At 47.9% G+C, this 140,237-nt stretch overlaps 5 protein-coding genes and 3 long non-coding RNA genes across 37 annotated transcripts; 3 read left to right on the forward strand and 5 right to left on the reverse strand.

The window, feature by feature from the left end:
• Positions 1-2,917: 2,917 nt before the first annotated feature.
• Positions 2,918-14,092, forward strand: JPH4 (junctophilin 4). Of its 2 annotated transcripts, XM_033188531.1 has the most exons (7): positions 2,918-4,284; positions 4,451-4,576; positions 4,820-5,369; positions 5,977-6,748; positions 10,524-10,642; positions 10,984-11,516; positions 12,410-14,092. In XM_033188531.1, exons 3-7 carry the CDS (start codon positions 4,991-4,993, stop codon positions 12,491-12,493), a joined length of 1,887 nt encoding a protein of 628 aa, XP_033044422.1. In that variant the 5' UTR covers positions 2,918-4,284; positions 4,451-4,576; positions 4,820-4,990; the 3' UTR covers positions 12,494-14,092. The 2 variants fall into 2 exon arrangements, with proteins under 2 accessions (XP_033044422.1, XP_033044423.1); XM_033188532.1 differs by lacking the exon at positions 4,451-4,576.
• On the reverse strand, positions 14,057-15,433 carry LOC117069954. Its single transcript, XR_004431733.1, has 2 exons — positions 14,696-15,433; positions 14,057-14,352 (listed from the first exon to the last, which is right to left on the reverse strand). It is a non-coding gene; the product is annotated as an uncharacterized LOC117069954 (long non-coding RNA).
• Positions 14,284-22,643, forward strand: AP1G2 (adaptor related protein complex 1 subunit gamma 2). 26 transcript variants are annotated; one of them, XM_033188515.1, is made up of 23 exons: positions 14,290-14,389; positions 14,799-15,007; positions 15,429-15,553; positions 15,696-15,837; positions 15,957-16,053; positions 16,225-16,301; positions 16,415-16,510; positions 16,773-16,799; positions 16,929-17,009; positions 17,473-17,571; positions 17,746-17,801; positions 17,969-18,082; positions 18,272-18,412; positions 18,490-18,544; positions 18,626-18,748; positions 19,532-19,621; positions 19,709-19,836; positions 20,058-20,162; positions 20,483-20,606; positions 20,687-20,822; positions 21,795-21,958; positions 22,177-22,275; positions 22,363-22,643. In XM_033188515.1, exons 2-23 carry the CDS (start codon positions 14,804-14,806, stop codon positions 22,462-22,464), a joined length of 2,385 nt encoding a protein of 794 aa, XP_033044406.1. In that variant the 5' UTR covers positions 14,290-14,389; positions 14,799-14,803; the 3' UTR covers positions 22,465-22,643. The 26 variants fall into 26 exon arrangements, with proteins under 26 accessions (XP_033044413.1, XP_033044417.1, XP_033044415.1 ...); XM_033188517.1 differs by having other exon boundaries at positions 14,296-14,389; positions 14,803-15,007; XM_033188514.1 differs by having other exon boundaries at positions 14,385-14,525.
• On the reverse strand, positions 22,632-26,283 carry THTPA (thiamine triphosphatase). Of its 2 annotated transcripts, none has more exons than XM_033188533.1 (3): positions 26,147-26,283; positions 25,187-25,738; positions 22,632-23,512 (listed from the first exon to the last, which is right to left on the reverse strand). In XM_033188533.1, the coding sequence occupies exons 2-3, from the start codon at positions 25,731-25,733 to the stop codon at positions 23,367-23,369; spliced, it is 693 nt and encodes a 230-aa protein (XP_033044424.1). In that variant the 5' UTR covers positions 25,734-25,738; positions 26,147-26,283; the 3' UTR covers positions 22,632-23,366. The 2 variants fall into 2 exon arrangements, with proteins under 2 accessions (XP_033044424.1, XP_033044425.1); XM_033188534.1 differs by having other exon boundaries at positions 22,633-23,512; positions 25,457-25,738.
• A 4,435-nt stretch (positions 26,284-30,718) lies between these two features.
• Positions 30,719-63,302, forward strand: ZFHX2 (zinc finger homeobox 2). Its single transcript, XM_033188535.1, has 10 exons — positions 30,719-31,155; positions 48,825-50,914; positions 51,115-51,632; positions 52,472-52,712; positions 53,976-54,056; positions 54,425-54,483; positions 56,412-56,612; positions 57,224-57,350; positions 57,512-60,985; positions 61,247-63,302. The coding sequence occupies exons 2-10, from the start codon at positions 48,874-48,876 to the stop codon at positions 62,224-62,226; spliced, it is 7,722 nt and encodes a 2,573-aa protein (XP_033044426.1). The 5' UTR covers positions 30,719-31,155; positions 48,825-48,873; the 3' UTR covers positions 62,227-63,302.
• LOC117069956 lies at positions 47,249-96,075 on the reverse strand. 2 transcript variants are annotated; one of them, XR_004431734.1, is made up of 7 exons: positions 94,758-96,075; positions 71,257-71,327; positions 70,798-70,915; positions 68,268-69,894; positions 65,790-65,954; positions 65,139-65,372; positions 47,249-47,762 (listed from the first exon to the last, which is right to left on the reverse strand). It is a non-coding gene; the product is annotated as an uncharacterized LOC117069956 (long non-coding RNA). The 2 variants fall into 2 exon arrangements; XR_004431735.1 differs by lacking the exon at positions 94,758-96,075 and having other exon boundaries at positions 47,249-47,535; positions 71,257-71,922.
• An 8,024-nt stretch (positions 96,076-104,099) lies between these two features.
• On the reverse strand, positions 104,100-113,324 carry NGDN (neuroguidin). 2 transcript variants are annotated; one of them, XM_033188536.1, is made up of 11 exons: positions 113,227-113,324; positions 112,854-112,913; positions 111,960-112,031; positions 107,516-107,653; positions 107,243-107,327; positions 107,107-107,159; positions 106,738-106,861; positions 106,479-106,647; positions 104,907-105,063; positions 104,703-104,760; positions 104,100-104,281 (listed from the first exon to the last, which is right to left on the reverse strand). In XM_033188536.1, the coding sequence occupies exons 1-11, from the start codon at positions 113,236-113,238 to the stop codon at positions 104,262-104,264; spliced, it is 948 nt and encodes a 315-aa protein (XP_033044427.1). In that variant the 5' UTR covers positions 113,239-113,324; the 3' UTR covers positions 104,100-104,261. The 2 variants fall into 2 exon arrangements, with proteins under 2 accessions (XP_033044427.1, XP_033044428.1); XM_033188537.1 differs by lacking the exon at positions 111,960-112,031 and having other exon boundaries at positions 113,227-113,322.
• On the reverse strand, positions 105,660-106,472 carry LOC117069959. Its single transcript, XR_004431736.1, has 2 exons — positions 106,133-106,472; positions 105,660-105,825 (listed from the first exon to the last, which is right to left on the reverse strand). It is a non-coding gene; the product is annotated as an uncharacterized LOC117069959 (long non-coding RNA).
• Positions 113,325-140,237: the final 26,913 nt, after the last annotated feature.

Below are 140,237 nucleotides of genomic sequence, written 5' to 3' on the forward strand. Positions count from 1 at the left end.
AAAAAGATGAGTTCATGTCCTTTACAGGGACATAGATGAAGCTGGAAACCATCATTCTCAGGAAACTATCACAAGAATAGAAAACCAAACACTGCATGTTCTCACTCATAAGTGGGAGTTGAACAAGGAGAACACATGGACACAGGGAGGGGAACATCACACACTGTGGCCTGTCAGGGTGTGGGGGTACTAGGGGAGGGATAGCATTAGGAGAAATATTTAATGTAGGTGACAGGTTGATGGGTGCAGCAAACCACCATGGCACATGTATACCTATGTAACAAACCTGCACATTCTGCACATGTATACCAGAACTTAAAGTGTAATGATAAAAAAATGCTTACAATGAAAACTAAGTGAATAAGTAGGATACAAAATTGTATATGCACCATTTAATAAATTATGCTAAAAGTACATAGAAGACTATATAAAAATATACTAAACTGTTATACAGTGAGACTATGGGTGGTTTTAATTTTTATTCTTGATATTGTGCTGTATTTTCCTGTTCTACAATGAGCATGTTTTGCTTTTATAAACAAGACCCCCAAAATTGCATTTGTTAAAGCATACTAACTTGGGAGTCTGATATACATCAAGCTCCAAGGAACTGCTGGGTCTCCGATTTCTCACCTATAAAATTGCCATAATGCCAATCTAATTTTCAAGCCATTATTTACTGAGCATTTACTATGTGCTGGATACTATGCCAAGTGGTTTTCCCTCCTTTTATTTCTCTTTTGTTTGTTTGTTTGAGACAGAGTCTCGCTCTGTCACCCAGGCTGGAGTGCACTGGTGCGATCTCAGTTCACTGCAAGCTCTGCCTCCTGGGTTCACGCCATTCTCCTGCCTCAGCCTCCAGAGTATCTGGGACTACAGGCACCGGCTACCGCGCCCAGCTAATTTTTTGTATTTTTAGTAGAGACGGGGTTTCACTGTGGTCTCAATCTCCTGACCTCGTGATCTGCCCGCCTCAGCTTCCTAAAGTGCTGGGATTACAGGCGTGAGCCACCCAGCCCGGCCTTTCCCTCCTTATATTATTATACATATTATGCATACTTACACTTCATACATGATCATTTCGATCCTCCAAATAAGGCATGGAGTAGATTGTGATATTCCTATTTTAGAGATAAACTAACTGCAGCTCAGAAAAGTTAGGTAATATGCTCAGGTTCACCCAACTAGTAGGTGGCAGATAGAGTTAGGATTCAGACATAGGTCTGACCATCTTTGGAAACCTAGCTCCAGGCCTCCAGCCTGGACCGCTCACAGGGACAGTTTTGCTGTGAGGATGGAATGAGGTCATACAGATGGTGTGCCAAGCACAGTACCTGGCTCCAAGCACAGAGCCGCTCCATCGAATGTTACTTCCCTTTTCTCTGACACCTAAATGTTAGTAAATTGTGGCAAAACAAACCAGTGCACTCTCTGGAAAAAAAAAAAAAAAAAAGTGCCCCTGCCCTGAAAGAGGGAGTTGTAGAGCCTGTAGGGAAAGAACAGAAAGGGGCTGGAAGGCTAACTCACTTAGGTAGACATGGGGGCGGCGCTGGGACTGTGCATCCCACATGTTCTGGGGCACTTCTGTCAGAGATTTCTTCGGGACTTCATTGGACCCTACACTTAATCTGCAGCTCAGAATACATTATAGCGTCCAACAAGGCATCACACTCCAACTTCCACTTACCCCTGTCAACTCTTCTCCCTAAGAAACAAGGCACGGGTGTTCCAGGACCATACATTGGTTTTTCTTTTCTTGTTTTCCCTTTCTGTTGGAGAAAAGGGGAATTTTAGGGGTGGAGTGGGACAAGGCACTGTGTGGAGAAGGAAAGGCTGACACCGTAGGCTGAATATCTAGGGGTGAGCAACATAGCTTGGCCTGCCCCAGAACTCCCTTCTGGATTCATCTTAAATGCCTCTTTCTCTAGGGCACCAGCCTCAGGTGAATTCCATCCCTATTCCCTATTCCCACCCCACAAACTTGTGGCACTAACCACACTAGAATTTCTTATTGGTTGCCTATCTTCACTACTAGATAGTAAACTTCATGAGGCCAGGCCCCACAGTGTTCACCACTGTGTCTCTAGCATTTGGCTATGTGGGTGGTACTCAGTAAACTATGTAGATACTTGATAAATAGAGAAATGAGTGAATGAATAAATGAATAAACTCTCCATCAACAGTCATGCCCCAAGTGGACCCATAGCTGACCTGTTCTATGCTAAGCACTTAGAAGATGTGGTCCCTTTCCTGGAGGCTTAAATTTTACATTTCTCCAACCTCATATAAATTGTGGGAAGACATGATGCAAGGGAAATCCCTATTTACTCCAAACCTCATGCTCTTTATTTTACCAAAGTACTCAAAATGGAGGCCCTGAGCCTAAGGGAGGGTCCCCAAGTTCATGGAATCCTGGCAGGAATTACAAGGCTTAAATGGTCTGAAGTCTAGTGTTCTACTCCTAGCTCTGCCAGTTCTGTTGTATGACCTCTGGTGAATGACTTCCCCTCTGGGCCTTAGTTCTCTTCTCTGTAAAATGGGGATGCAGTGAAGGAGGAGTGGTGGACCAAGCTGTGTATGAAAATAGGGGCAATTGAGTGCCTTTGACTATGTACTGTTGCATGTAATTGGACACAGTGTCCTCCTTCCTAAAGGCTTAGAAGCAGGGAAAGAACTAGATGCAGAGTCTAAAAACTAAGGGGAGAGGGAAGACAGTGTGTGCCTACTGTCTGTAAACGGCAAGGTCAGGATGTGCTGGCCCTCTGGTGAGAGGACAGGACAGAGGGGTGGTGGGCTGGAGGGGGCCTTGCCACAACAAGGGATCTCCCAAACATGTCTATGTGTCTTTGCCTCTAGGTTTGCAAAAGAAAAGATTCTAAAGCCCTGGGATCTTCATGCCATCACCAAGCATGATGCCCTCCTCCCCATTCAAAAGCAATAAACCCTCTTCCCCTTCAGAGAGACAACCCGGGGAGAAATTGGTGGTGGGGATGGAGGATGGGGAGGCCTGGAGAAGCATCCATGGGGCCAGCGTTCCTAGCAGGGTCCCATTTCAGGCTTCTTCAGAAAGTGCAAGAGCGTGAGCCTCCTGGTCCCCCTCCAGTGGCTTCTTCCGGAGGATAGTGGACTCAGTGGACAGCTGCATCCATGCCCCAAAGCTTTCTGGCTTCAGTCCAAGCAGCTGGCAGGTTCATCTTTCTCCCTAGAGCCCCACAAACACCACTTCCGGCCCTCCTGCCTCTATTTGGGCTCTTCCTGCCTGGATCTCTATACCCACGCCTGCCCTTCCCTCTGCAGAGCTTTCTCCCTCCCTTCACGAGCCTTATTTCTCTCTCTCAGTCTCCATATCTATTTCTTTCCCTCTTCTTCCCTCCTCCCCTGCTTCTCTCCTCCTTGTCATCCCTCCCCAGCCCCTGAATGGGTCTCCCCGCCTTCCTCCCTCTCAGGCTGCATCTCCCCCCTCCTTAGTGCTCACCCCTGCACCTCTTTCTTTGTATTCTTCTCACCCTCTCTCAGCCTCGCCAGCATCTCTCCTCCCCCGCCCGGCTTCGGCCTCCCCCTGCCTCCCCATCTTCAACTTAGTCTCCTCCCCCTCGCTCCTCTTCCCTCCCCTCCGCCTCGCCCCACTCCCAGCCCGCATGCCAGGATTTCTCTCCTCCCTGGGGGTCTCAGTGCATCTCCTTCTCCTCTCTGCCTGCCTCCTCCCTCACCGAAGGGTTAGCGGACACCCATCCTTTTCTGCTTGGAGACCCCACCACCACCCGCATCACTGCTTCTGTCTCTTCTTCACCGTATCCTCCTCTACCCACCCTCTTCTCTCTTCTTTTCTCCCTGCCCCTTTAAATCTGCCTGGCCCAGCCTCCCCCGTGATGCTGGGATGGAGCAAACATTGATTTGTGCTGGGATGGAATCGGAATTTTGATTTATTTTTCCTCTCCCAACCATAAGAAGAAAAAAATAATAAAAACACCCCCTCTTGATAGCCCCCTCCCCCTTTGCATCCAGCTCCCAGCTCTTCTTCCCTATCTCCATCCAAGGCAGATTTTTTCCCCTACACTATTCTCATCTTCCCCTACCCCTGCCACTACCTCGCCCCCCCCCCCACCCAGCCTGCTCCTCCAGCGGGGAGAGAGGGGACTCACCGGACTCCCCCACCTTTCCTCTCTGGGTTGGAGCAGTCTCTCCGGAAGGGGAGGGGGCTTGGCTTGTCCGGGCGAGGTGGGAGTGGAGGTATCCTGCCATGGATGCTGTGCCGGGGAGGCAGCCTGAGCCCCAGCCCACATGGTGAGTAGCCTGCCCCCTCCCTTCTGCCTCTCTGCCCGTCCCCACCCTGGCCTTTCCCCTGCAGAGCCTCCCCTGGGCCCCATCCATTGCCCCCGAAAAACCGTCTGCCCACCTTGGTCCGATCTCCCCGCTACATATTCTACCCCCACCCCCATCCCTTTGCCAGAGACGCCGAAGAACCGGGACAGAGGGGTCCTGACAGCAGCCAGGGAAACGGGTGCCCTACGATTCTGCCCAGCCCCCTCTCAGGACCCCCAAACTGCCATCCACACTCGACACTTCGGGGTTCTAGGTTGGAGAATTGGGACTCCCGCTTGGGGTTGGGGCCCCAAGTCCTGGGAGGGGCCCGTTCCACAAAAACAGAAATGGGGGAAGCCCCCATGCCCCCCAAGCTTGGGAGCTGCTGGAAAATGCTGCCGAAGGAGGGGGGTGGATTGGGGGGCGGTGCTGATGCCCCGAGCCACCGGGCCAGGGAGCGGCGGGCAAAGAGGAGGGGCCTCTCTCGCCACTTGCCCCCCTCCCTCTTTCTCCGCAGCCACTCAGGATGAGGGTCCGGCCCTGCCTGCCCTCGCTGGGGCCCCCCCGCCCGGCCCCGGTCTAACTGCCCCCGCCCCCAGACCTCGCCCGGCTCCAAGGCCCCCAGCCGGCTCTCCAGCCCCAGGATGCGCTGAGCCGCCGGGGGGCTGAGGCCGCGCCAACTACATGCATGTCCCCCGGGGGCAAGTTCGACTTTGACGACGGGGGCTGCTACGTGGGGGGCTGGGAGGCGGGGCGGGCACATGGCTACGGCGTGTGCACGGGCCCCGGCGCCCAGGGCGAGTACAGCGGCTGCTGGGCACACGGCTTCGAGTCACTGGGCGTCTTCACGGGGCCCGGTGGACACAGCTACCAGGGCCACTGGCAGCAGGGCAAGCGCGAAGGGCTGGGCGTGGAGCGCAAGAGCCGCTGGACGTACCGCGGCGAGTGGCTGGGCGGGCTGAAGGGGCGCAGCGGCGTGTGGGAAAGCGTGTCCGGCCTGCGCTACGCCGGGCTCTGGAAGGACGGTTTCCAGGACGGCTACGGCACCGAGACCTACTCCGACGGAGGTGCAGGACCCGGCCCACCAGTGTCTGTCTGCTCGTCCGCGTGCGCCTTCCCTAGCCTTGCGCCTTCGCCCCCCATTTGCGCCCCTGCGCCCATCCATCTGTCCCCCGCCCCACATCGATGTGACCTCCCGCCACCAATTTCTGCTTTCTCCCATGATGATTATGCTTTCCTCAATTGTCTGTCTCCTGCTTGCTTCTCCCTCACCCCTCCCCTGTCTGCCTGTCCTCACACCTCCCTCTCTACCTGCCTGTCCCCAACACCTCTGCTCTTCGTCGGCGTGCCACTCAGAGTCCTGTTTGCCTATCTAAACGCCCCCACCAGCCTGTCCTTCGCACGCCTGCCGGGCCCTCCCCGTTTACCCTGTCTACCTGCACTGCCAAAATCTGCGTAGGGCTCCTGCTACCTGCCCGTCTTCTTTCTGCTCTTCCACACTTTCCCGCCCAGCCTGGCCTGTCCCCGGCTCCCAGTGCCCTTCCCCGACCTCCACACTAACCGCCTCCACCTCTCCCGCCTGACGCTTGGGCTTCCAGGGGGGCTTGGTACTTGGGGCGCAAGGAGCCCAGGGGCACGTCCTGACTCTTTCTCCCACCCCTCCGCCGTCCGCAGGCACCTACCAGGGCCAGTGGCAGGCCGGGAAGCGCCACGGCTACGGGGTGCGCCAAAGTGTGCCCTACCATCAGGCGGCGCTGCTGCGCTCACCCCGCCGCACCTCCCTGGATTCCGGCCACAGCGACCCCCCGACGCCACCCCCACCCCTGCCCCTGCCGGGCGACGAGGGAGGCAGCCCCGCCTCGGGCTCCCGGGGCGGCTTCGTGCTGGCCGGGCCCGGGGACGCCGACGGCGCGTCCTCCCGAAAGCGCACTCCGGCGGCCGGCGGATTCTTTCGTCGCTCGCTGCTGCTCAGCGGCCTCCGAGCGGGCGGACGTCGCAGCTCCCTGGGCAGCAAGCGAGGCTCCCTGCGCAGCGAGGTGAGCAGCGAGGTGGGCAGCACCGGACCGCCCGGCTCGGAGGCCAGCGGGCCCCCGGCCGCAGCACCGCCCGCCCTCATCGAGGGCTCGGCCACAGAAGTGTACGCGGGCGAGTGGCGCGCAGACCGGCGCAGCGGCTTCGGCGTGAGCCAGCGCTCCAACGGGCTGCGCTACGAGGGCGAGTGGCTGGGCAACCGGCGGCACGGCTACGGGCGCACCACCCGCCCCGACGGCTCCCGCGAGGAGGGCAAGTACAAGCGCAACCGGCTGGTGCACGGAGGGCGCGTCCGCAGCCTCCTGCCTCTGGCCCTTCGGCGGGGCAAAGTTAAGGAGAAGGTGGACAGGGCTGTCGAGGGCGCCCGTCGAGCCGTGAGCGCTGCCCGTCAGCGCCAGGAGATCGCCGCTGCCAGGTGGGCGTCCAGTTCAGAGGCCAAAGCTGGGCTAAGAGGAGGGGGTGCGCTGGGGACCGGGAAGGGGGGTGTGCCTAAGGGAGGACCAAGGCCTAAGGCCTAGGGCTTGGTGGGGAATAGCAAGCCTAAGGCCAGGCAGTTGTAGCCCTGGGCATTCTAGGTGTTTATATCCGAGGCTACAGGTGGATGTGGGTGTAACTGTGGGTAGCTGGGTATTTGAGGGAGGTGGTGTAAGACTGTAAATGTGTCTCGGTGTCTTTTGTGTGGAGATGTGTCTATGGAATCCATTGTTGTGTGTGGGAGTAGCAAGGAACCTGTTTTGTGCAGGCCCAGAAATCTCTTGGAACTCAAAACATGTCCCTAGTCTTCCTCCTCTTGCAGCTGATCCGGTCTTCAGGCCTCAGGCTGGGAGCATCAGCCCTGGGTGGAAGAGGGACTGTCCCTTCCTAACCACATCCCAGCCTGACACCATTTCAGCCTTGGGCCTTTGGGAAGTCTAATTAGTACTGCTGACCTATCCACCTGAAAACATAGTCTCTCCCAGTTTTGCCCCCTCTGCCTTCTTTTACCCAACTGATAGGAATTTTGAAGGGAGGAGGCTTCCCTGTAAATGAAACTTTTCTGTAAATCAAATTACATTTCCTTGCATCAGGAACCTTGCTATCTAAAGCGGTGCCGTCTAGCAGGAATATAATATAAGCCAAATAGGTAGTTTTAAATCTCCTAGTAACCACATTAAAAAATAAAAAGAAGTCAGACATTGTGGCACACACCTGTAGACCCAGCTACTTGAGAGGCAAGAGGATCACTTGAGCCCATCAAGACCAGCCTGGGCAACATAGCAAGATCCTGTCTCTAAAAAATAAAAAACCATACAAACAAAGGAATAGAAAATAAAAAGAAGCAGGTGAGATGAATTTTAATAATATTTTTATTTAAACCAATATATCCAAATATTATCATTTCAACTGGTAACCAGTGTAAAATTATTAAGATATTTTACAAATTCTTTTTGAACTAAGTCTTTGAAATCTGCAACTCCCTGGGCAGCAAGCAAGGCTCCCTGCACAGCGAGGTGAGCAGCAAGGTGGGCAGCACGGGACTGCCCCTTAAATTTTACACTTAAATCACATCATTTCCATTCAGACTAGACACATTTCAAATGCTTAATAGCCACAAATGGTTTGTAATTACTGAATTAGATAGCAGAGATCCGAAAGAAGGCCGGGCACGGTGGCTCACACCTGTAATCCCAGCGCTTTGGGAGGCTGAGGCGGGTGGATCACCTGAGGTCAGGAGTTCGAGACCAGCCTGGCCAACATGGTGAAACCCTGTCTCTACTAAAAATACAAAAATTAGCTCGGTGTGATAGCAGGTGCCTGTAATCCCAGCTACTCAGGAGGCTGAGGCAGGAGAATCACTTGAACCTGGGAGGCGGAGGTTGCAGTGAGCCAAGATCATGCCACTGCACTGCAGCCTGGGTGACAAGAGCGAAAGCCAATCTAAAAAAAAAAAAAAAAAAAATCTAAAAGAAGCCAAAAATCCACTTGTAATGAGATTCATAGACCCCTTATTTATACAACTCACATATTTGAATTTTCACATATTGGATTTTCTTTTAAAGGGGTGGGGGATTTCATTTAAATTTGAGACTTCTTCAGAGATCAGAGATCAGGATATGTCCAGATATGCTTAAATGAGTTTGTATAATGGGTGACACAGTGAGTGAGTGTGTGTGTATGTGTGTGTGTGAGAGAGAGAGAGAGAAAGAAAGAAAGAAAGAATATAAACATGCCAAATGCAGAGTAGACGTTTGAGTCAGAGAATGTGCATCTATAGATGTGTCTGGGAGTCTGGATGTTAGAGCCCAGGGCCTTAAGCCAGGGAAGGGGGAGGGCAGAGCACCAGGGAACATTTTAGGCTAGATAGAGTGGAGACATGTGCAGGAAAAACTGATCTCAGTAACTAGAGGATCAGGCAGTGGGAGGAGGTTGGTTGGTCTCCCCAGCAACAGGCCTGGCAATCCTGATTGGCTGCCAGCTGCCATGGAAACAGCAGAGCCTCAGCAGCAGGTGCCTCTGCCAGGTAGCCTGAGCCTGGCCTGAGTCTGAGGCCAGAGCACAGACTAAGTCTACTGAATAGGACTTGATCATCCATACTCTTTGTATAGAAAAACAGGCCTCATCAGTGCACCAGTTTCAGGCCACCAAAATAACTCAATACAACCCAAGACCATGATCCTCATGCTCATGGCTCAACAGGTGCCCTTGACAGCCCTGTTCACCTTCTCCTTGACTTTGCCCCACTGAAAGGACAGAGGCAGGAGACTGCACATGTGCCTGCTGTGCACCCTGAGACCAGCTCAGTTTCAGCATAGGGCTAGTCATATAGAGTCTGAAAGTCTCTAAGACAGAAGAACCACGTTATCTGAGATCCCTCCCAACAGGCTCTAAAGATCTTTGACCCACCAGGTTTGAGGAGAAGGGACTAATCATAGCTCCCAAAGAACATAAATAAGAGACTGTGGACTAAGAATATGCACAGTAGATATCACCGTCCTCTTCCCCACCCCCATACCAGACTGCCTTCCTAAGCCAGAGAGAACAGGCCTGTGACCAGAGGAAGTCATGGGGTGTGATCCATTCAAGCCCACGGCAAGCTCATCTGACTGACTCTTTCTCAGCTCCTTTGTGTCCTACCCTCAGAATTACAGAACTCATTTAAGGACAAGGCATCTATGATTAACAGCAGAGGGTGAAAGGGAAGAGAAAACTGAGGAAGCATCTGACATCAGAGGGAGAACTGAGAAACAACAGTGGGGAAGGACTGAGCAGACTCCCAGACTGCCTGCACCTAAGGAGCAGGGAAAGTGGGAGGGGGTGTGGAAGGGAGACTAAGGGTTTAGCCAGAAGTGTAGTCGCAATGGTGAGAAAGCATGCATATTAGTAGGGAGAGGGGATGGGATCATTACCGAAAGGGGAGACCCACTCTTACTCCAGTTCCAGAGCTCAGAAAAGCATGAGGGGGGGCAGTGGGGTGGTAGCAGTGACGGGATGAAGAACAATGTGATAACAGAAGAGGCCGAAGGAACGCAAGATAGGAAATTCTCATGCCAGGAAATCTGCACTGGTAGAGATAGGATTAATAATAAGGAAAAGAGATGGTAGAAAGGGAAAGGGAGGTAGAGACTGTTAACATGAGGGAGACAGTGGCTCTGAACAAGGGAGCGGGGCAGGGACGAAGCTGCTTGGAAGGGAGGACCAAAGTACAGGACCCTGCGCTGGACCCTACAGAGAGGCCTGTGACTTCAGGGGGTGAGAGGGGTTAGTAACAAGAGGAGGTGCTAACTGCAAAGAAGGTGGTAGGTATAGCTCGTAAGCACCAAGCAGGACTGCAGGGGATGTGCTAAAAGAGCGAAGTCTCAACTGTCACTGGGAGCGGGGCAGGACAGGCATGGAATGACAGAGTTCCAGGAGGTCCTGGCCCTTGCAACTGGAAGAAGTGTTACTACAGGACGTAGCAGTAGAAGGCTGTGAGAGGAGCAGGAGGGTGTGATGATGGCAAATGCAGCCCAGGTCAGGGGGAGGAAACCGAATGGGAGCTGCCCTGGCCTGCCAGGAAGGGAAGCAGCTGGCAGAGTGTGGGGAAGGGTGAAGACTCCAGAGGACAGGAGGATGTGATATAGAGGGGACGGGTCTAGGGGGCTGGAGCATCTGAGCAGGGGCTAATTTGAAGTGGGGAAGGTCTGCTAAGTCCCTGTCTCTGGATCCGACAGGGCAGCAGACGCCCTCCTAAAGGCAGTGGCAGCCAGCAGTGTCGCTGAGAAGGCTGTGGAGGCAGCTCGAATGGCCAAACTGATAGCCCAGGACCTGCAGCCCATGCTAGAGGCCCCAGGTGAGGCATGGGCAGCTAGGGGGAGGGGAGTGAGGTCCCTAGGAAGCTAGAGAGACTCAGGTGTGGGGAAACAGATGAGAAGCCCTGCAAGGGAACCGGGGATGGGAAAAAACAAGGAGTGAGGGTGCAAGGAACACAGGGTAGGGGCCAGACCTGGTAGTCTGGGGAGTGGGACTTGGGAATGTATGCAGTACGTTAATGGGGGGTTTGGAGTCTGGCGGTGAGAGGCTATGAGCCTGGGAATTCCAAAGTCCTGGGAATTGCCCAGTCAGGAATAAAGCTGCAGCCACTCCAGCCCAAGGCCAGTTAGGCCCCTCTGATTCTCAGCTATCCCTACCCAGGCCGCAGACCCAGGCAGGACTCAGAAGGTTCCGACACGGAGCCCCTGGATGAGGACAGCCCTGGGGTGTATGAGAACGGACTGACTCCCTCAGAGGGATCCCCTGAACTGCCCAGCAGTCCTGCCTCCTCCCGCCAACCCTGGCGACCCCCTGCCTGCCGGAGCCCACTGCCTCCTGGAGGGGACCAGGGTCCCTTCTCCAGCCCCAAAGCTTGGCCTGAGGAGTGGGGGGGGCCAGGCGCACAGGCAGAGGAACTAGCTGGCTATGAGGCTGAGGATGAGGCTGGGATGCAAGGGCCAGGGCCCAGAGACGGTTCCCCACTCCTTGGAGGCTGCAGCGACAGTTCAGGAAGTCTTCGAGAGGAGGAGGGGGAGGACGAAGAGCCCCTGCCCCTGCTGAGGGCCCCAGCAGGCACGGAGCCTGAGCCCATCGCTATGCTGGTCCTGAGGGGCTCGTCCTCGAGGGGTCGTGATGCTGGGTGCCTGACAGAAGAACTCGGGGAGCCTGCTGCAACCGAGAGGCCTGCCCAGCCGGTGAGATTCTCTGTCCCTGCTGTGTGCCCTCTTCTCCCAAAGCCTTGCCTCCCACCCTTTCCAGACCTGTCTGATCGCCAGGGGGCTTTTTATCTCCACTCGGCTTCCTCTGCCTGGCCAGTCTTGGACCACATCCCACCTCAAAAAAATAGAGGGTGCTCGAGCTGGAAGGAACCTTACACGCCTACAAGCCTAACTCCCTCATTTGACAGATGGGGGAACTGAGGCCCAGAGCACTTAGAGTAACTTGCCCAGGGTTATAAACTAATAATCAATGGGAGAGCCAGAACATTTTTTCCCCCGTTCTCCTTCCATATCATTTCCAGCTCTCAGTTTCCTACTCCACCCCCACCCCCACCTCCGCACTTTCTCTCTTTGGTGCCCAGAAATAAAAAAGGAAAAGATTGTTCCCTCCCTACCCTGACTCTCCCTCCCTCTCCTGGGAAGAAGTTGAAATAGGGAAGAAGGCAGAAAACCGGGAGAGGCGGAGTTTCCCCAGAACCCTCTACTCTGATTGGGCTCTAGGCCTTCTGTTTCCTAGCAACCACATCCTCACCCCTTCATCCCTCTGCCTTGCTGCAGTACTGGCTGCTGCTGCCAATGTCTGCTACTAAGGCCAGGCACCTCCTGCCTAGGACACATGATATGCTGATGGGAGGGGACTAGAGGGAGGAGGTGGAAGGGCTGTCCCTGTCTTGAAGGTGCCAGAGGAAAGGTGGGGCCCTGCCTGGGAGAAGACGGGGTTTTGCAATCCAAAACAAATGTTGGCGATCCCCCTGCTCCAGGCTCTGCAGGGAGGTACCTGAGAGCCTTCAGCTCTGCCACCTCAGCCAGGGCAGGAAGGTGGTCCCTGTCCTCGGGGACTGAGTCTGCTTCCCCCTCTGTCTCTCTAGGGAGCTGCCAACCCCCTGGTGGTGGGAGCCGTGGCCCTCCTGGACCTCAGCCTGGCGTTCCTGTTCTCCCAGCTCCTCACCTGAGGCTACTTCCTGGCCTGGTTCTGGCTTTGGTTGCGTGCCTCTTCACCCCTTTGACCGCCTTTTTTCTCTTCTCCTCTTCCTGGCTGTGTTTTTCCTATCTTTCTTTCTCTTCTTCCTTTCTTTTCTGTGCTCCTTTGTTTTTTTTTCTCTCGCTTTCTCTTTCCCTCTCTTCTTTCAGATTATCTCATTTCTTCTGGATCTGTCTCTGTATTCCTCACTCCCTTCCCCATCCCAACCCCTTCTTTCTCTAGATTGTTTACATATGAAGGGCTTTTCTCTCTCAGAGTTGCTGTCTTCTCTGAGACACACAAATCTAAGTCAGACCATTGCCCCACGCCCTCCCACCTTTTCTTTAGACCTCAACTTCGCTGCGGGTGGGGGTTTGGTGTCCTAAGGAGACTCCTGGAAGCTGAATGGAGAGGAGGAGGAAGAAAATGAAGAAGGAGTGATTGAATGCCGGGCAAGGGACTGGCTGCGCTGCTGTGGCTCCCTAGCCTGAGGGGCCTGCTGTCCCTCTGAGGCCTAGTGAAAAAGCTGCAGGAGGTGCATCCTCCACCTCTAATCTTGGAGGCTATTATCTCACCTCCAAGCACTGAGCTGGGTTCCTGCCCAATTCCATCCTTCCCTGAGGGAGAGAAGGGAAGTGAAAAGTAGAATAACTCCCTACCATTTCCCTCTTTTTCTCCTCATCAGCCGGCCCCTCCTCCAGCCCCCTCTGGTGGCATGCCATGCCAAGAGCAACGTGTAAAGGAACAGAGAATATCCAATGCAGTCAAGTCCACCCCGCCCAGACTTTGCCACTGCCTTCTCCCACCCTTCTGTCTCCCCCACAATAGTTTATTTGGTTGGTCTGGACTCACTTGTGGCCTTTGATTAAATTCCTAAGGGGCCTGAAGAAGACATTTCTATTGCAGAGGATTAGAGGCACTTGAGCAAGGCCCCCACACCCCAACTCTGGGAGTTGTGGTCGGGGGAGGCACTTCTCGGGGATAGGACCAGACAAGATAACAGGAGCTCACAAGGAAGCAGAAGCTGTGACAAGTTTAGTAGTCTCAAAATGGGTTATGTCCCTTCCCCCTTCACATCAGAATCTTGTGAAATGGGAAAACAACAGAAGGAGGGGATCAAAGAAAGCTGATCTCACATGCTTCCCAGGCAGGGCAGAGGTGGGAGTCAAACCTGGGTGACAGGTGGGTGGAGAGCCCTGTTTGAGGTTGTGGCTGATCCCTCTCTGGTATTAGCTTTTCCCCTGGGAGCAGGAAGCCCTAGGAAGAGGGGACTGTAGGGTCCCCAGGGGATCTTTCCTCCCTCCCCTGCATGAGGCAGAGGCAAGCTGCCTGCCAACCCCCTCCCTCAAGGAATGGCCTTGCCCGGGAATGCCCACCACACATACCCTCTTTTTTTCTAGTCAAACTCTGTTTATTCCTTGGCTTGCCTCCCTCTTTCCTCCCCTCTCAACCTTTACTTCTGATTTCTATTTCATGGAATTTGGGATTGAAGTTAAACTACAACAGTGCCGCCAACACCAAGTCTTGCAGGAAAAAAAATACAAAGAAATTTAACAAAAAAAAAAATATATTAATAAAAAAGTTCAAAAAAGGGGGGGGATTGTCATCTCCTTTGGGGTGCGATGGCTTCAAATCCAAACTGAGGCTCTCCGGGTGGTGAGGATGTGCGAGGAGGCCTCTTGAAGAACTCCAGGCCTATCATGCTGTCTGTCCGCTAAAGCCTGAGGCTCGAGGTCAGAGGATTCAGAAAGGCTCTGCATCGGCCCAGGAGGGCGGGGTCCCGTGGTGGAGGCGGGGAGAGGGAAGGACCGCACGGATCACCAACCCCTGCTCGGCCCGTACCAGGAAGCGCTGGGGGGCAGAGGAGCGGAGTTGAGGCAGAAGCCAGGTGAGGCTGGAGTCCTGGAGGTAGGCAGGCTGTCGCTGCCGCTGCCTGAGATGGAAATCGGGGGAGGAAGCTCGCGGAAGAAACAGAGGAGGGTCGTGGAAAGAAAGCAATGGCTGAGCTAGGGATGAGGTACCAGGTAGGAGGAGGAAACGGGAGAAATAGGTGGGGCTCCAGCGCATGCTCAATAGGAAGGGGCGCCGGTAGGGTGTGGACGCATGCGTAGTGGGCTTCCCGGGCGGTGGGGTGGTCGCGGAATTTGGAGACCCACTTCGAGAAAGGTAAAATGCGGGAGCAATTTTAGGGTACCTGTGGGACCCGGGCTCTTAGGGTCTTGACACAGGACGCACCTGGGCCGAAAACCCAGGCATGCCCGGCCAGAGAGTGTTTCTTCACTCCCGGACTCTGCCAGTCAGAATGGTGGCGCTTTCGCTGAAGCTTCAGGACCTCATCGAAGAGATTCGCGGGGCCAAGACTCAGGCCCAGGAGCGGGAGGTGATCCAAAAGGAGTGCGCCCACATCCGGGCCTCCTTCCGCGATGGGGACCCAGTGCACAGGCACCGGCAGCTGGCCAAACTGCTCTACGTCCACATGTTGGGCTACCCCGCCCACTTTGGACAGGTACTGGCCAGGAATACCTCCCTCCTGAGCTTGAAGGCTAGTGGGGCAGAGTCACAGACTCTCTCACCTGTTTATGCCCTGGTTTTTTAAATTCTACAATTTCAGAGTCCTCACAGGCTGCACTGCAAACCTCTTTCCCCATTGCTACCCCTACTGGTCATCAGCTGGCCTGAACCCTTCATTCTCTGGCCAGCCTCGTTTAGGGCAGGCACCTCCTCCTTTCCTTTCCCATCCTCCTCAAGTCCTAGTTCCTCCTACCCACTAACGCCTGAATTTCCTAAGCTTCTCCTCTTGTTGAAGGGAGAGTGATGAGATAGGATGCCCCACAGGTTAATCTGGTTTTAAAGAGGAAGATGGAACACGGATGTGAGTGTCTATGGTTTCACCCCTGCCTCTTCCTGGTTTGCCCCCTTGACTATAGATGGAGTGCCTGAAACTGATCGCCTCCTCCAGATTCACAGACAAGAGGGTGGGCTACCTGGGGGCCATGCTTCTATTGGATGAGAGGCACGATGCCCACCTGCTCATTACCAACAGCATCAAGAAGTGAGAGAGTTCTGGCAATCACTTGGAATCAGGGAGATGGGAGAGTAGGGACCTTGGAAATCCCAGGGGACTGCCTGTTGTGGGTATTGAAAAGGACTGATTTTCTCAGAGGTTTGACTGACCGTCCTCCCAAACCCTGCAGTGACCTGAGCCAGGGGATTCAGCCAGTACAAGGCCTGGCCTTGTGCACTTTGAGCACCATGGGCTCTGCTGAGATGTGCCGAGACCTGGCCCCAGAGGTGGAGAAACTGCTCCTGCAGCCCAGTCCCTACGTGCGCAAGAAGGTGAGATGGTGGGACTCCTGGCACTTGCTCCTGCAGATACTGCCTGCTGTGTGCCATATAGTAGTAGATGCAGGGGTCCATCCCCTCTGATCCCTGTCTGAGGCCCCGGACCTCTGCAGGCTATTCTGACTGCAGTGCACATGATCCGGAAGGTCCCTGAACTCTCCAGTGTCTTCCTCCCACCCTGTGTCCACCTGCTTCACGAGCGTCACCATGGTAAGGCTGTGGGGCTCCCCATCCTTTGCTTCAGCTCTGTGGACAGAAGAATTGAAAATCGGATGGGAACACCAGCTCATAGGAGAAGGGTAGTGCACACACACAGGCATACACGCAATAGACTCTCTTGCCCCTGGCCCCCACCATTCACTTCCCCGACCCTGACCCCAGGCATCCTGCTGGGCACCATCACGCTGATCACGGAGCTCTGCGAACGAAGCCCTGCAGCCCTCAAGCACTTCCGAAAGGTGGGCTGGTGCAGGGGCAGGCCCTGGGCCTGAAGAGAGGGTCAGTGGGGAAGGAATGGGGCTTTAGCTGGAGAGGATTAGGACAAATGCCCAAAGTTGTGCCCTCCCTCCAGGTGGTACCCCAGCTGGTACAGATCCTCCGGACTCTGGTGACAACGGGATACTCCACAGAACACAGCATATCTGGAGTTAGCGACCCCTTCCTGCAGGTGGGGTGACCTTTCACTGCTGTATCCCTGGAACAGAGAGGGCATAGCAGTAAGACCATGACCAGTGGTCTCCTCCAAGAGAACACTGGCCCTCTCAGTGTCCTGGGCAGCAGAATAGCAGGCACAGGATTGCTCAGGTCATCCCAGGACCTGTGAGGGGAGAGGGAATGCCTAAAAGTGAGGAAAATACAGTTTGGTAACAATTTTTTTTTAAGCCTGTCCTGAACTCCCCTGGCCTCACACACCTCTGTTCCCCTCCCAGGACCAAGAGACCTGTGGAGGTGAGGAGGTATGGGGAGGATCTAGAGAGTGAGCCAGACCCTCACAGTGCTCTCCTCCATGTTGGAGTTTTCTCCTCAGCTCCGTGACTCCTTATCCTATGAACCCCTCCACCTTTCAATTTTCAACCCAACCTCAGGTCCAGATACTTCGTCTGCTTCGGATCCTGGGCCGGAACCACGAGGAGAGCAGTGAGACCATGAATGACTTGCTGGCCCAGGTGGGGTCTGGGAGGAGGGCACTGGTTAGCTGTGTTGCTTGGAGACCCCACCAGCCCTGGGTGCCCCTCACTTGACTCCTCACTGTGCAGTGGCCGTATCATTGCCTCTCCGTCTCCTCTAGACAGTGAACTCCATGAAGAAGGGACACAGTCTGTCTTAGTGCTATTGCCCCAGTGCCCAGGCCGGCCCTGGCACATAGTAGAGGCTAAGGGAACTTTGTTGGATGGTTGAAGGCTGGACAGCTAACATGTTGGAGTCCTTCAAGAGACCTGAGGATTCCCCGGGCTTGTTGGCATGTGCCTGTAGTCCCAGCCACTCAGGAGGCTGAGGCAGGAGGATCACCTAAGCCTGGGAGGTCAAGGCTGCAGTGAGCTGTGGGCGACAGAGTGAGACCCTGTATCAAAAGAAACAGAGACCTGAGGAGGGCCCTGAGCAGATATATCTCCTCTCTCCTCCACTCAGGTAGCCACTAACACAGACACCAGCCGAAATGCCGGGAATGCGGTCCTGTTTGAGACAGTACTCACCATCATGGATATCCACTCTGCAGCTGGCCTACGGGTATCATCCCTTATGCCTCTCCCACTATGGCCCCGCCCACCACCTCACCCACACAGGTCTTGCTTGCTGGTTTCTTCCTCCTAGCCCCATCATCTTGCGCCAATGTGTTCCCACTCCTCAATGGCTGAGCAGGTTGCTTCTTTCCTGGCTGACCCCAGCTTCTGCCTCTCATAGGTTCTAGCTGTCAACATTCTTGGCCGCTTCCTACTCAACAGTGACAGGAACATTAGGTAATAGTCCCAACTGTCTGCCTAGGCTGTGCCACTGATCCCCTGGCCCTCTGCCCTCCTTCCTCCAGAGCCTCCTGATCCATTTCTCTCTTACCCCTATACCCAAGACAGGACGGGGATGGGGGCTGATGGCCATGGTGTGATAGAACCTCCCCCATCCTGACCAGGTATGTAGCCCTGACATCATTGCTTCGACTGGTGCAGTCTGATCACAGTGCTGTGCAGCGGCATCGGCCCACTGTGGTGGATTGTCTACAGGAAACTGATGCCTCCCTCAGCCGGTGAGCAGTGATAGAGGGGACAGGAGGGCAGGGCAGAGGTTCCCAGTGCCTTGTGGCCAAGACTCGAGCCAGCTTAGAGCAGCTGGAGTAAGGGGACTAAGGGGGACAGGTCCCTGGGGAAGCAGAGGGGCTGAGGCATGGACCAGGATAACCTGGGCTACCTGCATGGAAACCTCTTTCTCCTGCCAGGAGGGCCCTGGAACTAAGCCTGGCTCTGGTAAATAGCTCCAATGTGCGAGCCATGATGCAAGAGCTGCAGGCCTTTCTGGAGTCCTGCCCTCCTGACCTACGGGCTGACTGTGCCTCAGGCATCCTGCTAGCTGCAGAGAGGTGAGGTGCCCAGGAGTCGAAGAGGGTAGAATCTGGGCAGGGTCAGTACCAGGACTGATGAGCCATATATCCCCTAGGTTTGCTCCCACCAAACGCTGGCACATAGACACCATCCTGCATGTGCTGACAACGGTGAGGCAGGGGCTAGTCAGAGAGCTGGGCAGAAGTGGTCAAGATTCACCACACTGACTTGGCCGTGCCCACACCTTCCAGGCGGGCACCCATGTGCGGGATGATGCAGTGGCCAACCTGACCCAGCTGATTGGGGGGGCCCAGGAGCTACATGCCTACTCTGTGCACCGCCTCTACAATGCCCTGGCAGAAGACATTTCCCAGGTACCATTCCCACCTACCCAGGCCCAGGGCTGCCCAACCACTCCCTTGCCCATCCTCGACCGCCTCCTCCCTATACTAGATTCCAATTTTTCTCTCAAGATCACAGCTACCTACATAGTGCAGAAGACATCCAAGCACAGAGCCCTGTTTTTAAGAACATCTGGGCTTTTGTCCTGACTCTGGTACCTCCTGGCTATGTAACTACAGATGACTAACTTCCCTTATGCTCCACGTACCCTGACTGCCTCTTAGAGCTGCCTTGAGATTAAAGCTCTTGTGTTTATGAGGTTTCATTATTACCTTGAATGCTGAATGAATTAACAGATGCCAGGCAGTATCTACAGCCCCCTCTTCCATCTTAATTAAATAGGGTGGGCAGAAAGCATCCACACCTTCCACAAGGGAGGGACCCTCTCACATTTCCATCCTGTGTGGTTAGGCCATGTAGTTCTGATGCTTGGCCACCAGAGGGCAGTGGGAGCCAGGTAACAAACTTCCCTTTCTCCACCCCTCCAACCCCGCCCCCACCATCTCTGTACTGCCTAAAGGGATATTACCAGGTCTGGAAGTGAGGAGAGGACCTCAGACACTGGCCCAGCAGTGTTTCTCTCTCTCTCTCTCTTTTTTTTTTTTTAAATAGAGACGGGGGTCTTGCTATGTTGCCCAGGCTGGTCTTGAACTCCTGGTCTCAAGCGATCCTCCTGCCTCAGCCTCCCAATGTGCCGGGATTACAGGCGTGAGCCACCATACCTGGCCAGCCCAGCAGTTTCTTATCCCATGTAGCAACCACTGGTGCAGGTGGCAGCCTGGTGCATTGGGGAATATGGGGACCTCCTGCTGGAGGGGAACTGTGAGGAGATTGAGCCCCTTCAGGTGAGACCTCATTGGGGGTACACTGAGGAGGGACTCGTCGGGGGGCAGGACTTGCACCAGGGTCACTAACTGTATCCATGTCTGAAGGTGGACGAAGAGGAAGTACTGGCGTTGCTGGAAAAGGTGCTGCAGTCCCATATGTCCCTGCCAGCCACTCGAGGATATGCCCTCACAGCCCTAATGAAACTCAGCACTCGCCTCCAAGGGAACAATAAGTAAGAAGGGGTCCCAGCCCCTTGAGAGATGGCCTTTCACTGGGCCCACCTATTTCTGAGTTTCTTTCCAGGCATATATACCCAGCCCGCCCTAACCCCAAGCCCTTAGGTTCTTGTTTTTGAGCCAAATCTGGGTATTTCCCTGCTCCATGGGCCTTTCCTTCCTGCGACATCCTGCAGTGGCACACTGCCATTGCCACTTACATACTACACTGGCCCAGCCGCATCCGCCAGGTGGTGTCCATCTACAGGAGCTGCTTGGACGTGGAGCTGCAACAGCGGGCTGTGGAGTATGACACACTCTTCCGGAAGTACGATCACATGAGGTGTGTCCAGCACTGGGCTGCAGCATGGGACCCAAACCCCTGCCCTCTCCCAGATGCCCTTTTGTAGGTACAAGGGCCTCATCCTCACCTGTGTTCCACATCCACGGTGAGAGCTTCCCACCCACTGTTAATTGAAGCTAAGCTGGCTTCCAACCCTCCTTGCTCATCTGAAAATCAGCAACATGTCATTTTAGGAAATCAGAAGGGAACTTCTGAGCCACCATGTGCCCAGGGCTCCATGTTCCTAGTCATCATCCTAGATGCCTCTTGTGAAAGGCCCAAAGACCACACAGAGGCACACTTGCATTCCATCCTCTCAGGGCTGCCATCCTGGAAAAAATGCCTCTTGTGGAGCGAGATGGCCCTCAGGCTGATGAGGAAGCAAAGCAAAGCAAAGCAGCAGCCCAACTTTCAGAAGCAGCCCCAGCACCCACAGAGCCCCAGGTGAGGAGGCTGGAAACCCTGGGGTAGGAAGACGGGCTGAGCTTCATACCCAGCCCTGCCCCTTCTGTCCCTTCCACCAGGCCTCACAGCTCCTGGATCTGCTAGATCTCCTCGATGGGGCTTCTGGGGATGCCCAGCATCCTCCCCCTCTGGACCCCTCCCCAGGAGGTGCCCTGGTATACCTGCTTGACCTTCCCTGTGCACCTCCACCCCCAGGTAAGCCTAAGCAAAAGGGAGATGTCTTAGAGAAGGTAGGTAGAAATGTGCTGCTTCTCCTAAGCCAAGGGCTGAGGCTCATGGACCCTGCTTCTTGTGGGTCCATGTGTGTCCCCCATCCCATCCCCATCTCAGGAGGTAAAAGGATGAAGTCAGTCATGGTCACCTGTCTTCCCTTTGTTCCAGACTTCTTTCTCTGGCCTACAGGGCCCTGCTTCCTTCCCAGCCCTTCTTATACCACTTTCCCACTACCCACTCACTGCCCCCTTCTCAGCTCCTCACACCCTCCCACCCTTGGCATTTCATGTTCTTTTTTACAGGGAATGTTCTTTCCCCAGCACATCGAATGACCAGCTCATTCTCACTCCAGGCTTCAGCTAAAATGTCAGATGCCTTCCCCTACCACTCCTATTGAAGTCAGTTCTCCCCAGTTATTCTAGAATAACTTACTTCCTTCATAGCATCTATTACGGTCTGTAATTATCTTGCTTATTTTATTTTTTATTTTTATTTTTTGAGACAGAGTCTCGCTCTGTCACCCAGGCTGGAGTGCAATGGCATGATCTCGGCTCACTGCAACCTCTGCCTCCCAGGTTGAAGCTATTCTCGTGTCTCAGCCTCCCAAGCAGCTGGAACTACAGGCACGAGCCACCACACTCGGCTAATTTTTTGCATTTTTAGTAGAGACAGGGTTTCACCATGTTGGCCAGGCTGGTCTCGAACTCCTGACCTTAGGGATCCACCCACCTCAGCCTCCCAAAGTGCTGGGATTACAGGCGTGAGCCACCATGCCCGGCCCTTTTTTATTGTTTCTCTCCCCCATTAGACAGTCAGCTCCAGCCTCATCTTCATATCTACTTTGTTACTAGCCTCTCGAGTAGTGCAGGGCCAGCAGGTGTTCACTCAATTTTTGTTGAACAAACATGTTCTCTCAAACCTGCACGCTGAGCTGCCTTTGTCTCCCTACTCCAGCTCCCATCCCAGATCTCAAAGTGTTTGAGCGTGAGGGAGTACAGCTGAATCTGTCTTTCATTCGACCCCCTGAAAACCCTGCTTTGCTGTTAATCACCATCACTGCCACCAACTCCTCAGAGGGTGATGTCACCAATTTCATCTGCCAGGCTGCTGTGCCCAAGGTTTGTAAAGATCAGGGTTCAGAGGTGGCCTGAGGACTCCAGGAGAAAAGGCCACTAAGTAGAGGAGGTGGGTGGGAGACAGTGTGAGATGCGATTGAGTCATCTGGAGATCAGCAGTTGGGGCGTTATAGGAAAAGGGTGTGGAGCCACTGGGTGTAGAGGAGCTGCCTGAGCCCCACCTACTGCCATACTGTGCTCTGTTAAACTCCTGTGCTCAGAGTCTCCAGCTGCAGCTGCAGGCCCCCAGTGGGAACACAGTTCCAGCTCGGGGTGGCCTTCCTATCACCCAGCTCTTCAGAATCCTCAATCCTAACAAGGTGAGCTTCAGGAGTTCCCCCAAGACAAGACCCAGGGATAGCAGAAGTCGTGGGTGCTAACCCTGGTCCCCGCTCTCCTATTCCTAGGCCCCCCTGCGGCTAAAGCTGCGCCTTACCTACAACCACTTTCACCAGTCAGTGCAGGAGATCTTTGAGGTGAACAACTTGCCTGTGGAATCGTGGCAGTAACTGTCTCCATCACAGCCTGAAATTCTCCTGTGTCCCAAACCCCAGGGGGCCCCAGCCGCTTGAAACCTACACCTGAGGGCTACCAGCAGGTGGCACTCTGGCTTTGCACTGCAAAAACGGGACCAGCCCCCTTCTCCCCAAAATAAAGCCCAATAAAGCCTGAGAGGGGAGGAAAGCCATATTTGGGTATATTTAAAGTGGAAAATGTGTATGAATAACAGCAAGGGAAAAGCATTCTTACATAAGAGGTATGCATCTTCCCCTGAACCTTGAGAACCTGTCTCAACACAGGGGCGGGGATGGGGCGGCTGCTGGTTCTTTCTAACCCTCTTCAGGTCAGGGAACAAATTTGCCCCAAACTTCTACAGCCGGCACTCTACCCTCTGGGCCAGAGCTGGGCACAGTGGCAAAATCAGAATAGAATTTCTAGAGTTCTAACTGGGATTCCCAAGCATTTCCTCAACTTGCTTCTATTTCCCATACCCCAAGGCAGGGAAATCCCTGCTGCCTCCCCTCATCTTCTAACTCAGCTGTAAGGCGGTTTAGGAGCTGCTGGCAGAATCAATGGCATCGACCAAGGGAGGGGGGTGGCAAGGGATTTTCCTGTGCTTAACTACTGATCACGGCTAAGTGGAAATCCTATAAACACGAGCGGAAATCAATGGAGGCTGCTTAGCGGCCAGGGGAGAGGGGCGGCCCACAGATTGCATCTGACGGATGAGGGAAGAAGCAGCAGCCAGGGAGGGCTCAAGGAAGAGTAGCTCAGAGTAAGGGGAAGAAACAGGCAGAGCTAGAGAGAGAGGAGTCACTGTCAGAAGGGACGCTGAGGGGAGAGGCACAGTGGGCCAGGAGTGGACTCCATTAGACCCAGAGTTCCCTTCCCATTCTGGGAAGTGACACCCCTAGCCCAGGCAGTTATCAGGATCTTCAGTCCCCTGTGGCCTCTGCTTGGAGCTGTTCACTTCTAGCAGGCGCTGATAGTCTTGAGGCCGGAAACGCTGTAGGTACACGATCAGCTTGGCCGGTGCTGTCTCCTGTGCAGGCACACCTACAGGTAAAAGGACAACGAGGAGAGAAATGGACAGAGCCACAAGCACTTTCACTCTGCTTCCTGCCCACCTAGCCAGGACCCCATGGATGTTTCCAAAGCCACACTGGGGTTCTGAATGTCATCCACCCAGCTTCTATAACACACTAGTCCACTCCTTGCCTGCTTGTGGAAATGGGACCTAAAAGAGCAACTTCAGGCAAGAGTGGGACTAGAAGCCACACTTGAGCCTCTCCTCCAGCAAGGAGAAATGGCGAAGAGGCACCCAGGCACCAAGAAGATGAAGGATACCTCAACATCAGCTCATTTCAGTTATTACCCTGTCCCACAATCAAGATTAAAGCCCATCGCAGGGCGCGGGGGCTGACATCTGTAATCCCAGCACTTTGGGAGGCCGAGACAGGCAGATCATGAGGTCAGGAGATCGAGACCATCCTGGCTAACGTGGTGAAACCCCGTCTCTACTAAAAATACAAAAACAGCCAGGCGTGTTGGTGAGTGCCTGTAGTCCCAGCTACTCGGGAGGCTGATGCAGGAGAATGGCGTGAACCCAGGAGGCGGAGCTTGCAGTGAACTGAGATTGCACCACTGCACTCCAGCCTGGGGGACAGACTCTGTCTCAAAGAAAAAAAAAAAAAAAAAAAGATTAAAGCCCATCTAGACCAGGCCAAAGCTCATCAGCTTAGTAATGAAGCACATGCAGAGATGTACAAATAGAAACCAAGAGCTATAGAAAGAAGAGGAGGGAAGCTATAGCCATGGGGTGGGATTCACATAGAGTTCTCACCTCTACATCGTAAGGTGAGAATGGAATTGCCTGTTGCCGGTGTCTGTTGTCAGTGCCTCACAGTGTGCTGGGCAGGTAGCAAGGAACTCAGTGTATGTTTGCTGAAACATACACTGTTTGGGCTCAAACAGCACTGCAGGGCTGTAAGGCCTCATGGGGTGCAAAATTCCACACTAGTGCGAATGAACTGTCTACAAGGGAATTATGCTTGAGAACAAATCTGCCAAATCATGCCCCACTGTCTCACATAACTATAATGTTATTGCCCTTTACGAAAAGCTGAAAGGACAAATTAAAAGGATCTAGGTAACTGTAAAACAAAAGGACAGAATATTGGTTGGACTCTTGGTGTAGTGGACAGTGCATTAGTCTCATGATCTGAAGATCCTCAGTCTGAGCCTCCCAGAGGTCAGCTTTTGTAAAAAGGCTTTTTACTCCTCCTTGTGGAGGAGTGGTGACTGAAGAAGAAAAAAAAAAAAGATTGGGGGAAGGAAGAGTCAAAGCAGGGAACTGAGAAATGAAACTGGTTGGCTGGAATTAAGACACATGGAAGGACTAAATCCAAATTAGACAGCTACTGTTAAAGAGAAAACAAGATTTCACAGAACTGTAAGCAAACTTAGGAAACTGCTAAAACAATTCCCATTACAAAAATAATCCAGGCCAGGCGCAGAGGCTCACACCTGTAATCCCAGCACTTTGGAAGGCTGCAGCAGGCAAATTGCTTAAGGAGTTCCAGGCCAGCCTGGGCAATACGACAAAACCTGGTCTCTATTTTAAAAAATTTTTTTAATCCAGAGGCCCTCCCCCACTACATGGTCCAGTGGGTGCCTCCAAAAGAGAAAAGTGGGGAGCAGGAAAAGCACAAAAGGGCCTGTCTCTCTCACCAAGCATGCTGCTGAGCCTGTGGATCTTCTCTAGGGCAGTTGGTACTTCAGCCTCCTCATGCACCAGGGCCTCTACCTCACCCACAGCATAGCCAAAGTCGGCTGTATCCAAGTCCACCCTGAGCTGTGGCTCCTCTTCATCAGTTCCCAAGAGCACCAGTTTCCAGGCACTCCGCTTAGTCACAAAACTAGCTACTTCCTGCAGCCCCAATGGGCCCAGCACAGCAGCTACATCTCCAGCCCCCAGGCCGTCAGCCCCCAGCACCTTACAGAGCTGGGCCACAATTGTAGGTTCCGCTGTGAGTTCCTTATACTCCGTGTGGTGTCCTAAGACACCTGCTGCTCCAGGACATTTGAGCTCCCATCCACTATCCTCTCGTCGTCGCAGCCAGTGGTCAGCCTGCATGAGGCTCAGCTCAGGGGTGTCATAGTAGGTGTCTCGGAAGGTGACCCGGTGCTCCAGGGTGCCCCCCAACTCCTGCAGCCGCTCCTCTGTGCCAGGCCCTGGAAGGAACTTTCGCTCCACCTCTATCAAGCCCTGAGCCATGCTACCTGCAATTGGTTGAACAAACATTTGCTGAGTTCCCAAGGATGCAAAGCCTCATGCTCAGCTCCTGGGGCGTCAACTCAGTACAGACCCCTCCCTGGAAGAAGTTATGAGGGGCACACTGTGTCGCAATAGTCTCTAGGGCTACTGCCCTTTTCTCTCTACCTCGGTGACATTAAGGCCCCGTCGGTCGTATTTTAAGGTTCTGACAGTGACAGGTCTCCAGTAAAATCCCTTCCACTGCTGCTGATGTCCTCAATCCAAAGAGCCCCCTAGAAAGCAGGCTGGGTAGCGGGTATCCTTTCAACGCCCCCCTCTCTACACCCTGCCACCCCAGGAGGCTAGTGCCTCACGACCCGGGATGACCTGCCCTTTCCTGCTACACTACTGGCCAGCGGAACCTCAGGACTCACCTCAAAGCCCGAGAGTCTCCTCGCGGGACCCAGAGAGGGGGAAGGGAGCCCACGCCATACACCCGCGAGGAATGCCGGGAGCAGTTCCTGATCCCGGACCTCGTCCCGACCCTCCGCGGGCCCGGCAGGTCCCGGCACCAGCGGCCATATTAGGTCCGTCGTGGCGGTGCCGAGAGCAGGCCAGGGCTCGAAAGACACGCTATGTAATGGGAAGCCGCGCCCCCCGTGGTGGCCAGGGGAGCGAGGCCGCCCCCTTGCGCTCTGCTCCTCATTGTCTGCCCCGCACGGCTCCCGGGGGTTGGTACAGGTCTCAGACCAGAGGCTGAGCCAGGCACCGTGGGGCGCGGATGCATGATGGGAGATGTAGTTCCAAAGGGAGACTTTGCCCTCTCGCCCGGTCCGTCGCTATGGTGACAGGAAAGCTGCAATTGGTGCCTGCAGTACTCTACCTAAAGCTGAACTGGGGTTACAGGGCGGCGGGGAGAGTCGAGTGCAAGGAGCTCAGGCCCCAGTTCCATCTCACCCACCCGCCCCACCCCCAACGCAGGCAGATGGGCCTGGAATACAAGCCATTCACACTGTCCAGCAGATATCTGCTATAGCAGCCAGTTAAGTGCAGGCCAGTGGCAATGGTGGCAAGGAGGGAGTGATGGGGGGAAGGAAGGGAGCGGGGGCAGCGCGTAATAAAGTCCAGTTTAGCTACTCTGGAGTTTTAGAGGGGATCTAATACCTCCTGGCATGAACGTTCAGGGTAGGAGTGGGTGAGAAACTTTCTGTCAGAGAATAAAGTGATATTTGGCCAGGAACTAAAGATATGATGGAATTTCAACAGTTGGAGACCTGGATGGAGGCAGGAGTAGCCTAAGCAAAGGCCCAGAAACTGGAGAGCATCTGGGTGGTATGTAAGTAGAAGACTAGGCTAGAAATGCAGTTGAAGAAAAAGCCTTGAGTGCTAGACTGAGGAGTTTGTGTCAGAGTTTCCAGAGGTCCCTAAGCAGTTTTTGTCAGGTGTGGAACTACTTATGTTCATTTAGAATACAGAAAGGCCGGTGCAGTTGCTTACACCTGCAATCCCAGCACTTTGGGAAGCCGAGGCGGGTGAATCACCTGAGGTAAGGAGTTCGAGACCAGCCTGGCCAACATGGAGCAACCCCCGTCTCTACTAGAAATGCAAAAATGAGCCAGGCATGGTGGCGCGTGTCTGTGTTCCCAGCTACTCCAGAGGCTGAGGCATGAGAATTGCTTCAACCAGGGAGGCAGAGGTTGCAGTGAGCTGAGATGGCGCCACTGCACTCCAGCCTGGGCCACAGAATGAGACTCCCTCTCTCCCCCCAAAAAATAAAATTCAGGAAAACGTGGGGTTGACCCTTGGAATGCTTTGGGAGACAAAATATTAATAGAGACCAGTCCTTCTTACTCCCTCTGAGGATTATGGTTATCTGGAGACTCTAACTATATGTCTGACCTTCCATGTGAGGAAGCTCCCTGAGGAACTGTGGCTCTTAACTCCTGGACTCCTTCCTATGATGGGTGAGAAGTGCCATGTTCTCAACACCTGCCCTCTCACCAGTATGTTTTTGGAAACACATGACCAGTGAGAGGTATTATAAGGAGAAGGACACTGGTTTAAAGACATGGCATTTTGGCCAAGTGCATTGGCTCACACCTGTAATCCTAGCACTTTGGGAGGCCAAGGCAGGAGGATCACTTGAGGCCAGGAGTTTGAGACCAGCCTGGGCAACATGGCAAGACCTTGTTTCTAAAAAAAAAAAATAGGCCGGGCGCGGTGGCTCAAGCCTGTAATCCCAGCACTTTGGGAGGCCGAGACGAGCGGATCACAAGGTCAGGAGATCGAGACCATCCTGGCTAATACGGTGAAACCCCGTCTCTACTAAAGAATACAAAAAACTAGCCGGGCGACGAGGCGGGCGCCTGTAGTCCCAGCTACTTGGGAGGTGGAGGCAGGAGAATGGTGTAAACCTGGGAGGCGGAGCTTGCAGTGAGCTGAGATCTGGCCACCGCACTCCAGCCTGGGCGACAGAGCCAGACTCCGTCTCAAAAAAAAAAAAAAAAAAAAAAAAAATTTTTTTTTTAGTTAGCCGTGTGTGGTAGCACATGCCTGTGGTCCCAGCTGCTCAGGAGGTTGAAGCAGGGGGATAGCTTGAGCCCAGGAGGTCAAGGGCAGTGAGCTATGATCCTCCTACTGCCTGTACTCAGCAACAGAGCAAGACCCTGTGTAAAAATAAATAAACAAATGGCATCTTGAACTTGGGATAGCTGGGGTGAACCCGTGGCCCCACTCCATGTTAAGCACCATTGGTTAGGGAGGGAAGCAACCCCAGCTCCTAGGGCCTGCTTTTCATCCATCTTTTGCTTTCCAGTTTTGTTAACCTGGGATGAAGACCTAATTTTTCCTTGTGTTATAAGATCCAATCCAGTGGGGTAAAAGCTGCAGCTTATTTGAACGGAAAGATCAGTTTCTGGAGCCGGACCTGGGGTTGACTCCCAGCTTCACTTTCTAGATGTTTGGCCATCAGCAAGCTACTCCACTTCCCTAAGCATCTGCTTTTTTTTTTTTTTTTTGAGACTGAGTCTCACTCTGGCATCTCAGGTCACTGCAACCTCTGCCTCTCAGGTTCAAGTGATTCTCCTGCCTCAGCCTCCTGAGTAGTTGGGACTACAGGCATGTGCCACCACACCCACCTAATTTTTGTTTTTTATTTGTTTGTTTTTGTTTTTGAGATGGAGTTTCACTCTTGTTGCCCAGGCTGGAGTGCAATGGTGTGATCTTGATTCACCACAACCTCTGCCTCCCGGGTTCAAGGAATTATTCTACGTCAGCCTCCCAAATAGCTGGGATAACAGGTGCATGCCACCACGCCCAGATAATTTTGTATTTTTAGTAGAGACAGGGTTTCTCCATGTTGGTCAGGCTGGTCTCGAACTCCTGACCTCAGGTGACCCACCCGCCTTGGCCTCCCAAAGTGCTGGGATTACAGGTGTGAGCCACCACACCCAGCCAGCCTCTGCTTTTTCGGTGAGAAAATGTGGTCTGCCTCACAGTTACCTAAGAGGATTCAGTCATAAACTGTTACAAAGTATAAACTCAAAATGTTCATTTCTTTCTCATTTTTGTCCTGTGAACTTCAGGGTTTTGTTGTGTTGTTTAAGAGAAGTAGGCTATAGCAGTTAGTGTGGGCTCTGGACCCAGACCATGGAGGTTTTTGAATCCTGGCGCTGTCACTTACTTATTGGCCATTGGACCTTGGGCCTGTTAATTCACTTACTTGTGCCTTAGTTTCCTCAACTGTAAAATGGGACTATAATAGTATCTACCTCATGGGATTGAGAGAATTAGACAATATATGTAAAAATGCTTGAAACTGTCCCTCTGCATTCAAGAAATCTTAGAAATTATTGTTATTAGAATACAGGAGCGGCCGGGCGAGGTGGCTCACGCCTATAATCCCAGCACTTTGGGAGGCTGAGACTGGTGGATCACCTGAGGTCAGGAGTTCGAGACCAGCCTGGCGAAGATGGTGAAACCTCCATCTCTACTAAAAATACAAAATTAGCAGGGCATAGTGACGGGCACCTATATAATCCCAGCTACTTGAGAGGCTGAGGCAGGAGAATCACTTGAACCTGGGAGGCGAAGGTTGCAGTGAGCTGGGATCATGCCACTGCACTGCAGCCTGGGCCACAGAGTGACTCTGTCTCAAAAAACACAACAGAAAACGGGCCGGGCACAGCGGTGGCTCACACCTGTAATCCCAGCACTTTGGGAGGCCGAGGCAGGAGGATCACAAGGTCAGGAGTTGGAGACTAGCCTGACCAAGATGGTGAAACCCTGTCTCTACTAAAAATACAAAAATTAGCTGGGTGTGGTGATGCGTGCCTGTAATCCCAGCTACTTAGGAGGCTGAGGCAGGAGAATCGCTTGAACCCGGTGGTGAAGGTTGCAGTGAGCTGAGATCGCGCCACTGCACTCCAACCTGGGCGACTGAGCGAGACTCCATCTCCCAAAAAAAAAAAAAAAAAAAAAATGCAGGAACACTTAATGAGCTGATAAACTGAAGATGAGGAGGAGGAGCCCGAACCTCCCACTACCCAGCTCAGGGGACTATGTAACCGCGTGGAGGAGGCAGAAGCTCTCAGAGACTAAAGAGTAATTGCTGCGGTAGAAAAGGTTCTAGTACCCAATAAGGGAGGAGGGGAATAATAAGGCAGGAAGAAGGGAATGAAAAAAAGGAGGCGTTGGGCGGCTCAGGGTTTGTTCTGTAGCTAATTTAAAACAAAACAACAAAACACATGTATGGTTTCTGCAGACCACAGGATGAAGAGGAGAAGAGACAGAAAAGAGTTTAAAGGGGCCTGCCCTCTTTGCAGGCACTGGCTTGAACCTGGAGCCAGAGTCGAGGAGGCGACCTGGTGGGCTGGCCGGCCTGCCCCCGGGCCCTGGGTCCCGCGAGGCGGGCGGGCGCGAACAGACTACAACTCCCGGCATGCGCCGCGGCGGGCGGGTCGCTGCACCTGCTCAGTGGGGCCGCCCCGGGCGCCTGGGTATTGATTATTCCATTGTGTGGGACGCCTCGACTCCAGCCAGTGAATGAGGCGGAGGAGTGAGGGCGAGGAGGAGGAGGAGGAGGGCGAGGAGGAGGAGGAGGAGAAGGAGGAGGAGGAGGAGGAGGAGGAGGAGGCAGGGAGCGAGCGAGTGCCCAGGGTGAATCAATGGAAACCCCCTCACGAAGCCGGGGAAACACTTCAGCCGCAGCCAAATAGCATTGATTATTTTCCTTCACTTCCCTCACCGCCGTGAATTTATTTATTTATTTTTTCCATCTCCGTCCCCGACGCCCCGGAGCGAGCGCTGGAGGGAGGGAGGAGGAGGGGAAAAAAGAGGAATCAACACATCGGAGAAGTCCCTTCCAAGAGCCGCCCCCTCCCCTCCCCGCCTCGCGCTGCTCGGCGGCCGCGGTTCGACTCCCGTCCCTGCTTCCAGCTGAGGTGTAAGTGCATCGATTTCCGATGCTGCTGGGTTGGTTTTTTTCTCCTCTCCCTCTCTCTCTTCTTCCCTTCCTTGCTCTTTGGAAGCTCGAGACGGGAGAGGAGGCGCTCGGAGACTGCCGCTGGAGGGGACGGAGAGGGACGGGAAGGGGCTGGGGGAGGGGACAAGGACGGACGGACAGACAGACCGAGAGCCCAGGGAGAAAACAGCCAGGGGTGTGGGAGGAAGAGGGCGTGCGCGGGGACGGGGGTAGAGAGAGATGCGGGGGTGGAGGGAGAAACGGGAACGGGAAAGGCAGAGGCCCGCCGGACAGACGGAGGGTATGGAAAGCCTAGACGGACCACGCTGAGCTGTGCAGGGAGCGGGGGTCCCGGAGGGAAGGGGAGGCCCGGTGAGTGTGAGGGCTCAGAGCTGTCAGCCTGGAGGGGCCTGGGTCTCGGCGGCCCCCCGCCGGCTGTGGGACGGGAGAACAGCGGCCGGCGGGCTGATGGATGGGCTAGCGCGCTGGGGCGTGGAGTGGGAGGGGACGTGGATACCCTCAATCTTCGTTCGTTTTTGGCTGAAGTTGGGCTTTCCATTCCTTTTTTTTGAAAGGGTTGAGTAGGTGAGGGGAGGCCACATGCCCATTCAAGGTGAAGCGTGTCTGTCCTGCACACCCATCCCACCACCCCCATCCGCTCGTCTGCCCCTCTGAACAGCCCTATCATTTTCAAGCACAAGACCACGCTTCTCACTGCGCCTGTAGCCCCGCTGATCTCTGTCCATGTGTCCCTGACTTTTGGTTTTGCCGTTCATCTCGTCTCTTCCATCCCATCCATCTCTGGGTCTGTATGTCACTGCCTCCACTTGTGACCCTTCCCATCCGAGTGATCCTCTCCTTGTGTGTCTCTGTCACTATGTGTCACGCCTTGGCTGCCTGTTCTGTCGGTCTAGAACTCCATGCCCTCTCCTTCAGAGTCTGTCTGGATATCTCTGGCCTTTTCAGGCTACTTTGGAATTTGCATATCAGTCATGATTGTGGTGGTCACAGTCAGGGCCTGGAGGAGTGGGATGATGGAGCAAATGTGTCTCCACCAAAGCCTCTAGTGCCTTCGGCATGGCCAGGACAGCCTCCTCTTCCACCTTCACCAGGGAAGCTTTGGAACTTCCTAGCATTGTTGACTGTCCCCTTTGCCATGTGCCTGTCTCCCTCATCAGAACCTCACCTTCTAGTCTCATGCGTGTCATCTGCCTTCCCAGGAGCTTCCCACCACAAAACCTCTTCCCTGCTGACTTAATTTTCCTCCCTTCCCCCACTTTATCATTGTATATTTTTTATTTCCCCATTTTGCTTCACCGCTTTTTTCCATCTGTTTCCCACCAGCTCTCTTATGAGTTTCCACCTTTGTTCCCATAATCTGCCCTCTTCCTACCTTTGCTTCTTGATCATCCTAAGTTTCTTTTATCCCTTTTCCTCTTATCCAGCATTTTAACCCCAGCAGCAGAATGTGCCAGCAAGCAAGGGGCTGGGAGAGGTGTGGGGTATGGTTTGTGAAGGCACATAAACAGGCCAAGAAATAATTTAATGGGCTTCCAGGGGCATATAACCCCTTCATCAATCAGTGCTGTTATGTCAGTTAACTGTCAACTTTGATTTTGTAAGAGGACATTCCCTAGGACTCTAAGCTCCACCCTGCCTGGCTGGCCCCCAACCTTCCGTTCATTCTAGATATCAGTTGCTTTTTCTTCACTTTTTAGTTCATCTTCCTAGGCCCCTGCTACTATCATATTTAGATCCAGCACCATTTTTTTTATGAGGCAGTGTTTATTAGTGTGATAAAAGCTATCGTATGTAAGGAGCCAGTTTCATTCAGCCTGAAGAACAGTAAGGGTGGATAAAGGATCTGGAGAGTTTACCTTGGTTTTTAGCCCATCATTGTTTTTCCAAACCTCAGGAGCTCGGAAAGGTAAAAGGAGCAGGTAGACATGGGCAGAAGATGGACGATTTCAGAGGTGAACAGAATTAAAGAAAGGAAGAGGTGGTCAGTGCAATAAACACACGGGGTAGAGAAATGTATGACGTGAGGGATATGCAAAGGAAGAGAGGAAAATCCATGCGGACTGGGGGGCAGAGGAGGAATGAAGGGGTGATTAATTAAGAAATTGGAAGAATGAAACAAAACGTGTTGATAGCAATACAGAAGGTAAAAGGAAGAGAAATGATAGAATATTCCTAAAGTGGAGGTCAACAGAAAAAGCACTATTAAATTAATACAATAGTGAAGAGGGGGAAGGAAGGAATTGCCGAACAAGATGAGACAGGAAAAGAGTATGGTACAAAGAAGGTAAATGGATGACAAACGAAGGAGTGCTGAGGCAGATCAGAGCTGCACAGAGCTTGGTAGGGGGAAAAGAGAGGATGAGGTATCAAAGGAAACAAATGCCTCTGGTGTGAGGAGGACACAGCGTGACTGATGCAAAGAAAGGGAGAGCACTGCGGGGTGGGTAGGGGAGGTTGGGGAAAAAGCATAGCAGAAATAGCAGGAATACCATTGGGTGAAGCCCCAGAAGAGAGAAATGCCCGAGAGAGGGAGAGAAAGCAGAAATATATGGGGAAGAGAGAGAGAGAGAACCTTACGAGCATTCATTTCATTGGCCTAATCACTCACTACCCCCACCAAAGGCCTTTGTACTTCATTCCCAAGCTAGAACACAAGCAAAGAAATGAAAAAGTAGAATTCCCATAAACTTCAGCTGAGAGGAACTTGAATCTTCCCAGCCCCTGAGAACCAAAGACCTCAAGCCTCTGATGTCATAAATTGCTGGTATTGCCTTGGCAACCTGACACGGTTCCTCCCTCCATTATGTCAGAGGCAGCTGGTGTTACCTTGAGACCCATACAGGAATAACTTGCTGCTTTGCCAGGGTGCTGTATCACCTATGGGGCCAGGGCCTGGGTCGAATTGGTAGGATTTCTGACTCTGGTAGCTTGACCTTGTCTCCCTGGAGCTCTTCTCAGCTCAGAACAACAGTTGTCACAAATAACTCTTGTTTGTGAGTGCCCGAGGTTTGCTAGAGCCTGACAGTAGCAAGAGGAAGGAACCTAAGACAGGGCATTGAGGTCGGGATGGTTGGATTAAAAGTCAGGCAGAGACAGAAGAGGAGGACTAGAAATGGCAGTTACAGAATGTGAAAGGAGAAGGGCTTTGTGAGCTGGGAGAGTTGTTGAAAGTGTAATGGCTTTGGGTTTAGGAATGGAGACTAAAGCTGGAATGCAGAGGAAGGGATCAGGGCTGTGTGAGAGTGTAAACTTATTCAGGGATTCAGAAAAGGGAAGAGTTGTGAAATGCCAGAGGGCACAGTGGAATTTGGCTATACAGAAAGGGTAAAATGGGACAGAGTCCCCTAGTCTGAGAGACTTAGGTCTGGTGAGAGACTCAGGGTTAGTCACATGGCCATCTGAAGAGTGGCTACATCTGTCTAGTTTCCAATTGTTTTCCAGCACCTAGCACAGTGTCTGTCACACAGAAAAGGCTTAATAAATATCTGTTGATCAAACGTTGAATTAGTAGGGAGAGGCTGGGGGAAAGAGCTGCCCACCTAATTTTCACCCACTCCCCCCATCTAAGTCTACATTAACGGGCAAACTGGGAAATAAAAAACCGGAGGGAATGGCTGGAGGGTAGTTAACCAGTGACAGTGAGATCTGAGGCAGACAGGAAAGACTGGGTTAGGGTCACACTTGGAGGCAGCCAGGGGAACTCTCAGGGCTGATAGGCCGAGTCTTTGTAGTGATAATTGGAGGAAAACCTGAATGAACAGCCCTAGGAGCCCAAGAGGAAGATGTAGAGGAGGGAAGAGAAAGGAGGCAGTTTCCAGAAAAGGTTGAGAGTTGTTTCCAAAGAGAGAGTTGGCAAATGTGAATTAAAAGTAGCATCCCCACCCGATTCCCAATCATGAAACTACAACTGAATTGGTCATAACCGTATATATACAATGACCACAAATAAGGAGTTCATAAATCAATACCAGACCCATTCTAAACACCTATCCCAACCCAGATAATTATTATTACAAGGAAGGCAGCACTGGCCATGTGGGCCAAAAGGCCAAAGGAGGGAGAAGTTACTGCTGCCCAGATCTTGATGTAAAGAACCCTGTGACGGATGGCCTTGATGTCTGACTCTCCATTGTTGAAAGACTCCAGAGGTATCTAGAAGAGGGGGAGGCAAGAGATGTAGAGCTCACCACAACTCTCAGAGCGAAATCTGCAGAAAGCAGAGGTCTAAATACACAGAAGCTATAGAAAACAAAGATGCACCCAATCAGGAATCACGAGGTGAAGGGCCAAAAAGCCCCTGAATGGGTTGAGAAATCTACAAAAGAAGACAGGGGAGAGAGCTGGGAGTGCTGGAGGACAGTCTGGCTATAATAAGAAAAGGCCAGGGCAGCCGGAGAAGGGGCTGCTGGGTGGGGGCCCTGAAGGAAGGACAGTGGTGGCTGTTGCACTGTCAGCCGCCGCTACGGAGTTGGGCAGCTCATATTTTGCAGCAGGCGACAGGCTGTCGACACAGCGGTCCTTTACCTCACCGTTAGAAACTCATTTCATTGATTTTTCCATCTTTCTTCTTGAGCTTCTCACACTAAGCTCAGTCATCCCACCACCCACTTTCCCAGAGCCCCTTGCCTCTCTGGGGAAAGTCCCAGGGAACTGCCTGCCCATCCCTCCTCCCCAGGCTGGCAAGGCAGGGGTGAAAGATTTAGAAGTAACTTCCAGCTCATGGAAGTAATCCCATGAGCTCTCAGTGGCTTCCTCATGTAGGAACGAGTCCAGAGACCAGGGCCCCCACGTGCAGTTGTTAAGGGGTGACAGGGCTGAGGTCCACCCACAGTCCTGTCACCAAGCTGTACCACTGGCATGAGGGCTGCATACACATGGAGGAAGATATCTTTGAATAATTTCTACTGAGACAGCTCAGCACCCCTCAGCATTTTTTACCCCCAAAGTCTAACGAGAGAACAGGAGCCCTCTTTCTGTGTTTGGCAGGAACACAGGATTACATCAAAGCTAAAGTTCAGGCCTTGGAATTCCCAGCAGGGCCATCAACTGGGATGTCGCATGCACAGAGGCCTGTGCAATCAGAAAGACATGAACGTTCCAGGGTGTGCAAGACCTCTCTGCAGAGAGGTTTATGCATGGAGAGTCTGATCCTATGGAGCATGTTGATGTGCAAAGTCAGTGGGGCAGAATGGGTGTGGGCAGGAATTTAACTTCATGTATGCACATTTCCCTAGTGCCTCCTCCAGTCATAGCTAACTACCCTGGACCTCTCCCTTTGGGGCTGGGCTTGGGCTAGAGGTCAAGAGTCAATTACCAGTCATTTGGCTTCTCAGTGAAGGAGGACAGAGGGTGGGCCAGAAGTGTTAGATTGTGTTTCCCCGAGGACCTGATGGGGTAAACGCCGTTTCCATCCTCAGATTTTTCATTCCTTGTTTTGTGATGCCCTTTCCTTCCCCTAGTCTCAAGCCTCTGTCTTCTTTATTCATGGGCCATGGGCAGGGGTCTAGATTTTTCTGCTCCTCTTTACTTGTGGGCCTCTTGCTTCCATCACAGTTGTCTGCATTTCCCCCCAGCCATCTCTGTGTTCTGTATCACTGGTCTGCTTGGGCCACAGATGCCCTTCTTCTTCTCATCTCCAGCTTCTTCAGGCTAAGTGGTTTCCACAAACCTACAGATAAATCCTGCTGCTTTAAGGAAAGAAGTGTGCTTGAAATTAGGAAGAGAGAAGGCCAGGAAAGGATAGGAAAAAGGTTCAGGAAAGATTAGGCAGGGAGAAGTTGGGAGAGAGTATGACAGAGATAGGAGTCAAAGGTGAAAAACCCATGACTTGGAGATGGGAGACAGCACAGAGAGATGGCCACAGTTTAAATGAGAAAGGGAGGAGTGCGGTAGGCTGTGAGGACTAAGAAATTGGAGAGAAAACGGAAGCCTGACCCCTCCACAGGGAAATGAAGACAGCTGAGCAGGGCGGACGAGTGGTTGTGTAAGAAGTAGGGCTGAAAAGCCAGGCCGTGGTCTCAGCCTGCCTGTGTCAGTCCTGAGTTCAAGCCGTGCTGGCTTTGACCCTTATGGGAGGAACTGAAGTGGCAAATTAACGATGATAATGAAGTCACTGCTCCTTGTTTGTCTTTGCTGGTTTCCCCTTGAGATTCGTCCTTTGGCCAGACAGGGCAATGTGGGGGAGGGGAGGGACTGGAGCCATGAAGGGCGGGGGAGAGGGAAGGAAAAGAGAATGGAGAAATGGCAATGTGGAGGACAAATCGACTAGGGGAGAGAAAAGGTGGGGGTGATGAGTGAAGAGAAGAGGAGCCCAGGAATCAAAGAGAGGAGTGGGGAAGGGAGACGTGAAAAGAGAACGAAAGAGGAGAGGGGTGCAGAAAAATGGCCAGGGAAAAGAACAATGGGGGACAGGAAAGGGAAACGTGGTAGGAGGAGCAGAAAAAAAAGGTGGGAGAAGGAAAAGTGGAATGGAGAAATGGCGAGCCGGAGGGAAAGAACGTGGCCAGGACTGCAAAAGCTGCAGCTGGCAGGGCCAGTGGGCGGGGCCTCATCTCCATCTCTAATGGCTGTGAAATGAGGTTAGCTCCATTAGAGGCAGTGAGAGTGTAACGAGATCACACTCATTAGGGCTGGGCCATCCCAGTAATTACCACCACCCTAAACACGCCCGCGCCAGCCGGGCCAAGCACAGACGGGCTCACAGCAACACACTGAACAGGACACCCTGCTACTGAATGGGAAGCACAGGGCCCACACACATGTACATGGAGGGCCTGGAAAAATCCAGCCAGGGAGAACAAGTACTTTCACCAACCCCAAAGAAGTACTGGGACAGGGCTACAGTCAGGTTACTAGCTGCCCCACACACAATCAAAAAACAACAAACATACACATACCCTAACACAGGAAATAAGGCATATGGATGAATAATTATCATTTCCATTTATTGATTACACCCAAAGTACCAGTCTCAATGATGATCCTCTCAATGGACGTTTAACTCCATGAGGTAATGTTCCCCATTCCCTTTTTTTTTTTCTTTCTGTTTTTGCTTTGTTTTGTTTGGTTTATTTTTAGACAGGGTCTCACTCTGTCATCCAGGCTGGAGTGCAGTGGTGCGATCTCAGCTCACTGCAACCTCTGCCTCCTGGGTTCAAGCGAGTAGCTGGGACTACAGGTTTGCCTCAGCCTCCTGCCTCAGCCTCCTGAGTAGCTGGGATTACAGGTGGGTGCCACCATGCCCGGCTCATTTTTTTGTATTTTTAGTAGAGACAGGGTTTTACCACGTTGGCCAGGCTGGTCTCAAACTCCTGATCTCAAGTGATCCACCCACCTCAGCCTCCCAAAGTGCTGGAATTATATAGGTGTGTGCCCGCCCTGCCCCATTCTCTATATGAAGAGACTGAATAGAGACTTTAAGCAACTTACCTGAGGTCATTTACATATTAAGGAACAGAACTAGAATTTGATTCCAGGTCTCTCTGACTTTAAAGGCTGTTGTTGTTTTTTTGTTTTTTGAGACAGGGTCTCCCTCTATTGGAGGGAGACTGCTTGTCTGATGAAGTTCATATGCTAATATGGATACACATGTGTAGACCTTCAACTTTAAGAGATGTTGTCACAAATGGTACACATATCATTCAAATAACACTACCTGCCATTATCTATCCCTCCCTCCTGTTCCCACTCCTTCCTCCCACTCCTTCCCTTCCTTCACACAGGGCATGGCCAGTGCCCCTGCATGGACTGCAGTGTGAATGACACACCCTGGAGTTACACAAAGCAGTAGTCCTGTTCTGGCCCACCTTTTTTTTTTTTTTTTTTTTTTTGAGACAGAGTCTAGCTCTGCCACCCAGGCTGGAGTGCAGTGGTGCAATCTTGGCTCACTGCAACCTCCGCCTCCCAGGTTCACGCAGTTCTCCTGCCTCAGCCTCCTGAGTAGCTGGGATTACAGGTGCATGCCACCACGCCTGGCTAATTTTTGTATTTTTAGTAGAGACGGCATTTCACCATGTTGATCAGGCTGGTCTCGAACCCCTGACCTCGTGATCCACCCACCTCAGCCTTGCAAAGTGCTGGGATTACAGGCGTGAGCCACCACACCCTGCCTGGCCCATCTTATACTAAGAAACAAACTAAATGGAAGACAGCCATCTAGCACCTTCAAGCTTAAAGAGGAACATGATAGCACAAGGTGACACATAGGAGTAATACAATCAGACTCAAAAGCCCTCATTCAAAATGCATACCAGGCAGAAGCTTACAAATTAACCCAAGAGCAGAGGCGCTGACGTCAGGCTACCTGAGTTCCAATCTCAATTCTACTTCTTTTTAAGCAGGAGATCTTAAAAATTACTTAACCAGGGCCGGGCGCAGTGGCTCAAGCCTGTAATTCCAGCACTTTGGGAGGCCGAGACAGGCGGATCACGAGGTCAGGAGATCGAGACCATCCTGGCTAACACGGTGAAACCCCGTCTCTACTAAAAAAATACAAAAAAAGGCCGGGCGCGGTGGCTCAAGCCTGTAATCCCAGCACTTTGGGAGGCCGAGACGGGTGGATCATGAGGTCAGGAGATCGAGACCCTCCTGGCGAACACGGTGAAACCCCGTCTCTACTAAAAATACAAAAAAAAACTAGCCGGGCGAGGTGGCGGGCGCCTGTGGTCCCAGCTACTCGGGAGGCTGAGGCAGGAGAATGGCGTGAACCCGGGAGGCGGAGCTTGCAGTGAGCTGAGATCCGGCCACTGCACTCCAGACCGGGCGACAGAGCAAGACTCCGTCTCAAAAAAAAAAATACAAAAAAACTAGCCGGGCGAGGTGGCGGGCGCCTGTAGTCCCAGCTACTTGGGAGGCTGAGGCAGGAGAATGGCATAAACCTGGGAGGCGGAGCTTGCAGTGAGCTGAGATCCGGCCACTGCAGTCCAGCCTGGGCGACAGAACAAGACTCTGTCTCAAAAAAAAAAAAAAATTACTTAACCCATATAAGTCAGTCTCCATGTTTGTAAACTAGGAATGAATAGCTGCATCTAACCCATATAAGTCAGTCTCCTAGGAATGAATAGCTGCATCTATTGCATCAGATTGTAGTGGAGAATTAGGTGATGTGATACTTGCCGAGGGCCTAGCACGGTGTCTGGCCCATGGCAAACATTTAAAGATGTTAGCTATTTACTATTACTATAATTAGTTTTTGTTGTTGTAATAGTATTTAAATGCAGTCATTACATCACACAGGTTCACAGAATAAAATAACCAGAAAGACTTATGTAAATAAGACTTATGTAAATACACGGTCACTTAGAATGTTTTCTTTTCTTTTTTTTTTTTTTTTGAGACGGAGTCTCGCTCTGCCGCCCAGGCTGGAGTGCAGTGGCCGGATCTCAGCTCACTGCAAGCTCCGACTCCCGGGTTCATGCCATTCTCCTGCCTCAGCCTTCGGAGTAGCTGGGACTACAGGCACCCGCCATGTCGCCCGGCTAGTTTTTTGTATTTTTAGTAGAGACGGGGTTTCACCATGTTAGCCAGGATGGTCTCGATCTCCTGACCTCGTGATCCGCCCGTCCCGGCCTCCCAAAGTGCTGGGATTACAGGCTTGAGCCACCGCGCCTGGCCATAGAATGTTTTCCTTCCAGTCGGGTGCGGTGGCTCACGCCTGTAATCCCAGGCCAAGGTGGGCGGGTCAGGTGGTCAGGAGATAGAGACCATCCTAGACAACATGGTGAAACCCTGTTTCTAGTCGGGTGTGGTGGCTCACGCCTGTAATCCCAGCACTTTGGGAGGCCAAGGTGGGCGGATCACAAGGTCAGTAGATGAAGACCATCCTGGCTAACATGGTGAAATCCCGTCTCTACTAAAAAAAAAAATCAGCTAGGTGTGGTGGCACGTGCCTGTAGTCCCAGCTACTCAGGAGGGCTCCGTGAACCCAGGAGGCGGAGGTTGCAGTGAGCCGAGATCGTGCCACTGCATTCCGGCTTGGGTGGCAGAGCAAGACTCGGTCTCAGAAAAAAGAAACCCTGTCTCTACTAAAATACAAAAAATTAGCTGGGCGTGGTGGTACACGCCTGTAATCCCAGCTACTTGGGAGGCTGAGGCAGGGGAATTGCTTGAACCCGGGAGGCGGAGATTGCCGTGAGCGAGATCACACCACTGCACTCCAGCCTGGGGACAGAGACACCGTCTCTAAAAAAAAAAAAAAAGAATGTTTTCCTTCAAAGTTCTAGGAGACCAAATTCTTCAGCGGTCCCCATGCAAGGATCAGATAGGATCCTGATTGTGAATTTAAGGGCACAACTCCCCGTCCCTTCACTACTCAGTGCTCACACAGAAGAAGGGTTCCAAGCTGGTTTGTGGTTGTCTAAGCCTGGGATATGTAGAAGATGACAACCACATCCAGCAGGATGTGAGTCTCTCCAGTGTACTATAAAATCACATAGATCTGTGCAGCAGAGCAGCTCCACACCGCTGTCCTAACACATCCAACACTTTCCAAGTCATCAAGGGAGATGCCTCCTCTCCTGGACACCCACCCCCACCAGTAGCAGACACTCTGCAGCACACCTCAGCAAATCCATGCAAATGTGAACGTGTGTGGTTTCAGTCTACCGCTTCCCTTCTCCTCCTGTCTGCTCCCTACCACCCACATCTTCTTCCTGAGCCTACCCTTTTCTCCTCACACCTCACCCAATTTACTCATGCCCACCTTAAGCATCTTGCAAAGTATAAGACACAGCCTCCTTGCCACCTCCTTCTCACTGGGGATAGGCCATCATCCCAATCTGGTGCCAGAGCTGGGAGGCCTGAAAAAGATTCAATATATGCAAATCAAGACCTAGCTTCATCTTCCTCTTCACTTCTTTACCTCTCCCTCTTCACTTCTTTACCTCTCCCTCTCTCCTTCCCTTCTTCCTCCCTCCTCTTCTCTGCCTTGGCAATCTTTCTTTGCCCTCTACAACACTCCTTTTCCTGCTTATCTCATTCCCTGCCATACTCATTCTTTCTCTCTCTTTTGGACAAAACTTATTTGCACAAAGTAAGCACTCCTTAAATATCTATAGAAAGGGAAGGGTCTAGGAGAGATAGGTAGAATTAAAAGGGAAGAATCAAAGTACTGTTTGTTTTCTTTTTAAATAGAGAAGGTAAGATTTAGCGATAGAGAGAATGATAGTTTTAAATGCAGGGATGACTTGGAAAGGATCTTTGGAATAAAGAAAAAAAGAAGACATGCAGGGAAAGGCCAGAATAGTTTTGATCTAGTTATTAGCTGCTTCTGTCCAAGTGTGAGCCTGGGCAAAATTTCTACTCTTTGCTCTGGAATAATGGGTATCTCTAGACCCAGCAATCAAGAGGGCTAAGTAAGAAGTGAACTCTATGGCTGAGTAGACTAGATTTAAATCCTGGCTGGGTGCGGTGGCTCATGCCTGTAATCCCAGCAGTTTGGGAGGCTGAGGCAGTCAGATCACCTGAGGTTGGGAGTTTGAGACCAGCCTGAACAACATGGAGAAACTCTGTCTCTAGTAAAAATACAAAATTAGCTGGGCGTGGTGGCACATGCCTATAGTCTTAGCTACTTGGGAGGCTGAGGCAGGAGAATCGCTTGAACCCGGTGGGTGGAGTTTGCAGTGAGCCAAGATCGCACCATTGCACTCCAGCCTGGGCAACAAGAGCGAAACTCCATCTTAAAAAAACGAACAACAACAACAAAAATCCTGTCCACCTAAGATTCTGCCCTCAATTGAAAAGGACAGAGATTAGAGGATGAGTCTTGGTCAAGAAAGGGGTGAACAGAGGCCGGGTACAGTGGCTCACACTTGTAATACCAGCACTTTGGGAGACCAAGGCAGGTGGATCACCTGAGGTCAGGAGTTCGAGACCAGCCTGGCCAACATGGTGAAACCCCGTCTCTACTAAAATACAAAAATTAGCCAGGCCTGGTGGCGTGCACCTGTAATCCCAGCTACTTGGGAGGCAGACACAGGGAGAATCACTTGAACCTGGGAGGCAGAGGTTGCAGTGAGCTGAGATCACACCACTGCACTCTAGCCTGGGTGACAGAGCGAGACTCTGTCTCAAAAAAAAGAGAAAAAAGAAAAAGAAAGGAGTGAACAAAAGGAAAGCTGTTAGCCTCTGTGCAAACACCGTACTTCACTCTATGATGGGAGACAGCCAAGAGAGAAGGAAAAGAACTACCCTCATTAAACACCCAACAAATGCACTTTACACATTACCTATCTGATCTTCATAACTGAGTAAGGAAAATATCATTATTCCCATTTTCCCAGATAAGGAGACTAAGGCTCCATAAGTAACTTCCCAAAGTTGCACAGCTAGTGAGTGGTAGAGCAAGGATTGAACCTGTCTCTCTGTGCATGGATCCAAAGCCCATGTTCTTCCATTGCCCTAAAAAATAGAGCTCATCTAGTTATAGTTTATTTGCTGTTTATACCAAATAATCCCCCTTACTAGGGGTACACACATCTCATCCTTCCTGTTTCTCTTCCCCTTCTCTCCATGGTCTCCTCCTCTTGTAATCAACAGGTTGAGACAAAAAGGGGAGGAAGGCGAGGACAGTGAGTATGGAAGAATGCAATGCCTTAGGCAATAATTTAAGAGAGAGGAATTAAAAAAAAAAAAAGGTCCTAAAATTGACTCTGGGTAAGGGAAAGTGGGTAGATTAAACAATTAGAAAAGTGAAAAGCAAAACTGTTAGGAAGGCCGGGCTCGGTGGCTCATGCCTGTAATCCCAGCAGTTTGGGAGGCCAACGCAGGCAGATTGCTTTAGCCCAGGAATCTGAGACCAGCCTGGGCAACATGGCGAAACCTTGTCTCCACAAAAAATACAAAAATTAGCTAGGTGTGGTGGCACATGCCTGTAGTCTCAGCTACTGGGAGGGAGGCTGAAGTGGGAGGATCACCTAAGCCCAGGAGGCAGAGTCTGCAGTGACACAAGATGGTGACACTGCACTCCAGCCTGGGAGACCAAGCGAAACCCTGTCTCAAAAAATGAAAAACAACTGTTTGGAAGGCCCTGATGTGAAAATCATTGTATGCAAACTTGGTGGTGCCCTGATAGACTTCACTTCGAAAGCCTCTGCCATGGAGTTGGGTTTAGAGAAAAGGGAGGAGAGTTTTGTGTTTTGGAGGGTAATTAAGAAGGAAAAAGCCAGTCAGGTCCCATTAGTCCTGCCAACTCCTTGGCGATATTCCCTCTGTAACCAGTAGGGAGCAGTAGTGTTTCTTTTCCTCTCTTGGTCAGCAAGAGGTGGGAGGGGGCTGCCTTGGAGTCCTGGTCTTGCTGGAGAATGGGAGCAAGCACCCCTGGTCAGCTTTGCCTTCAGTTCTGCTGGCCAGCCTGAATCCACGACCTGGCTCCTCTTCAGTGAGGGGCAGATTCTCTCCTTTCTCAGACTTCAGTTTTTTGGTCCTTCCTTTGCCCATGCCCTTTGCCTCTTGTAATTCTCCAATCCTTAAGTCTCACTGTTTCCCTGATTTTGCTCGGTCAGGGCCTGCCTTTTCAGCCTTCCACCTGTTTCTGCAACTTTGCATCTGAGCCTCTTATCTCTGTCTCATCACATTTCTCTCTCAGTAGCTTTCTGGGTCCTAATGTGTATCTTCCCACCTCCCATGGAAGAATATTTGCAGCTCAGCAATTATGACTGTGTATATTTTTTTGTTTGTAGGGCATTAACTCCCAGACTGAGCCTTGAAAGTAGCACTTCCAACCTTCCTTTCTCATCCTGAGAAGTAAATAGAGACCTGGGTCTCAACGGAGGAAGAGGGCAATACCAAAAGGAAAAAATGTCTTCTATTTCTCCACACCTTTCTCTTCATCTTCACCTTCGTCTCCTCTTCAGCCTTGTGAGGAAATAGTGCATTAGGGGAGGAGGGTAGAATGAGGGGGCAGCAGGGAACTCTGGAGACTAAGGGACATTTTGGAGCTGCAAGATTCATCTCAGGGGATGACTACACCCTCAGAACTCTCCACCCTCCCATGGCTCCAGGCCTCCCTCCTCCCATCCCCCTCAGTGGCAGCAGCCTTGTAATTTAAAGCTCTCTCTGTCGCCTCTAATGTGATCCTCTCGTTTTATTGACTCTCTCTGCCATCTGTGGCGCCCCTTCACATCAATCTCCTCTCTAATCACACCACCGCCACTGCCTGCTCTGTCTCCCCTAACCCCTCTCCTTCACAGAGGCCCCCAGCCCTTGCCTCTACCCAGGTCTTTCCTGGACTATCCCCGACCTCCACCCTACACCAGATCCACCCTCTTCCTTCTTCCTCCTCTTGACTCCTTCAGAGGCAGCAACGTCAGGGCCTTTCAGCAGTCGCCTTGTCGCTTTATCCACACCTGAGATGTGTCCGCAGGGATAGAGGATGCCCTTAAGGAAAGCCAGGAACTAAAGGGAAGAATGGCGATGGGTCTGAGAATGAGCAAGAATCTTGGTCTTGGGGGTGGCAGGAGAGGGATGACTCTTAGGCCTGTCCATTTCTGCGCTGTCTCCAGTTCAAGGTAGGAAGGGCAAAGAAAAGGACGTAGCAATTCAAAGAGGGAAGGAAGGAAAGATGGAGGAGTAAAAATGCAATGAGGGGAAAAAAAGTGAAAAAATAATTGCTGCAGCTAAAGGTTTGTAATAAATAGTGGGTGATGGGAGAAGCTCCAAGAAGGCGGAGGGGAAGTTGGGGTTGGGGGAGGATGTACTAAGGCAGAGATATATTTGCAATTGAAATTCTTTCCTAAAGAGGAGGAGGGTTAGGTTGGGAGGTGGGGAAGACATTTGCAATTTTAAATAGCTGCCAACCTACCCTCAGCCGATCGGGAGTCTCACCTACAAGCTAGCCAAAAGCTAAGCTCCTTTGGTTTCTAGCTAGGAATCAGCTATGTCTTTTTCCATTTCTAGGAAATAGATGCTTTTGAGAGAGGATCTGGGAGTTACTGCAGGATTTGGGGTTTAGGTCTGCCTAGCCCTACTCTGAGCTGTGATCGAGCATGGTGAGTCAGGAGCCAGGAAGCAGCTGGTAGGCGTAGCGAGGGTGAACTCTGGCGCTTGGGCCAGCTGGGAGAGAGCACCCATCTGTGTGCAGCTCTTGGCGGCAGGGCCCAGGACAGGGCCTCTTGCCCAGAGTCAGTTATTCCCACCAGGTGGGGTAGTGGAAGGGCGGTGTGGCCCACCCTGTGGGTGACAATGGAATAACAGACCCTCACAAACCAGCACCCTTACCTCTCTCCCTCACGATGGATTCTGTAGGAGGAATACCTTTCTCCCTCAACCTGAGGGCTTCTGCTTTCTGGTTATCTAGAAATCAGCTCCCCTCAGTCCAATTCCTTCACTTCCCTTTTGGTTCTCCAACTCCCCCGACCTCCCCATCCCTTCCACCCCTTTCCCAGGTGCTGATTTGCATTTTCATTAGCATGCTAATCCCACCCCACTCAGCGTTCCTTAATGGCTCTGACTTCATGCCTGGCTAGACCCCCAGGAGGAGGAGGGAAGCAAGAATGGGGCCTTCAGGTTGGTTGGGGCCAGACTGAGGACCCATTCCAAATCAAAAACTCTGGAGGTGAGGGTTAGAGGTAGCCCAGGAAAAGAGAGGCCATGCCCCTCGCCCCTTACGCGAAGCACTCTGGCCTGAAGCACTACCAGTTTAATCACTAGAGATCTGCTAATACAAGAGCTAGAGAGGATGTAGATGAGCCAATTGGGACCTTGGGGGAAGTATAGGATGGAGAGGCATGGGAATTGGTGAGTTTGAAGGGGAGGTTCCTGATTTAGAAGGGAAGAAAAAAAAAAAGGATGGGAGCCTTGGCACTTCTGTCAGCTGGAGGGAGCCCAGGAATCCTCATTTCTTTCTTTCTTTTTTTTTTTTTTTTTGGTGAGATGGAGTTTCGTTCTTGTTGCCCAGGCTGAAGTACAATGGCGTGGTCCCAGCTCACCACAACCTCTGCCTCCCAGTTTCAAACTGCTCTCCTGCCTCAGCCTCCTAAGTAGCTGGGATTACAGGCATGCACCACCACACCCAACTTTTTTTTTTTGTATTTTTAGTAGAGACGGTTTCACCATGTTGGCCAGGCTGGTCTACAACTCCTGACCTCAGGTGATCTGCCTGCCTCGGCCTCCCAAAGTGCTGGGATTACAGATGTGAGCCACCACGCCCAGCCTGGAATCCTCATTTCTAGTCTTTTGGAGTCTCATTTTGCCTGTATTGTGTCCAACAGTCTAGCTGGGTAGAGAAGTCTAGACCACAACTTTGGGTTTACTCAGTGCCCCATCAGTCCATTTCTAGTTTCACCATCTTGGAGCTGTGTGACCCTCAGTAGCTCACTTAATCTCTCTGTTTCTTGGATGCCCCATCTGTAAAATAAGGTTGCTGTGAGATTAAATGAGATGATTAATATAAAGCATTTAACATAGTGCCAGGACCATGGTATAAGTACCTTCATAACTATTAGTAATATTATTACTATTACTTATTATTTGTTACCTCTTTCGGGAGGAAGAGGAGGCAACAGACTAGTTGTTATCTTTCAACTGACCAGAGAAGCTCCCATCTGTTCCACATGCTGTGACCAGAGATGGATCTGGAAGGCATTGGAGAGAAGCATGGTGCCTGCATGCCAGGGGAAATCAATTATGCCCTATCTCTGGCAAGACTTAGGGAATTTACCTCGTCAGGGTATGGAAAATCTGAGGGTCTTTCCTAGAATTCTGCCATTCAAAAGACACTGACTGTGGCAGGCATAGTTTTCTGTGCTAAAGATAGAGCAAGAACTAAAGCCTCCATTCTGACTGCTGGGTGGAGAGAAAATACACTGTAGCAGGCAGTAGTGGAAGTGGGAGGCCAGTGTGGTGTCTGTTGTGTTAGTCCAGGAAAGAGATGATAATGGCCTGCCATCTGTGCTGCCCGGATTTCAGCGGGCCCCAGGATGGTGTTAGTGAAGGAGATAAATGGAGGGACTGACATGTTTTAGAGGTTGCTGTTGAATTGGATATGTCCAGTGGGTGAGGGCAAGATAAAACTTTGGGTTTTTAGCCTAAGCAACTGGATAAATGTTGGTACCAACTTCTGAGATAGGAAAGACAGGGAGGAGCAGGTTCAGGGGATAAATAAAGAGTTCTAGGCTGGGTGCGGTGGCTCACACCTATAATCCCAGCACTTTGAGAGGCCGAAGCAGGCGGATCACTTGAGGTCAGGAGTTAGAGACCAGCCTGACCAACATGGAGAAACCCTGTCTCTACTAAAAATACAAAATTAGTTGGGTGTGGTGGCACATGCCTATAATCCCAACTACTCAGGAGGCTGAGGCAGTAGAATAGCTTGAACCCAGGAGGCGGAGGTTGCGGTGAGCCGAGATCGCGCCATTGCACTCCAGCCTGGGCAACAGGAACAAAACTCCATCTCAAAAAAAAAATTAATTAATTAATAAAATAAAATAAAATAAAGTAAATAAAATGAAGAGTTCTGATATTTGACATATTACATTTTGAAGCCTGTTAGACACTAAGTGAAATTTCAGGTTAGCAAAGTGGTGTCTGAGTCTGGTGTTCAGGGAAGAGGATGGGGCAGGAGTATCCAGAGATCTAGCTGCCCAGCTGGGGTCTCTGCAGCCTTACAGCACTGCTCTCTCCTTGTCTCCCTACAGGGTACTGCTTGTCACGCTGACATGAGCCCCCAGCACTCCTCCGTCTACCATGGCCACCCTTAACTCAGCCTCTACCACTGGTACCACCCCCTCCCCTGGGCACAATGGCCCATCCCCGCCTTCGGACACATCCTCCTCCAGCATCCCCTCTGATCCTGTCACCAAAGATCCCCCTGCTGCCCCCTCCACCTCTGAGAACATGAGGTCCTCAGAGCCAGGGGGACAGCTCCTGGAGTCAGGCTGTGGCCTCGTCCCACCAAAGGAGATTGGGGAGCCCCAGGAAGGGCCTGACTGTGGTCACTTCCCACCAAATGACCCAGGGGTGGAAAAAGACAAGGAGCAGGAGGAGGAAGAAGAAGGGCTCCCTCCCATGGACCTGAGCAACCACTTATTCTTCACAGCTGGAGGTGAGGCCTACCTAGTGGCCAAGCTGTCCCTACCAGGTGGCAGTGAACTCCTGTTACCAAAGGGCTTCCCCTGGGGTGAGGTGGGCATCAAGGAAGAGCCCAGTCTTCCCTTCCTTGCCTACCCACCCCCCTCACACCTCACTGCCCTTCACATCCAACATGGCTTTGATCCAATCCAAGGCTTTAGCTCTTCTGACCAAATTCTGTCCCATGATACCTCAGCACCATCTCCGGCTGCCTGTGAGGAAAGGCATGGAGCTTTCTGGAGCTATCAGCTGGCTCCAAATCCACCCGGAGATCCCAAAGATGGCCCCATGGGGAACAGCGGGGTCAACCACGTGGCAGTCTTCTGGCTCTGCCTTCTGTGCCGCCTGGGTTTCAGCAAGCCCCAGGCCTTTATGGGTCACACACAGTCTCATGGGGTGAAGTTAACCCCTGCCCAATATCAGGGCCTGTCAGGTAGCCCAGCTGTGCTCCAGGAGGGGGATGAAGGCTGCAAGGCCCTCATAAGCTTTCTGGAACCAAAACTCCCTGCTCGCCCCTCTTCCGACATACCCCTTGACAATAGCAGCACAGTGAACACGGAGGCGAATGTGGCCCAGATGGAGGATGGCCCCCCTGAGGCAGAAGTCCAGGCCCTTGTCCTCCTGGATGAAGAAGTCATGGCCCTGAGCCCACCCTCTCCATCCACCGCCACCTGGGACCCCAGCCCAACCCAAGCCAAAGAATCGCCAGTAGCAGCAGGCGAGGCAGGGCCAGATTGGTTCCCTGAGGGGCAAGAAGAGGATGGAGGGCTCTGCCCCCCACTCAACCAAAGCTCACCCACCTCCAAGGAGGGGGGCACTCTCCCTGCCCCAGTGGGCTCCCCCGAAGACCCCAGTGACCCACCCCAGCCCTATCGCCTAGCTGATGACTACACCCCAGCCCCTGCAGCCTTCCAGGGCCTCAGCCTGTCTAGCCACATGTCCCTGCTCCACTCACGCAACTCCTGCAAGACACTCAAGTGTCCCAAGTGCAACTGGCACTACAAGTACCAGCAGACCCTGGACGTGCACATGCGAGAGAAGCACCCTGAGAGCAACAGTCACTGCAGCTACTGCAGTGCTGGGGGCGCCCACCCCCGCCTCGCTCGTGGAGAGAGCTACAACTGTGGCTACAAACCCTACCGCTGCGACGTCTGCAACTACTCTACCACCACCAAAGGCAACCTCAGCATCCATATGCAGTCTGACAAGCACCTGGCCAACCTGCAGGGCTTCCAGGCGGGCCCTGGTGGGCAGGGAAGTCCACCAGAGGCATCACTCACACCCTCCGCGGGAGACAAAGAGCCTAAGACCAAATCATCCTGGCAGTGCAAGGTGTGTAGCTACGAGACGAACATCTCCCGCAACCTGCGCATCCATATGACCTCTGAGAAGCACATGCAGAATGTCCTAATGCTGCACCAGGGGCTGCCGCTGGGCCTGCCACCTGGATTGATGGGGCCAGGCCCTCCTCCCCCACCAGGCGCTACCCCCACTACCCACCCTGAACTCTTCCAGTACTTTGGGCCCCAGGCCCTAGGGCAGCCTCAGACTCCCTTGCCTGGCCCGGGGCTGAGGCCAGACAAGCCCCTGGAAGCCCAGCTGCTTCTCAATGGTTTCCACCACCTTGGAGCACCTGCCCGCAAGTTCCCCACACCCGGTAAGCTTCTGTGCTTCTTCCCTCTTCTCTCCTCCCCAGGGCCAAACTCTATTCCTTGCTTTCTCCCAAGGACCAACTCCCAACTTAGGTAACCATAAGTCCCTCTGAGCACTATCCTACTCATTAACCCACCTCCCCACATAGTGAACCGACCCTGCCCCATGTCTTTCTTGGGCCACTAATCTGTCTCTGTCCTCTAGCCCCTGGAAGCCTATCCCCTGACGCCCACCTGCCTCCAAGTCAGCTTCTGGGTTCCTCATCCGACAGCCTGCCCACCTCACCACCCCCAGATGATAGCCCGTCCCTGAAGGTGTTTCGCTGCCTAGTGTGCCAGGTCTTCAGCACAGACAACCTGGAGCTGCTGCTCTACCACTGCAGCATAGGCCGGAGCCTCCCGGAAGCTGAATGGAAGGAGGTGGCTGGTGACACCCACCGCTGCAAGCTTTGCTGCTATGGCACCCAGCTCAAGGCCAACTTCCAACTCCACCTCAAGACTGACAAACATGCTCAGAAGTACCAGCTGGCAGCCCACCTGCGGGAGGGGGGTGGGGCCATGGGCACCCCTTCCCCAGTGTCCCTGGGAGATGGGGCTCCTTATGGGTCTGTCTCCCTGCTGCACCTGCGCTGCAACATCTGTGACTTTGAGTCCAACAGCAAGGAGAAGATGCAGCTGCATGCCAGGGGTGCAGCCCACGAAGAAAACAGCCAAATATATAAGGTGAGACTGGGTCAGAACGGGCCATCAGAAGAGGAGAAGGGAATGGGGACAGAGGGAGGAGATGCAGAATAAGAAAGTGATGGGAAAACCCTGGGTGACAAATGGAGAAAAAGGAAAGTATGCACCAGGTAACAAAGTATGTACCAGGGTAACAAAGTGACAGATAAGGAGAAAAAGACCAAAGGAGAGTAGACTCTGACAAGTGAAACAGACTTTATTCAGCTCTTCTAGTGTTTGGCCCTGGAGGGAGGGGTGGTGTCAGCTCAGTTTGTCATGTCACCAGAGGTTCAAGAGGGTGGAACCAGACTCCATTCGCATGCTGGGAGGGAGTCCAGGAGTGGTAGGAGAAAGAGAAAGGGTTGGGGAGAGCAAGCAATAATAAGTAGGTGGTCATAGGAGGGAAAGGGGGGGTTTCAGGAGGAGGAAGTGAGGGGTGGGGAGGGGGCTGCTGCTAGTCAGTCTCCCTTAGGGGAGGCAAGAAGTCCCCTGAGGCTACGTGTGGTGGCTCACGCCTGTAGTCCCGGCACTTTGGGAGGCTGAGGCAGGAGAATCACTTGAAGTAAGGAGTTCGAGATCAGCCTGGCCAACATGGTGAAACCCCATCTCTACCAAAAATACAAAAATTAGCCAGGTGTGGTGCGCATGCCTATAATCCCAGCTACTTGGGAGGCTGAGGCATGAGAATAACCCGGGAGGCAGAGGTTGCAGTGAGCAGAGATTGTGCCATTGCATTCCAGCCTGGGCAACAGGGCAAGACTCTCGGGGGAAAAAAAAAGAAAGTCCCCTGAGATCTGGCATGTCCCTTCTGGGTCTGAGCCAGCCTCTTCCCATGATTCTAGTTTCTGCTGGAAATGGAGGGAGCAGAGGCAGGGGCAGAGCTGGGGCTATACCACTGCCTGTTGTGTGCGTGGGAGACACCCTCCCGCTTGGCTGTGCTGCAACACCTGCGCGCACCTGCCCACCGTGATGCCCAGGCCCAGAGGCGTCTGCAGCTGCTACAGAATGGCCCAGCTGCTGAGGAAGGACTCACAGCTCTTCAGAGCATCCTAAGCTTCAGCCATGGGCAACTCCGGACTCCCGGTGAGGAAGAGGGGACTGGAGAATAAGAGCTGGGCAGGGAGGGCAGCAGGATGTGGGGAGCACGGGGGCTGCGGAATTAGGGATACAAGGAAGTTTGAGAAGTGGGCCTGTGGGCCACCTATAGCAAATGGGAAGAAGCTGTGAAGAGATAAGACAGAATGAGCATGTCAGGCACCGTGGAAGCTCCCTTGAGTGGAAGGGCAAAGAAGGGCAGTGGCTTTGCTGGGAGGGGGTGAAGAGGAACCACCTAGTGATTCTGAGTAGTGACTAGTGTCCTAGTAATGCTGGAGGGTGGCAGGCGGGAGCTGGGCAGGAAGGAGAGAAAACCTGTTTTGTGCTGGGCCAGCACTTCTTGGAAGGAGATAGGAGCTGTGGGCATGATCCAAAGGCAGCAGGGATGAGAACAGGCCCCTGACAAGCTTCCCAGCCTCTTCCTGTCTCGTAGGAGGTCTTCAGCCCTAGGGCTGGGCTTAGAGTCACCCTTAGGCAGTTGAGGTTGTACCAGCAGAGGCCGGGAACAGCCAGCCAGGCACCACTGATCCACAGGGTGCAGGAGAAGAGCCTGGAAGGGGCTGCCAGAGGTGGGCATGGGCATCGGGCTTTGTAGAGCCAGTGGTGGGCAAGGGCGAGGGCATGGGCAGCAGGAGCCAGGAACACGCAGCATTGACTGGTGCTAATTGAATTGCCAATATGCTGGCTGGAGTTAAGTGCCGGAGGGGCCCAGATCAATAGCTAACGATCCTGGCGCAGGGCTGAATGGAGTTAAGGAACTTTAACACTTTAATTAGGCTGCCACCGAAAATAAATTCCTACACATCTGTCAATTCTTACTTGAGTGGTAATCTCCTCTTCCAGCTAGACCTGCCACTTCCTGCTCACCGCAGCAGCTGCTTCCATTCAACTAAGGCTTCCTTCTTCAGTGCCCCTCCCACTACATTTCTGGGGCTTCCCACTTCCTGGGTCAGTTAAGACAGGGAGCTGAGTTTGGTCTTGTTTCTGCTGTCTACTGCTGGACTTCTATAAAAGGACAGGAGTTGGACTCTCATAAAATGATCTCTTAGGCCCTACCAGTTCTAATACTGTAATTTTCCCTCTGTCTTCTGTGTGGATGTTTCTTGTTGGCTTTTCATACTCTCCTGCCTGCTGATTGATCCATCCATTTTCTCCTTCACTGACTGGCTGCTTGTCCTGCTTCCTCTGCCCTATGTCCTCCATTCCCTGATGCCACACCTCTTTAAGCTGACTCTCCCCCATCCTACACAGGGAAGGCTCCTGTCACCCCCTTAGCTGAGCCAGAGCCACCCACCCCTGAGAAAGATGCCCAGAAAAAGACAGAACAATTGGGTGAGTTGTTCTTCTGGTCTGTTTTCCCTCCCTTCCCCCCAGTACCTCCTACATTCTGAGATGCTCATGGGACCTTGCAGTAATCCAGGAGCCCAGCAATGTCTGTGCTCAAGGAGCAAAACTGATTAAAGAAAGGGCTTATCAGGGGGAAGGGAGGCTGAGTCACAAGAGGCTAGGCACTTCTGCCCTTTTTGAGAACTCACACCTGACCATCCTATTGACCCAGAGTCAGCCCTTGCCAAGCCTCACCTATCTACTGACTTTCCTGCCCTTTCCCTAGTGCCCAGCTCCCTACTCTGGAAGCCCTCTGCTACAAATCATCTTGAGGGCTGCCAGGGTTCCTTAATCTCCTCTTCTTTCATCCTCAGCTTCAGAAGAGACAGAAAACAAGACTGGCCCTTCCAGAGACAGTGCCAACCAGACCACGGTCAGAATTGGGGTAACTGGGAAGAGCTGAAGTGGGGACCTGGCTTTACTGAGATCTGCTCATATTCTAAAGGCAGACCTAATTTTGTCATGCTTTGACTTATTTCACTCAGAATAGCACAGTTAAGAAATTCCACCCAGGTCCAGTTCCACATGTTCAGCACTTTGAGGGGCAGAGCTGGCCCAGCAGGGTCAAGCACAGAGGGAGATGATAGGAGGGAGACAGCAGGAACTTGAGGGAAAGATGAATAAAGGAATTGTGCTGAGAGTAGGAAAGAGTAGGGGTACATGCTGGAAGGAGGGGAGGAAAGCAGTAAAGAAATGAAAAGAGAAAGGCAAAAGCAAACAACCAGCTACTGCCCAGCTCTTTATCCCTCTGGAGCAAAAGACAACAAGACACCAGTGTTCCTACTCTACAAAGCGCCCTGAGCCTAGACGGAACTGTCCTGGTACCCCCTTACTAAGGGTAGAGGCACCAACCAAATGATTCATGCTGACAGCATGTGCCGCAAATCTGTAAATCCCCAGGACTCAGACCTAGGCAGTACCCAGGAATGGCAGCTCTGTGGCCTGAAAGTTGGTTCTGAGGGGATTTCCAGCCTCAGGTTTGAGATGCCATCCTGTGCCTCACAGCTCTCCAAACTGGACTGCAATATGTAACATTTATTGTTATTGCAATGCGCAGTGTTACTGCATTACTGCAAGCTGAAGTAATGCCTTATGTCCTCAGCATCTTTTCTTCCTAACTCTGGCTCCCGTCAACAGACCTCTTCTAGATGTCTGCTCCAGGGGCTAGGCGCATTAGGATGAGCATCCGGATCCCCTTCCTTTATGGTCATCCACTCCCTGACACACAGGCCTGTGCCACTGGTGCCAGCCGGGATGCAGGCTGGGCAGGTCTGGCAGTCAGGTGATGGTGGGGCCTCTGGCAGCCTCACCCCTCTGGAAGTGTGGCTAAGAATGTGCTGAGAGGGCCAGGCCAGAATTTTCCTCGGCCACTGGGGAAGCTGTGGTGTTTATTCACATTAGGAAAAAGAAGAAGGAAAGAGAAAGATGGAAAATAAGGTGGGAGCTGCTGAGCCTGAGGGAGAATGAGCTGGCTTCTGAGCAGACAGGTAGGGCCCCTCTTCAGGTGACAGTTCACAGAGGCAGAGTGGGCAGGGACAAGGGAGCCTCTGGGTCCAGAAAATGCCCAGAGGAAATGGAACCATTTCACAGAGAAGACACAGGCAGGATAGGATAGGTAAGAAAAGAAAACTAAACCCAAGGTGGGGGCAGTAGGTACAGAGCCATCTGTTAGCTGGGGAGTTGAGGCAGGCAGCAAAGACTGGGAAAGACACACCAAGGAAAGGCAGAGAAGTCAGGATGGTGGAAGAGGGCCAAAGAAGAAGTACAAGGTAGCGGCCTAAGCTAGGCCTTTGTCCCAGTCCAGGGGGAAGTGGGGAGAAGCCAGCTCTCAGGACAGTGGCTGGAGGCTGGGTCTGCTGTAATGCTTTCCTATCTGGCTAGTTCCTCTTAAATTAGGAGTGAGAGGCCAAGCGTGGTGGCTCACGTCTATAATCCCAGCACTTTGGGAAGCCAAGACGAGTAGATCACCTGGGGTCAGGCGTTCAAGACCAGCCTGGCCAATGTGGCAAAACCCTGTCTCTACTAAAAAAATACAAAAATTAGCTGGGCATGGTGGCACACGCCTGTAATCCCAGCTGCTTGGGAGGCTGAGGGCAGGAGAATTGCTTGAACCTGGAAGGCGGATATTGCAGTGAGCCGAGATCATGCCACTGCACTCTGGCCTGGGTGACAGAGCCAGACTCCATCTCGGAAAAAAAAAAAAAAAAAGGAGTGGGGGCCAGTGCTGCATCCAAAGGACTATGTGATGATGGATCCCATCCTTCCCTGACACTGCCTCCACTGCCCATATGTACCCTCCAGGTATACTGCTGTCCATACTGCAGCTTCCTGAGCCCAGAGTCCAGCCAGGTGAGGGCTCATACACTCTCCCAGCACGCGGTGCAGCCCAAGTACAGATGCCCACTGTGCCAGGAACAGCTGGTGGGCCGGCCTGCCCTGCACTTCCACCTTAGCCACCTTCACAACGTGGTGCCCGAGTGCGTTGAGAAGCTGCTGCTTGTAGTGAGTACAGGCTGGGTGAGGGTGGTCCAACGAGGCCTTATTATGGCTGTGCAGAAGGGGAGGAAGAGGCAGGGGTATTCAGGCAAGCATGTGTGCTGGGGGCACGGAACATTCAGGCAAGTGCATGTGTTGGCTGGCTGAGGATGGTCTGACGAGGTCTTGTTAGGGCCGTCCAGGAGGGGAGGAAGAGGCAGGAGTATTCAGGCAAGTGCATGTGTTGGCGACAAAAGTAGCATTTCATGGATTTGAAGTTGGATTTTAGAGAGGGAGACTCAGAACTAAGCTTGTCTAGCTGCCTCTACTCAGAGATGAGAAAACTAGGCTTCTGTTTCACTTCCATGAAGTCCTGAGAAGAGTTGCTGAACAGCAGGTACCGGCCTGCCAGAACGATGACTGCCGGCTTGGGAAAAGAAGCCAGATAAGAGAGGCAGCAGCCCAGGCTCTCTCATCTGTAGCAAAAGCAGCAATTAGGTGGGAGGTTTGTCCAGACAGGAGGCTGGATCTGTGGAAAGGGATCTCGGCACAGGTACAGGTGTAGGGCAGATGGGTCAGGAGTGGCGTAGGGGCAGTGATGGGTAGTGGTGAAGCCACTAGGCTTTTTCCCATTGCAGGCTACAACTGTAGAAATGACATTTACAACCAAAGTGCTGTCTGGACCCACATTAAGCCCTCTGGACGATGGCCAAGAACCCCCAACTCATGGGCCAGAGCCTACACCCAGCAGAGACCAGACAGCAGGTAGGGAATGGAACAGCAAACCTCCCAAGGTACCAGGAAAGGGGACTCCATGGGCCATCTGAAGATGACTGAGGCCAAGGTCAACTGCCCTAGTATTGAGTGGGTGGGGTCTGGCTTAAACAAAGTTCCCTGCTTATTGTACCTTCTTCTCTCTCCCCTAGAAGGCCCTAACCTGACCCCAGAAGCCAGTCCAGATCCCCTTCCTGAGCCTCTGCTGGCCTCAGTTGAGGCCCCAGACAAACCCTCGGGAAGTCCTGGTCAACCCCCTTCTCCAGCCCCATCTCCAGTCTCTCAGCCTGATGTGCAAGCTGAAGACACAGCTCCTCCGCCTACCATGGCTGAGGAGGAAGAGGGGACCACTGGGGAGCTCCGCTCTGCAGAGCCAGCTCCAGCTGACTCTCGCCATCCTCTGACCTATCGGAAAACCACCAACTTTGCCCTGGACAAGTTTCTGGACCCTGCCAGGCCCTATAAGTGCACTGTGTGTAAGGAGTCCTTCACCCAGAAGAATATTCTATTGGTTCATTATAATTCTGTCTCCCACCTGCATAAGATGAAGAAGGCTGCCATTGACCCCTCCGCCCCTGCCCGGGGAGAGGCTGGCGCCCCACCTACCACCACTGCTGCCACAGACAAGCCCTTTAAGTGCACAGTCTGCCGAGTCTCCTACAACCAGAGCTCCACCCTGGAGATCCATATGCGGTCAGTTCTGCATCAGACTCGCTCTCGGGGAACCAAGACTGATTCCAAGATTGAAGGGCCAGAACGCAGCCAAGAAGAGCCCAAGGAAGGCGAGACAGAGGGGGAGGTGGGCACTGAGAAGAAGGGCCCTGACCCTAGTGGCTTCATATCTGGATTGCCTTTCCTGTCCCCTCCCCCACCTCCCTTGGACCTGCATCGATTCCCAGCCCCTCTCTTCACCCCACCAGTCCTGCCCCCCTTCCCTCTGGTGCCCGAATCACTGCTTAAGCTCCAGCAGCAGCAGCTGCTCCTGCCCTTCTACCTCCATGATCTCAAGGTGGGGCCCAAGCTGACACTAGCTGGGCCTGCACCTGTGCTGTCCCTGCCAGCTGCCACCCCTCCTCCTCCACCCCCACCTCCCAAGGCCGAGCTGGCTGAGCGGGAGTGGGAGCGGCCCCCCATGGCCAAAGAGGGTAATGAGGCAGGGCCTTCCTCACCCCCCCACCCATTGCCCAACGAGGCTGCCCGCACTGCAGCCAAAGCCCTTCTAGAGAACTTTGGCTTTGAGCTGGTGATCCAGTACAATGAAGGGAAGCAAGCTGCGCCCCCTCCCCCTACCCCACCCCCACCTGAGGCCCTCGGGGGTGGGGACAAGCTGGCCTGTGGGGCCTGTGGGAAACTCTTCTCCAATATGCTTATCCTCAAGACACACGAGGAACATGTCCACCGCCGCTTTCTGCCCTTTGAAGCCCTGAGCCGTTATGCTGCTCAGTTTCGAAAGAGCTATGACAGCCTATACCCGCCCCTTGCAGAGCCCCCCAAACCTCCTGATGGGACTCTGGATTCACCTGCTCCCCATCTGGGCCCACCCTTCCTGGTCCCAGAGCCTGAGGCAGGGGGGACCCGTGCCCCTGAAGAGCGAAGTCAAGCAGGGGGACACTGTCCCATAGAGGAGGAAGAAAGCTCCAGAGGGAATCTTCCTCCCCTGGTGCCTGCTGGCCGCCGGTTCTCCAGAACCAAGTTCACAGAGTTCCAGACCCAAGCCCTGCAGTCTTTCTTTGAGACTAGTGCCTACCCCAAAGACGGAGAGGTGGAGCGACTCGCAAGTCTGTTGGGTCTCGCTAGCCGTGTGGTGGTGGTGTGGTTCCAGAATGCCCGCCAGAAAGCACGCAAAAATGCCTCTGAGGGTGGGTCCATGCCAACCGGAGGAGGCACTGGGGAAGCCTCCGGCTGCAGGCGTTGCCACGCCACTTTCTCCTGTGTTTTTGAGTTGGTGCGCCACCTCAAGAAGTGCTATGATGACCAGACCCCTGAAGACGAGGAGGAAGAAGCAGAGAGAGGGGAAGAGGAGGAAGAGGTGGAAGAGGAAGTAGAGGAGGAACAGGGCCTTGAACCCCCGGCAGGGCCTGAGGGTCCATTACCAGAGCCTCCAGATGGGGAGGAGCTGAGCCAAGCAGAGGCAACAAAGGCAGGAGGCAAAGAGTCTGAAGAGAAGGCTACTCCATCACCTTCCCCAGCCCACACCTGTGACCAGTGTGCCATTTCTTTCTCCAGTCAGGACCTCCTGACCAGTCACCGCCGACTACATTTCCTGCCATCTCTGCAGCCCAGTGCTCCTCCTCAACTCCTAGATCTGCCCTTGCTGGTGTTTGGGGAGAGAAACCCCCTGGTGGCAGCCACCTCACCAATGCCAGGGCCACCTCTCAAACGGAAGCATGAGGACGGCAGCTTGTCCCCCACAGGCAGTGAAGCAGGGGGAGGAGGGGAGGGCGAGCCCCCCAGGGACAAGCGCCTGCGCACCACCATCTTGCCTGAGCAGCTTGAGATCCTGTACCGTTGGTACATGCAGGATTCCAACCCAACACGCAAGATGCTCGACTGCATCTCCGAGGAGGTGGGGCTCAAAAAGCGAGTGGTACAGGTCTGGTTCCAGAATACCAGGGCCCGAGAGAGGAAAGGCCAGTTTCGAAGCACCCCTGGGGGGGTGCCTAGTCCAGCAGTGAAACCGCCTGCCACAGCCACCCCTGCATCTTTGCCCAAGTTCAACCTCTTATTAGGCAAGGTAGATGATGGCACTGGAAGGGAGGCCCCAAAGAGGGAAGCACCTGCTTTTCCCTACCCCACTGCCACCCTTGCTTCTGGGCCCCTGCCTTTCCTACCACCTGGGAAAGAGGCCACCACCCCAACACCAGAGCCACCTCTACCTCTCCCACCTCCCCCTCCACCTAGTGAGGAAGAGGGCCCAGAGGAACCACCGAAAGCTTCTCCAGAGAGTGAGGCTTACAGTCTGTCTGCAGGAGATCTGAGTGATTCATCTGCTTCCAGCCTAGCTGAACCAGAATCCCCTGGGGCTGGAGGGACCAGTGGGGGACCTGGAGGTGGGACTGGTGTTCCAGACGGAATGGGGCAGCGGCGCTACAGGACCCAGATGAGTAGCCTGCAGCTGAAGATCATGAAAGCCTGCTATGAAGCTTACCGCACCCCCACCATGCAGGAGTGTGAGGTTCTGGGAGAGGAGATTGGGCTGCCCAAGAGAGTCATCCAGGTCTGGTTCCAGAATGCTCGTGCCAAGGAAAAGAAGGCCAAACTACAGGGGGCAGCTGCTGGGAGCGCTGGAGGCAGCAGTGAGGGCCCCTTAGCAGCCCAGCGCACCGACTGCCTCTACTGTGGTGTCAAGTATGATTTCTATGTCTCTTGCCGAGGCCATCTCTTTTCCCGGCAGCACCTGGCCAAGCTCAAGGAGGCGGTCCGAGCCCAGCTGAAGAGTGAAAGCAAGTGCTACGACTTGGCCCCGGCACCTGAGGCTCCCCCAGCTCCCAAGGCCCCACCTGCGACCACACCTGCCTCCATGCCCGTCGGGGCTGCCCCAACCTTGCCTCGCCTGGCCCCGGTCCTCTTGTCTGGCCCAGCTCTGGCTCAGCCCCCGCTGGGCAACTTAGCTCCTTTCAATTCAGGTGAGTAGGGAGGCTGGGAGGAGCTGGACTTCAGAGAACATCCCACTCGAATGACATACCCTTCCTTTTCCTTCCTGATTCTTCCCATGTCCAATCTCCTGTGGCCCTCCTTTGCGTCAGGCTCTTGGGGGAAAGAAGGGAGGGAAGGGGCATGGAAATCCGGTGCTGGGAATGGGCGTGTGTGGCTGGAGGTGGCCTATGGCAGAAAGAATGATGGGACAGGAGATGGCTAATCCTTCATCCTTCCTTTCATCTTCCTAGGCCCAGCAGCCTCCTCAGGCCTCCTCAGCCTCGCCACTTCGGTCCTGCCTACCACCACAGTGGTCCAGACTGCTGGCCCAGGCCGCCCCTTACCTCAGAGACCCGTGCCCGACCAAACCAACACCTCCACAGCAGGCACCACTGACCCTGTCCCGGGCCCTCCTACTGAGCCCTTGGGGGACAAGGTCTCCGGTGAGCGAAAGCCAGTTGCAGCCCCCACCAACTCCTCCAATGATGCCCTCAAGAACCTCAAAGCATTGAAGACCACTGTCCCAGCCCTGTTGGGGGGTCAGTTCCTGCCCTTTCCATTGCCCCCTGCTGGGGGAACAGCACCGCCAGCAGTCTTTGGTCCCCAGCTACAGGGGGCCTACTTCCAACAGCTCTACGGCATGAAGAAGGGGCTATTTCCCATGAACCCCGTGATACCTCAGACCCTCATTGGGCTGCTACCCAATGCCCTCCTCCAGCCGCCACCCCAGCCCCCTGAGCCCACAGTCACAGCACCTCCAAAGCCTCCTGAACTGCCCACTCCAGGGGAGGGGGAGGCTGGTGAGGTTGATGAGCTGCTGACAGGCAGCACTGGCATCTCCACCGTGGATGTAACCCATCGCTACCTGTGCCGCCAGTGCAAGATGGCATTTGACGGGGAGGCCCCAGCTACTGCCCACCAGAGATCCTTCTGCTTCTTTGGGCGGGGCTCTGGGGGCTCCATGCCACCCCCATTGCGGGTGCCCATCTGCACCTACCACTGCCTGGCATGTGAGGTGCTGCTGAGTGGGCGTGAAGCCCTGGCCTCCCACCTGCGCTCCTCGGCCCACAGGCGCAAGGCAGCCCCACCTCAAGGGGGCCCACCCATCTCCATCACCAACGCCGCCACTGCTGCCTCGGCTGCTGTGGCTTTTGCCAAAGAGGAAGCAAGATTACCTCACACGGACTCCAACCCAAAAACTACTACTACCTCTACACTTCTAGCTTTATAAACAGATAAACCAAGATGGGGAAGAGGGGAGGGCCTCAGGGTTCCCTCTTTTACCCCAAGGGGTGCTTGGTGGGAGCTCAAATCCCTCACCGCACCCCCTGGCCCCGCCCACCTCACGGGACTATTCAGTTCCCACCCTCAGTGGGCACCACACACCCCACCTCCAGCAGAGTCCTGCCTCCTCCCAATCCCCACAGACACACACACTGATCCTCATCCTCAGCTCCTTGCAGATGTAGCCCTTGCCCATCTTCACAGACACATACACCCATCTCGGCACCCTGATTATTCATACATGTCTGCCTACCACACACAAAATATATCCTTGGCTGTATCTTCCTTTTCCTCACTGAATTCCCAGCTCCCCATCCCCATACATGCATACACATACATGCACACACACACGTTATCCCATGATGTTCCACTGAGAAAACACCAAAAAATTTTCAAAGAGAAGATAAAAAGAAGAAATGAAAAAGAAAGCCCAAGGCCAAGCAGGGGGAAGGAAAACAAACTTTGCCACCCCGTCTTCTCCTCCTAAGCCTTTGTCTAGAGCACCTACTGCTCACAAACTCTTTCCAAATGCTCAGTTGGCTCCCAAAGTTGGAGCCTGGGATGGGCAGGGAGCCCACAAAACTCTAACCAAACTGGAGGCTGGCATGGGAGAAGTGCTTCTGGTTCACTCTCCCTACCCTCTCCCTCCTAACCCTCTCCTTGCCTGACAGGGGAGCCCCTGTGGCCTGGACTCTAGGGGATGCTGCCACCAGAAACCCCTCTGCCAATCCCTACCCTGCACCCTGGGAACTGCAGTAACTTATTCTCAAAGGCTTTAAACACAGAGATCCTCTCAGCAGCCGTGGGCCCGCCCCTTGTCCTAGCCCTGCCACATAAGGGTCCAGCCTCCAGGGACAGGCACTGCCCACCAACGGCAAATCCAAAGTTCTTTAAAAAAAAAAAAAAAACTGAAACACAACCAAAAAAATGAGAGCGAGAGACAGTGCGTGCGCACGCACACAAAAGAGAGACATGGAGACCAGAGGAATGAACTAAAGAAAAACATACACTTGGAAAATACAGAAAAAAAAACCTCTCCCATCAAACAAGTGTTTTTTTCCTATTTGTGTCGCTCCCTACTCCCTGTCCCACCCCTACCCCCCGGTTTAAGGGTTTAAACCACCTCATCTTTGGAAGATCAAACAGCTTTAGTTCCTTGCTGTGGATGTGGTGGTCCTCAAAGGACTGAAGTCAGTGCAACCTTCCCCTGGCTATGCCCAGTCTCAGAGGTGGGAGCTGGCAATATAGGGAGAAGAGCCTGAACTCTGGGGAGAGACATGTCCCAGTTCCCTGAATTGGGTATTTATTAGGACAGGTAATAGCCCTTCACTTCCAGCTATGAGTTAGAAAAGTCAGTGTCATCAGTGTCACCAAAAGTATCTTGGCAGTCCCAGGAAGAAAGGGGTGAGTGGGGTATTTAATTTCTGAATCTGAGATCTGCCTTTCTTTCATCTCCTACCTTTTCCTTGCATTTACTTTTTTCACAAACTCCTAATCCTATTGCCCTCCCTAGAGGCCCACCTTTGCTGGGTCCCTTGTTCCCTTCCCCCCAATATCCTTTTCTTCCCCCTTGTCCTCTGCCCTTGCTCCTGCTCCCTCCAGTCCAGCCCAGCCCAGCTCCTCCATTAAGCAGCAGCTGTTGGAGGCATTCCCAAGGGAGTCAGGATCCGTCCATGAGACTCATGGGGGTCTAGAGCTGATACGAATTGAGGGGATGGGGTGGGCAAGGAGATGACTGAAGCACAGGTCAATCTTTGATAGGGTGTTATCACCAAGGAAACCAACAGAACCTAGAAGAATGTTCCCTACCCCTAAGCAAATGGTTTCTATAGCCATCAGGTGATCATTTTGGCAATCCTAAAGCCCAGCTAGTGTCAGGTAGAGAAGTCCATGTTTTCTTTAGCAAAGAAAAGTCTGCAAAATTCCCATGTCTTCCAGATAGTTTTTCCTACTACTCTTGTACCTAAGACCACTTCTCTTTCAAGGTGTTCTCCTTCCATCCTCTCTCCCCTTCAGGCTGTTGCTCTATCATTATCCATTTCATATTCTCATACAAATTCGCCCAGCCCTGGGATTTAGGTTTTCTGCTCTATCAGTCACATCACTCTGTGAACATGTTAATACTGAATCTGTGTCTTACATGTGGACAGGATGGGAGGGGAGAGAAAATTCAGCTCAGTCAGTAGCCCCCATATATTCCGTGAGTCTCACTTCTTCTCCCATTCATTTCTAAAATACTCCAACTCTAACAAACTAGGGGTGGGGTGGAATTAGTTTTCTAACTAACAGCAAATTAAGTGGAGTTAGTTTTGTAATTCCACCCCAATTTCTGATACCAAAAATGCCAGTCACAAATCTAGGCAACAGGAGAGAAACTGGCCACCTGGGTCTTGTGCTCACTGCCACCTTTCTTTCCCTGCCTCTCTGGTACCCCTCCCTCCCTGTCCTTTTCTCTCTCCTGTTGAAATTCTATGTATAAAACTATTTTCTTAGCAGCATGTATCTGAGGAAAGAAGATTTTCCACTTGTGCTTTCTGGGAATATGACTTGTGTATAAAAGTTGGAAACCAAAAACGATTTAGAACAAAAACGAGAAAAAGGAAACATTTTAAAGAAAGCATCAACAAACACCTGGCATGGAATGGTTAGAGGTGTGGTGTCCTGTATCTTAAGAATTTACAGCCAGGGTAGGTTGGCTTTAGTTTGAACTATGAGTGTTTTCACCAAGAGTTGATGTAACCAGAAATCCCCCCTCCTCTTGTCACGCAATATGTTCTTTTACACCCAATACCCTGGCCTGGCAATACCGTGTGCAGTCCCAACAGTACATATGAGCTGATGCTAAGTAACTGTACTTACCTGGAACCCTGGAATTTGGGGGGCAAAAGAGCCTGGCCGACTCTGCTGACTTAGGTCAATTAACATGCTTCCTGAGGGGGCACCATTCCATGTTCCCAGGGGCTGGAAGCTTTCCTCCCCAGCCCCTTTCTCAGACCAGAAGTCCTTAGCGGCAGCACTCCTGCTCCAGAGAGCAATACACAGTGGGCATTCTGGTGGACAGAAGGCTGAGTCAGCACAATCCTTTGCAGAATCCTAGAGGTTAATGTCAAGTTACCAGAATTAAATCATGGTACTTCTCTTGTGGAGTAACAGGCTTAACTCAAGCATTTGGCGCAATAATACCTATTTTACAGTACCTCCCCCACCCCCACCCTAGGGCTTCTAACATACACTCGTCCTTAAAGAGGCACCCAAATTGAGCTCTGCCCTACTTAACGACCAGGGTCAGACCGAGAGGCAGGGGGTGAAAGTGATCTTGGCTATTTTTGCTCTAAACCAGAGTCTGTGTGAGGATGGCATAAGGTGTCCAATCCTCAACTAGGAACAAAAACATTGCTAGAAGAATATGAGAAAATCTGAAGCCTTAATGGCCAAACAGGACAGAGTTTGCAACAGAACCACATAAAGAAATCTGTTTCTACCCCACCCCTCTAGCCCTGGAGTACTTACAGAAGCATGCTTAAGAACCAAGCAAGCCTTTTATTCCAGGCATAATAGCACCCATCTGCTTCATTCTTTGTACTTGTTTCTTAACCACTTTCAGGGCTTATAGACCAGATCACTGATTCTCCAAATCTCCACCACCATGATCTGTTTTAAGACAGTCATTCATCCCTGGAAAGATACGTAAATCTGAAATACAGAGCTCCATGTATATAACTATACCAGTGAAACAAACACACCCTCAGAAACAGCAGCAGACCCCAGCAGAGGGGGCTGCAGAGAAACACACCAGTGCCAGCAAGGATGGGGCCCCATGGACATATATATAAGTACAAGGGACATACCCCAAGACCTATGACCTATACTCCCATAAGCAGAAATACCCTCCAACACGTGCTAATTTTCCTCACACAAAAGTAGGTAGAAAAAACTTATAAACACAGAAAGTGAGAGGAAAAAGTAACCAGTAAGAGGAAAAGTGACCAAATGTTGAGTATTAACATATGGGGAGAGGATCTGCTAAGGAGTGTGTAACAGCTCACCTGCCAAATCAACTAGCCCTGAAAATGGATGGGCACTGGGCCCAAACCCAGCCGTTGCTGGCAGTCAAGAGGGGACCGGGGGATGGCAGCAGCGAGGGCACGCACATGGTTGGGGGGTCCACTCCCCTCCTCACAGTCACAAAAAACAAACAAAAAACCCTATGGGGAGAGGACCTTAAATTATTCTGGACATCAGGGAAGAGATATGTAGGAGGCATGAGTTATGTGATATCACCATGAAACACAGGGTAAACTTCGGTGAATGGCCAGGTATTGGGGGACCATTTCTCTCAGAAGCAACCAGTCAGAAACCTATAAGCCATGAAAGCGTCATTTCTAGAAGACTGAGTTGTGAAGAAATGCCTTTATACTGAGAAAGCTCTTGCTACAAGTCCATAGACCCAGCCTCAGGGTCTACAGGATTATAGCTCAGATACATTATAAAAAGATCAGATGAAGGCAAATTTGAGAGAGGACATTTGCAGAAGACCTAGACCATGGCCCACCAAGTTTGAGGAAAGATAGGAAGTAATCATGAAGGCAATTCCTCTTGAGAGAAACTACATGTTATGGGAAGAACATAAAATTGCAATTGCGTGACCACCCAGTGATGCTCCTTGATATACAGGACCCAGACAGCCCTCACACAAAGCACAGACAAGGGGTAAACGTCATTATTCTCTGTCAGTAGTCTGAGTATGGTATTTCTTGCAATTCCGCAGCCATAGAAAGAAGTCTGGCCAGAAGCTAATGGGGAAGCAGGTTAAGTATAGGTAGACCAGAGCAAGCTGAACCTGTCCAAGAAGAAGGGGAAAGGTGATGCAGCACCCGAGGTTGACTCATAATCCCACCCAACTGCACACATATTCTTACACAAACAATGGCTAAGACACTACAACCAGTAATCAGCAGGGGCTCAGTACTGCCCCATATCTACAAGTCCTCCCTGATACCAAACCCTGCACTAAGTCTTCTCAATTGGACATGAAGAATGACCCATGTGGTGCTCATTTCCAGATGTCTCCACCAAGTGCTCAAACAACAGCATCCTCTGCCATTTGCTAAGTATCAGCAGTAGGCTGAGTTGTACTCTGCGGATCCCTACTTCCATTACCCAGGACCCAGGCCTGTCTCCAGGACCCATCTTGTATCTAGCCACAAAATCTACACAATTTTGACTTGATCACAGAGAATAATCTCTTGGCAATGTTCCTAAGCTAGTGATTCTCAATGATGAGGTTTCAGAAACCCACGGGTAGCCAGTCATCAGAATCTGGGGGGTGAAGGAAGAGTGAATTTTGAAAGTGTTCCCTAAAGGATTCTTCTGTGGTAACTACTGCCAATGAGGATCATTGTTCTAACAAGTTACATTCGCTGGATTCAACCTCACAATCTCTCCTTTTCCTCCTACTCCTCCCACTCAAAATGCATACACACACCCCACAACACACATATCCCAAACATGTCAGCATAAAGACATGAGTAAGTTTGGGGAAGACACATGCAAAAGGCAAGGGAAACCCTGGTTGGATCAACCACTCTAAAGGTGACTGCCATCTCTCAGAACAGTGTTTCTCAAAGTTTCAAGTGTCCACTTGCAACATGAGTGCTTATGTAAAGCGCATATTCCCGGACCACACCTAAGACCAACTGAATCAGAAACTCCTGAAGAGATTCTATGCCCTCTGAAGTTTGAGAACCACTGACCTAGAGAGCTTAGCACCAGATCTGTGACCTGCCCCCATCTCTTCAGCACCTAGGGACCAACCCTGCTACCCTAGGGGCTACCACACCAGGGCTTATCATAACCTCAGATTTGTCGACTTCATCACTCTGACATCACCCCCACCCCCACCGCCAACATACTGGAAATTGACCATGGTCGTCTGCTTACGTTGGCTGTTCTTGAACAGGAGAAAAGATATAAACATTGTCCACTCACCACTTTGGCTGAGTGTCTCCCTGCTTTCTCCTCTGCTGTGGAAAACACCTTGCTTCTTCTGAAGTGGCCATACACTTCCAGAGATGCTGAAATCAGAACTTCCCCAGCCCTGAGCAGCTCAGCCCAGCATGGACTTTACTCCTACCTCTGGGCGGGTCCTATCTCCCAGAGCCACCCAGCCTCCCCTCCACATCACCTACAGTCAAATCTTCCAGATCTGAAGATCTGCCCAGTCATTAGGAAAGCCAAAGCTACTAGAAATTCTTTCAATTGGGGGCCCAAAGTCTAGTTTTGTGAGGGCTAATCTGTATCACCACAGTTGCTGGGGATCCTCCTCCTAGGGGCCTCCCCCTCTACCAGGGATCATTGCTGATCCTGTCTCCCTTCTTGGGGTGGATTTCAAAGATATGGAAATCTATCCAACTCTAACTGGGTGCCTTGTATAGTCTTTCTGGAAGGACAAGTCCCTTTGTCTTCCTAACACCTGTCTATCTCTCTAGGCCTAGAGCACCTTTCCATCTTCCTAGGACTATTATTGAATATGGACCTTTTAACAAGGGAGAAAGAACCAGTTCATCTCAACCAGGTCAGCAAATCACAAGGTACAAGGCAGAATGAAATATGCATAGGTACAAACCACCCCATCACCCAAGAGCAAAGTCTGAGGGTCACTCCTTCCTACTTCCCTTCCAATCTCTTCTTGTGCCATCCTGGAAACAACACAGCTGGTGTCCCTCTCTCCACCTCCTTTTGCCCTCCTAGGGTTTTATTTTTCTGTTCTTGTTGTCCAAGGATATGTATGGTCCACTGGCCTGGAGCCTTGGGTGTGTCTACAGCCTGTGCTATAGCCTGTCCCTCTGTGCTCGTTTCCTTTCGCATGGTGCTCCAATATTCAGTATGGTACCATCTAAATCCCTTTCTTGGGGGCAGTAAGGGTAGGAGGGAGGTGGATATCTAGTTGGGAGGAAGGCAGAGCTGGGATTGACGAGGGAGTGCTGACTCAGCCCAGTTGTTAAGGGCATCCTCTCATGCCAGTTCCCTGCACAGAGCTCCACCCCATGCCATGCCTGGCACCGCTATGTGCAGAGCCCCCTCTCCCTGACTGCCACCAAGTGCCATCATGAGCATGTTTGGTGGCTTTGGGTTTGCCGCAGTGCCAGGATCTGAGACACTGTTCATGTGCCAGTGCAGCACTGCCAAACGTGGCAGCATCCAGTTGGTTGGGTGCCAAGCAGTAGGACCCAGGTGGTGATGAAAGATGAAATGGGGATGAGGCGAAGGGAGGGGGAGGAGAGGAAGGTACCGAAGAGGAAAATTAGACACCTCACTTGTTCAAGTGGAGAGTCCAAATGGCATCTGCAGAAAGGTACTCTTCCCATTCTAGAGCCCAGCTCAGCAAGTCAGCCCTTCCCTCCTTCCACCCCAGCAAAAGTGGCATATACAGACCAGGCAAGGGGATTTGACCATCTTCAGCAGGGAACTGGCTGGGGGCCAGGCAGGACTGCCAGCGCTTTCCATCCTTCTTCCTTGGGGTCTTGGCAATGGTGTGCTTCCTCCTTTGTATCCTCATGCCACTCTCCGTCTGTTGCTCCACTCCCCATGCCTAAGAGGGAAGGGGAAGGAGGACCTGGCAGGAAAAAAGTCTGGTCTCCCAAACACCCCACCTCCTGAAATGTTTCACCTCCTTCCTTCTCACTTCTGGCACCATTGCCCTCTCAACCAGATTGGCAAGAGGCACTGTCGCCCTCCCCTGTTCCACACAATGCCAGAGCCTGTGCCAGGTGCCATGGGCAGTGCCAGTACCCACCCACCTCACATCTGGTCCCCTTGCTGTCTCCTTCAATACTCTGACAAAGAGCCAGATTGCCAGCCCCAACAAGTTCTCCCTGGGTATGGTGGCACACTCTCTCCTCCCTGGCTCGTAGACTGTTTCTTGGCACTTCCCTGGCTACTCTCTCCACCACTTTACTTTCTCAAGCTGGAAGAGCACTAATCACCTCATACTCCAACCATTTTTCAGAGCTGAGCTTCTAGAGGGACAGCAACGTCAGAAACACATTCCTGCCCCTTCTCCCTGCTTCCTGGATCCCCCAGTCTCCATTGCCCCAGTTCTGGACACTGGCCTGACAGATGTGATGCCAACAGCTCCCATGTACAAAGCCTTCCTCCCAAAGCACAGGACTCCTGCTGCTGCGCCCTCCACTTGCCTCCTCCCATCTCCATGGGCACAAGGGTGGCAGCTGCAATGCCAATGCCTGTAAGCAGGCAGCATGAAGCAACTCGTGCCCCCTCTTCTCCCCTCCCAGACCCCAAGCCTCTCCCCTCCTTCTTCCACTCCATCCCTCTGTCCTTCTGGTTGGACACTAGATTGGCAACCGCAATGCCAACCCCCACCCATGCCCAGGAGGCTCACATACAGCACACGCTTATGCGTACACGTACAAGTGCGCACATACACATACACACACACACGGCCCCATGAGTGCCAGGCAGCGGTGGCAGACACACAGCAATGCACAGTGACTGGTACCCGAGGAGGCAGCCGGATTCAGCACCTGATCCAGCACCCATTTGGGATTGGGTGGGTAGGCGGGCGGGCGGAGGGGTGATGGAGGCAGACGATGGCCCTAGGTTGGCAGCCGATGGAGCTGGGAGAATGGAGGGAACAGATGCTCTTTGCCCAGCCTCCCTCCCTCTCTCTCCCCGAGATCAGTGCCAAGCTGGGGGGATGGGGAGAGGGGAGGATGGGGGAAGGGTGGCATTTGGAGAGCTGGCAGGCGGAGGGAGCTGGGTCCGCCCAGGCTGGGCAGTGCCGGCACTGGCTGCCGCCTCTCCACTCTGCCATCTGTCTCGCTTCTCTCCCCACCCACTTTCCCTCTTTCTCTCTCTCTCCTTCACCCACAGCAAAACGAAAAGAGGAAAACAGGGTCCTCATTCCGCCCACCCCCAACCTCTCCCAGACCCCCCTCTTTTCCTCCCCACAACTCACCACACCATACCACCACCAAGCCATCTGTGCTCTCCTCCTGGCTCAGTCACCTTCTTTCACTCGCCTTCGCCCTCACACCAGAACGGGTGCAATTTTAAAAATATATATATATATATTCATATATACATATATACATACATATATACATACATGCATATATGCATATACACACACACACACATACATATTTTAGAGCAACTTAAAATAAAAACTCTTTTCTTTGGGAATGTCCTATCCTTCTGAGTCTGGGTCCTCGGTACCAATATTTATGGCAGGCAGAGGGAGGGGACCCCATCCTCAGCTGGTGCCCATGAATCCCATGCCAGGGAGGAGGGGTGGCTGGGGTGGGGTGGGGGTGGGGTGAGGTGGGTATCGGGAGAGCTCTCTTCTCTCTGCGCCTGTGGTTGTTTCTTTTTTTTCTCTTCTTCTACTTCCGGAGCAGATTCAAATAGATCTAGAGCCTTCCCCACCCCCAGCCCCACAGCCCCAGTTCCCAGGGCCCCTGTGCCCTTCCCTGCTTGCTTTTGATTCCTCGATCACCCTTTCCTTTTTGTGTGTGTGTGTATATACGTGTGCGTGCGCGCAAGTGTGTTTGCATCCATGGCGGTGGGCACTGTGCCAGCCACCGCACAGCCATCTGCGATGCCTTCTGCAGCCTCTGCCATTTCTCCCTGTCACCTCCAGCTCCCAACCCCCTGCACCCCAGCTCCCCAGCCCCCAGTCCCCAATCATTAATTAGCTACTGAATTAATTAAATCGTGGATGCTAATTAACATTCCTACAGGGCAGGCTGCCAGGCTGGGGGTGCAGAGGGGATGTGAAGAGAAGTAGAGATTGGGATGGGGGAGGAGGAAGGAGAGCCGGTCTTCTTAGAAGAACAGCGGAGAGGGAAAGAGAACCCAAAAGAAGGATGAAGGAGGAAGAGAGTTGACTGGTGATGGACAGGTTGGGGTAGGGGGAGGAAGAGAATAAGCATGGAAAATGAGGTGTAAAACTGAGATCCAAGTGAGCACCACTGAACCTTCTTACCCAAATTAAGACTTAGCCAGTTCCTTGTCTTCAAGCTCATTTCCCCACCCCAGCCTAGAAGAATATTCCTCAGGCGGCTGACTCCAACAGTTGCTTCTCCAATAGAAAACCAACTCCAAACCAGGGAGTCAACAGCTACTATTTGCCAATCCAGCCACACTGACCCTCAGAGCAGGTCACCAAGGGAACGTTCTGGGCTCAGAGGTGCCCCTGTTGACTTGCCCTTGTCTACCTCTCTGTCAAGGGGAAGGGGTATTCTAGGAACATCTGCTGCAGGGAGACATGGGAGATCAATATAGGGAAATGTGAGGGTATCAATTCCATGGGAATTATTAACAGCAGAGAATCGCTGGCACTGCCTGTAAGACTGCCTTAGGAAGACCACAACATAACACTGCCTGCCTTTGGAGCTCCAGAGTAGGAAAAGTGTGTACTCTTACCCAACTCAAAAGTCAGGAATTTAGGAATAAGTGAGTAAGGGCTATCTAACTTTGAGTTGTTATTTTTTTAAAAAGAGACAGATGCCAGTATAGTGAAACTTCTTCCTGGTTGTGCTCTGTGCAACACTGATCTGATGAAATGCTCCTCAAGAAAAAAAGGACCCTCCAACCAAATTAGTTTGAGAAACACTGCATATTCCCTCTTTTAAGAGATTCACAATGTATGCTGGTATGTTAAAGACTCTGAGGAGTTGGTTAAAAAACCCAAATGGTTGACCATATTTAACCCACTAACTCTCAAACTTACTTGGCCATAGAGACCTTAATATTTAAGTTTTATTTATTGGCCAGGCGCGGTGGCTCAAGCCTGTAATCCCAGCACTTTGGGAGGCCAAGACGGGTGGATCACAAGGTCAGGAGATCGAGACCATCCTGGCTAACACGGTGAAACCCCGTCTCTACTAAAAATACAAAAACTAGCCGGGCAAGGTGGCGGGCGCCTGTAGTCTCAGCTACTCGGGAGGCTGAGGCAGGAGAATGGCGTAAACCCGGGAGGCGGAGCTTGCAGTGAGCTGAGATCCGGCCACTGCACTCTAGCCTGGGCGAAAGAGCGAGACTCCGCCTCAAAAAAAACAAACAAAAAAAAAAAGTTTTATTTATTTATTTATTTTGAGATAGGCTCTTGCTTTGTCACTCAGGCTGGAGTGCAGCGGCATGATCACAGCTCACTGCAGCTTCCAACTCTTGGGCTCAAGGAATCTGCCCACCTCAGCCTCCCAAGTAGCTGAGACTACAGTTATGTACCACCATGTCCAGCTAACTTTTAATTTTAAATTTTAAATTTTAAATTTTATTCCCACGGAAGCAGTGTTCTGCTTTGGGGAAAGCCCTATCAAGTAACTAGGGCTGGTTCTGACCTGGAAGCTGGCAGATGGATAAGCCGGCCCCACCCAGGTCAGCAACATCCTAACAGTCCATGAACAAAGGGACAGCAGTGAGGCTGTCTTTCTAATGTAGGAGTAACACAGGAAAGTACCAAACCAGGTCATGGGGTGCGGAAATTACATCACAGACCTATACCCTTTGCCTTCACCCCATCTTTGGAACTCTGCAGCATCTACCTTCCCCTGGAAAGTCTATTTTGTATCCCTGTAGGGGTAGGGGATGGGAGAAGGAGTTTGTGTTTCTCAAAATCTCCCCTAAGTGTTCCTGATATCTTGGATTCAGAACTTCAGTGCTAAGCCATCTCTGCTCTCTCTCCTAAAACATCCTTCACTATAGACCATTGGCATCAACTCAAAGCTTCTATTCCCATTACCTCCTCAATCCCATTCTGGTCCAGAAACTACAAATGTCTCCTTGGACATCTCCTGCTGCATCCGTAGCAACCTTTCCTTTTCCTGTCCTCACTTAGGCATCTGGAGTCCCTGAGGTCACTTAACCTCTCTATCAGAGTCCTCAAGAGAGGACTGAAACCTGCAGGGACACATGACTCACCTTAATTTTTAATTTTATTCCCACAGAAGCAGGTTCCACTTTGGGGAAAGCTTGTCAAGTGACCAGGGGTGGTTCTCTAGCTCCTTGAGCTTCAGAACATCTACCCTCATGATGACTGGCCTCCCCCTGCCATAATGAGCCCAGCTTCCCTTGCATGGCCCTTTGTGGAGCTGAAGAACAATGGTAATAGATGGTGACCAACTCATTTTAATAAGAATATTATATATATTTTTTCACTTTCTGGGTCCTATTGTTGGTCCCATCCTACTTCATACCCATGCTCCCAGTGTACAACCCCCCAACAACTTAACAAGAGTGATGACTCTTCACAAGAAAACTCACCATACCATTTCAAATACAGAACAGCTTTAAAATACAATTTTGATGTGCCAAAGAGATCTACATTCATATTTCCAGGTGATAAGGTCCCTCCAAACTCTGAAAGTCTATGAATGTGCCATCTGACCCTATCTCCTCCTTCCCTCTCCAAAGCCTCCTGTAGAAGTCCCAGGCTCCTGACAGCCCTATGGCACAGGGCTGACAGAGCCATTTTAGAGTGTGACTCACTGTCCCACCTGCTGATTACTCCTCTAGCTGAGGAACCATAGGATAAAGGGGGACAAAGTGAAGTCACTCACCTAATCAGAGTATAGAGGCAAAACCTCAATGTTCTCAGAGGACACATTTTTTTAAAAGAAAGCATTTCAGGGCTGCTTTTATCATTAGGTGATATCTTTGCTAAATTATCCTCTCAGTGGTCAGTGAGAGAGGCCAATATTCAGTATGCCAGGGTTGTAGATTCCATCCTGGTTCACTTTCCCTTCTAGAGCCTGTTTTATCTCTCCAACACCCAGATACTGAGCGGTTGTCAGTAGCACAGGCACTCCAGAGCTGCAATATAAATGATGATTATTATATTATCAAATAACATTGCCAAGCCTGGCTGGCTCCCTACAACAGTGGTGGTAGAGGTGAGCTACAAAATTCAGTATTGATAAACTGTATATTGTCTTCTGGAACCATCATTCTGCCTGAGAGCCACTCTCCAAGTCTCCTACCATTAGCAGCAAAGAAGCGGGCGAGACTACCTTGGGGGATTGGGAGGCTATGCAGGGAGAAAAACAGAAGGCCAGGAAACCTTGAGGAAGATGAAAAGTCCTCAGCATCCACCACTTCCACATACCCCCTGCAACCCGAACCAGCTTACTCCAACCTTTCAACCTAGATATGCTCCGCACCTAGGGCCACTGCACTAGCTGTCCTCTGTACCTGGTGTGCATGTCCGTGGATAACCGGGTGGCAAGCTCCCTGTCCTCCACCTACTCTTTGCTCACTGAGGCCTAGCCTGACAACTCTATTTTTTTTTTTTTGAGACAGAGTTTTACTCTTGTTGCCCAGGCTGGAGTGCAATGGCACGATCTCAGCTCACCATAACCTCCCAAAGTGCTGGGATTACAGTAATGGTAAGGTTTATTCTTCAGATAGATTACTTTGGCAGCTAATTGAAGAACAGATTTGAATAGGAATAATACCAGAGGCAGGGGTAAGAGGAGGTTGTGGCTGGTTCAGGTTAGATGTAATTAGAAACTAAACAAAAACATGGGTAATAGGTAATAGAAAGTAATATTAGCTTTCCTTAACTGATGGTATATAGGGACAAGTGGAGGAAAAAATCCAGAGTGATGCTCAGACTATGTGCTTAGGTGATCAGGAAGATACTGGAACCACCAACTGGAAAGTGACTAAAAGAAGTAGATGCTGGGAGCTAAGCTATGATGACACAAAGGCATAACAATGATACAACAGACTTTGGGGACATGGGGGAAAGGGTGGGAGGGGTGTGAGGGATAAAAGATTACACACACAATGGGTACAGTGCACACTGCTCAGGTGATGGATGCACCAAAATCTCAGAAATCACCACTAAAGAACTTATTCATGTAACCAAATACCACCTGTTCCCCAAAAACCTATTGAAATTAAAAAACTATATTTTTTAATCAAAAATTTCTGCTCTGCCAAAAAAAAAAAAAAGTGTATGTGTTTGTGTACACATACAGACAAACACATGTATATATATCAAGAGAATGAAAACACAAGGAACAGACTGGGAGAGAATATTTGCAAATGACACATCTGATAAGGTCTATTTTCCAAAACATACAAAGAACACATAAAACTCAATGATAAGAAAACAAATAACCCAATTTAAAAATAGGCCAAAGATATGAACAGATATCTTACCAAATAAGATACACAGATGGCAGGCTGGGCACGGTGGCTCATGTCTGTAATCCCAGCACTTTGGGAGGCCAAGTGGGTCACCTGAGGTCAAGAGTTCAAGACCAATGTGGTGAAACCCTGTCTCTATTAAAAATACAAAAAATTAGCTGGGCATGGTGGCAGGCACCTGTAATCCCAGCTACTCAGGAGGCCAAGGCAGGAGAATCGCTTGAACCTGGGAGGTGGAGGTTGCAGTGAGCCGAGATTGTGCCATTGCACTCCAGCCTGGGCAACAAGAGCGAAACTCCATCTAAAAAAAAAAAAAAAAAAAGATACACAGATGGCAAGTAAGTGTATAAAAAAAAGTTCAACATATATGTCATTAGAGAACTGGAAATAAAAATAACAATGAGATACTACACATATCCTTAGAATGGCTAAAAACAAAATGCAGTATCAACTGCTGTTGAGGATGCAGAGTAACAGGAACACTCATTCAATGCTGATGGGAATGAAAAGTGATACACCCACTTTGGAAGACAGTTCAGCAGTTTCTTAAAAAAAATGAACATACTTTTTTTTTTTTTTGGACATGGAATCTCGCTCTGGTGCCCAGGCTGGAGGGCAGTGGCGCCATCTTGGCTCACTGCAACCTCTGTCTCCCAGGTTCAAGCAATTCTCCTGCCTCAGCCTCCCGAGTAGCTGGGAACTCGGGACTACAGGCACCTGCCACCACGCCAAGCCAATTTTTTGTATTTTTCATAGAGACAGGGTTTCACTGTGTTAGCCAGGATGGTCTCGAACTCCTTAACTTGTGATCCGCCCATCTTGGCTTCCCAAAGTGCTGAGATTACAGGCGTGAGCCACTGTGCCCGACCGAACATACTTTTACCATACAATTCAGCAACTGTGCTCCTTGATATTTACCCAAAAAAGTTAAAAACTTATAAGCACACAAAAAACTGAAAATGGATATTTATAGAAGATTTATTCACAATTGCCAAAAATTGGAAGCAACCAAGATATACTTCAGTAAGTGACTAAACAAACTGTGGTACATGGAATAGTATTTAGTGCTAAAAATAAATGAGGTATCAAGCCATAAAAAGACATGGAGAAAACTTAAATGCATGTCATTAAGTGAAAAATGCCATTCTGAAAAGGCTACACAACTGTATGATTCCAACCAAATGACATTCTGGAAAAGGTAGAATTATGGAGATAGTAAAAGATCAGTGGTTGCTAGGGGTCAGTGGGATGGGAGAGATGAAGAGACAGAGCACAGAGGACTTTTAGGTCAGTGAAACTATTCTATATGATACTATAATGGTGAATACATGTCAGTATACATTTGGCAAAATTCATAGACTGTACAACACGAAGAGCAAATCCTACTGTAAACTATGCACTTAAGGTGATGATGGGTTAATATAGGTTTGTCAGTTGTAACAAATGTACCACTGTGAGACTGGGCATGGTGGCTCACACCTGTAATCCCAGCACTTTAGAAGACTAAGATGGGAAGATTTTTTAAGCTCAGGAGTTCAAGACCAGCCTGGGCAATCTAGTGAGACCCCATCTCTAAAAAAACAAAAAACAAAACAAACCCAAAAAACAACAACAACAAAACTCCCAAATGTACCACTGAGGTGGGGGGATGTTGATAATGGGGGAGGTTGTACATGTGTGGACACGGGTTACAATGGACATGGGAACTCTGTAATTTTCAGTCAACTTTTCTGTGAACCAAAAATTTCTCTAAAAATAAAGTTTATTTAAGAAAAAAAAGAAGTAAACGTGGTGGAGAAATGATGTAGTGGCTTTAGAAATGTTAAGCTAAGGTTGGGCACGATGGCTCACACCTGTAATCCCAACACTTTGGGAGGTCGAGGTTAGAGGATTTCTTGAGGCCAGGAGTTCGAGGCTAGAGAGGGCAACACAGTGAGATGCTGTCTCTACAAAAAATTTAAAAAGAAAGAAAGAAAGAAAAAGAGCCAAAGCAGTCACACAAGAGAAAGGAATAAAGGGCATCCAAATCGGTAAAGAGGAAGTCAAATTGTCACTGTTCACTGATGATATGATTGTATACCTAGAAAACCCTAAAGACTCATCCAAAAAGCTCCTAGATCTGATAAATGAATTCAGTAAAGTTTCAGCATACAAAATCAATGTACACAAATCAGTAGTATTGCTATACACCAAGAGCAACCAAGCTAAGAATCAAATCAAGAACTCAGCCCCTTTTACAATAGCTGCAAAAAATAAAATACTTAGGAATATACCTAATCAAGGAGGTGAAAGACCCCTCCAAGGACAACTACAAAATGCTGCTAAAAGAAATCATAGGTAACACAAACAAGTGGAAACACATCCCATGCTCATGGATGAGTAGAATCAATATTGTGAAAATGACCGTACTGCCAAAAGCAATCTAAAAATTCAATGCAATTCCTATCAAAATACCATCATCAGCCGGGCACAGTGGCTCACACCTGTAATTCCAGCACTTCAGGAGGCCAAGGTGGACGGATCACTTAATGCCAGGAGCTCCAGGTCAGCCTGGCCAATATGGTGAAACCCAATCTCTACTAAAAAGAAAATACAAAAATTAGCCGGGTATGGTGGCACATGCCTGTAATCCCAGCTACTGAAGAGGTTGAGGCATGAGAATTGCTTGAGCCTGGGAGGCAGAGGTTGCAGTGAGCTGAGATCAAGCTATTGCACTCTAGCCTGGGCCACAGAGTGAAACTCCGTCTCAAAAAGAAAAAAAAAAAAAAAAAAGGCCGGGCACAGTGTTTCACACCTGTAATCCCAACACTTCGGGAGGCCAAGGCAGGCGTATCACCTGAGGTCAGGAGTTCAAGACCAGCCTGACCAACATGGTGAAACCCTGTCTCTACTAAAAATACAAAATTAGCCAGGCATGGTGGTGGGCGCCTGTAGTCCCAGCTACTCGGGAGGCTCAGGCAGGAGAATCACTTGAACCCAGAAAGTGGAGGTTGCAGTGAGCTGAGATTGCACCATTGCACTCCAGCCTGGGTGACAGAGCAAGACTCAGTCTCAAAAAAAAAAAAAAAAAAAAAAAGAAATAGAAAAGAAAGAAAGAAAAACAAAAAAACAGAATACCATAATCATTCTTCACAGAACTAGAAAAAACAATCCTAAAACTCATATGGAACCAAAAAAAAGCCTCCATAGCCAAAGCAAGACTAAGCAAAAAGAACAAATCTGGAGGCATCACATTCCCGACTTCAAACTGTACAAGGTTATAGTAACCAAAACAACATGGTACTGGTATAAAAGTAGGCACATAGCCCAATGGAACATAATAGAGGACCAAGAAATAAAGTCAAATACTTACAGCCAACTGATCTTCAACAAAGCAAACAAAAACACAAAGTGGGGAAAAGACACCCTTTTCAACAAATGGTGTGGGGATACTTGGCAAGGTACATGTAGAATAATGAAACCAGATCTTCATCTTTCACCTTTACAAAATTCAACTCAAGATGGATCAAAGACCTAAATCTAAGCCCTAAAACCATACAAATGTTAGAAGATAACATCAGAAACACTTCCAGACATTGGCTTAGGCAAAGAGTTCATGATCAAGAACCCAAAAGCAAATGCAACAAAAACAAAGATAAATAGATGGGACTTAATTAAAAAGGTTCTGCACAGCAAAAGAAATAATCAGCAGAGTAAACAGACAACCCACAGAGTGTGAGAAAATTTTTGCAAACTATATATCAACAAAGAACTAATATCCAGAATCTACAAGGAACTCAAACAAATCAACAAGAAAAAAACAAATAATCCCACTAAAAAGTGGGCTAAGGACATGAATAGATAATTCCCAAAAGAAGATACACAAATCACCAAACATATGAAAAAATGCTCAACATCACTAATTATCAGGGAAATGCAAATCAAAACCACAATGCAATACCACCTTATTCCTGCAACAATGGCCATAATTTTTTTTTTTTTTTTTTTTTTTTTGAGACGGAGTCTCGCTCTGTCGCCCGGGCTGGAGTGCAGTGGCCGGATCTCAGCTCACTGCAAGCTCCGCCTCCCGGGTTCACGCCATTCTCCTGCCTCAGCCTCCGGAGTAGCTGGGACTACAGGCGCCCGCCACCGCGCCCGGCTAGTTTTTTGTATTTTTTTAGTAGAGACGGGGTTTCACCGTGTTAGCCAGGATGGTCTCGATCTCCTGACCTCGTGATCCGCCCGTCTCGGCCTCCCAAAGTGCTGGGATTACAGGCTTGAGCCACCGCGCCCGGCCAACAATGGCCATAATTTTTTTTTTTTTTTTTTTTTTTTTGAGACGGAGTCTCGCTCTGTCGCCCGGGCTGGAGTGCAGTGGCCGGATCTCAGCTCACTGCAAGCTCCGCCTCCCGGGTTCACGCCATTCTCCTGCCTCAGCCTCCGGAGTAGCTGGGACTACAGGCGCCCGCCACCGCGCCCGGCTAGTTTTTTGTATTTTTTTAGTAGAGACGGGGTTTCACCGTGTTAGCCAGGATGGTCTCGATCTCCTGACCTCGTGATCCGCCCGTCTCGGCCTCCCAAAGTGCTGGGATTACAGGCTTGAGCCACCGCGCCCGGCCAACAATGGCCATAATTTAAAAAATCAAAATATAATAGATGTTGGCGTGGATGCAGTAAAAAGGAAACACTTTTACACTGCTGATGGGAATGTGAACTAGTACAACCACTATGGGAAACAGTGTGGAGATTCCTTAAAGCATTAAAAGTAGATCTACCATTAGATCCAGCAATCCCACTATTGGGTATCTACCCAAAGGAAAATAAGTAATTATATGAAAAAGACACTTGCACATGCGTGTTTATAGCAGCACAATTTGCAATTGCAAAAATACAGAACCAGCCCAAATGCCCATCAATCAATCAATGAGTGGACAAAGAAAATGTGGTGTATATATACCATGGAATACTACTCAGCCATAAAAAGGAACCAAATAATGGCATTTGCAGCAACCTGGATGGAGTTGGAGACCATTATTCTAAGTGAAGTAACTCAGGAATGGAAAACAAAACATTGTATATTCTCACTTGTAAGTGGGAGCTAAACTATAAGGAATCAAAGATATAAGAATGATACAATGGCCCTTGGGGACTTGAGGGGAAGGGTTGCGGGGTGTGAGTGATAAAAGACTACACACTGGTTGCAGTGTACACTGCTCGGTGATAGGTGCACCAAAATCATAGAAATCACCACTAAAGAACTTAATCATGTAACCAAATACCACCTATTCCCCAAAAACTACGGAAATACAAAAAAAAAAATTATTAAACTAAAGTTTGTTTAGATCATCCAGGTGAAAGTACCCATCAAATAATGAATACAGGAGTTAGAAGCTGAAGATAGAGACTTAGGAATTACCAGGAAATTGATGTAGTTGAAACCATGGGAGTGAATGGCATGACTCAGTGAGAAAATGCTGTGTGAGAAGCAGAGAGGAGGACAGACTCTTAAGATGTCTAAGGGGTGAGAGAAGGCTCTGAAGCCAAAGAGACCAAGAAGGAAAAGGGAGATACAAAGACCAATGGGAGTGTATATCACAGAAACAAAGGCAGAAAAGTTTCAAGAAGAAAAGTTCAACAGGTCAAATGGTGAGGTCCACCGGGTTCGGGCAAAGCCAAAGATCTTGTGGCCATGCTAATCTGTCCCATTCAGGCTATTGCCATGGGACACTGCTTAGGACTGCTTTGTTTGATGATTCCCATTTTAATGCCACTGAATAAGAAAAACTATTTATTTATTTATTTATTTAATTTTTTTGAGACGGAGTCTTGCTCTGTCGCCCAAGCTGGGGTGTAGTGGCAGGATCTCCGCTCACTGCAAGCTCCGCCTCCCGGGTTCACGCCATTCTCCTGCCTCAGCCTCCCGAGTAGCTGGGACTACAGGCACTCACCATCATGCCCAGCTAATTTTTTGCATTTTTAGTAGAAATGGGGTTTCACCATGTTAGCCAGGATGGTCTTGATCTCCTGACCTTGTGATCCACCCGCCTCAGCCTCCCAGAGTGCTGGGATTGCAGGCGTGAGCCATGGCACCTGGCCAAGAAAAACTATTTATAGTCTCATGCTGAAGCTCAGCAAAGAAGCATGCCAGGACAGCAACAGCAGTACTCCAAGGGGGCAGCTAGAGGACCAAGATCCACATCTGAGAAAGGAGCTCATATAATAAATCTGGAACCCTGGAAAATGTTTTCACTATCTAAGGAAAAATCCGCAAAGCCTCCGTTTCCTCATCTGTAAGATGGTTGTAAAATGCCCCAGTGATTGTAAAGATTAAATGAGCTCGTTTTCCTAAGGAAAATCCCTTATCCTGTGGTTGGCATTTAGGAGTCACCCAATAAATGCTAACACATATTCATTTCCTTCTTTCCTTTATACATCTTAAAAACTTTTACTTATTTTCATTTTTATTTTTATTTTTTTTGAGACAGAGTCTTGCTCTGTCGCCCAGGCTGGAGTGCAGTGATGCAATCTTAGCTCACTGCAACCTCCACCTCCCAGGTTCACGCCATTCTCTCCTGCCTCAGCCTCCCGAGTAGCTGGGACTACAGGCACGCACCACCATGCCCGGCTAATTTTTGTATTTTCAGTAGAGAGAGGGTTTCACTATGTTGGCCAGGCTGGTCTTGAACTCCTATCCTCAGGGGATCCACCCACCTAGGCCTCCCAAACTGTTGGAGATTACAGGCATGAGCCACTGCACCTGGACTAGCGTTAAAAACTTTAAACCTGGCTGGGCATGGTGGCTCACGCCTGTAATCCCAGCACTTTGGGAGGCCGAGGCAGGTGGATCACCTGAGGTCGGGAGTTCGAGACCAGCCTGACCAACATGGAGAAGCCCCATCTCTACTAAAAATACAAAATTAGCCAGGCGTGGTGGCACATGCCTGTAATCCCAGCTACTAGGGAGGGTGAGGCAGGAAAATCGCTTGAACCTGGTTACGGTGAGCCGAGATCACGCCATTCATTGTACTCCAGCCTGGGCAACAAGAGCAAAACTCTGTTTCAACTAAAAAAAAAAAAAAGAAAAAAATTTGAAACCTAAGATCTCATATAATCAAACTAGAGAGATCGCAACCGAGGAAGAAACAGTGAAACCCAACTTCAGAGAAGTTAAGTGCCTTACCAAAGGCCACACAGAAAATTAGCTGCCGAGCCAAGATTAGAATGCAGAGCTAAGTCTTTTGTTTGTTTGTTTGTTTGTGTTTGTTTTGAGACAGGGTCTCACTCTGTCACCCAGGCTGGTGTGCAGTGGCACAGTCATGGCTTACTGTAGCCTCGACCTCTCAGGCTCAGGGGATCCTCCCACCTCAGCTTCCTGAGTAGCTAGGACTATAGGCATACACTACCACACCCAGCTAATTTTTGTAATTTTTTTAGAGACAGGGTTTTGCTATGTTGCCAGGCTAGTCTCAAACTCCTCGGCTCAGGCAATCCACCCACCTCAGCCTCCCAAAGTGCTGGAATTACAGGTTTGAGTTACCGCACCCAGGCCAGAGCTGCTAAGTCTTAGTCCAGGGTTTTGTCATCTATAGCACATAAATGTCCCAAATCTTTTTGTAAGTAAAGTCTTTTTCGCTAATCATTAAATTTTGCATAAATCTGAGTTTTTGTTTTTTGTCTTTTTTTTGAGATGGAGTCTCACTCTGTTGCCCAGGCTGGAGTGCAGTGGTACAATCTGAGCTCACTGCAACCTCCATCTCCTGGGTTCAAGCCATTCTCCTGCCTCAGCCTCCTCAGTAGCTGGGACTACAGGTGTGCGCCACAATGCCTGGCTAATTTTTTGTATTTTTGGTAGAGACAGGGTTTCACTATGTTGGCTAGACTGATCTCGAACTCCTGACCTCAAGTGATCTGCCTGCCTTGGCCTCCCAAAGTGCTGGGTGGCTCCCAAAGGCGTGAGCCACCATAAATCTGAATCTTTAATATAGTAACCTCATTAGTAACTGGACCAATCTACAGGGAATTCACTCTAGGGAACCTGAGCCCTCTGAACCCTCTTGGCCTTCCCCAACAGAACAGTGCCTGTGATCAAGCTCAGGAACAAAGGAACACAAGAGTCCTATTTCCCAGATTTCTTCTTCCGAATATTATTTACTACCAGTTTTATCCTTGACCTAGAAGCTGAACCCAGCTAAACACACTACCAAGATCCTTCCACTTGGCAGGATCCCTTTTTAGCCAGAAGGCAAGACCCGAGATGTATAATGTCCAAGGCTCACTCCAGCCATGGCATTCCTCTGCTCTTGAGATGCCAGCAGAAACTACCATAAGGCAATGTTCAGTAGATAAGCCATCTCTAAGTATATGTAGCATGTTAGATGGTGAAAATGCCACAAAGAAAAATCAAGCAGGGAAGGGGGCCAGGGGTTTGTATAGAGGGAGAGATAGGGCCATTTTAAATAGAGTGGTCACAGAGAAGGGGACATTTGAGTAAAGATCATTCTCTGAAACAAAGACAAGATCAGCTCAAAACATAACCTTTCTAAGTCTCAGTTACTTCATCTGTAAGACAGGGGTACTTCAGGACCTACCTGAACACAGGAGACTTAATGTCTCCGAGGAAGGTGTTTTTGTGGGTAAGAGCACATTCTACTTTAAGCTTTGCTTTGGAAATTTCCTGTTCTATGTATCAACACAGAGTGGATATTACTGTCCCTTTAAAGATGAGGCAACTGAAAGGCTGACTCCCTCAAACTTACCCTGTTGTTAAGTAGCAGAGGTGAGAGTAGAACACAGGTCTTCTGACTCATAATCTAGGGCACTTTTCTCTATAACACATGGCCTGGACTGAAGCTACAGGCAGCTCACATCTCATAAGGTGACAAGGGTTTCCCAATGACATGCATCAGACTAATGATGGCATTCTGCATTTACTTCAATAGCTCCCTCCAAGGATCTTAAAGCACTTTATATAACTTTAAGAGCTAAGGGAGTTTTTTTTTTTTTTTTTTTGAGACGGAGTCTCGCTCTGTCGCCCAGGCTGGAGTGCAGTGGCCGGATCTCAGCTCACTGCAAGCTCCGCCTCCCGGGTTTATGCCATTCTCCCGCCTCAGCCTCCCGAGTAGCTGGGACTACAGGTGCCTGCCACCTCGCCTGGCTAGTTTTTTTTGTATTTTTTAGTAGAGACGGGGTTTCACCGTGTTTGCCAGGATGGTCTCGATCTCCTGACCTCGTGATCCACCCGTCTCGGTCTCCCAAAGTGCTGGGATTACAGGCTTGAGCCACCGCGCCCGGCCGAGCTAAGGGAGTTTTATTTTGTCAAGTGATGCAACACTATTTTACCAAGGTCCTCAGAAATGGCTTACTTTTCATTGTCAAACCTTAGTCAATCAACTAGTATTTATCAAGGGCTTTGCTAAGCATCTACCTCCAAGTAAGGAACTGTAGAGTACCTGCTTTTTAAGAAAAGAAAGAGATGTAATTATGAGTATCCCAATTCCTGCCATTAAGTTGTTTTAATAGTTACTGAATCACTTAATTCTTCCTCCTTTTTAATCCCTTTAAGCTTTGCATTGAAACTTTATCATGGGCTCTTGGGATCAGGAAAGAAGTTTTATGTGTCCAATTCTTATACCCTCTTTGCACATGGGAGGTACTCAATTAACTTATAGATTATGATTCAGCTCTAGGTAAGAGAACTAGGACTTAAACCTAGGTCTTATTATTCCCAGTTAGGGTTCTTGCCACTTTACCATACTAGACTGCATGTGAAGAGTATCCCTAAACCCAGGTGTGACCCATGATGCTATCAAGGTTTCTGCTCCAATAATCTCTCCTCAAAAGAGGGGAATGCCTCTACCACCATACCAGGTTTGCATACGACCCTGAGTCTGCAGACAGCTAAAGTACAGCCCCAGCTCCAACACTACAGTCCTGGACCAAGGCCCTCAAATCTCTCTGCCATGTCTTATGGACCCACTCCATTGATCTTACATAGTACTTCGACAGTCCACTCCAGAGCATACCCTATATTGTAATGACCATTCAAACATGCCCAACTCTCTTCCAAATTATGAATTCCTCTGTGAGAGGGCTCTTGTCTTAGCTTGGCACCTAGCACAGTACCTAATACAAAAAGCAGCACTCAGAAAGTTATGGTGTGCCTAGCAAATGCTGCCTGTTGCAGATATCAGACTGCCCAAATTACCTATGCCTAGAGTCATTTCCTTAGAATCCTCTGTAGACATGTGTTACCCTTACCTAAGTTAAGGCATGACGTCACCTGGGAAGGATACCATGAGCAATCAAACTCATTAGCAGCACTTAGCTAACAACACTATTCAGTGTCTCCCAACAGAAAATAAGGCCCTTTGGGAATGGACATAGGAAAAGATAATATAGGGCAAGAAAAGCAGGTAATGGTCCAGAGCTCGAGGTACCACAGTGAAGACAGCAGCCATGGTAGTTAGCATAGGACACGACAGTCCCCTGAAGTTAGCTCTAAAAGGAGAGTGGGTAAATGTTGCCAACTTAATCCATCCAGGACAATCTCTGTACAGAATTTAGCAATATGGGAGCCAGTGATTCCCAAAGACACTTGCATACTTTTGCTGAGGCAAGATTCTCAGTCTTGGACCTTCCAGTTTCACATCCTCCTCCCTTCTTCCCTCTGCAGAATGCAGAAAAAAATATCCCAAAGGCCAACCAGCTATTTTCCTCTCAGCAGCTCCTGGTTAGGAGGAAACAAGAGTTGACCAATAAGGTACCAGTGCTAGGCCAGGTGCGGTGGCTCAAGCCTGTAATCCCAGCACTTTGGGAGGCCGAGACGGGCGGATCACAAGGTCAGGAGATCGAGACCATCCTGGCTAACACGGTGAAACCCCGTCTCTACTAAAAAATACAAAAAAACTAGCCGGGCGAGATGGCGGGCACCTGTAGTCTCAGCTACTTGGGAGGCTGAGGCAGGAGAATGGCGTAAACCCGGGAGGCGGAGCTTGCCGTGAGCTGAGATCCGGCCACTGCACTCCAGCCCGGGCGACAGAGCGAGACTCTGTCTCAGAAAAAAAAAAAAAAAAAAAAAAAGATACCAGTGCAAATCAGCCTCATCCATTTGGAAGTCCCAGCCAACCAGAGCCTGTGAGCACAGTAGGAAAAAAGCGGGAGGGGAGTCAAGGAGCTCAAAGTACATTCCTCACCGCTTAATGCCAGAGATGGATCCAAGATGACTAGTTTATTGCCAGCAAGGCCTTCTGATAAGCCAGTCAATTAAATCTCCCCAACTGAGCATTTCTTCCTATCTTGTACCTCTGTGGGGTTCCCATCCCAATTATCTCCCTATACACAAAGAAAGACAAAGAAGGAAGAGGGTGCGCACATGTTGTGGGGTGAGGGCGGTGGCAGCAGCATGTTTTTGCTTTTTTTCTTTTTAAACTAAAGAATAAATGAAAGAAGCCTGTATTGTAGTATGGTAGAAAGGAAACTGGATGAAAAGTCAAGATACCTAGATTCTGGGCCTGCCTCTGCTACTCACAAGGTTTGTGACCTCAAGCTGGCTACTTCACTTCTCTAAACCAGTTTCCTCATCCAAATGAAGGTGCTGGCCCATATGATAACCACATGAGTACCTTCTACATACTAGGCACTTTGGGAAATGCTTTATACTTATTTCTATTTCTCATAAAAATCCTATGAAGTGTCCAGGCACAGTACCTCACACCTGTAATCCCAGCACTTTGGGAGGCCAAGGCAGGCAGATCACCTGAGGTCATGTGTTCAAGACCAGTCTTGACTGGTCACTCAAGACCAGTGAAACCCTGTCTTGACTAAAAGTACGAAAATTAGCTGAGCATGATGGTGTGTACCTGTAATCCCAGCTACTCGGGGGACTAAGACAGGAGAATTGCTTGAACCAGGGAGGCAGTGAGCCAAGATTGTGCCATTGCACTCCAGCCTGGGTGACAGAGTGAGACTCCGTCTCAAAAAAACAAACAAAACAATCCTATGAAGTAGTTATTATCTTTATTTTGCACATGAAGAAACTGCAGCTCAGAGAGGGGAGGCGACTTGCCAAAAGCTATGCAGCTAGGATGTGGTTGAGTTTCAAGGTCAGTTTTTTCAGATTCCAAACCCCATTAAGCCATATGCCACTGTAAATGACCTCCAAATTCCCTCTCAGCTCTAATGCTCTGGAGTTTCTTAAATGATCTCTCAATGTCAGTTTTTCTTCATTCATCTGTTCATAGCATCAAGATCTAGAAGCTAAATAGCCCAACTTGAACTTTTTATGGCCACAGTGGCAAACATTCCCAATTATTCAAGGATCCTAGATCCCTGGGGCTGGAAGAGGCCTCTTACTCCCTCCCTCTACACATTTACTCCTCCATTACTCACACAGGAGGAAAATCAAAAAAGGCCTTCAAGAATAGAAGCCTTCCTGAATGCAGCTATCCCTTTTATTTTTTCTGTAATAACTACTAAGGCAACTGAAGTTATTAAAGTAGCAAACAATATTCATTACTTCTTATTTATTTTTAGTTTATTGTTTATTTGTTCCTGTGTATAATCCAAAAGTCAGTAGGGCTTGAAGGTGACTGTACCCCTTTTCATTAGGGCAGGCCCATTTTCACTGTGCACTAGCCAATGCTGCCCTGTAATCAAGAGGCCTCCTGCTGAACTGACACACAAGCACTCTGATCCCACCCTTTCCAAGCACTCTGATCCCACCCTTTAGTGGCTTCTGTTCAAAGGCAGCCTGACGCACACATTCTAAACAGATCACAAACAGGGCAAAACAATATTTAGCAAACAAATAAAGTGTTAAAACAGAAAATAAGCAATGTGTTAAAGTGTTATCTAATTCCTCACCCCCACCCCCAACGGGGCTGACAGGTAGTTAAGAGAAATCATTCTGACTCTAAGCAGAGTTATACCTAAACCACTCCAGGCATAATAGTGACTAAAAAAAAGGAAATGCAGACAGGCACAAGGATGTTCAAAAAAGACATAAAATGTAGACACTTGACTCAAAAAGAAAAAAAAAAGACTATGTATCTCCGAGAACAGGTGCAGACAGAGGTCAGAAATAATAGGGGGAAAGTTACCCTAGAGTTTAATCAAAAGAGATCTGTCAATATTTGGCTTTTTCTGCAAGAGACCATCCAGTAGCAGCAATTAACATAAAGCAAATTCAGGTGAGGAGCTACCGTTTGTCCCATGCTAGCAAGGGACATGGTACTCTCATAGACTTCCACTAGCAGTGTATGAGAGTACCATTTCCCTTGCTAGCACGGTTTAGCGTTTTTGGAGGGCAACTTCCATCTCCATTAACATTTAAAACTTCTCTCCAGCAATTCTACTTCTATGAATTTATGACAAAATAACTCAACATTCTTTCTAATAGTACTGCTTATAATAATTCCCACCATTAGGGAAACAGTTACATGAACTAGAGACATTCGTTCCTTAGAATAATATTACTTTTTTTTTTTTTTGAGACAGAATTTCGTTCCTGTTGCCCAGGCTGGAGTGCAATGGTGAAATCTTGGCTCACCGCAACCTCCGTCTCCTAGGTTCCAGCAATTCTCCTGCCTCAGCCTCCCCAGTAGCTAGGATTACAGGCATGCGCCACCATGCCCGACTAATTTTGTATTTTTAGTAGAGAGAGGGTTTCTCCATGTTGGTCAAGCTGGTCTCGAACTTCTGACCTCAGGTGATCTGTCCGCCTCAGCCTACCAAAGTGCTGAAATTACAGGCGTGAGCCACCTCACCCAGCCAACATTGTATCTTCAGGCAGAAATATTTTCAAGGTGCATTATTATTAAGTAAAAAAGCAAGTATGGTATAATCCTCTGTACAGTGTGCTCCTAGTTATCTAAAAATAAAACTCACAAAACCACGTAATACTCTTCTACGTAAATAAACGCACAGAAGGGAATCCAGAAAGATACACATTAATTTGATAACAGTGGTTACAAGAATTTGGGGGTGAGGATGAAAGGGGTACTCTCTTATCTATATTATTAATCTCACGGTTGGCGGCAGGGAATGAGGGAGGATGAACATTAGCCTACAGTAAGAGGCCTGAGTTCAGATCTTCACTCTGCCACTTACTAATCCCACAATTACCGGCAAGCTGCTTAATCTCCCCAAAGCCTTTAGAATTACCTAGCTGGTTCATGGGGTGCTATGAGGTTTAAGTGAGAATGTATACAGCACTTTCCACAGAGATCACCACAAATAAGCACTCAACAGATGGTAGCCATTATTTGTATTATTATTAATAATAAATTCAGTATAAAAAACTGGATCCCTGAGATCATTTCAAAGAGAATCTTTATGACACTTGATTATGACTTATTATTTATATTAATCATCACTTTTTAAAATTATGAATTCTGTGAGTTTCAGTCATTAAATTTTAGAGCTGGAAAGGATCCTATAAGTTCATTTAACCTAGTGGTTCCCAAATTTGGCTACACAGTAGAATTAGCTAGAAAGCTTTGGGAGTGGGGGGATATTCCAATGCTTCATTTCAGACTGAATTAGAACTTCTGGGAGGTAGAATCAAAATAATCTCTATTTTTTTTGTACAGATATTCAATATCTTCACATGTACTCATACATGCACAGAACACCTTTACGGAGGGGAAACAAGGGGCAAAAGTGGAAGAAAATTTCATTGCATTCCCTTTTATAGTGTTTAAATTTTTTACCTATTCAAAAAGTAAGCCTTTAAAAATTTAAATAATAATAAGCTTTCCCAGGTGAATCTAACACAATCTACAGACTAGAATGAGGGTCTTTATGCTTTGTGCCAGAAATTCCTCTTCAGAAATAGAGACTTATGTATAAAGATGTCAATGTCATCATAAAAAGAAAACCTAACTAAACAACAAAAATCTGGAAACATTCTAAATGTCCAACAAATAAGAAATGCTTTTACAAATTTTGGTATATCCACGATAGACTATTACATGTTCATTAAGCATGTTTTTGTTTTTGTTTTGAGACAGTATCTTGCTGTATAGCCCAGGCTGGAGTGCAGTGGTGCAATCACGGCTCACTGCAGCCTTGACCTCCTGGGCTTAAGCAATCCTCCCACCTCAGCCTCCCAAGTACCTGGGACTAGAGGCACAAGCCACCATGCCTGACTAATTTTTCGTTTTTTTTTTTTTTTTTTTTCTTTTGTAGAAATGGGGTCTCATTATGTTGCCAGGCTGTTATTGAACTCCTGGGCTCAAGCAATCCTCCTGCCTCAGCCTCCCAAAGTACTGGGATCACAGGCGTGAGCCATCGTGCTAACCTAAGTATGTTTTTAATATGATTTCAAAACAGTATAGGAAAAGATGACACAATGTTAAGGGAACAAAACAATATAAATGTATATAAATTGCCTAATCATAATTTTGGAGTAGGAAGATAGGGGGAAATGTCTACAAAAAAGTGAAAGGAAATATAGTCCATACAAACACAGGCCTGTGCCCTTTTCTCTTCACTCCCCGCTGCCTCTCTTCAGGCCTGCCCCCATTTAGGAACTGCCCCTATTTAGCCACCCAGGCTGGCTTCAACTCCCATTTAGGAACCTAAGTAATTGATCCTATTCAGTTACCTATCATGTTCATCACATAATTAGATCTTACTCACCCTCATACTTTTTGCAACTTTTAAAAAATAAGAGCTCCCTTCAGAGGACAAATACTTGCCACAACTAGGAATGTCACAGACTCTAAAGCAATGATTCCACCTTGATAAATGGTGATATATTAATCAACAAATTTACTGAACGGCGGCTAACATGTAAGACTTTAGGCTAGTGCTATTTGGACCTCACTCTGAAGCCCTGTTTCTTCCATCAAAAAGGCCCCCATCTCTGGGGACAGATAAGACACATATATGTAAGAATGAATATGTAACAATATATAAAAAAGAAGCACAGGCAACAAGTGCTACAGGAATTCATATTTGTATGTTCATACGTATATGCAGAATGAGTTACTGTACTTTGTTGAGTTTTTTAAGGCAGGGTCTCACTCTGTCACCCAGGCTGGAGTGCAGTGGCATGAACCACAGCTCACTGCAGCCTCAAACCTCCTGAGCTCAAGCGATCCTCTAACCTCAGCCTCACAAGTAGCTAAAATCACTGGTGTATGCCACCATACCTGACTAATTTTTTTTTTTTAATTTTTTACAGAGATAGGGTCTCTTTATGTTGCCCAGGCTGGTCTCAAACTCCTAAGCTCAATCTATCCTCACACCCCAGCCTCCCAAAAGTGTTGAAATTACAGGTGTGAGCCACCATGCCCAGCCAAGTTACCACACTTTGCTGTGTACATCCTTTCCCCACCCCACTAAACTGGAATATATAAACCCCTCAGATATAGTAGTTCTACCTCATTCTTTATTTTTGTATCTAACCCTAATGCTTAATGTGTCTGACAGAGATAGTAGGTGCTTAATATGCAAACATTTTTGAGTGAATTGATTATTATAGCAGGAATAATGGTGGTGGGCAATGCCATCTAATTAAATGAATGGTGGTGTGAGGGATATAAGATAGTACTTGCCCCTGATGCATTTCAGACTGAAAAAGGTTGGGTTAAGGGCCATCAGAAGGATCTGCTAACCTGTTGGATACCTTCCAGACATCATTTCTTGGTGGGGGAGCAGGGGACACAAGGGAGAGTTTAGATCTGTACTAAGCATAGTTTTCTTTATCTTTCAGAGGAAAAAAGCAATGACAAGCAAGCTTTCCCTACTTTTTTTCAGGCTAGGCCACATCTCACAGTGGAGTCCTCTGTGCCGGCCATAACCTTGTCAATCCATACCCTCCCATCCCCTCTTCTTCTGGCCTCATACAGAACTCGTCATTCTCCTGTCTGTGAACCCCTCAGCCAAGAAGAGAATTCATGCTAGCCATCAGACAGCCATCTGATGTCCTAGCTAGGAATCAGTGACCTAAACCTCCCAGGGAAGCAACCACCTAATTTAAAGAGAGGGTTCATCCCTAAAAAGTTGATAGAACCATACAGAGCAAGGTCAAAGTTCACCCTGGATGCAATGAGAAGAGAACTGAGGATGAATCCTGAATTTTCCCATCCTGGATTTTCTTGGTTCTCCAGGACACAGTACACACTACAGGATTAGTATTTATCTAGAAAAAAATCTTCAAAGTACATCACCTCCCCTGGCTTTGGGCAAACTTTAACCATTCTGAGTAGAAAATAATTTACCTTCTAGAGTTCCTTTAGTAAAGTGTCCCACGGCCTTGAAATAAGGAAGTTCTCCTTCATTTCTAACCTAAAGTATTCCTGTTAAAATTGAAATTTATTTCTTTTTTTTTTTTCTTTTGAGATGGAGTCTCACTCTGTTGCCCAGACTGGAGTGCAGTGGCGTGATCTCGGCTCACTGCAAGCTCCGCCTCCCGGGTTCAGGCCATTCTGCCTCAGCCTCTGGAATAGCTGGGACTACAGGCGCCCGCCACCACACCTGGCTAATTTTTTTGTATTTTAGTAGAGACGGGGTTTCACCGTGTTAGCCAGGATGGTCTCGATCTCCTGACCTCGTGATCCACCCGTCTCTGCCTCCCAAAGTGCTGGGATTACAGGCATGAGCCACCGCGCCCGGCCTGAAATTTATTTCTTTAGAAGACATTCAAGGCAGCAAATTAGCATCCTGTGTCATTATTTCTCAGGTTATTCATGCATGCTAATGCCTGAGACTCACGGCTCTACTTCCTAACCTTTACAGGCTTTAAGTTTCATTTCCCCAGTGCTAATAATTCTACTTTTTTCTTTTTCATAGGTTCCATGATTTCCCTTCTCTATCTCTTTATACCTATCTCAGTTTCTTTCCACTCTTAAAAGATTGTTCTTTCCACCTCAACCTTTATTCCTCTTCCCCCTACCTTCCCATCCCTAAATCTCCTATCTTAAATGGACAAAGCCTTGTTTTACCACCCCGCATTTTTCTGACCTGGCATTCTTCCCTGTAGAAATGTTAATTAGCATGTAGGATTTAATTAATTCAGCACCTAATTAAAAATGAGAGAGGAAGAGAGGAAGAGGAGGAGGGCGGGACAGACAGTGCCTGCCTCAGTGCATAAGGCACCGCAGATGGTTCTGGGTTGGCTGGCATCATGCCACCGCCCTCCAAGCTCCCCCCTGCCCCCGCCCCCCGGCAACAGCATGCACAGCGAGGGGGGAGGGACAAAAGTGAGGGGCATAGGCTGGCAGAGTCTCTAGACAGGCTCATTCAGTCCTGCCGCTGCTTTGTGCTGGGGAGAGACAGAAAGAGAAAACAAGAGAAAGGGAGGGAGAGACATGGACATACCCACACTCAGGAGCCAAAGAATGGGGCATCTGAACCGAATAATTCCTCTCCTCTTCAACACTGGAAGAAGCCAAGAGAGTTTGTTCATTCCAAGAGTCAGCATCTTGGGGTTCCCTGGCTCCTAAGGATCACTGAGGACAAGATGGGAAAACATAGGACTGATCTTCTGGAGAAAAAAGGATAGCTTACTTTGGCAACCAGGGACCTACTCTGCTGCCATTCTTCCCACAGCATGCTGTCTGCTCAGCAGGAGCAAGCGATGAGGAAGATAGCTATTCAAAATGAAAGATGGGGGTAGTGGGCATGGATGGGCAACAGGGAGCAAACGAACAAGAAGGAGATTTAAAGGAAGGGTATCCATGAGAGAAAGGGAGAAGTGAGGAAAGCAAAGAAGAAATAAATGATGGAGGAGAAGGAAGAGGAGGAAGTTAGGGGCACTGTGATGCTTTGTTTGCCAAGATGGATAAAGAGGGATGGAAATGTCTATGCAGAGGACTCCACATACTGATCCCACATAGCCTAGGCCAGGCAGAGGGCAATGGCAGCACTGCAGGCAGAATGCAGGAGCAGATCTTTCTGAGGGGCAATCAAGCTGCTGGAGACAGGGAACCCATTCCACAGGATCTTCCTAAAAACTGGATATTTCTACCAAACCAGGAATTTATCAAAAGCAATGGAGAAAATCTTCCAAATGAACACAGAAGGAGGCTAGAATGACAGGAAACTGCAAAATCCAATTCCAGGAGCTCCAGCAGGGAGATGGGTGAGGAATGGGATTTGGAGCAGTACCTAGTGGCTCTCTAGGAGTGTCCCCTGATACTCTCAGGGGAAATGTGTCCAGTAGGGGATGTAGGATATGAGGGCTGAGAAAGAGACAAAAGATTTGGTTTCAGAAAGCACCCCTTTGGTGGGAAGCACCTAGGAAGCTTTATGGCTTGAAGCCTCAGGGGTACTACCTAAGGAGGGTAAGAAGGAAGTCTGCCATCAGTGACAGATTACGTAAGACTCGACTGAAGGAAACTAAGAAGGAGGGTGTGAAGCCAGATGAAGGTTTTCTGGTGTTAACTGCCACAGAGCTGAATGCAGTACAGAGAAGGGTCATTGTAACTAAGAGACAAGGTTTTCCTGGCTAGGAATTTTGATTTGATCTCTTTACCACCTAGGGCTTCCTGTAAGAGTCAGCAGTTAGTAAATCAAAATTGGGAGAGAGGAAGTAGAAACTCAGGGGCTTTCTGTTCTCCAGAGCCCACCCGTGGGGCTAAACCCAAGGCTGGGAAATGAAACAAAGCAGTTTCAGGGTAAGGTACCATAGGCTCAGTCAAAGTGGCACATACAAATGCTTTCTAAGCCTATTTTCTATTCTAAGCTTTAACTAACAATAAAAATTATAAGGAAATGTATTAATATAGCTACAAGGGTAGTTTTACACTAGAAAGAAATGCTGTAAGATTTAGAGTTACCAGCATTAGTGGAAGGGGGTGGTCCATAGAGCCTTTTGTTATTTAAGTGATCCTGGGACTGAAGAGCTTGCTGCAAATGATCAGCACAGAGAGAATGGAGCATCCAGAGTTCCAGCATCCACCACCACGTGCCACCCAGCCTCAAGGTATTTAGCAGAAGGAGTATGCTAGCCAGCAGTAAGGTCAAATTAAATCTGGAATGGGAATGTATTCCCTGCCTTGGTACTCTGGAGGCCCCTGTAGTAGGCTAGCCTATGCAAGGCCTGCGGAAATGCTAATCCCATCCCAGTGAGCTAGATTCCTCAACCAGCCAGCCAAGCCTACACACCCTGACTGTCTTGCTGCTGATGCTGTCTCAGCATCAGGCCAACCAAAGCCAGCTTTTCACATAAAACCTGGCCACGTTGCTGCCTTCAAGGCTGCCAGTGGCTCTGGGGATGAATTGGGGACATTGGTTTCTAAGGGGTAGTAAATGGAATGTCAGACCTGGATGTCAGAGAAAACAGATTCTAATACCAGCTCTGCTAATGATTTATTTGAATAGTCTTAGATAAATCATTTCCCCCATAGGGCCTATAAGCAAAAGAAAACAAAAATCAAACAATTTTAGCTACAGCAATGTAAGTACCTAGAAAAAAAATAGTTAAAACTCAATTTACTGCTCTCCCAAAGGATGCTAAAGCAGAAAAGTCTCTACCATTCACTTCAACAAATATTTATTGGGCCTTGCTTTTTAAAAGAGGGACCTAAACAGAGATCACTGTCTACATTACATGAAACCATGATCCTAACTACAGTCCCCTGAATACAGCAAGAAAGATCTCTAAGAAAGGAAACAGGAAAATCTGCCGAGGAAATGAAGAGGCCACTGGCCTCTGCCTCCACCAACACATGTATGCACCTTAGGAAGGCAGGAGAGGCAGGCAAGAAGACAGGGCTCCACAGGCACTTCCAAGGCTCAGACAGTAAGGTGAGGGATTGGTGTTCTAGTCCCTGCTTTTCACTTGGCTCTGGCAAACTCTGCCTCTCCCCATAGTCCAGGATTCAGTCTTGACCCACACATGCTGAGGAAATGGAAGCCAGCCATTCTAGGACTGCCACTTAAGCTAAGGAAGATCTATCTCCTCCCACCAGGGAATCAAGAGGTCCATATTTTGGCCTATTCCTAGGATATACAGAAGTCAGACTCAGCACTACCATCCAGGGAGTAACTAGGATGCTATTAATTCATAAAGAATAATCCAATAAGAGAAAAATTAGCCATCCTAGAAATTGGGTAACTTTACAATAAAAAACACTGCTGAATTAGGTGGTTGTGGGGTACTGGTCTCACAATGAAAGGTCTCCAAAATAAAGTTAAGAAGTGAGATGATGCAAGAGCTGACGTAACAGTCTAAAGAGTGTGGGTGTATTCTGGAAAGGCTAAACAATACAGGTCACTGTGGGCTAAATGGGGCAACCATGTAAATTCAGCTGTGATAAAAGAATGACACGGAATGACAAAAAGAGGAAGCAGACTACAAGAGTGTGCCAAGGTCCTGCAGCCAGAATTGTGCTCAGCAGTGACCAGAGAGCCAGGATGCCCATCACATAAGTGTCACAGCTGTCCTGGCAAGAACCTTCTAAGGACACAAAAGATCAGTAACAGGACATCTCCTCCAGTCTTCAAAACATAGGATAACGAAAGTAGAAGTATCCTTAGCAATCTAATCCAAAAGTTTCTGGATGAAGCCACTATTATCTGAATTACTGCTATTCCCTAGCTCCCATTTTCTCAGCATGTAGAACCCAAATCTGTAGATTCAGGTAACACAGGATCGATCCCTTGCCAAGTGAACTCTCATTATCCAAATCCAGGAACTGAATAGATGCGGACAGCAAAGGATATTTTTTCTCTCCCATCATGTTTCCCCTACAAAGCCTCATCATTCTCCCCACCTACTCTTCAGTACTGACCCCTCGGTTCTCCTCACCCTATTCTCTTCTAAGCCACTCTCATCTACAGCCCCCTTTCATTGGGAGAGTAATCTGTAAGATGTCAAGGATAGAACAGATAATGAAAAAGAAAGGGAGTAAGGAAGAGTGTAGATTTCAGATAAGGAAGTGAGACGGAGATCCTGCAGACAGACAGAGAGAAAGAGAGAGACAGAAAGCAAGAGAGCTGGAGCTGGGGGAGGGGAAGAAGATGGCACTGCGGAAAAAAGAGCACCACAAAATTAATTTGAGGAAGGGAACAGTAGAGGAGACGTTGGTGGAATAACAATCAGGCAGTAGAGGGCTGGGGAAAGGGGGAGGGCGACTGGGTGGGGAGGAATGATGTTGGTGGGGAGGGCCCTGCCTGCAGAGCAACAGCAGCACCACCTATGGGTATGGTGAAGGGCTACAGGCTGCAACAAAAGAGGTCCTCGCCTGGGCATGGGAGTCTGGGGTGCAGGTTGGGAGGAAGAAGCCATGGCTTTTGCCCTTCAAACCTCTTGGTTACACAACATGCAGGCTAGAAGAATAAATTGTATATGGCTCTCCTGGGAAGAGAGGGACTTAAGGTAAGGGAGGGAAGACAGAGAACTCCCGGCTTTTTCCATTACAAGGGGGTTTCCCTTCAGAATTCAGGCAGTAAAAAAGACAAGAATATGAAGAGGGAGGAACACCAGGTACTGAAAGGAATGTGAGCACCTGCTTATTTCATTACCTGGAGAAAGAGTTTTTATCTTTATTTCCAAGTGATTTCCTTTCCCCACTGGATATGAGAGAATACAGCTACCTCCCTGGGGCCATGAATGCCCCTCACTCGGCTGCTTCCTCCCAGCACTGCCTCAAAACTCCCAACCACCATTAGAAACCCCCAGGGAGCCACCAAGCTCTAAGAAGGAAAGAAGGGAAAGGCTCCCCCCCACCAAACAGACCAAGTCGGGGAGGACAGGGCGGAATGAAAGAGAGAATGCAAAAGCTCTGCAGAGGGAGGGGAGAGAGAAATGTGATCAGCAGTATTTGTTGTGCTTCCAGGGAGGAAGGATCTGTCACATTTTTAATAATAATAAATACACGAAGACAGATTTGCCAGCACTGCTCTGGCTCCTTGAGAAGTGTGGGGGAGGGGAAGCAATGCAGCTGCAGCACAGACCAATATCTCCCCCTCCCCTCCCCTATTAGATAGGCTCAAGTATTGCAGCAGCCCCTCCCCCTCTAACCGCAGTCCTCCCCTTCACAGCCCACCCTTTCCATGGTCCCTTCACACAGATATGTCCCTCCTTCCTCCACTTGTATCTCTACTCACTCCAACCCCACTCTATCCTTTCAGTGCTGGTCCTCATTTAACACAGGCTTACTCTAGCTGGAAGAGGCCTTAGCTCCTACATCTTAGATGAATGAATCTGCTCCCCCAATCCTGAGGCTGTGCTCTTTCCAACCAGTGCCCTTCATTAGCTGACAGCAATCTTCCTCATACCCCACACAACATCCCACAGATGTAATCCAGCACATTTCAGCATTTCCTGGATTCCACCAAAAAGGATTGCTTTTCTCCCCCATTTTAATCTCAATGTGACCTCCTTTCTCACATCCTTCCTTAAATGTAATGGCCATCAAATGCGTTTCTGTTTAGGGGGTGTCAGGGCCTCAACACTCGGTGACTACTGCCACCTATTGACCCAAATTTGTTCAAGATAGACCTTTAATACACTTCTTACACAGCGATGCTCTGTTATTTCAAAAGCATCAATAGCTTAAACATGCAAAGGCATAGCTCTTGGGGCTTCTCTGAGACCCTCTGAACAATGAGATCAAAGAAACACAAAAGCAAGACTGGGCAGAGAGCCAGAGCATTGATGCCTTTCCTCATGCAGAGGCAGAAAACGAGGCCCAAGGAATGAAAAAGCAACTTTAAGTTCCCTCAAGGTTCTTTAAGCAAAGATGAATAGGAAAGAGTTTTTCTTAAGGGCTGGTAAAAATTTCATGTATCACAATATAAATGATGTTACCAATGGAGCAGGAGGCAGGATTCCACTCACATACCTCCATCAAATTAGTCAAATCTTTGGCATGAATCTGGGATTTATAGACTTAAAAACGATTCCAGGGAGGATGGGGGACACTCAGAGGTGTTTGATTTTCACCCAATCTGTACCAGTCAGAACGTGGAGATTGGACAAACTGGGCTCTGAAAAAGGGCACGTCTATACCACGCAGTTCTATGGTTTAGCTACGTCCTATTCACCAACTAAAGGAATGAGGAGAGTTTGAACTCTCCATGGTGCTGACAATTGATGCACTAATACTCTCCCCCACAAACAAAACACATTTTTCCTAATAAGGTTATCTATGAAGACTGTTGTGAATTCCCAACAGACATTTCCCCAAATCTTCATAAAATCCTAACAAAACAATGCTTTTAAGGCAAAGGCAGGCCTTGGTCAAACTCTCTTCCCTGTCCCCTAAGATGAAAAGAATAAGGCGGAGATATAAACTACTTGTATAGAACAAAGCTATCACATGATAAAACAATCACGATAAAACAAACAGGTAAGGTGCTCATGTGTGCATTAATGACAGCTATTACTTAGTGAACACCAGAAATGATCTGTTGTTAGCAATACACTGAGAAAATCTGATATTCATATGGTCTGAATAATCAGAGAACTGATCTATGAGTAGGAATAAGGGAAAGAAAAAAGTGAACAGAACAGCCATAACGAAATCCTAAAATTTTAATTCTTAGTTCCCTTGTTCTACTACCCTAACAGTTGTTCTCAAACTATATACTAAGGTATTCGAAAGGTTCCTTGGGGGCTCCCCAGGAATCTTGGAGAAAGGGGGTCATAAGAACACGGAACTTTAGGACTCCTCATCCCCACTTCAATCAAAGTAACCGCACTTACCCCTGTTTTACATATTGAGAATCCATGTAATAACTCTATCAAACAATACACTCTAAACAGTGTTTGATGACTCTGGCACAAATATTCTCAGAAATAGTTCAACTTTTTACCAGAAACTTATTTCTGGTAAAATAATGCCTAAAAGCCAGGGAAAACAAAACGTCCTGGGATTAAAGACTTGATTGAATTAATATGAGGTCCACAAAGGCAGGGATTTTGTCTGCTGTGTTCACTGGTATACCACAAAGAGACCAAAATTGTGGAACTTGGGGTTTCCTTGAAGACGAGGCCTCTAACAGAAATGCAACAGTAGGGTGGGGGAGCTAGATTATAAACCATCTACAAATAAAAAGATTTTTTAACCCTGAAGATTTTCATGAACCACAGGACACTTGAAGTCCTCCATCCTCAGTGTTCTCCAAGCACTGGTTCTACAACTTAGGAAAAATTGTTTGCCCTAAGTGTCTCAGCTTCCTCACTAGTAAAATGGAGATGTCATACATTTTATAAGGATTACTAGGCGCAGTGGCTCACATCTGTAATCCCAGCACTTTGGGAGGCCGAGATGGGTGGATCACGAGGTCAGGAGGTTGAGACTTTCCCGGCTAACACAGTGAAACCCCGTTTCTACTAAAAATACAAAAAATTAGCTGGGCGTGGTGGCACGCAGCTGCAGTCCCAGATACTCGTGAGGCTGAGATAGGAGAATCGCTTGAACCCAGGAGGCAGAGGTTGCAGTGAGTGGAGATTGCGCCACTGCACTCCTGCCTGGGCAACAGAGCGAGACTCTGTCTCAAAAAAAAAAAAAAAATTGTAAGGATTAAGCATAAAGCACTTAGCTAAGCATATAATACATTTTTTTTTTGTTTTTTGTTTTTTTACAGGGGTCTTGCTGTCATTCAGTCTGGAATACAGTGGCGAGATCATAGCTCACAGCAAGCTCAAACTCCAGGGCTTAGGCAATACCCCTGCCTCAGCCTCCCAAGCAGCTGAGACTATAGGCACACACCACATCTGGCTAATTTTTTTATTTTTTATTTGTTTTACAGACAGGGTCTTGTTGTGTTAAACACGCTGGTCTTGAACTCCTGGCCTCAAACAATCCTCCTGCCCCAGCCTCCCAAACTGCCGGGATTATAGATATGAGCCACCACACCTGGCCAGAAGGTAGTATCTGTTTTGCTTTTTTAAAAAACAGTGCTTCCCTTCCCCTGACAGTTCCCATAATCCACAAATCTTAATAAATTAGAAACAAATACAGTCGTCCTAACAAGCAAATGAAGTGGTTTTAACTAAAGTATTTTTGAACAGAATCACTCATCTAGTTAGTTCAGTCGTAAAGGAAAAAAAGTCTCCAAATCTGTTCTTGTGGCTTTGTTTAGATTCCCTCGAGGAAACAGAAGTATGAGAGCCCAGGGCATGTCAGACTCCCTCAGATCTATCAGGGACTAAAAGTGAGCAGTCCCAGACATAAGCCCATCTTGGTGTCATCCACAAAAGCTGTAGGCTCTTTGACTTGAAGGGAATCTCAGAGATGAAGTCTAATACATTAATTTCTTAGCTGAAGAAAATTAAAGGCCAGGGATATTAAGTGATTCACCTGAGATCACAGAATTAGCAGAAGACAGTCATAGGTCCAGTCTCTTAACTACTTTCTACCAGGCAGCAGACGACTGAAAGTAGACCCCTGCCCCAATCAGGCAGAATAGTATAAATCCAAATTCATAAATTCAGCATCGACAAGGTTTTAGTCATACAATAACCCAAATTAATTTGTCTATCGATATAATCCAGCAATACTAGACACTAAAATCAAATGTTCATGAGACCCAAAGCCTTTTTTAAAAACTCCAATGAATTAATTCTACAGACCCAACTTCTATCTTTTTTTATCCCTTTTTTCACTTTCTGTATTATCCAAGGCCTGTGGGATATCTCACCAACAGAGGTTATTCTCTCGTTAGAATACAAGATCTCAGATGTGTAACTCCCACCAGTCTCCTGGATTGAGTTTGGTTAATTATTTCTGTGGGATTTTCATTTGCTTGGCTGTTAAGCTAGGTATTCTGCTTGTCTGCTGGCAATTTTTTTTTTTTTTTCGCCAGCTCTTTATAGAAGGGTTGGCCTTTACTGACTCTGGTAAAACAACCCTCAGTTGAAGGCAGGGGTAAGAGACTGAATAACACGACTATACTGACTCTTCACTCTTCACTCTAGCCTTCTTTTTTTTTTTTTTTGAGACGGAGTCTCGCTCTGTCGCCCCGGCTGGAGTGCAGTGGCCGGATCTCAGCTCATTAAAGCTCCGCCTCCCAGGTTTACGCCATTCTCCTGCCTCAGCCTCCCAAGTAGCTGGGACTACAAGCGCCCACCACCTCGCCCGGCTAGTTTTTTATATTTTTTAGTAGAGACGGGGTTTCACCGTGTTCGCCAGGATGGTCTCGATCTCCTGACCTTGTGATCCGCCCGTCTCGGCCTCCCAAAGTGCTGGGATTACAGGCTTGAGCCACCGCGCCCGGCCCACTCTAGCCTTCTTACTCACTCTACTATTTTCTACAAACTCTCTCAGTAACTGACCAAAGATCAGCCTTATGTTCATGCTATTTCAGAAAGAAATGAAAAACCTTCAGGGAAGTGGAGACAAGAATAATCTTGCTGATGTGGAAAGGTTCTATCTTGCTTTTGATTACAGCCAAGCTCCACAAGTTTCTTGAACCACTTATGCCACCTGGTGGCCAGCCCAGATAACACCAATAAAACCTAAAACTCATGTATTAATATCTCAATCTGTATTGTAACAAATCATACAGGAAGTTGAGGCAACATGGGTTGGAAGAGTTATTATACCACCCTCGTCTATCAATATTTTCCAATTTTTGGTTTCTGGGAAAAATATACTATCAAAGAAAACAATACAAATGTTTCACACTTCCAAAAAATCTTTCCCTTTTCACCAACCACTCATCAAAAATATCCCAAACCCAACGAGTCCAGTCATACAACACATGTGAAAAAAGGGGCTTTAATTCATAAGTAAAATCAATTTTATTAGTAAGGTTCTTTCCACATGTCCAAAGCAAACAATTAATGAATTCCACGGAAAACAACCCATATACAAATGAATTAGAAGCATCTCAGGATGACAAAAAATATACAAATATGTACACCCATAATCACCGCCGCCTCCGAAAACCTGAAAGGAAGGGAAACCAAGAATGAGGCAAAGGACAGTTAGAAAAGCTAAAGGGACAAGAAAAGAGGACATCTAGAGAGAAGGGCTCACAGGGATGGGGTCTCCTAGGCAGTACTCTGAGTATCTTCCCAGGGCAAAAGATGAGAAGTAGGAATAAAATTGAAATGGGATAATGGTTCTATTTAGGGAAGTCTGAACAGGAGCTGTGGGACCTTAGAGGTGGAATCCAGAAATTCATTTTGTGAATGATGCTGATTTCCAGCTTAGGAAAGAAAAAATAAAAGCCCACCTAAGAAGATTATTGCCCAGTACAGAAGAGATACTACAAGGGTTGGTGAGACCCAGAATGGCAAATCCAGAGAGTCTCAATTTGTAGTCCCCACCTTGCACCTGATCACCTAAGTCCTAGCAGTTCACTGACCTTTTTTCTTCCGACCTTTCTTAGGTATCTTCTTCCGCTTCTTAATAGGATTCTGATCCTGGAGACAGATGGAGAAGTGAAGGAATGGCACTGTGCTTTTGAGAGCCAGCATCCCTTCCCCAGTTTCTCATGGTAATAAGCCCCACATACACTTGGCTGAAAGTAAGAAAGTCACATCCTACTACAACCATATCTCAACCTCACCTCATCAAGATGAGAAGTTCCCCCTGTCAAAGCACTGATGTCACTGAAGTGCGTAAGGGAATGAAGTTGTGAGCTCATGACATCTGCTCGTTTTCGTCGTCCTTTCTCTCGCTTACTGACGCTCAAACGCACCATCATGCTCTCCTCATAGTTAATCCTGCCAGAGAAAGCCAGTTTCCAGCAGGCTCAGACCATGGAGATGGAAAGCTCCAGCCCAGAACCTGGCCCAAGTATTTACTCATCCCTTGTTCAGGGAGTTCTCAAGAAGTTTCACAGCAGATCAACATATTGACTTAGTAAGGACATACTGAATGTTCAATACTGAGCTTCCTCAATGAAACGTGCTCTGTGCTAGAACTTCCCTCATGCTAGATATGAATCCATAGCCTATTCATAATGCTATTTAAAATATTATACCAACATTTTTTTAATTTCAGCTCGGCCGGGCGCGGTGGCTCAAGCCTGTAATCCCAGCACTTTGGGAGGCCGAGACAGGCGGATCACGAGGTCAGGAGATTGAGACCCTCCTGGCTAACATGGTGAAACCTTGTCTCTACTAAAAAATACAAAAAACTAGCCGGGCGAGGTGGCGGGTGCCTGTAGCCCCAGCTACTCGGGAGGCTGAGGCAGGAGAATGGCTTAAACCCGGGAGGCGGAGATTGCAGTGAGCTGAGATCCGGCCACTGCACTCCAGCCTGGGCGACAGAGCAAGACTCTGTCTCAAAAAAAAAAAAAAAAAAAAAAAAAAAAAACTTCAGCTCTATAAATGGGTTTCCCTAAATGTGTCCATTCATGCAAATCCATCAACTGTAAAGACTGCACCTGAGCAAAGTTGATGAGCCTGTATTCAATTACACTGCTTTTCTACTTTCCTTCCCTGAACTTATCTAGCACTCATAATGTCACTATAAAAACCCACCTTTTGCCAGGCGCGGTGGCTCAAGCCTGTAATCCCAGCACTTTGGGAGGCCGAGACGGGCGGATCACGAGGTCAGGAGATCGAGACCATCCTGGCTAACATGGTGAAACCCCATCTCTACCAAAAATACAAAAAACTAGCCGGGCGAGGTGGCGGGTGCCTGTAGTCCCAGCTACTCGGGAGGCTGAGGCAGGAGAATGGCGTGAACCCGGGAGGCGGAGCTTGCAGTGAGCTGAGATCCGGCCACTGCACTCCAGCCTGGGCGACAGAGCGAGACTCCGCCTCAAAAAAAACAAAAAAAACCTACCTTTATTGCCTTCTGCACAAAAGTGAGAGCTGTGACTGAAACACAGAATTTTAAAGTTGTACTATGTGGAACTGCATATATTCCTCTCTATACTGCTTTTTTTTCCCCTCGAATCTCATGTCGAATTGCAATGTACTGCTTTTGCTTTGAACAGTTGGGGTAAAAATTTTCCTAGTTCCTATCCTGTACTCCAAACTCCTGATTCTTAGAAACTATCATCCCAAATTTTTCACTCCATTTTCTATATAACATCAATTCTCTTGGTACCAAACTTAGTCACGTTAGTCTAAAGCATGAGGACAGGACTCTAGAGTGTAGGAACAATTTCTAATGCAAGGGCTCAGACCTGTGTTGGTCCTCCTGACTCTGGCGAGTAACATGGGGATGCCGAGCATCACGGATTTCCTCTGGAGCATCTGAGTACTGCTCCTTAAGTTCACGAATGACAGAGCTACTCAATGCCCGTCTCTTGGCTCGTTCTAGACGCTTCTTCTCCCGCTCAGCTTCTGTTTCATCTACATGATGAAAATAAGCAGGGGTTATCCAAGAACAGAGAAAAGAAGAGAAACAATTCATACTGAGGAGGCAGCAGCCAAAGTTCATACCATAATGTACTGGAACCAAGCGTGGAGGAACATATTTCTTAGACACTCCTTTCACAGATTTCTTCCCTGAAGCCTCAGACTGGCCATCTTCTACTTCATCTTCCTCCTCATCCTCAGAGCTCAACTACAAAAGAAATAATGTCTGCAAACTTAGGAAACATTCATAAGTGAGAAGAAAACCCAAAGCTGGAGTACCCTGGGGAGGTGGGAATATAAAAAGGGAGAAAAGGAAATCTCATACTCAGCATTCTAACACACAAGTTGGAAAGTCAAGTCCTAAGAGAATCCCAGGGGATCCAGGATCACCACGAGGCTCACCTAGGTATAGATATCTCAGAAAAAAATCAGGAGAATAATACAACCCCTTACCTTGCTCATCATATTGCTGGGATGAGGCTTAAAACGAAGTGGGTCATTCTCACCTGAAATAAATAACCCAAGGAATTTTACAAAATTTGTAACTTTCTTATGGTCCCCACAACTTCATGGTGGTCTCCTCACTTACTAAGGCTTCCGGTCACTGCAGTCTTGACCAGTTTGTCAATTTGATACTTCAGTTTTTGGTCCAAGGGACGAAGCTTTTCCAAAACCTACAACATGGTAGTTAAACGGGATTACATTTCCTTCCCAAAATGAAGCACACACCAGAGTCCCTATATTAAGGTACCACATAAGGCACCTAAAATAAGTACAAAGTAGAGCAAATGAACAGAAAAACACCTTTCTTGGAGCTCAAGATTTAGAAACTTAAAACCCCAAGACGCCAAACGCTTCATACCGTGCGAATCTCCACCAGTCTCAAAACTCCATCATGTCCCTGAAGAGACCCTCCTGAGGCTTTGTCCAGAATGAGGTGGGTCAAATCCATAAGGTACATGAGCAGCAGCTGGTCTTTCACTTCCAAGAAGCTGAGACCCTGAGTTGAACAAAAGAGAAAAAGATGCAGATTTGGTTTTAGCCAAAGAACTAGGATGAAAGCCTAGGGTAAACAGGATGTTTCTCCAAGTTCAAGATTTTCCCAATCACTTCATATTAGATATCTGGAGTAGTCTCAAGAAGTAGCTGTGGCTAAGATGGCCAATGAGAAAGTTACGCTAATACAAGAGAAACAATGCTCAGAGAATTAATAGAAGACAATGAGAAGAGGAAAATCGATAAACTACCCCCCAAAAAAGACTATAAAAGGGTTTCTCAATCTCAGAGCTATTGACATTTGACGCCAGAACATTTTTTGTTGAGGGCTGTCCTGGGCATTGTAGGTTTTCAGCAGCATCCTTGGCCTCTTCCCATGGATGGCCCCTCCAAGCTGCAGCAGTCAAAAATGTCTCCACACACTGCCAAATTTTAAATTAATTTAATCAAAGTAATTACTAATTTCCCCCCATACAATGGAATTATATGATACAGGTAAAAACAACAATTTATATATAATGACATCGAATTAAATCCATGTCAGCACAAGTTGCAGAAAGTATAATATGACTTCAATTGTGAAAGTGTGTGTGTGTGGGGGGGGGGATATGATGAATACATTTTATACACATAGAAAAATGTCTACAAGACCACACACAAGTAACTGCTACTCCTAGGGTGAGACGAGGAAAAGGAAGAAATGGTGTACTTTAGACTGAAAAAGTGTTGCATATATTATTCTCATAATTTTAAAAATCTCAAAAAAATATACCACAGTGGTTATCTCAGAGTGGTGATTACACTGATTTTCATTTTTTTCTTTGGGCTTTTATGTATCTTCCAAACTTCACAGCCCTAAGAAAACCTATTTCAGAGACGTTAAATACTTTGGCCAAGATAACACAGTAATATAAGTAGAGCTAAGATTCAAACTCAATCTGACTCCAACACCTAATCCCTGGATGTCTTTAAGCCAACATGCTAAGCTCTTGAGATCAACACTACTGTGGTATAAAAGGAGAGCAAAGGATTTAGAGTCCACAAGCTGAGTTTAAGTTCTGAATTAGGTATTTGGTAGTCAAACATTGAGTAAGTCACTTAATCTTGTCACTTCAGTCTTTTTTTCTTTTTTTTTTTGAGATGAAGTCTCACTCTGTTGCCCAAGCTGGAGTGCAGTGGCACTGTCTCAGCTCATTGCAACCTCCGCCTCCCAGGTTCAAGCGATTCTCCTGCCTCAGCATCATAAGTAGCTGGAATTACAGGTGCCTGCCACCACGTCCGGCTAATTTTTTGTATTTTTAGTAGAGACGGGGTTTCACCATGAATGGCCAGGCTGGTCTCGAACTCCTAACCTCATGATCCACCCGCCTCGGGCTCCCAAAGCGCTGGGATTACAGCCGTGACCTACCGCGCCAGGTCAACCTCAGTCTTATCAGTAAAATATATACAATATTTCCTTCCTGCCACAAAGAACAATTATGAGGCTCAAACAAGATAATGTGAAAGTACTTTGTAACCTATAAAGCACCTAGTAAAACTCTTTGGTCAAAAAGATAAGTTAATATGTATTTGTTCAACAAACAAACAAATATATAGTGATCTAAGAACGATGCTGGCAACTCATCCATCTCCAAAAGGCACTGAAATGGTTCAAAGCATGGTACCCAAGGCCAGGTGTGGTGGCTCACACCTGCAATCCCAGCAATTTGGGATGCCGAGGCAGATAGATCACCTGAGGTCAGGATTTCGAGACCAGCCTGGCTAACGTGGTAAAACCTCGTCTCTACTAAAAACACAAAATTAGCCGGGAGTAGTGGCGGGCACCTATAATCCCAGCTACTCGGGAGGCTGCGGCAGGAGAATCACTTGAACCCAGGAGGCAGAGGTTGCAGTGAGCCAGGATCATGCCACTGCACTCCAGCCTGTGTGACAAAGGGAGACTCCATCTCAACAAAACAAAACAAAAAAGCATGGCACCCAGGACAAAAACAGGTAAGAATTTGAGAAGCAGGCTCTTCTGATGTGCTTGGGCATTGTTAAATTCAAACTGAGCTACAAGCATATGAGAGAAAAACAAAGACTTAAATTTTTTTTTTTTTTTTTGAGACGGAGTCTCGCTCTGTCGCCCAGGCTGGAGTGCAGTGGCCGGATCTCAGCTCACTGCAAGCTCCGCCTCCCGGGTTTACGCCATTCTCCTGCCTCAGCCTCCTGAGTAGCTGGGACTACGGGCGCCCACCACCTCGCCCAGCTAGGTTTTTGTATTTTTTAGTAGAGACGGGGTTTCACTGTGTTAGCCAGGATGGTCTCGATCTCCTGACCTCATGATCCGTCCGTCTCGGCCTCCCAAAGTGCTGGGATTACAGGCTTGAGCCACTGCGCCCGGCCACAAAGACTTAAATTTTTTAAATAAAAATGGACAATAAGAACATAAGCGAATGATAAAGGCAAGAAGGGAATATATTTTGAATGCTTAGTTATCTTTCTGTAAGCACAAATTTGCTGTAACTCCTGTGCTTAAAACTCCTTCAGTGATTCTTATTACAATGATTTTCATACTTGTGTTTACCCATAGAATATTTGGCTTAAATATCTTAGGACAAAAGCTCAATATATAAAAACAGATAATACCAGAGTTTTTCAGTTAAGCAGGAATGAGAGGTCCAGAGTTGTTGTTCTACACTGTCCCCAACCAGTAATCCCTGAGAAGGTTCTACCAGACCTTAATTTGAAAACTACAATATTTCAATTGTTGTTTTGTTTTTTCTCAGATGGAGTCTTGCTCTGTCGCCCAGGCTGGAGTGCAGTGGCGTGATCTTGGCTCACTGCAACCTCTGCCTCCTGAGTTCAAGTGATTCTCCTGCCTCAGCCTCCCAAGTAACTGGGATTACAGACAGGCACGTGCCCCCATGCCTGGCTAATTTTTGTATTTTTAGTAAAGATGGGGTTTTGCCATGTTAGCCAGGCTGGTCTCGAACTCCTGACCTCAGGTGATCTGTCCGCCACAATCTCCCAAAGTGCTGGAATTATAGGCGTAAGCCACCTTTTTTTCTTAGCCAGGCCCTTTTTTTGTTTGTTTGTTTAGACAGTCTCACTCTGTTGCCCAGGCTGGAGTGCGGTGGTGCAATCGTGGCTGATGGCAGCCTCGCCCTCCTGGGCTCAAGCGATCCATTCACCTCAGCCTCCCAAGTAGCTGGGACTATGGGCACACGCCACTGCACCCAGCTAATTTTTTATTTTTTTGTAGAGACAGGTCTCACCACATTGCCCAGGCTGGTCTCAAACCCATGGGCTCAAGCAATCCTCCCACTTTGGCCTCCCAAAGTGCTGCGATTACAGGCGCATATTTCAATTTTAAGATGCACATTGTTTTCATATTTTAACATCTCTGAAATCAGGATGCATGTTTCAGTCACTGGCATCTTGGTATTATGTCATGAGGAATTTTTTTTTTTTTTCTTTTTTGAGACAGCATCTTGCTCTGTCACCCAGGCTGAATGCAGTGGCACAACCACAGCTCACTGCCGCCTCAACCTCCCAGACTCAAGCAATCCTCTTGCCTCAGCATCCCGAGTGGCTGGGACTACAGGCACATGCCATCATGTCCGGCTAATTTTTAACTTTTGTAGAGACAGGGTCTCCCTGTGTTATCCAGGTTGGTCCCGAGATCCTGAGCTCAAGCAATCCTCCAGCCTCAGCCTCCTGAAGTGCTGGGAATTACAGGCATGAGCCACCAGGCCCAGCCTGTCACATTTTTTCTTAATATACACAATAAGTGATATGTTCCAATTAATAACTGTCTTAGATTAGATGAAATCTGAAAGTAACTCCTCATCTGGCCTACAATGATCTTCAGAGTGACTACTTTTTCAGTCTTATTTCCTACCCCCACCACACATAACACAGAAAGTACATCCTATCACAAAAACGGCTTCCTCCTTTCCCATAATATCACCATACTTTCAGGCCTTTGTGCATTTGCACATGTTCCTTCTTTCTGTCCCTCCTGTTTATTCCTCAAAATCCTATCACCTCCTCTGGGAAGCCTGTCCTGAATCCCTCTGCTCTTCTGGCAGTTAATTAATCCCTCTCTTTGGCTAGAGACTCCTCATAACTCTGTAATGTGATTGCTACTATTAGTACTTACATCTATTGCTTTGCTTTGTCTTCCCACTAGACTTCAGCACAGAAACTGAATCGTATTTATGTTTGAAGCTCGAGCACTTAGGATATATAAGACACAATAAACATACAATAAAAGAACTACTGAGAACGTTAAGTCAGGGGATGCTTACTGCTTGAGTACATCTTACCTTTTCTGTAGGATAGGCACCAGCTTGAACTTTTTGTGTCAGTGATTGCACTTGTGCAGTTATAGCCATCACCTGAAATTAGCCCAAATGAAACAACTGACTAGACTGTATCAAATCATGTCTGCAAACTGTGAAGAGCAAAAACTAAACAATGCCACCTAAAAATCATCTGAAACACTGTTTAAAGTACAGTACTATCTTCTCACTTCTGGGAAAGTATAGGGGAGATGGTTCTTCAAAAAGTAAAAAAAAAACAAACAAACAAACAAAAAAACTTTCCATTTCTTAAAGAAGAGACCATCTTTTACTGAACCATAGGGAGGAGAAAAGGACTGGGACAGTAGTGACTGGAGGACTGTAATTTCGTTTGTACTGGTTGAACTTACAATGCATAAAACTACATAACTCCCCGACTTATGTCTTAATTTCCACTTTACAAGGGTGCAAAAGCAATATGCATTCGGTAGAAACCGTCCTTTTCTCTCGTGATGCTGGGCAGTGGCATCAAGCCAAAATTTTGACTTACGAGATTTTCGTATTACAATGGGTTTATCAGGCCATAACCTCCATCGTCAAGTCAAGAAGCCTCTGTATTAAAGTGTGTACTACCTGGGCACCCAACGGGCAAATCATGTTACCATACCAAGCACTGGTTTCCTTAGCTATATGAATAAGGGAAAACTATTCAGATAATTTCTTTTTGGAGTTTCTTGTATTCCCTTGGGCGCAGAATCAATTACTTAGAACTCTGGCCTGGAAAGGTTTTCATTACATCACTTTACCCTTATGGTTTTTGGGAGCATTCATGTATCTCAATCACCAAAGTTTTGAGGTGAAGAACATAAAGTCAAAGCCAATCCATGACTAATTTATTCCAGAGGCGACACTACTCACTTGCTCCTGGAGATTTTTCAGAAGTGTCACGGCACTTGGCAGGTCTGACTCCAGCACCTCCTACAGAAGGGAGAGAAGGAGTAAAGAAGTCATTCTTTCCTCAGGATTATAAGAAGGCGGAACGTCTAGGTTGGGAAACTGCCCTCTCTCCGTCTGACACCCCAGACTCGGGGCCTTCACACTCCTGTTCACAGACTCGCCCTAAAGCCAGCCCCTTGGGTTACTGGGCAGGAACAGTAACTCTAGGGAGGCCGCCTCCCTGAAGCAACTTTCATCACCACCCTTCCCTGGTACCAACAGTTTGCCTCCAGCCGCTGAAGGGAAAGGAAAACTCCACAATAGCTACGCGAGGAAGAAACCACACCAAACTCACCAACGCCGCCATCTTCGCAAAGCCCACCCCTTCCGGTTCCGTACTTCCTGAGCGCTAAGGGCGTCTTGATAGATTTGATAGACAACTGCCGCTTGCAAACCTAAGCCAATACGAATAAGGCCTCTCTCACTTCCGCCCCCAACGGGATAAATGAGAGGAGGAGTCTGATCTGGCCAATGGAATAAAGGAACTGGCTAAATTCGTCAGACTCAATGATGTCAGGACCAAAAAAAAAAAAAGCACTTGGCAAAGAGCGTGTGATTGGTAGACTGAGTAAAATGATTGACGGCAAGCCAATAAGAGATAGGCAAATAGTTGATTGACAGTTGTAAGGACCAATAGAAAAAAGGAATTAGCAGCGCGAACTTAGCGCTTATTGGCTCCCGTCTGCCGCAGAACCAGAGTCTTTTTTCACGGCACTTTTCTTGTAGTGCCTGAACAGGCCGCTAGGTGACGGACCTCGGCTTCGCTTTGCGGTGTAGACGTTGCGGAGCCGCCATTGCTGGCTGCTCATCCAACGGCAACCGCGCCAAATTCCTCACACACCCGGTGGCCCGGGGATCGATTCTGTAACAATACTCCCTGTGGCCGGGCGCGGTGGCTCAAGCCTGTAATCCTAGCACTTTAGGAGGCCGAGACGGGCGGATCACGAGGTCGGGAGATCGAGACCATCCTGGCTAACACGGTGAAACCCCGTCTCTACTAAAAATACAAAAACTAGCCGGGCGAGGTGGCGGACGCCTGTAGTCCCAGTTACTTGGGAGGCTGAGCAGGAGAATGGCATAAACCCGGGAGGCGGAGCTTGCAATGAGCTGAGATCCGGCCACTGCACTCCACCCCGGGCAACAGAGCGAGACTCCGCCTCAAAAATAAATAAATAAACAAACAATACTCCTTGTGTGACCGTGGACAAGTCACTCGGTCTCTGAGCCTTCTTCATCTGTAAATAAGAGAGCGGGGCCAGAGAAGCCAGAGTTTAGAAACTGACTGCGAGGACACCTACTCTCTTGATGTGCACCGTGTGGCGCTGAGAAACGGCTCCAATAACGCCCCGACACTCTTCGCTCCTACCAGTTTGGGGACATGAAAAGAACGTTTTACAAGTTGGGGAACCGTTCGTATTTACATGACTTACCCCGGTCACACAGGTCTTCAGCAGCAGAACTTGGTTCAGACTCCAGCAGTGCATGTTTCAATATGACCTGCCTCATCATTACCCAATGCTTTCAGATGTGTTCACTCACTCTGATTTTTCACAGGCTGGTGAAGTGGATTGGACAGATATTCATTGTTCCCATCACATGCCTTAGGAAATAAAGCACTGAAAGGGTGAATGATAGTGTATAATTTTCGTTCACAACCGTCCAGCAGAGCTGGGTCTAGAAATCAGATCTTCCTGACTTGAAGCTGCTTTGGAATTAAGAATAACACCCGTATCTGGGCAGCTGGGGTGAGGAAATCCTGGTATCTAGATCTTGCTGGAATCAAGAAAGCAGGAGGGTGTTCAGTCCCCACTCCTCTGACATTTATTTGCTGCTTCAGGCCTAGTGTGGAAGCTCAGGATGCTGTTGCAGCATACTTAGTGAATTATCCAGTAGCTTTTGTAATGTTTTATCAAGATTTGTATTATGAAAAGTTTCTGTTTCTACATAAATTTTCGGACCTGTGTAGTTAGATCAGCAATAAACTTTTTGGGGAACTTGAAATTTAGTTTGTTCATATGTTTTATGACATCAATGAGAAAACAAATTGCACTGCCATATTTTGGTCTTGATTTTTTTTTTTTTTTTTGTGACGGAGTCTTGTACTGTTGCCCGGGCTGGAGTGCAGTGTCACAATCTCGAATCTCAGCTCACTGCAACTTCCGCCTCCCTGTTTAAGCGATTCTCCTGCCTCAGCCTCCTGAGTAGCTGGGATTAGAGGCACCCGTCACCATGCCCAGCTCATTTTTTGTATTTTTAGTGGAGATGGAATCTCCACTAAAAATGGTCACTATGTTGACCAGGCTCGTCTCAAACTCCTGACCTCGCCATCTGCCTGCCTCGGCCTCCCAAAGTGCTGGGATTACAGGCATGAGCCTCCACTCCCAGCCTTGATTATTAAAATAATTGTCCACTAGGAACGGTGACTTAAGCCTGTAAGAGGCAGGAGAATCACTTGAGCCCATGTGTTCAAGGCAGCATTGAGCCATGATCATGCCACTGCACTCCAGCCTGGGTGATGGAGCAAGACTCTATCTCTTTAAAAAAAGGTGACAGAGGGAGACGCCATCTCTAAAAAAATAAAATACTTGTCAACTATAGGGGCAGAAAAGTGTGATACCTTTCCTCACCCATCATAAGGGTCATAGAAGACACTACTATAACAAAAGACAAGTTAACAAGAAAAAAGTTTGATGAATTTATTTAAAGTTTTACCTGACACAGAAGCCTTCAGAAATGAAGATTCAACGACCCAGGGAAAACTGTCCATTTTTATGGTTAGGTTTGGTGAAGAATGGACAGTAAGTAGAAATGTGACAGGACAAAAAGAGTACGATCTGACAGAAATAGACTGAGGGGGGGAACCCAGCAAGGCCTATCTGTTCAGATTTTTCTTAGCCTCTCTAGATAACAATCCTTTTGGGTATAGGGAATGTGAAAGAAAAATAACTTGGAACCCCAGTTCACTATGCCAAAAGAAAAAAATTAAATTCAACGCAGAGTCATGCAAGCAACTGCCTTTGCTTTTGTTCCTAAGTGGATAGCTACAGATAAAATGTTAAATATCTCTACAAGGATCTACTGTGTGTTCACCTTATCTTGTGTGCTGATTTACTGAGCCTGAAACAAATACCAATTGACTATTCCCCTACCTGCTCCTTCTCTCTTGCAACGTGTGGATTAGTGTACCCTCCCTTTTCCCCCTCCAGCTTGCTTTTTCCCTTGTAACAGTGAAGCCCTGAAAGTCACCTTTGGAGAAAGGCACAAGCCTCACTCCCAGACACGTCCTTAATCTTGGCAAAATAAACTTCTAAATTGATTGAGACCTGTTTCAGATACTTTCTGGTTTACAGGGAGGACCCCCCCAAAATGAGGATTTATGACAATCAAATGAGGAAGTCAGAGAATATTTTTTATGGTTAGCTCTCAGCAGAAAGGTGAGAGAAATTTAGAGAAAAATTTTTATGTTTTATGGCGGGTTTGGGGGACAGAGGTTCCAGTTTTTTGTTGTTTTGTTTTTGTTTTTGTTTTTAAGACGTAGTCTCACTCTGTCACCCAGGATGGAGTGCAGTAGCGTGATATCAGCTCATTGCAACCTCTGCCTCCTGGGTTCAAGCAATTCTTCTGCCCCAACCTCCCGAGTAGCTGGGACTACAGGCTTGTGCCACCATGCCCAGCTAATTTTTGTATTTTTAGTAGAGATGGGGTTTCACCATATTGGCCAGGCTGGTCTCGAACTCCTGACCTTGTGATCCATCAGCCTTGGCCTCCCTAAGTGCTGGGATTACAGGCATAAGCCACCTTGCCCAGCCTTTGTTTTTGTTTTTTAGACGGATTCTCGCTCTGTTGCTGAGGCTGGAGTGACTGGAGTGCAATGGCACGATCTCGGCCCACTGCAGCCTCCACCTCCCAGTTTCAAGCGATTCTCCTGCCTCAGCCTCCCAAGTAGCTGAGATTACAGGCATCCATCATGATGCCCGGCTAATTCTTGTATTTTTAGTAGAGATGGGGTTTCATCATGTTGGCCAGGCTGGTCTCAAACTCCTGGCCTCAAGTGATCTGCCCACCTGGGCCTCCCAAAGTGCTGGGATTACAGGTGTGAGCCACCAGGCCCAGCCAGAATTCTAGTTTCTATGGCTTGCCTTGGAGCAGAAGGAAGTGCAGCAGACAGGAGGGCAGGAGAAGGTCAGAGAAAGACTTTGCTTCTGAGGCTGCTTCTAAGGCCTTCCCATCTCCTTTAGTTCAAAGTGCTTAGCATGCCAAAGTGCCATACTCTGGAGTATCGCTTTCTGAGCCCTGACACAACCATTCCTTTTGTTACAAGAGAATCTTGGAGCTAACAGTACAATAAATCTTTGTAAAGCTCTTCTACCACTCAACCAACAAGCATTGGCAAAGAATACAAGATCATTAAATTTATTGTCTTCTATTTCTTTCAACAGTTTCATAAACAGGCAATCGTCCATAATATTTCAAGTATACACTGAGAAAAATTGTTAACATCTATACTGAGATTTAATACACATACCATACAATTCACTATTTAAAGGATACAATTCAGTGGGGTTGGGCATGGTGGCTTGCACCTGTAATCCTAGCACTTTGGGAGGCTGAGGCAGGAGGATCACTTGAGGCCTAGAGTTTGACACCAGCCTGGGGAGCATAGTGAAGAAACCTGTCTCTACCAAAAAAAAAAAATTGTTTTGATTTAAAAAATCATAAAATTCAGTGGCTTTTAGTATATTCACAGAGTTGTGCAAATATAACCATAATAATTTTAGAACATTTTTACAATGTTCTAAAAAAAACCCAGTACCCATTAGTAGTCACTCCCCTTTTTTTCCCAACCCTCTAAACCTCAGCTGTAGACAACCACTAATCAGCTTTGTATCCCTGTCGCTTTGTCTGTTCTTAACATATCCTTAATGTGGAATTATGCAATGTTAGTCTTTTGTGACTGGCTGCTTTCACTTAGCATAATGTTGTCAAGGTATCCATATTGTAGTGTATATCACTACTTTATTCCTTTTTACTGCTGAATAACATTTCATTGTATGGATATACTACATTTTATTTATCCGTTCATCAGCTGATGGACATTTTGGTTGTTTCCACGTTCTGGTTAAGTAGTGCTGCTATAAACATTTATAGCTAAATTCCTATGGGAACATATGTTTTCATTTCTTTTGGGTTTACATCTAGGAGTAGAGTTGCTGGGTCATACGGTAACTCTGTGTTTAACCTTTTGAGGAACTGCCAGACTATTTTCCAAAGAGCTGCGCTATTTTACATTTCCACCAGCAATAAAACAGTTCCAATTTTTCCACATCCTTGCCAACATCTGCTATAATCTATAGTCTTAATTATAGTTACTCTAGTGAGTTACAAAGCAGTGTTTATTGAGATTTTGATTTGCATTTCCCTAATGTCTTATGATGTTGGACATGTTTTCACGTGCTTATGGGCCATGTGAATATCTTTGAAGAACTCTTAGCTGGGTGTGGTGGCTCACGCCTGCAATCCCAGCACTTTGGGAGGCTGAGGCAGGTGGATCACAAGGTCAGGAGTTCAAGACCAGCCTGGCCGATATGGTGAAACCCCGTCTCTACTAAAAATACAAAAATTAAGCTGGGTGTGGTGGCTCACGCCTGTAGTCCCAGCTATTGGGAGGCTGAGGCAGAAGAATTGCTTGAACCCAACCCAGGAGGTGGAGGTTGCAGTGAGCTGAGATCTCACCAATGCACAGAGCAAGACTCCATCTCAAAAAAAAAAAAAAAAAAAAAGAGAACTGTCTGTTCAGGTCACTTGCTCAGTTTTAAATTGAGTTTTCCTTTTATTATTGGTCGTAAGAGTTATTTCCATATTCTAGACGCAAGCTCCTTATTAGATACATGATTTGCAAATATTTTCTCCCACTTCGTTTTGTCTTTTCACTTGCTTAATGGTATTATTTGGAGGACAAAAGTGTTTAAGTTTGTTTTATTTTGCCTTGCTTTTTGAAACAGAGTCTCGCTCTGTCGCTCAGGCTGGAGTACAGTGGTGTGATCTTGGCTCACTGCAACCTCCACCTCCCGGGTTCAAGCAATTCTCCTGCCTCAGCCTCCTGAGTGACTGGGATTGCAGGCATGCACCACCATGCCTGGCTAATTTTTTGTACTTTTAGTACAGATGGGGTTTCACCATATTGGCCAGGCTGGTCTTGAACTCCTGACCTCAAGCGATCCACCTGCCTTGGCCTCCCAAAGTGCTGTGATTACAGGTGTGAGCCACCATGACCTCCCTGCTTCAAGTGATCTTGCAGCCTCAGCCCCCCATAGCTGGGACTACAGGTACGTACCACCACACCTGACTAATTTTTGTGGGGTTTTTTTTTTTTTTTGTGGAGACAGATTTTTGCCATGTTGCCCAGGCTGGTCTCAAACTCTTTCTTGGTTCAAGCAATCCTCCTGCCTTGGCCTCCCAAAGTGCTGGGATTACAGGTGTTAGCCACCATGCCTCACCAAGATTTTAATTTTTAGGAAGTCCAATTTACCTTTTTTTGGCAGGGGGAGAGTATTGCTTGTGTTTTAGGTGTCATATCTAAGAAATTGTTGCCTAATACAAGTTCATGAAGATTTACACTTATGTTTTCTCCTAAGAATTCAAAAATTGACTCAAAATGGATCAAAGACCTAATGTAAGATCCACTTTGTCAGTTTTTGTGTGTGGTGTGAAGTAGGGGTCTGCCCTCATTCCTTCGCATGTGAATATTCAGTTGTTCCAGCAACATTTTTTGGAAAGACTGTTCCTTCCTTGTTGATCATTTCCTCAAGGGTCTTGGGACCCTTGTTAAAAATCAGTTGGGTATAAATGGCCGGGGGGGTGCAGTGGCTTAGACCTGTAATCCCAGCACTCTGGGAGGCCAAAGCGGGCAGATCACTTGAGGTCAGGATTTCGAGAAAACAACATGATGAAAACTGTCTCTACAAAAAAAAAAAAAAAAAAAAATTAGCCAGGTGTGGTGGCACACACCTGTAGTCCAAGCTATTCAGGAGGCTGAGGCAGGAGAATAGCTTGAACCCAGGAAGTGGAGGCTGCAGTGAGCCAAAATTGTGCCACTGCACTTCAGGCTAGGCAACAGAGTGAGACCCTGTCTCAAAAAAAAAAAAAAAATCAAAAATCAATTGACTATAAATGTACTTGTGTATTTCTGGACTCTCAATTCTATTCCATTGATCTCTACGTCTGTCTTGATGCCAGTACCACACTATCTTGATTACTGTATATTTGTAATAAGTTTTGAAATTAGGAAGTATAAGTCCTCCAATTTTGTTATTAGTTTTTTAATAGAGACAGCTTTGCCATTTTGACCAGGCTGGTCTTGAACTCCTGGCCTCAAGCAATCCACCAGCCTCAGCCTCCCAAAATGCTGGGATTACAGGCGCGAGCCACAATACCCAGTCTAACAATTTTGTTGTTTTTCAATATGATTTGGCTATTCTGGGTCCCTTGCATTTCCATATGAATTTTAGGATCAGCTTGTCAATTTTTGTCCAAAAAGGACAGCTGGAATTTTGATAGGTATTGCAGTGAATCTGTAGATCCATTTGGAGAGTATTTCCATGTTAATTACACTAAGCCTTCAGATCTATGAACATGAGACCAGGAGTAGGAAGCCCAGGATGTCCACGCTTGTCACTTCTATTCAACATTGTATTGGAGTCAGGGCAATTAGGCAAGACAATGAGATCAAAGGCATCCAGAATGGAAGGGAAGAAGTAAAATTCTATTTGCAGATGACATTATTTTATATATAGAAAATTTCCATTTGTTTAGGTCTTCTTTAATTTCAACAATATTTTGTAGGTTTTAGTGCATAAGTTTTGCGTTTCTTCTGCTAAATTTATTCCTATGTTTTCAAAATTATTTTTCATGTCATATTATGTTCCTATGACTGCTTTTAAAATTACCATAAACTTGGTGGCTTAAAACAACAGGAATTTATTATGTCATCATCCAGGAGGCCAAAGGTTCAAAATCAGTTGAATCTGTCTGAAATCAAGGTGTCAACAGGGCCACACTCCCTCTGGAGTCTGTAGGGGAGAACTTGTTCATTGCCCCTTTCAAGCTGGTGGCTGTCAGCATTGCTTGAGTTGTGGCCATGTCACTCCAGCCTCTGCCTCCTTGGTCACATTGCCTCCTCTTCTGTGTTGTCAAATCTCCTCTGCCTCTGTTTTATAAGGACACTTGTGATTGGATTTAGGGCCCACTTGGATAATCCAGAATAATCTCCCTAAAGTAATCCCCTGGATTTTATCACATTTGTAAAGACCCTTTTTTCTTATAGGGTAACATTTCCAGGTTCTAGAGATTAGGACTTGGTATTTTGGGATGGCCATTATTCAGCTGTTGCAGATCCTATTGTAAATGGAATTGTGTTTTAATTTTATTTTTTGATTGTTCATTCCAGTATGTAGAAATCCAATTGTTTTTGTATATTAATCTTGTGCCCTGCAACTTTGCTGAACTCATTTATGTTTTTTGTTGTTGTTTGTTTTGAGACAGAGTCTCACTCTGTCACCGAGGCTGGAGTGCAGTGGCACTGTGTCAGCTCACTGCAACCTCCATCTCCTGGGTTCAAGCAATTCTCCTGCCTGAGCCTCCCGAGTAACTGGGATTACAGGCGTCCACCACCACACCCTGCTAGTTTTTATATTTTTAGTAGAGATGGGGTTTCACCATGTTGGTCAGGCTGGTCTTGAACTCCTGACCTCAGGTGATCCGCCCACCTTGGCCTCCCAAAGTGCTGGGATTACAGGCATGAGCCACTGCGCCCAGCCTAGGTGAATTCATTTATTATTCTAATTGTGTTTTCGTGGCTTCCTTAGAATTTTCTATATATAAAATAATGTCATCTGCAAATAGAATTTTACTTCTTCCTTTCCATTCTGGATGCCTTTGATCTCATTGTCTTGCCTAATTGCCCTGACTCCAATACAATGTTGAATAGAAGTGACAAGCGTGGACATCCTGGGCTTCGTACCCCTGATCTTAGGAGGAAAGCATTAAGTGTTTCACTATTAAGTATTATGTTAACTGTGGAGTTTTAATAAATGCCCTTTATCAGGCTGAGGAAGTTTCCTTCTATTCCTAGTTTGTTAAGTGTTTTTATTCTGAAATGGTGTATTTTGTCAAATGCTTTTTCTATGTCTATTGAGATGATCATGTGCTTTTTGTTCTTGATTCTGTTGCTAATGTGTGTTATATTAATTGACTTTCAAATGTTAAGCTAGCCTTACATTCCTGGTGTAAATCCTAGTTGCTCAGGGTGTATAATCCTTTTTATGTGTTGATGGGTGCAATTTGCTTATACTTTGTTAAGAATTTTTACATCCATATTCATAAGAAATATTGCTCTGTATTTTTCTTTTCTTGTGATATCTTTGTCTAGTTTTGATGTCAGGATAATATTGGCCTCATAAAAATGAGTTGGGAAGTGCTGAGAAATTTTTAACAACCATATCCATGAATTTTTCATATAGTCTGTTTCAGAAAGTTGAACACAAATATTTTAAATATGTATCATGTGGTGTGATAAAACAATAATGGAAACTTCAGTCTCTTGTTTTAAAATTCCAATACATTTGAACTTTTAACCTAACATGACTGCAGCACCATCCATTTTGATAGAAACCAAACTTTTTATATCTAGCAAAATTCTTCTATGCCATGAGTTTAATTTTGGGGGGAACCACATATTTCTTTGTACATTTAGAAGTCTTTTGAGACCAATGAAACAAAACAAAACAAAAAGCCAAAAGTATTAATTGGACAGTGTCTCATACTGCATAATTCATCTAAAGCTAAAGAAAAGCACTTGCAATTTTTGAAATTTTGAATCATTTGAATTTTTTTTTTTTAGACGATCTTGCTCTGTCACCCAGGCTAGAGTACACTGGTGTGATCTTGGCTCACTGAAACCTCTGCCTCTAGGTTCAATCAATTCTCATGCCTCAGCCTCCCGAGTAGCTGAGATTATAGGCATATACCAGAACGCCTAGCTAATTTTTGTATTTTTAGTAGAGACAGGGTTTCCTCATGTTGGCCAGGCTGGTCTTGAACTCCTGACCTAATCGATCTGCCGCCTCGGCCTCCCAAAGTGCTGGGATTACAGGCATGAGCCACCACTCCCGGCCTGAATCATTTGAATTTTGACTTTGTTACAGGTGTCTTGAATTCCATAGCAACTGTTTTGTGTCTTAAATTGGAGAGCCTTCATTTAAAATTTTTTTTCTAGACTTTTCCTTATAATTTTCTAACAAAATTTTCATAACGGAAACAACAGATTTTTTTACATCTCCATCTAAATGTGGTTTTCTTTTTTGTGTAAGAATCTAAGCCATTTTATTGCTCAATAAAGCTACAAGCTCAGATTCTGTTAATTTTTAAAAAATTTTTGGACATTTAATTTTGATTTTAGGAGACTAATTTTATCAATCCATTTTGATTATTGAGCAGAAATTAAAAAATCAAGTTCACTATTTATTTATGGAAAATTTCTGTTAATATTTTGTGCATTTTATTATCTAAAAATTTTTTTACACAAGGAACAACTTTTTTTTCCCGTTTGCTTTGCTGCTGCAAATTGCTATTGCCATCCATGGTGACATTTATAATCACTCACATTTAAAGTGATTATTGATATATTTGAATTATATATTTACCATGTGTGTAATTGTTTTGTATTCACTACACCTTTTTGTTTTTTAAAAATTCTTCCCCATTTTCTGCCTTCTCTGGTTTTAATTGAGCATTTTATGGGATTCTGTTTTCTCTCTACTCAACATATCTAAAAGAAAACTGTTTCTCTACTCACAGGACTTCTGATACCAAATATGTAGGGTTTTCACACAGAGCAATTTCCAGTTCTCTGCAGATGCCAACTGAGTGTGCTACAATTTATTTTTGTTGTTGTTGGTTTGTTTGTTTTGTGACAGGGTCTCACTGTGTCACTCAGGCTGGAGTGCTATGATGCCATCATGGCTCACTGCAGCCTCGAAATCCTGGGCTCAAGCAATTCTCCTGCCTCAGCCTTGTGAGTAGTTAGGACTACAGGCAGGGGCCACCATGCCAACTAATTTTTTTGTGTGTGTAGGGGGATAGGATCTTGCTATATTGCCTAGGCTGGTCTCAAACGCCTCCCCTCAAGTGATCCTCCCGCCTTGGCCTCCCAAAGTGCTGGGATTACAGGTGTGAGCAACCATGCTTGGCTAAGTGTGCTACAATTTAATCCATTCCGATACTAACTACCTGGAGTTAGCACACATCCCACAGGTTAAAGACTTAGTCCCACAAGACTGCCCCACCTCCGCATCAGATGCCAGTTACAAGTATTGGATCCCTAGGTTACCCACACTTCTCTCTCATTGGACTACAAATTGAGGATTCCCATGACCCCCTCCTCAGACTCAGTAATTTGTTTTAATGGCTCACAGAATGCAGGGAAGCTATTTACTTACCTTTACCAGTTTATTATGAAGGCTATCATAAAGGATACAGATGAATCACTGAAGAGGTACATAGGGCAAGGCCCAGAAAGGTCCTGCGCACAGGAGCTTCTGTTCCCATGGATTTGAGGTACACTATCCTCCCAACACATGGATGTGTTCACCAACCTGGAAACCTTCTCAACCTCATCATTTAAGGTTTTTATGGAGGTTCCATTACACAGACATGATTGATTAAGTCATTAGGCATTGTGATTAATTCAATGTCTAGCCCCTCTCCCTTCTCTGGAAGTTGGGCGGAGGGGGTGGGTGCTGAAAGTTCCAACCTATTTTAGTTCATTCTGCTGCTGTAACAAAAGCATCACAGACTGGGTAATTTATAAATAATAGAAATTTATTGGCCTGGCGTGGTGGCTCACACCTGTAATCCCAGCACCATGGGAGGCCGAGGCGGGTGGATCACCTGAGGTCAGGGGTTTGAGACCAGCCTGACCAACGTGGAGAAACCCCGTCTCTACTAAAAATACAAAATTAGCTGGGTGTGGTGGTGCATCCTGGTAATCCCAGCTACTTGGGAGGCTGAGGCAGGAGAATCACTTGAACCCGGGAGGTGGAGGTTGCAGTAAGCCAAGATTGCACCATTGCACTCCAGCCTGGGCAACAAGAGCAAAACTCCGTCTCAAAAAAAAAAAGAAAAAAGAAATTTATTTCTCACTGTTCTGGTAGCTAGGAAGTCCAGGATGAAGGCACTGGCCGACTCAGGGTTTGGCAAGGGCTTGCCTTCTGCTTCCCAGAAGGTACTTTGTGACTCCATCCTCTGGAGGGGACATATATTGTGTCCTCACTTGGCAAAAGAGCAGAAGGGTGAAAGGGATGAATTTTCTCCTTCAGGCTGTTTTAGAAGAATACTAATCCCATCCACAAGGAGGAGCTCTCATGGCCTGGTCACTCCCAAGGTCCCCAATTCTTAATAATGTCATCTTGTGGGAGCTATAGTCCAACACATGAATTTTGCAGGGACACATACATTCAAACCGTAGCCCTCTAATCGCATAGTTTGTCCCTCTGCCAGTCAGCCCCCATCCTCCTAGGGTCACTTCATTTACACAAGACCAGGTATGGTTGCAAGGGCCTATTATGAATAACAATAACTACCACCTCTATCACCCTGGATATTCCAAGGGTCTGAGATACTCTGTGTGAGGAACTGGGGACAAAAATAAAATATTAATTTATTGTATTACACTAGGAGTTCTGTGTCAGAAACCAGGGATAAAGACCAAATATATATTTCTCATCATATGACTATATTACATACACTACTGGGTTTGTTTGTTTGTTTGTTGAGATGGAGTTTCACTCTTGTCACCCAGGCTAGAGTGTAATGGCACAATCTCAACTCACTGAAACCTCTGCCTCCCAGGTTCAAGTGATTCTCCTGCCTCAGCCTACCATGTAGCTGGGGTTACTGGCATGCGCCCCTGTGCCCAGCTAATTTTTGTATTTTTAGTAGAGACGGGGTTTTACCACATTGCTCAGGCTGGTCTCCTGACCTCAGGTGATCCACCTGCCTTGGCCTCTCAAGTGCTGGGATTGTAGGTGTGAGCCACCATGCCCGGCCCCAGCTACACCTCTTACAAAAATTTTTTAGTGGTTGCCTTAGGGTGTGCAATATACATTTACAACTAATCTAAGTCCACTTTCAAATAGTATTCTGTCTCACAGTTAATGCAGGTACCTTATAACAGAGTATTCTCAATTCTTCCCTCCCTTCTCTAGTAACATTGCTGTAATTCATTGAACCACTTGTTCATGTGCTCTAATCACCCAATCCATTGCTGCTATTATTACTTTGAACAAACAGTTATCTATTAGATCAGATAGGATTAAGAAAAATAAAGATTTATTTTATCTTCATCTTTTGCCTTCTCTGATGTTCTTCTTTTTTTTTTTTTTTTTTTTTTTTTTTTTTGAGACGGAGTCTCGCTCTGTCGCCTAGGCTGGAGTGTAGTGGCTGGATCCTGGCTCACCGCAAGCTCCGTCTCCTGGGTTCACGCCATTCTCCTGCCTCAGCCTCCCAAGTAGCTGGGACTACAGGCACCCGCCACCTCGCCCGGCTAGTTTTTTTTTTTTATGTTTTAGTAGAGACGGGGTTTCACAGTGTTAGCCAGGATGGTCTCGATCTCCTGACCTCGTGATCCGCCCGCCTCGGCCTCCCAAAGTGCTGGGATTACAGGCTTGAGCCACCGCGCCCGGCCTGATGTTCTTCTTTCTTTATGTAGATGCAAGCTTCTGATTTATATAATCTTTTAGCATTTCTTGAGAGGAAGGTCTACTGGTGACAGATTCCCTCACTTTTGTTTGTTTGAGAAAGTCTTTTTTTTTTTTAAATTGGAGTAGACTCCATTCTACAACATAGAAAGGTTCCCCTGAGGGAGTCTTTATTTTCTCTTCACTTTTGAGAGATAATTTCACTGTATACAAAATTCTAGTTTAGTGGGTTTTTTTTTCATATTTAACATTTCACTTTACTCTCTTCTTGTGTGCAGATTTCTGACAAGAAATTACAAGTTAATAGGTAATTTTTTTCTCTTCTTTAAGATTTTCTTTGTCTTTGGTTTTTGCAATTTGAATATGATATGCCCAGGTATAGGTTTTTTTGGTATTTATCCTGCTTTGATATTTTTCTGTAATCTTCCTGCATTATGGTTTGAGTTCTGTCATTAATTTAACAAAATTATCAGCCATTATTGCTTCAAATATTTATTCTGCCCATTTCCTTCTTCTCCTTCTGGTATTTCTATTACACATAATTACATCTTTTGTAATTGTCCCACAGTTCTTGAATATTCTGTTTCTTTTCTTTTTCTGTTACTTTCCTTTTTGCATTTCAGTTTGGGACATTTCTATTGACATATCTTCAAGCTCATTGAATATTTCCTCAGCCATGTCCAGTCTACTCATCCATCAAAGGCGTTCTTCCTTTTGGTCAGTGTTTTTGACTCTAACATTTCCTTTTGATTCTTTCCTAGAGTTCTCATCTCTCTGTTTACATTACCCATCTGTTCTTGAGTATTATCCATTTTTTTATTAGAGTCCTTAGCATATTAATCATAGTCAATTTCAATTTCCACTCCAATAATGTATTAATCATGTTTTTTAATTTTCTGTATTTTATGAGGTTTCGACATCTTAGGGTCCTGCTAATCCTGGAAAGACTACCTTTCCCAGAGCTAACTGATTTCTGGAGGCAGTAAACAACTTGCCCATGAGCATCAAGCAAACCAACCAATCCAAAGCCTGTATCCCTAACCACCTCCTTTATCTAACTCTTGCACACCGAGCCAATATTTCCCCTGCCCTAAATAATCTCAGGGCCAGAGACCAGACAACTAGAGATCACTGCTGTAACACAGAGCCTGCTAAAATTGTCCAGACTGATCAAAGCTAAGCTATTTACCTTGCCCTGCCTTCCTTTCCTGTGGAAAACACAATAAAAGCTTGTGTCCATGCTTTTCTCTCTCTGTTTACCTCCTGACTGAACCTGATGCTTCTCCATCTGGCCCTGTGTGGCATGACTTGCCCCTCCCCTTAAGAGCTGTAATAAACTCTTCTTTCAAGGCAGTTGTCTCCATGTTTGTCATTTTACTATACTTGATTACAACAAAATCCTCAGTACATTTTAAAACAGATAATACCAAAATCTCTGCCATATCTGAGCCTAGTTCTGATGCCTACTATGTCTCTTTGGATTGTATTTTTTCTTATCTTCTAGCATGCCTTGTAATTTTTTGCTGAAAGCAGGCACGATGCATTGGGTAATAGGAATTGAGGTAGATTTTGTGTGAAGTTTCATTTTTATTTTTATCTGGCTAGGAGTTAGACTGTCTTTAGTTTGCTGCAGCTGTAGGTGTCAAAGATTTTAATTTCTTCTAAAATCCTTGTGTTGCCTCCTCTGTTGTCTTTGAGTTTCCCTAGAAACTCCTTCGTAAATAGAATCTAAGCCTTGCAGCCCTTTCAGCTGTAATCTACTTTTACTATTCAGGAGTCCTGTTGGTGTGATAGCAAGATATGGGGTAGGAGAGCGTTCTATAATCCTATGATTAGGGCTCAGTATTTTAGTGGGCCTGTGACTCCAGACTGTCACCTTCATAATTGCTTCTTAGGGTATTTTTTTGTTTTGTTTTGTTTTTTACCCCATATGTGAGACAAGAAGTCCAGAATGAGATGGAGCCAGATAATTTCCTTTTCTCCAAGTAAGACAAGGCATCAGTGAAGGCTTTTCCTCTGCTGGATAGGCCTTTGTTGTGGAGAAAGTTGTGGTTTTATTTCTAAAAGGTCACTTTACCCTCCCCCTGCCAAACATAAGGATATTTTTCTCCATTCTTCATCGTGAGAACCTGGTGGGAGGTAAAACTCAAGAAAGTGTGAGTTCTCCCCTTAGACTAGGCTCCCAGGAGTTTTTAACTGTCAAGCTAATTCACACTCAGCCTCTGGCAATTCATCGAAGATACCATTTAGGTGTACCTGTCAGTTACTGGTTCCAGCACCTCCTGCTTCAGGTAAGCTGGCTTGTATTCTCTGTATTCACCTGTCTCTCCAGTTTTCAGGTTGAGAGTTTGTCCTGTAGCCAAAATTCTCTAATAGAGCTAAGAAAAGTTGTAGGTTTTCAGTTCAGCTTTCTTCTTACTTTGAGAATGAGAGTGACCGACTTATAATCTCTTTACATGTTGGAGTGTTCACAATCAGAAGTGTTCACACTAGATTCTATATTAGTAACATGTCTTCGTTTTAAACTAAAACATTTTGTAATACTTATTTTTCAACTAGAAAAGTGTCATATTTATTAAATTAAAATAATAAGTATTTCAATTCAATTTAATTATCAATTATGACTCTACATAGGTATCACTATAACCGTGCTATCTATATCAAATATTCAAATAAACACATTATAATGTTAAATTAGTGTGACAAAAACGCATTGGAACAAATCAATCTATTGACAACAACTAGTTTGGTGATGTCTGTGTATACACTAGAAACAACGCATATTCTTGACTAGAAACAATGCATATTCTTGTTACGTTACTATAATACGACAATATCTTATGTTGATCGTTAAAGTAAAACAGTCCTACCAAAACAACAAAGCTGTGTTTTGCAGAAACTGCTTTAGTTTTTTTTAAGAGCTTTATTGAGGTATAATTTACATAGCATAAAATTCACCCCTTTATACAACTCAATTATTTTTAGGGAAAATTTACATTTGTGGAAGCATCACCACAATCCAATTTAGAGCATTCCCAGTGCTCCAAAGGGATCCCTTACACCCATTTGCAGTCCATTGCCATTTCCACCACCAGCTTCAGGCAGTCATTGCCTTCTGTCTTCATAGATTTTCCTTTTCTGGACATTTCATATAAATGGAATCATAAAATAATAGGTGGCCTTTTCATCTGGATTCTTTCATTTAGTATGTTTTTGAGGTAAATCCATGTTACATTAATAACATGTCTCAGTACTCATTCCTTTTTATTGCTGAATAATATTCCATTGCATGGATTTACCACATTTTGTTTATCTATTCACCAAATGATAAACATTGGGATTATTTCCACTTTCTGGATATTACGAATAATGCTTCTTTGAACACGTTTATATAAGTCTTTGTGTGGATATATACTTTCTTTTCTGTTGAGTAAGTACCTAAAAGTGGATGGCTGAGTTATTTGGTACATGTATGTCAGTTAAGCTTTTAAGAAAAGTTCAGCCGGGCGCAGTGGCTCAAGCCTGTAATCCCAGCACTTTGGGAGGCCGAGACGGGCGGATCACAAGGTCAGGAGATCGAGACCATCCTGGCTAACACTGTGAAACCCCGTCTCTACTAAAAAAATACAAAAAAACTAGCCGGGTGAGGTGGCGGGAGCCTGTAGTCCCAGCTACTCCGGAGGCTGAGGCAGGAGAATGGCATAAACCCGGGAGGCGGAGCTTGCAATGAGCTGAGATCCGGCCACTGCACTCCAGCCTGGGCGACAGAGCGAGACTCCATCTCAAAAAAAAAAATAAAATAAAAAATAAAAAAAAAGAAAAGTTCAAACTGTTTTCCAAAGTAGCTGTTCCATTTTACATTCTCACCAGCAATGTTTGAGGGTTTTGGTTTCTCCACATCCTAGCCACAATTTATTATTGCCTGTCTTTTTTATTACAGTCACATTAATGGGTATGAAGTGGTATCTCATTGAGGTTTTAATTAGAATTTTTCTATAACGACTGATGATGTTGAGCATATTTTCATGTGCTTATTATACATTTGCATATCTTTGTTGCGATATGTATAAATCTTTTCTTTCTTTAACCTTGCTAATCAGCTAATTTTAAGTCTATAAATCTTTTGACTATTTTAAAATTCTATTGTCTTATTATTGAGTTGTAATAGTTCTTTATCTATTCTTAACACAAGTCCTTTATTAGAAATATGATTTGCAAAATCCAGTCTGTGGCTTGGATTTTAATTTTCTTTTTAAAATTTTAATCTTCTTAGTGACATCTTTTGAAGCACAAAATCTTTCAGCTTTGATGAAGTCCAACTTATCAATTTTGTCTTTTGTGGATTATGCTTTTAGTATTGTATATAAGAACTTGTTTCCTAACCAAAGACTTTTCATATGTTTTCTTCCAAAAATTATAAGTTTTAGACCTTACATGTAAGTTTCTGAACTGTTTTAAGTTATTTTTGTGTATAGTGTGGGGTGTGGTCTAAATGTATCTTTTTGCATGTGTGTACCAGCACCATTTCCTCAATGAATTGCTTTGGAACCTTTGTTGAAAATAAATTGATCTCCCTTCATTTTAAATTTCAACTAAATGAAAAATTCAGTGTCTCAGTTGCAGTAGACACATTTCAAGTATCCAACAGCCATGTTTGGCTAGTGACTACCACACTCAATAGTGCAGCCCTGGGGGACACAAAGATGAAAATATTACAGTTCCGAACCCCAAGGACCTCATATTCTGGTGACATCAACTTAAGAAAACTGAAGCAGCAACGGCCGGGCGCGGTGGCTCAAGCCTGTAATCCCAGCACTTTGGGAGGCCGAGACGGGCGGATCATGAGGTCAGGAGATCGAGACCATCCTGGCTAATACGGTGAAACCCCGTCTCTACTAAAAAGTACAAAAAACTAGCCGGGCGACGAGGCGGGCGCCTGTAGTCCCAGCTACTCGGGAGGCTGAGACAGGAGAATGGCGTGAACCCGGGAGGCGGAGCTTGCAGTGAGCTGAGAGCCGGCCACTGCACTCTAGCCTGGGCGGCAGAGCAAGACTCCGTCTCAAAAAAAAAAAAAAAAAAAAAAAGAAAACTGAAGCAGTGTGAGAATAAGCAATATGCTAACAATGAAAAGCAACAGCAGGAAAAAAAGCCACAATGATTGTAAGTTAATGCTTTCAAAGAGTGGCTATATGTAAACATATTCATCATTTTTGACTAAGGAATTCATCTCCTAGAATTTGTTCTATTGAAATTATTCAAAAGAAAAAGAAGCCATGTGTACTTATGTTTAGAAATACATTATTTATAAGTTCAAAAAAACTACAAATGGGGGTCAGGGGAAATGAGGAGTAATTGCTAATAGGTATGGCATTTCTTTTGGGGGTGATGAAAATGTTCTAAAATTCGATAGTGGTGATGCTTGCACAACTCTCACTATACTAAAAACTACTGAGTTGTATGTTGTAAAATGGTAAATTTTATGGCATGTGAATTACATCTCAAAGCAATGTCATTTAAAACTATAAACAATCTAAATATCGAACAAGTAAACGTTAATATTTTAACTCAGAAATAGCAAATGAATAGCTCCATAGCTCCATTTATTGGACATTTACTACATGCCAGGCACTATTCTGAGCACTTTACATGGATTAATTCAGTGATTCTCAAAGTGTAGTCCTCAATCCAGTAGCATCCGGTATGCAAATTCAGGCATCCCAGGCTAGAGTGCAGCGGTGCAGTCTCAGCTCACTGCAGTCTCCACCTCCCAGGCCCAAGTGATTCTCCTACTTCAGGCTCCCAAGTAGCTGGGATTATAGGCATGCGCCACTGCACCAGCTAATTTTTTTTGTATTTTTCATAGAGATGGGGTTTCACCATGTTGGTCAGGCTGGTCTCAAACTCCTGACCTCAAATGATCTGCCTGCCTCAGCCTCCCAAAGTCCTGGGATTACAAGTGTGAGCCACTGCTCCCAGCCAAGAAAATGTGTCCTAACAAAGCTTCTGTGTGCTTCTGCAGCATGAACAAGTTTGAGAATCTCTGTATGTATTAGACCATTCTTGCATTGCTATGAAGAAGTACCCCAGACTGGGTAATTTACAAAGAAAGAGGTTTAGTTGTCTCACAGTTATGCAGGCTTTACAGTGTCTGCTCAGCTTCTGGGAAGGCCTCAAGGAACTTTTACTCATGGCAGAAGCCAAAGCAGGAGAAGGTACGTCATCTGGCAAGAGCAGGAGCAGGAGAGGGAGAGGGTGCCACACACTTTTAAGCAACCAGATCTTGAGGGAACACACACACTGTTGTGAAGACAGCACCAAGGAGATGGAGCTAAATCATTCATGAGAAATCTACTCCCAGGACCTAAACACTTCCCACCAGGCCCCACCTCCAAAACTGGGGATTACATTTCAACATGAGATTTGGGGGAACACATATTTAAACTGTATCACTGTATTACGTTATCTAATTCTGACAGCAAACCCATAGGTTAGCAATATTATTATCCCCATTTATGAAATAGAAGATTGTAAAAATATGAAATGCTAATTGGTATTTTATGAGATTATGTACATATATATCTACACACAGCAGCCATACAAAAAATACATATACACCCTATACACACCCCTTGGAAAACTGAACAAAGAAGAATAATGTGATTGGGTAGGAGATCTTGGGTGTCATTTTTGTAATTGTAAAGTTTCAACAAAGTTTGTTTTGTGTGTTTCAGGGGTAGCTGTGTTGGACTGGCAAGTACTTCCATAGCAGAGCCACTGAGCTGTGCCTAGAAGAGCAGGCAGAAAAAGTCCCGACAAGGTCAGGGCCTGAGAAAGCCCAACCTGAGGTAAGGGTGCTGTCTGTAGACCAGCCAGACCTGGTGGGGGACTGTGAAGGGATAAGGTGGGGCAGTTGGGCCAGCTTATGGAGCACCTTTAAATGTGAACCAGAGGAGTCCAGGTTTCATCTTAAAGACAACAGGGAGCCCTGGAAGTTTCTATGAATGACAGACACATAAGTAGTGCTTTAGAAAATCAAGTCTGCTAGCCATCTGGTGAAATAAGCCTCTGGAAGACTAGTTAAGGTGCTGTTGCAATTATCCAGACATGAAAAGGGGCCTTGCCTAGTGTTTATAGAGAGAATGGAAAAGAAGGGAGGAGGCAGGACATTTCGAAGGTGGAATCTACAGAATAGTATAAATATAATTGAGTACCCTTCTCCTGGATCCCTTCCCCTTTCTCATCTCTAGTTCCCAGTTTCTCTAGGTAGTTTTCTTCATTCTCTACCTGTGACCACAAATCTAGAATCTCTCATGCAAATGAATCAGAAACTAAACATTGCTTTGCCCAAGAATGATGGGTTATGCCACCTATTCTATAAAATCAGATCCATGATCTCTCTTAAAACACATTAATACCTGCTCAGTGCCTGTAGAGTTCAAACTTCCTTAACTTGGTTCAGAAGGTCCTTCATGACCAGCTGATTCTGCCTTCTAGGCTCTTCTCTTGTCATATTCCCCGATTACTCCCATACTTTAGCCATTCTGAATCAATTTCAGTTCTTCTCGGGGCTTTGGACATGCTGGTTTCTCTGCTCACCTCCTTCTTGACATATTCTGATAGAATTTGGATCTGTGTCCCCAACCAACTCTCATATTGAAATGTAATCCCCAATGTTGGAGGTGGGGCCTGGTGAGAGGTGACTGGATCATGGGAGCAGATTTCTTACGAATGGTTTAGCTGCATCCCCTTGGTACTGTCCTCATGGTAGTGAGTGAGTTCTGGTACAATCTGGTCATTTGAAAGTGTGCAGCACCTCCCCTTCTCTCTCTTGCTCCTGCTTTCACCATGTGACATGCCTGCTCCCTCTTCACCTTCCACCATAATTGGAAGCTTTCTGAGATCTCAGCGGAAGCAGATACCACTATGCTTCCTGTACAGCCTACAGAACTGTGAGCCAATTGAACCTCCTTTCTTTATAAATTACCCAGTCTCAGGGATTTCTCTATAGCAATGTGAGCATGGACTAATACATATTCCAATTTATCCTTTAAGTCTCACCTAAAATGGTGTTTCTTCTAGAGAACCTTCCCTGATCTCCAGTCCAAATCACGTGGCCTTGCTTCATGCTCCCATGGCATCCGGACTTTGCCCTTCATAGCACCTGGTACTTCCTCCATCATAGAACCTGTTCTATTGTAACCACCTCTGTGCTTGTCTGCCCTGCTACAGTGTTAAAGTAATTGAAATGGACACTGGGCCTGAGGAATCCCTGAGCAGGAAAAGTCAGTTAGGCCTCTTAAGTGATCTTTTTTTTTTTTTGAGACGGAGTCTTGCTGTGTCGCCCGGGCTGGAGTGCAGTGGCCTGATCTCAGCTCACTGCAAGCTCCGCCTCCCGGGTTTACGCCATTCTCTTGCCTCAGCCTCCCAAGTAGCTGGGACTACAGGCGCCTGCCACCTCGCCCGGCTAGTTTTTTGTATTTTTTAGTAGAGACGGGGTTTCACCGTATTAGCCAGGATGGTCTCGATCTCCTGACCTTGTGATCCGCCCGTCTCGGCCTCCCAAAGTGCTGGGATTACAGGCTTGAGCCACCGTGCCCGGCCCTCTTAAGTGATCTTAACCTTGCTTGATTTGCAAACATAAGTGAAACCGTACTTCGGCTATTTCTTGTAAATGCCTATATTAAAGAAAAACAGAACCTAAGCTCCATGAATCAGAAGCAACCAACAAACTTATAGTTATGTGACTAGGGACTTTCCAACAGGACAGACCAAATAAGACAGCTGTATAACTGTAACCAATCAAATGTTTTATTTGCCTTACTTCCATGTTTCTTCTGTAAAAACCTCCCACTGGTGTACCCTTAGTGGAGCCTCCCAGCCACTTCTGGTTTGGAGCTGCCTGATTCATGAATTCCTGTTTGCTCAAGTAAACTCTTTTAAATCTTATGTGCTTTAGTTTATCTTTTTAACAACATTATTCTGTGAGCTCCCAAAGTCAAGACTATGCCTGCCACAAAGCTGGTGCTAATCAATGTTGGTGTGATGAATTCCTGGGGTGTGGTGAGCTGTGTTCCTGTTAACTGCAGTGGAACAGTAGGCCTGGAAGGACCTGGGATCTGGAGTTAGACAGGACCCAGTGAGATGGGGCAGATCCCAGAGAACATTCTCATTGCAGAGGCTGGGAGGATGTCCAGACTAGCCTGGCAGCAGATAAAAGGAGGTAGTCTATTAAAGCAATCAGAATCAGGAAGATGTTCTAACAAGAGGGCACTAGAACAGGTTTGGAAAGCCAAGCAGGCCATAGATAGTAATAGATACATTCATTGTTTGTGAATTCATTGTTTGCTAGAACCTGTGCCTGTAACTTCATATACATAATCCTCAAGATAAGTATATGGAGGAGGTATTGCCATCCACATTTTACAGGTAAGACTGAGGTTTAGAGCTGGGATTCAGGGCAAGATCTTCTTGGTTCCAAAGCCTGTGCTCTTTCCTCTACATTAGTGCTTCTTCTTCTTTTTTTTTTTTTTCTTTTTTTTCTGAGACGGAGTCTTGCTCTGTTGCCCAGGCTGGAGTGCAGTAGTGCGATCTCGGCTCACTGCAAGCTCTGCCTCCCAGATTCACATCATTCTCCTGCCTCAGCCTCCCAAGTAGATGGGACTACAGGCACCCGCCACCATGCCCGGCTAATTTTTTGTATTTTTAGTAGAGACGGGGTTTCACTGTGTTAGCCAGGATGGTCTCGATCTCCTGACCTCGTGATCCGCCTGCCTCGGCCTCCCAAAGTGCTGGGATTACAGGCGTGAGCCACCGCGCCCAGCCAGTGCTTCTTAAACATTAATGAGCACAGAATCACCTTGGGTTCTTGTTAACATGCTAATGTCTCAATAGATCTAGGCTGAGGCCTGAGATTCTGCAATTCTAACAAACTCCCACTGATGCTGATGCTGCCAGTCTATGGATTATATTTTGGGTCATAAGACTGCACATGATACTGCATGTTTTTCTCAGAGACATTAAATAGCATACCCAGGTCACATAGCTGGTTCGTGGTAGAGCCAGGATTTTTTAACCTAAGTCAGACTCCAAAATCTTAGTTCTTAGTTATCAAAATATGCTGTCTGCTTCTATGAGCAGGAAACAGTGCCCCCGGCTTCTTGGCTGGGGCTTAAGGGAAAAATCTAATCCCTGAGAAGTAGACAGGGGCCAGAAAAACTTAAAGGGTTACCAAGACAAGGCCTCTGGCAGAGGGAACCAGGGCTCAGTTACCAGCCTGCGGCACAGGGTGGGGCCCAAGTCTTAGGAACAGGATAGAAGCTGAATGTCTAGAACTAGGGCACAGCAGCAAAGGTGATGATGCTGAGACTCCAAGTGTGGGCCAGAGCCCATGCAGGTCCTCCTCCTGGGTTTTCACATGCATCCGGGAACAGGGGCGGGACTGACCCTTCAGGTGTAATGAGGCATGGGAGAGGGGAAGAAGGACACAAGGACTGGGAGCCAGGCCACTCCTCATATTCTCTTCCCCAGGATTTTTGGCACTGCCCAGAGAGGTGAGGCCTTCTTGAGGCTCACCTTTGGGGCTGTAGGCCCCCCTCCCTGCACTTCCCTTTCTCACCCTCCATTCTCTTGATTTCAAGCCTTCCAATCCCACTTTGGTCCTCCACAGGCATGCCCCCTGTTTGCAAGAGAGGATGGTTCCATATCTCAGACCCTTATCCTACTGATAGAGCTGTCAGAAGCCATAATAATTATCTTATATTTTTCTTTCCTTTTTTCCATCCTACCTTTTCCCTTTGATTGGCCAGGGCACACGGTGGGTCTCTGAAAAGGCAGAAACTGGGAAATTAGTATTGGCTTAGTGTGGGACCTGCAGTGGGGAGGAGGGGGCGCAGCACGGAGCAGAATGAGAGTAGAGAGTTGGGCATTTCAGATGCTTCTGGTCTCATGCTTTCACATCAGGAATCCAGCCATCCACGCTACACCAGCTGTCAGCTCAAGGGCTGCATCAGCGTCATCAACTATATTAGGATCTTGCTCAAAACTTTTGATTGACTTTTGGCTAAAGGCCTCTTTAGAGCTTCCACACAAAGGACAGGTACAAATGTGACATTCAGGATAAGTTCCAGAGTTCAAAACAGAAAAACGACCAGATAAAATGACCACCTTTTTCTGAGCATGAAAAATGTGACATTTCAGAACCAGCCTTGCAAAATTAATTACTAGGCATCATTATGCCAATGCTACCATTGTGGGGAAAAAAAAAAAAAAGTCTTTTTCACAGCAGAGACAGGTAACTCTGCCATGAGGATAATCTCCCATGACCCGAGAGTCTACCATGCGCCTACTGTCACTTCTGACCCCAGACAGACCTTGTCCAAGTGACCTCTCCCGAGAGGAGGATGTCCAGGGACAAAGAAGGGATGAGGTTAAAAGGGGTCAGCATCCTCTTACTTATCCTTCCTTGGCCTCTTTCATTCACTTCTCAAAATTTACTTTGATTCATTTTTGAGTGTTGATTACTGTACAGCCTCTGAAGGCTCTGGTAACTGTCCACATGTGTCACTTGAAGAGGGATCCTGGAATCGTTAATGACTTGAGAAGCTTCCAAAAACTACATACATTTTTTTTTTAAGTCAGCATTCCCTGATTGCATATATATGTTTCATTTTTTTTTTATATCCCAGTTGAAAAAAATCCCCATGTGGCCGGGCACAGTGGCTCATCCAATAATTCCAGCATTTTGGGAGGCCAAGGCAGGAGGACTGTTTGAGTCCAGGAGTTTGAAACCAGCCTGGGCAATATAGGAAGACCCTGTCTCTCTCTCTCTCTCTTTCTCTTTTTTTTAAATCCACCGGGTGTGGTGGCTCACGCCTGTAATGCCAGCGCTTTGGGAGGCTGAGGCAGGTGAACCACCTGAGCTCAGGAATTCGAGACCAGCCTGGGCAACACGGTGAAACCCCATCTCTACTAAAAAATTAGTTGGGTGTGGTGGTGCGCACCTGTAATCCCAGCTACTGGGGAGGCTGAGACACAAGAATTGCTTGAACCTGGGAGGCAGAGGTTGCCGTGAGCAGAGATCACACCACTGCATTCCAGCCTGAGTGACAGAGTGAGACACTGTCAAAAAAAAATTTAAAAAATCCCATCATGTATTTTATGCATATACATAAAAGGTTCCAAATGGGCAAGCACAGGATACACTCTGACTGTTAACCTTTGGGGATGGGATTGTGAACAGTGGAAGGGACTTCACTTCTTTTGCCTTATAGAAGATTTACTGTTTGAATTTTTAAAGTAATGAGCATTACTTTTATAATTTGGGAGAAAGGAAGGAAAGAAGGAGGGAGGAAGGGAGAGAGGAAGACAAAGCAACTTGAGAGAGAGAAGGAACAGAAAGAAAAAGAGAGAAAGCAAGCTACCTCCACCCTCTTCCACCCTCTCCCTGAATATGATCCAGAGAATCTCATCTATGTCCCTCATCCTGCAAGAGCAATTGGAGCCCTCATAGGAACAGAGAACAGCAGCTGCTCACTTTCTTTGGTACATTATTCATCATGTATTTATTTTATTTCGATTTGTCAGAGTCAAAAGAGCTCAAAATAAAAATATGCATGATAACTTTTGGCCATTTTAAGTATCAAAACAATAAACAGTATTTAGGGATACTAGAGGCAAGAGGGAGACTAAAGGGAAAATATAAAAGGAACACGTTGGACAAGAAAGAAACAGCAGTTTTAAGTAAATAGCAACAAATACCAGTGTGCTTAAAAACCCAGGAGTCTGCTACTAAGCTTTTAACAACCTTGCCCCTAGAGACTGGGCCGGAAAAGTAGACATAGAAGCCACTGTCCTCTTGATTCCCTTCTTTCCTCCGGAATGCCCACAGCATTGGCCAGCATCTGTGGACATGGTTCCTCAAGATCCATCCTCTCAAGACCCACCTCCAAGCTCGACTTCACCAGAAACCCTTCTCTGTCTGTCCTGTCCTTTCATGACTGCTGTTTTGCATCCCCATGGCTATGTGTTTGACTTTCCAGTTATTTTGCACATGTTAACCATGTTATTTTGCACTTGTGATCATGTTGCTTGTGTATTTATTCTATTGATCTGAAAACTCTTTGAGCACAAAGACCTCTGGTGCACCTCTTCACCCCTCTCTGTGTCTAGCTGCTGCCTCATCCACAGAGGGTGTTCTGTGACCTTCCATCCCCTTCCCACTACCTCTCTATCCTCTTCTCCAGTAACATTGCCTAGAAGCCCGGACGCCGTGGTTAGCAGATGACCATGCAGGCACGTCTGTCTAATTCTAGCCAAGGGCATGGGGGAAAGGACAGAGCCCAGGGACCTGTGGCCCATTCTCTGAGAGGACGCTGGGCTAATAATAGGAGGGGAGATTAGGCAGGGATTTGACTGCATTGTTATCTCACAGGAATGGCGTTTGAGAGCCTTGCTTCCAAGCTCTTCCAAGAGTCATGCTACCCCCCTCCATCCTGAATCTCTGTGGAAGCACCCCCTTCATTCTCTTCTCTCCTTCCATCTGCTCTTCTCTGTC

Source organism: Trachypithecus francoisi, unplaced genomic scaffold (genome assembly GCF_009764315.1).
Source record: "Trachypithecus francoisi isolate TF-2019V2 unplaced genomic scaffold, Tfra_2.0 Lachesis_group3, whole genome shotgun sequence".
Classification (NCBI taxonomy): Eukaryota; Metazoa; Chordata; class Mammalia; order Primates; family Cercopithecidae; genus Trachypithecus; species Trachypithecus francoisi.

Excerpts from the sequence above, each read along its gene's own strand:
- JPH4 (XM_033188531.1), top strand. The coding sequence starts at position 4,991 with ATGTCCCCCGGGGGCAAGTTCGACTTTGACGACGGGGGCTGCTACGTG. Across the intron at positions 5,370-5,976 it reads CGAGACCTACTCCGACGGAG|GCACCTACCAGGGCCAGTGG; the intron begins GTGCAGGACCCG and ends CGCCGTCCGCAG. Across the intron at positions 6,749-10,523 it reads CAGGAGATCGCCGCTGCCAG|GGCAGCAGACGCCCTCCTAA; the intron begins GTGGGCGTCCAG and ends TGGATCCGACAG.
- AP1G2 (XM_033188506.1), top strand. The coding sequence starts at position 14,804 with ATGGTGGCGCTTTCGCTGAAGCTTCAGGACCTCATCGAAGAGATTCGC. Across the intron at positions 17,572-17,745 it reads ACTCTGCAGCTGGCCTACGG|GTTCTAGCTGTCAACATTCT; the intron begins GTATCATCCCTT and ends TGCCTCTCATAG. Across the intron at positions 19,622-19,708 it reads AGGAGATTGAGCCCCTTCAG|GTGGACGAAGAGGAAGTACT; the intron begins GTGAGACCTCAT and ends CCATGTCTGAAG.
- THTPA (XM_033188533.1), bottom strand. The coding sequence starts at position 25,733 with ATGGCTCAGGGCTTGATAGAGGTGGAGCGAAAGTTCCTTCCAGGGCCT. Across the intron at positions 23,513-25,186 it reads CAGGCTCAGCAGCATGCTTG|GTGTGCCTGCACAGGAGACA; the intron begins GTGAGAGAGACA and ends TTTTACCTGTAG.
- ZFHX2 (XM_033188535.1), top strand. The coding sequence starts at position 48,874 with ATGGCCACCCTTAACTCAGCCTCTACCACTGGTACCACCCCCTCCCCT. Across the intron at positions 54,484-56,411 it reads ACAGTGCCAACCAGACCACG|GTATACTGCTGTCCATACTG; the intron begins GTCAGAATTGGG and ends TGTACCCTCCAG. Across the intron at positions 57,351-57,511 it reads CAGCAGAGACCAGACAGCAG|AAGGCCCTAACCTGACCCCA; the intron begins GTAGGGAATGGA and ends TCTCTCCCCTAG.
- NGDN (XM_033188536.1), bottom strand. Across the intron at positions 107,654-111,959 it reads GTGCCTATCCTACAGAAAAG|GGTCTCAGCTTCTTGGAAGT; the intron begins GTAAGATGTACT and ends TGTTCAACTCAG. Across the intron at positions 106,648-106,737 it reads CTTGGTTCCAGTACATTATG|ATGAAACAGAAGCTGAGCGG; the intron begins GTATGAACTTTG and ends TTCATCATGTAG.